Source organism: Corvus hawaiiensis, chromosome 4 (assembly GCF_020740725.1).
Source record: "Corvus hawaiiensis isolate bCorHaw1 chromosome 4, bCorHaw1.pri.cur, whole genome shotgun sequence".
NCBI classification, from domain to species: Eukaryota; Metazoa; Chordata; class Aves; order Passeriformes; family Corvidae; genus Corvus; species Corvus hawaiiensis.
In genome coordinates this window covers 14900750-15044928 of record NC_063216.1, presented here as the reverse complement: position 1 = coordinate 15044928, position 144179 = coordinate 14900750, and the positions used below count along the sequence as shown (strand labels likewise).

The following is a 144179-nucleotide window of genomic DNA, read 5'->3' as shown; positions in this document are numbered from 1 at the left end:
TAGTTTTTCTCCACTTAAGCATTCTATTTATCTCCATGTTTCCCACTTTTTCTTTCCCATTTTTTCTGGCACTGAAGCCACCGTTAGGCATTTACGCCAGAGAATTCCAGATCTAAACTGTTTCAAAGACTGGAAGATGAGGGATGAAAACAGTGTTTTGGCTCCTAAAATGTAAGGTCAGCTGGGGATTCAAATTCCACTGAGTTTCAGATCGTGTGATTGTGAGATTCCAGTTCAAGCCCATCTCTCCAGTCATAAGGTGGAATTCATGACATTAAAATTCTTTCCACAGCACGAAAGGGATGTCATCATAAACACTACATTATGACTTCCCTACAGGTTGCTGCAGAAGAGGAAACTAACCCAGGAACAGCAGAGACATTTAAAAAACATCATGACCTTTGAGTAACAGAAAACATGGGAAAATCTAAGTCTTAAAGAAACTAATTTGATTCTGGTTTGGCACTCTGTGCAAATCCCTGCATAAAGAAAAGTTTAGGCCAGGGATTTCTACTCTGCTGCCTCTTTAAACTTCAGGCACAGTTTTGCATATAAATGTTCTAAATCTGAGATCTTCATGTATCCTAAACCAGGCATTGATGCTTCTAAAGTGTAGCAATTAATTAGGAGAGTGTCATTGTGAGAAAGGCAACCACAGTAACATTCAAGCTCTGAATCTGGACATGGAAAAAATAACAAAGCAGAAACAAAAACAAAGAAAAGAAACAGAATCTGTGTTGGAGCCTTTCTAAAAATCATATGCAAGAATCCAGATGGAGAGAGTGCTGGCTTCTGTTCATGTCTAACATGATCAGCAGATAGATGAGTGGCTTGGAGACGTGAGAAGTGGGCTAGAGAAAGTGCCAGACTGCTAGCTGGGATTTCAAGGAGTGGTTGTGGTAAGCCACAGTTCAGATCTTTTTTTTGCTGTGGCCTGAGTGCTGTCTTAGAGACCATGAATGGAAACTTAAGGACCAAATATTTTGGGGCTGGTCATGATTTCAAGATAGTGATCCCATTTTCCAACCTGTAAGCCATTTCCCTTTAAAATCTTGTGAGCACCATTGAATCAGAAAAACAAACCAGTGTCACTTCACCAAAAGGTTTGTGGCACACAAACCTGTGTACTAATAATGGAAAGGGCTGCACAGGTATTCTCCTCTTCCCAAGCTTTAAACTTTTCTTGTAATTATCTTTCAATTTTCCTCAGCCTTAACTACCCCAGGGTTTGGGCTGGGGAAATTTCTTTCTCTTTGCATCCCCCTACCCTACTGCTGCTGGCAATGCTCTCAGCCTCCCAACTTCTTCTCCCAGTGGACCTTTTATGCTTCAGTGGTCACTTTCAGTCTGTGAGATTCTGTCCGGACTTGTCCAAGCGGTTTAGACCCTTCCTTTTCCCTTTCACCACTGCTGTCACATAAGGAGACAGTGAAAGACAAACCTGGTAAAATTCTTGCTGTGAGTATGTGTGGTCAGGCTTTTGTGGACAAAAGTGGTGGTTTCCTATTCCCAGAGTTGCTAGAGCGCAGAATAAAAACGATGAAAGCCACAAAGGACATGCAGTGTTTATGCCATCCAAAGCATCTCAACCCTTTGGTTGGTGTCAGGTCCATTGACTCAGCCATGGACTTTTTCTTATTTGCTCAAAGAGAGAAGCTACAGTTACAATTTGACAGGTGACAAGGCTATCGTCCTTTCTTTCTGTGCTCTCTGGAATATCCCATTCTGCTTGCTTAGACCATCCCAGGTTCTCAGCACAAGAGCAAGATCTGGAAAGGATTATTTGACATTCTGATTTGCAGCAGAACCTGAACTAACCCAGAAAATGAGGAACCAATTGGCCTGCAGCTTATGCTTTTTAATTTATTAAAAATCCTCTACTAAATGGGAAACACCAGGAAAGGCAAGGTTCCCAGATGTTGGAATGATGTTCCGGAACCCTAGGGAAAAACAGTCATTAAGGCCTGAGTATTTACTGCAGATGTCATGTTATTTTATAGGCTTGATTCAAAGCCCATTAAAGTCAACAAGCATCTTTATCTTGACATGTTTTGGATGAGGCCTATGCACGTGGAGGGGCCTTAAGTGACATCTGGACTGAGCAGGACTGATAGAAAATCTTTAGAGAGTGAGTGTCGTGGAAAGGGATTTCCAAGCAGAACGTCAATGGATTATTTCTGACTCTATACCCATGCCATGGGTTACCAGGTACACTACTCCAGAAAAGGGCCCAGCACGCTGTGCCTCTTAGTGCTCCGGCACCATCTACAAGCTGGATTGGGAGAAAAGCCCTTTTCCGGTTGGATTTCCCCTTTAGCACAGCTTTATGTGCTTGTATAATAGAAAACAGCCCTTTCTATTTCTGTTCAAGCTCTGGAGGCTTGGATTTTCCCCAGAATTTTTGATTAACAGCTGAGCCTAAATCAGAGCTGCCTGGGGTCTCCTTTGCCTTACTGACACATCATAATATCCTTTCATCTGCTATTCCAAGCCAGTTCCGTTCTGTCAAGCAGCTCACTCTCTCCAAGAGAGACCACGTCAGTCCCTCTCTCTTTCTTAGATCTTCCTGAGCTGTTTCAAAGCAGGATTTCCATCACATCAGGGAAAACCTCTTTGTTTGACTGCCTCAGAACTAGACTGCAAAGGACGCTGGATTATGCAGGCTACAAGATGGACTTTGTTAAAGGTAATCAGCTTCTGTATGCTCAGGCCCACTTCAGGTTTATCTGGGTGGTTCAGGAGCCAACACAGTAAAGCCACAGGAATGGCTTTTCACAGCATCTCATATAGAATAAAGCACTCCCACAGCACGAGCTGGGATCTGTACATTATTCCTCACCATCAGTCATACAGAGAAAATCCCTCTGTGTGGTTTGAACTTGAATAGATTCATTTCTTGGAGGTGGAGGAGACAAGACTAAACTAAATAAAACTCATTTGCAGTTTTCTATGGGCTGCCATTTAATCATTCCTGAATTAACTGAGTTACACAGGATTTTTTTTTTTTTTTTGGTTTCTGGCAACTTGGTGCAGCTTGATAGCACTGGCAAATGTAAACAGCAAAAACTGTAAAAGTCAAAGTGGTATGACTACTCATGTGTGAACTGCATGAGAATGAATGCAGCCAGGACAAAGCCAAAGCTCAGATGGAGCTGAAACTATCAGGGAAGGTAAGAATCAGAAGGTTTTGTGTGTATATTGGTGGAAGAAATGGCAAAGACAGTATGAATCCATTGCTCTGTGGGTCCAGGGTCCCAGTGACAAGCTACAGGGAAAAAGATGTAATATGCGGCTCAGACTTCACATGGGAGACTTCTCCTCAGGCTTCCCAAGTTTCTGAACCTTCTACTACAGTCTGTCAGTACCCACAGGAAAAAGATCTGGGGATCCCTTCACCCTATTTAGGTGCACAGGTCCATCACATCACATAAGGGGGCATCCCAGGCTGCTAAAGGAGCTGGCTGATGTCACTGAGCAGCTAATTTCTATTCCCTTTGACAGCTTCTGGCAAAGAGGGAAAATTCCTAATGCCTGGCAAAGAGGGAAAATTCCTAATGCTTGGAAAAAGGCAGGTGTGGCACCAACCCCAAAAAGGTGTAAGAAGGATCCAGGGTACTTGTAGCTCGCCATCATAACTTCAGTCCTTGGGAAAATTGGGGAGCAAATGCTCTGAGGAGCTACTTTTAAACACATGAAGGATGAGAAGGTAACTAAAGGAAGCTGGCATGAATTTACCAAGGGAATGTGTTGCTTGCCCAGCTTCATTGATTTCCATGATAGGGCCTGACATTGTGGACAAGGGGAAAGAGAGGGATGCTGAACGCCCTGATTTTCATCAGGCCCTTGACACAGCCTCTTGTAGTCTCACAATGAATTATGAGATATTGTGATATTCAGCTGAATAAGGTAACTGGGTAAGCTTTTACTATTACTCTTTACCCTTAAAACAGCGTATCAGATCCTGAGCCATTCCCTAAGTGACATACCAGAATAGTCCCTGTGCACTTTTCTTCATTGTGGGACAAGATGGACAGTGTGTGTTCCAAGGAAAGCTAAGACCTTCTCAAATACAGAACCTGCCACCTAACTGGCGTCATGTGGAGACAGCAGTGGATGAGACTAGAAAGAGAAGAGTGTTTAAAATGCTTTGCCCTCTGGTTATCCTCAGAGAAGACTACAGCTCAAAAGGGAATTTGGGCCAGAATAATTTAACACAGCATTTATTTAAGCTGCATAAATGTCACCCAAACTCATTCCTACCTCCAAGTAAGCACCACTTAAAGCCAGAGGGACATAATGATGAAGGAAAACCATCTTCTTCCCACTCTATCAACCCAAGCTCAGCATTGAGGAAAGCTCAGCCAACCCCGAAGCAGTTGTCCCCATCGAATATTCTTCCAGAATGTCACATTTATTCTTTGAATGATGCTGGCCACTCTTTCTGACATTTTTCTCTAAGGATACACATCTGTCCATCCTGCCTCCTAATGATTCACAGAAGTTTCAGATGTTTCATTAAAAAATCCATAATAGACAATTATATTGCTCCTTCTTACACAAAAAAGGACAATCGGGTAATAACTTCGACCATAAGCTCTCGCTCAAATTGACTGGAATGTAAACACCAGAGACATGGGACAAAACTATGGAAAGGAAAAGAGGAGTAGGACATTAGTGTAGTGTTAAATTTTGCCTGGGTATCTAAACAAAAATAGGGTTTTCTGAAAAATACATCTTCTCAGTTCCTATTCAACACTTCCATTACATAATGTCAAGTATGTCAAAACATCTCCAAATTCCTGCATGCTCACAATCAGGTTATACTTACACAAAGATTGCATGTGTCCTTCTCTGGCAGATACCAATTAAGTGTCACTGGTTTAAACACCATTTTTAGAACTGGCTTTTATTTGTTGCCAGATGAGGTCACCAAGTGCTTCCTGTCAGTTGCTAGACATTTTCCTAAAACTCAGAACTGACAGCAGACTCGCTTTCTGTTGTTCACTTGATTGCTTTATGTAAAAGGAACAAGTGTGTGGGGAGATGTGAAGCCATGGGACATTGGTCAAGAGGTTGGGAAATGTTCATCCTCTAAGCAGTCCTTGCAGCACAAGAAGATTTCAGCCACTCCAAGCTCCAAGCAGACAGCTGTCTCAGTTTAAGTGTGGACCTTTCAGGATGTCAGGGTGCTTTACCACCACTTGCCATAGTGCAGCCTTCATGCTTCACACAAGTTCCTCACCCAGAATCAGATTTCTCTATAATCCTCCACTTTTGCCCAGAGGCAAAGTACCAGAGAAAGGTTGCAGTCCTGTGCTGCAAGTATGGCCTCACAACGTGACCCTGGGATACTTCCAGGGAACTCATTTCTCCCATCCCAGCAAGACTGTAGCACCCCATCACTCTCAAGGTGGGTGTCAGGAGACATCCCAGCCTTTTCCCACTCATACTTTCCATGGTCTGTTCATGTGAGGACCTTCTGTTTATTCCCCAGAGTCCCTGTGTAAACTAACGCTAACTCTTGATCCCCTGTGGTACAGGCAGCCCATAACTCTCACAGGCCTCGGAGTGAAGGCTGTGGGAACATCTGCCAGCTGAAACAGGTGATATCCCCTGTCACACCCACTCTGGAACTCTGACAGACCAGGTTAAGTGTGATATTGGCATCCACTACATCTGCACAGGTTGACATAGTGCTTTAAATTGTCTGAGACATCAAGATGAGACCCTAGTTGATAGCATGAAAAAATAGTATTTTTAAAAAATGCAAGAAAAATTAATTCTTCAGCAAATTACATTCTATTCACTGGGAAAGGGAAAGTTTTTCCCCGGACTTTACCATCTGAAAAAGACAATCAAACACACCTCCTGGTATAAAGTGCAAATCAAATCTTCCCTGAAGCAACAATTACCAGATTGATTCTATACACAAAAGAACCTCTCACTGAAAATGGCTTAAGACAGCAAGTGAATGGAAATATCAAAAACACATTTCGTGACCACCTGATCCAAATCGACCCATCCAGATGAGATTTCGTGGAACACTGTTGTGAAGACAGAGGGTTTTCTATCCAGCCTCTTTGGAGAGTATGTAATCTTGAAAAAGCCTTTGCAGTGTCATTGCTCAGCATATGTCTTTGAGCAGGAGAACTTAGATGGCATTGTTCTTCACTCCTTCCACAACAGTGATCTCTTCAAGAATGAAGCTGAGGGGCTTTCTAAGAGATCAAAAGAATAAAGTGCTATTTATTCCATCAGGGATAGCGATGCAGTACTTTCCCTCAGAGCCCCCTTCACACCTTTGCAAACTATTCATCTTGTTCCCAAAACAGCTATCAGACCCAAGTCCATGCATTGAAGAGGAGATCATGAATCCAACCTCATTCTGATGGCAGAGAGGAGGGAGATCTGGAGGGACAGCAGCAGCAGCGAGGAGTGTTTATTAGTCCTCACAGATGGAGTCTGACTCTCAGAAGCTGACAGCTGATTCCAGCATCCAAAGAAGGCTTATGAAGATGGTGAAGGATCTAGAGGAGAAGCTGTATGAGGAGTATCTGAGGTCACTTGGCTTGTTCAGCTGGAGGAGACTGAGGTCAGAGCTCACAGCAGTTCTGCAGCTTCTTCACGAGTGGAAGAGGAGGGGCAGGCTCTGAGCTCTGCTCTCTGGGACCAGGGACAGGACCCGAGGGAACGGCTGGAGCTGTGTCAGGGAGGTTTAGTTTGGGTATCAGGAAAAGGTCCTTCCCCCAGAGGGTGCAGGGGCACTGAACAGGCTCCCCAGGGAATGGGCACGGCCCCAAGGCTGCCAGAGCTCCAGGAGCATTTGGGCAACACTCTCAGGGATGCACAGGGTGGGATTGTTGGGGTGTCCTGTGAAGGGCCAGGAGCTGGACTGAATGATCCTGGTGTGTGCCTTCCAACCCAGAATGGTCCACAGTTCTGATTCTGTGAACTCCCTGCAAAACCCACCTCTGTGCATGCCAAAGCACATCCCATGTCTTGATGTCTCCTATGCAGCTGAAGCTCTTCTCAGCTCAAACCAGCACCGCACACCAGCACAAGCCCCAGTTCACAGTCCCCCACCAAAAGGATTTTGCAGTGTGTGCACTCTGAAATCTGAAATCAAATCTGAAAATCAAACACACCATTCCCACATTCCTTGCAGCTCCCCTTCAGTTCCAGGCTGTGTGGAATTTGTGGCAGGAGTACATCAGCTCTTTATGGACCACAGTGGATGGCTGCAGAAAGATAAATCACATAGAGCCTCCTTTGTGTCATATACATACCAGGCTTTTCAAAAAAATCCACTAAAATATACTCACACATCATGAATTCGGGGTTTTGGGAATATCAGGGATTATTATGTTAAGGCTCTTCACTCACTGACATCCACAACATCTCAAGGAATAGATCTGGATCTCTCATTGAAACCTCCCTATGACCGACAAGTCACTGATCTTTTTCACTTTTTCCCAAGCACTTTGGTTGTACTGGAAACATTTTTCAATTATGAATATACTTGACTTAAATTTGTCTTTCTGCTCACTTCAATCACTTTTAAATCTGTCCCTGAATTCCCCTTGGAAATGCATATGCAGTGACAGGGTGACTGAAGGAAACAGCCATGCTAGTCTGAACATCTGTGAGACGTGAGTGAAAAAAAAGAGCAAGTTCAAGTTACCCCTCCTAAAAAAAGTGACAGATGTGAGTAAGAGGCACCGCTCATGAGACACCTCTGTGGAGTAAACATTTTGGAATAATATTCCAGGCAACAACTACAGAGGCTCTAACAACAGATTGACCAGCCATTTATTACATTTCAAACAAAATGACTCAAAGGAAAATGTTCCAAACAGGCACCACTGGACATTTGACTCAGCCCAAGCACTGTTTTAACTATTTCTTTGCCACATAGCATACATGTGCCTCCTGTAACCCATAACCTTCTACATGTGCACAGCACATCTGACTAGTTTTTCCACCACCTTTCTAAAGCCTATAGCCATCACAGGGTGCTGTTGTTTCCTCTCAGTGTGGGATGTCAGGTCCAAACTAATTATTTAGCTATTTTAAACTTTTTCTTATTTTGTTTCTTTTTTTTTCTTTTTCCCCTTTCTTAAATAACACTAGCATTCTGGGTTAGCTGAAGGGCTAAAGGCTGGTTTTAATTTAAATATAAATAAAACCAGAAGTGACTGTGCGATTGTACTAAAAATAAATTGTTTTCTGTTCTAAATGTTTCACTGATCTTAAAATTGGGGGAGGAGGGAAATGGGACAGGATGTCCAACTCTTTTTTAGTCTGAGGGTGCCTCAAATCCATGGCATTCTGTCTCTAGAGAAGTGGGTTGTTTCTGAGATACCATCACTTTATCTGGAAATGTATTTACCACACTTTACCAGCACATCTATTCAGAATGTGGTTCAGAAATCATGAGGGGAAATCACACACTGTTAAGACGGAGCATTCTTGAGCAAGCCCCAGTTATGGCAAATTCAGCAGCAGAAAAAGAGGCTGTGGTGAGCGCAGTTACTGAAATTTTCCAAATAAATAAAGCAAACAAGTTGCTCCAGGAACAAACTCGTACCTATATGATTTATAATAGCAGGAGTTGGGCTATGAAGGCAAGATGAACCCAGTGAACCACCAGTCACAGGCCACCCGTGGGCTGCAGGGCTGCCCGCAGTGCCTTCGCTCCTTGTAACCAGTCTGTGACAGCTGGGACAGACCTCATCTGCTCCGAGGTGTGTGTGGCTTCTAGCAGTGCTCAGCAACTTCTACTGGCTTGCAGGCAGCTGATGAGCTCCAATGTGGGTTAGTATCAACAGGGAAAAATATAGGGATCCTATTTACAGCCTGCTGGCAGCAGATAGGTAAAAAAAAAAAAAAAAAGCCCTTCTCCAAAATCAATGTTTTCTTTACTGAGGGCCTCCTTAGGTGTACATTGGAAACAATTCTGTCTGTCTTCCACCACAGTTCAGTCACCCTACAGTTTGGTGTGCCAGCCAGTAGTAGTTAGCAGTCCAGAATCAACAGGTTTCTGCTGTTGAGCAGTACCAGACTATATTGGCCGAAAGCAAATGGAAAATATTAAATGTGACATGGCACCTGATGAATGGTGATAAAGAACAAAAAGTAAAGTAGGGACCATGGGCACCTTGGCTCTTTTTTACCCTATTTGAGGCACAACACACTGGCCCGCACCTCTGGTGAGAGGAGTGTTTCAGCAACAGGACTCCTCCCCTGCAGCATAAACCAGCCCCTCCTCTCACTCCTCATCAGCCACTCTAAGCTCAGAGGATGTCACGGGACTGATTCTCTAGTCCTGTCACTGCCACCCTGTGCAATCATTTCATCCCGAGCAAAGCCACTAAAAAACAAAATTAGTGTGAACTCAGTGAATTTCCGTTGATAGCAGGAACTTTACCCCTGCAGTTCAAAACCATGGCTGGCCATCCGGTGCACAGAGAATGAGGGAGAAGTGCAGCCTCTGAAGAGAGGCCGAAAGTAGGACCTGTGTATTTTTGCCTCTTTCTGATTATCCTGTCTATGTGTTAGTTCTCTGTGCCTGCACCTCTGCACATGAATTTCTCCATGTGAGGGGCTCCCACGTCCAGAAACCTGTGTGTTACTAACACTTGGCATTTGATTTAAGGCTAAAATATTTTTTTCTCTTTACCACTTTAATAAGTCAAGTTATGGGGTTCAAGTGCTACATACTCCATGTCCATTCTGACTTCATTCTTTGGATCCTAGGTGCTCATGGAAAGGTACTATTAAGGCCCTTGCTAAGGGGTATCTGTTTTCTCTCAACAAGTCAGTGGAGTGACATTTCAGAACCATGAACACTGTCATGTTAGATTTGCTGCCTGATTTACCAAGTGGCAGTGGTGCCTTGTTGGGGCTACCTAAAAACAGAGGCTAGACAAAATTAAGAGAATAAAAAGTGGTTATATTTATTGAAGGACCTTCAGGTATGTTTATGGCAGTCAAAGCCCACCCAGGAGCTACACCCAAAAATGGACAACGGGTCACAGGTTTTCATACTTCTATAAGTTTGATCCCTTTGCATATCAGGGGTTAATCCTCCAATTACATCTTCAGGTAATGAAGTCACTTAACCCAGGTTTTCTCCCCCACCAGCTCCTTGTTTACATATCTTGGGGCCTGAAACAGTAAGGTGTCCCGGTTTCCAGGCCTAGAGAGGAATTGTTTTGTCTGACCAAAATGTGAGAACAGTAGGTAACACTGTAAATGGAGTTTAGAGTGATACACTACAAATATATGAAAAATATAAAAGCTCAAATCCTAAGGCATCAGCAGATGCTCCTCAGACACTGCATTCTGTGACAAAGGGTTTTGTGCAGGCACAGCAACCTCTGTGTTTGCTAACACAGCCCTACACCACCAAAGCACCTGAGAACCAAACAGCTCTGACACTGCTGGAGATGCTGCGCTGTCTGTTGAGGCTGCCTGTTGTAACTAGACAGACGTATACATGGAATGAAACAGGTGATGGATTTCTGTAGCAGATCATGAAGCGAAGCAGCCCCGGGCAGTGAAGTCAAGGATGGACTTTGATCAACGTCATTTCACTAGAAGCAGAAGGAAAAACAGCTACTTGTTACCTAAAAGCAATTTTCCAGCATTAGCTCCCCTGCCCCACGGCCTTGTCTGGGGCAAGTGGATATAAGTGCCATCCCAGAGATTGAGTGAAGTCAAAGGAACTCGACTGTGCACAGCTCTGCCCTCAGGTAGAGCAGATTGCAAGATCAGGCCACGAGCGTGGGAGGGTTTTTGTGCCACTGGACTTTCAGCGTGGGAGGCTGAACTCCAGCACTCGGGCAAGGAAAAACCCATGCAGTGCAAGTTGTCTACCAGGAGAGTGTTTGGAAAAACTCCTCCCTTTCAGTGTGCCACCAAAGGAGCAAAAATGCATGCCAGTGGACAGACATGCTGTGTTGCTGAAATAGTTATTTCATCTCCAGCTAACTGGTGGCACCGCACACACCTTCCCCTTGGTGTTCTGCTAAAAAACAACACGCTCCTCAGGGCTTGACCTTCTCCAGGCTGGCCAGTTCTGCCAGGGCTTCGTTTATGCACCTGGCACATACTTCAATGAGCCACACTAGAGCAGGCAGCTAAAATAGGCTTTTTTTCTCCTCAAAAAGAGAAGAAAGGCTTTGTTGCAAACCATTCCAGTACTATCAGAACCCCTTTTGTACCCACCCCCATATCTTACTAAAAGGAATGTGCATGGTTATTATACTGATTCCAAGTTGTCACAATTAGATCCTGAAGAGTGTGGAATGTGCTTTTCCACATAATTTACTGTTTCCCTGTGATTCATGAAGCCTCTTTTGACATGAATAATTGGTCACTTCTTGTTTGTGTATCACCATGGTATATAGCTCCTAGCAGGCAAAAAAAATAGGCGCAAAGCTAACATTTAATCATTACAGCCACATGCAACCTTCCCCCCACCCTCGCTCCCAACTCCTTGTTTTTTACGTCCTCCCATAAAAAGAAGGCACTGATTTTTTATGGAGGAAATAGTTCCTAAAAAAAACTCCATCCCAACAGTTTTACCTTCCTTAGCACTTGTTAGCAATCTTTTTTGCTCCATGCTTATTTTGTGTTTCACATTTTCCAGTATAAAGAAAACAACTGAAAAGTCCCTTACAAACAAAGTGCAATGGTGGAGAAGGAGGAATGTTCAGAGTGCATGGCTGCTGGGAATGGCAGCTTTCCAAATACCAATTTATTTCTCAGGGGAGATACAGTCAGGACAACACTTACCAATGGTCACCTGAATTAGAAAGCACATCAGTATGTTCTCAGAATAGCATTTCAGCTTCTAGACACTTTAATGACACTTAATTTTTACAGTGCAGTAAACTGAGGCACAAATTAATTTGTTTACAGTGACTACTCAGTGAGTCACTGCTCAAGCAACTCTGCAGTCAAGCTTTGATTTTCAAAACTCCTCCTCTGCCTTCAACTACAGCTTCTTAACCAGGCTGCACGATTAGCTCAATGTGACAACATCTGTGACGGGTAAGTGTGGATCTCCGTGTGTGTGTGGATATTGGTGCTTCCTGCCTAGAAAGTTGAGGACCACCTTCTGCAGTATTTTGACAGTATACAAAAAAAAATATCAAACAGACAATTATATTTGTCTTGACAGCATCGTACCATGGTGATCCAAAAACACATCAGAACACAGAAGTCAGCAGGGACACTTAACAGCATAGGAAAAAAACATATTGGCTTAAGACTGGCTATCAATCCAGCCAGTCCAGTAGGTCATGTGATTCTGCAGAATCAATGCAAAAAAACTGAATGCAAAAGAAAAGAGAATATTTGTTGTTGGGAATATATGAGGACATTAATCTCCTTTTTACCACAAACTCAAAGCAACATCAGGTTTTAAGGCTGGAGAGAAAAAAAAAAAAAAGCTGAGTGGTTTTTACCTCATATAGACATGAGACAAAACCAAAGCCTCAAGATCTGATCTTTTTAAAAAACTGGAAGGGTGAACTGTGATGTTTTTGTTCGCCTTTTTTTTGGCAGCCAGGTAGAAACAGGAGGGAGTGAAAATCTTGTGAGTGCTGGGGGTTAGGACGTGGGAGGAGAGAAGAGGACAAAGGAGAGAGAAAAACAACTGCTCGGAGTCTACTTTTCTGATTCAAATACACCTTAGCAGCACTCAGTGGAAAGCAGACTCAGAAGTGGAAAGAATTTCTGGATCTAGATCAAGACAGCAGAAATATCTTAATCTTTACTGGGCCGTAATCTCCTGAGAAGGCTTGTGAGAATTTGATCCTGTCATTCCCAAACTAGAATCTTAAAACTGATTTGGACCAGAACTACACTTGGTTTGAAAATATTATTACTTCTTCCTTTAGAAAAAAAAAAAAAAAGAGCAAAAATGGAAAATAATTCAGCCAAACCCAAAGTGCATGGACTCATTACAAGCTCAGGAAATCAACTCTATTTAAATCCCTTTCAGCACCACTCTCCAACTTTAATAGTGCGTGTGTGGAAGCAAACATTACACACAAGTTCATCCTGGTCTCCTGCCTCCCTGTCCCCACCCCAACCCAAGTTCTGCATCTCAATGGTCACTATTTGTTTTTCCTTCCTGATTAGCCTTGTCAAGACTTTCTCTCACAACCATCCTTTTCATTCTTTTCAGTATTGCTCACTCCAAGGTTTCTGTGATCTTAAGCATTGCACCCTTGCACTCTTGTGTTCAGTCCACTCCCTGTTTTGCTGACTTCTCTGGTGCCAGCTCCCAATGCTGCTTGTTCCTTTCCTATCAGCTGCTTTGCTGTTCCCTTATTTTGTCTTCTCTCATCCAGTCTTGTGACCCTCAGGACAGAATATCTCAGTGTTGGCTGAGGTCACCCAACTTTTGTTTTCTGTTCTGTCATGCCGCTGGGACCCTCATCGGGAAATGTGTGCTGAGGAAGGAAGGACTTGGGAAGAAGGAGCAGTCTCTCCTCTGGCACTGGCACTGCATGCCACCCTCTTCCTCTAGACTAGGCCCTTTTTCCCTCCTTCACCTGTTCTTATTCTCCCACCTTCTGATGGCAATAGAACAACTGTGTGAGATGAGGAGACTCGGGTCGGTTTTCCAGCCCCGCTGACACCAATGGAGTGGGGATCCACTTAAAGGAGTTGTCACTGAGGCTCCAATGTCAGTGCATGTCTGGTGGGTTGTCCTTGGCTGGCTCTGGGTGCCCACCCAGCTGCTTGCTCACTGTCCTTCCTCAACAGGACAGAGAGAGAAAAACAAGAAGAAAAAGCTCATGGGTTGAGGTACAGGGAGCTCATCTTACTGTCAACAAAACAGATTCGTCTTGGGGAATATGAATTTAATTTAATGCCAATTAAAATTGAGTTGGATGGTGAGAAACAAAAATTTAAAAAGCTTCTCTCCCTGTCCCCGTGTTTTTTCCCCAGGCTCAAATTCCCCTGTGGGGACATGCTGGCTGTGTTTGGCACAAGGCAGCCTCTGCAGTTCCTCTTCACCAAAACCTTGACACCAACACCTAGTACAGTATGTATTTAGTATTATTTTATTATTATAAATTTCCAAGTTCCAGCATTGTTGCTATGACCCAGCCCACTGCGGGGCTGGGGCAGCGTGATGCCAATCAATCCCAGCCCCTCCCGTGGATCGAGTTTCCCGAAGAGGCAGACTCAGAGGGTGGGTCGAGGGGCGGCTCAGAAGCCTAAGCCGCACCCCCCTGGGCGGCACCTGGGTACAAGCCGCCTCACCCGGTTCGGGAAAGTTCTCCTTTACTCAGTTGTTCATTGGTTCTTTGTTGTACCTCCTGCCTCTTGGTTTCCCCCAGTGGTTCTTGTTAAATTGTATCCTCCCCCTGGCTTGTAACTCATTGGTTGTTTTCCCATTTCCCCACAGTTTTCAAACCCCCTATAAAACTGGGGAAAAGCCCCTCGGCGAGATCCGAGATTAAGATCATCACCATGTTTGGGTTGTGAAACTTCTGACAATAAACCTGTTGAAAGCCATACCAGAACCCCCTCTCTCTTCCTTTATCTCTGAGCCAACGTGAGCCTGTATCATTGGCTCCTGCCGTGTTTCCTCTGCAAAGAAGCCAGCGAGCGCACCCAGCCAGGGCCTATCCTGATGCCGAATTCGCTTCTGCAACGCACAGAGGTAACGCAGCTGGGCTCTGATTGAGGGCACGCCAGAGCTCGTGCTACGAGCACTGAACTGTGTTACAGCATCTAGGAAGTTCTCCTTTAGTTCTGAATCAGCTCTAGCTTCTGCATGTGGATTCACTGGTCTATTCCTCTGCATGTTGCTGAAAAAACTGAGCATTTGCAGAACTGCAAATTATTAAGGGCTTTTATATTTTTTTATTTTTGAAGACTAGCAGCATGTTTCTTATTTTGGTTACAAATGTGTAGCATTGCTATTTTAATTTCATGCTTAGTGCAGTTTTGGCTTGTGCCATTTTTTTGGCCTTGGACTGTCTTTATGTCTAGGGAAATTTTTCTTGGATGCTCTTCATTTCTCTTTAGTGTTTGATACTACCTTCTTTAGGGAAATAAACACAGTTTTAACTAGCCCTGGAAGTTGATAGCCCCTATATGTTGATAACTCAAGATCACTTTTTGCAATCATTGCTTTTTCTTCTTGCTTGCCAGGTAAGTCTCAGACACTGAATTCACTTCAAAATGAGCGTACCTCAAACATGAGTAGAATCCACATGGCTCAGAATTATCACAGCAATCCATGGTCTGATCTGGAAATGGTGAAAACAGGCCTTCCCCAGGGAATATTAAAACCCTGATTATTCTGAGCAAGCATACCTAGTTGTTTTGTAATTTTCCTCTAAGCTAATGATGATGAGCCGTTTGCTCTACCTTCCTTTTGCTCCCTGCAGTGCTGCTCTCCTTGGGAAGTGCATAGCAGCAGAGCTACTTCACAGAACAAAATTACTCTCCAGCATGGCCATTTATTCATGTCTCACAGTATCTTACATGTCAAATATCGCAGCATTGGAAAAAAGAATATTCATACTTCACATTATTAACTTGGTCCTAGTGCAATATTAAAGCATTATTTACTTACAATACTAAATGAAATCTTCTTATAATGCTGATGGATCATTATTCCACAGTTTTTCCCTTTTTCCCATTGACAATCACAAGCTTCCTTTTGGTCTTGATTTGTACAATGAGAATCAGTAATTTTCTATTACTTTCCCAGTCAATTTAGGGTGTGAATTGAATACTCTGTGTGCTCTAATGGGTCAAATTCCATTGCATTGTCTTTGCTTTAATGAAATTTATGAGGACACAATAAGCTTTGCAAATTTTTATCTATGTCTGCTGAGAACCTGTGATTATTCACTTCTATTTATGCTCTTTATTTTTAACCTTAGTTTAGATATATCCACAGGGTAATGAATAGAGAAAAGAATTACTACTTTTCCTCAGCAGTACCAAGCTTTCCTTCTATTCACTGGCAATCATATTTAAAATACAATTGCTGAGATTTAAGTTGTGGATCCTGCAAATATATGTTTTGACTGCTTCAGCTCTACTAATTTTATCTTGTTCTATTGTGTCAGAATGAGGTAAGACTTGGAATTTCTACTGTGAAAAAACCTTTCTGTAAACTGGACCATGGACAGAAATCTGACACATGGAGCACATGTTGGTTCCCACATTTTTGCCTTATCTGCATCCAAGCTGCCTAGCAGCCTGTCAGCTTGGTATGGAATGAGCCAAATAATGTGGGAGCGATTAATTCAGGGTCTGCATGATTTCACTCACATTTGTGGCTGACTGTCAACAAGAACTAGTGAGGACTCCACACTCGAGGCACAGCGGCTACTGCTCTGGGAGCTGGAGCAAAGACAACTGGTCAATTTTTTACACAAAGTTAAGTCCCTCTGTTTTCTAGTGTATCCTACAGCCGTGACATTTGTTTGTGGAAGGAGAGTGATCCTTCTTCTTCTGTATAATCTAAATAAAAAATGTTTGCCAAGAGTTTTGGTGTTACAAGACGCAGAACAACGCAACAGAATGGCACAATGCTTATGTTGTCTCATTAGTACCAGAAGACTGTAGGATCCCAAATGAAGATAGCATTAGTGGAAACCACCCTGTGAATTAGCCCCAAGCCCTCACCCTGAGGGGCAAGTGAAGTTCCAACCATGTCACTGAGGTTAACAGCAGGACAGGAGAAGCAGGGCAGAAGTGTGACACCCTCCTTCAGAGGAGCCACATTCCAGCCGTGACTATTCCTCTGGCAATTGTATCACAAAATTTTCAATATTTGATGTTTTCTTTAACACCATACCTCCTGTGATTCTGGACATCTCAGATCTCATAAAGGCGAAAAAAGACTTGCCAGCACTTGCATTTCCAGTGGAAAGCTTGAATGTTAAGAAGTTAAAACCCATAAAGGACAATAAAAAAGCATGATTATTTATTAATAAAATGATTAAAAACACTGTGGCTTTTAAAAATACATGAAGATCTTGGCATATTTGATGATAATGTTTGACTAGGATTTTACAGCATTGTCAAGAACATATATCTTGGGGCACTATTTATTGAGAGGAAAACACAAGGGTAGAAAGTGGTCAATTCCTCAAGCCTGTCAAAAGAACTGCACACAAGTTGAATGATATGTGATGCCATTTCTGCAAAAAACCCCAAATTCCTAAACTGAGGGGGAAGAATTCTGTCCCATCAGCGGATTTTAAGCACAAGGACAAATTTTAAGGACAAAGGACTCGTGTTTGAAGATGTGCAGTAAGATCCACACCATACCTGTCACTAGAAGAATGACAAAAATTTTGCGATACTGGAAACCTCCTCCTTCTCTATACAAAGACATATCAGAAGTGATCACTAATAAAAAAGAATGCAGAATTCAAGATCTTTCCAAGTTTTCTTTCAGCATAGTATCTGAAGTGATTTTAACTTGATGCACAAGAGGCAGCTACAGAAAATTCAACATTAAAAAGCCAAGACAGTAGCACAGCATGTTAGGAACCCCTCCTGAGTGCCAGATGTATCCTCACTGTGCAAGTGTGCTAAAACATTTCCCTTCAAGACTCGTAACATTACAATCTATGTAAAGTGGGGGAGTTCCCCCTGCAAATTTGGAGTAGAATGATAGATTTGCCTAGAGAAGTTGACAGGATGGTGTCTTTGGAGATGGAAGCACCATGTTCCCAGATGGACTCCAGGCTGGAACACTTTTCAGTGTTTTTCTTCATCAGAGTCCTTTTTGAGGGTGGTATAGCTGACTTTCCCTCAAAGCTCCATTGTGAAGAAGGCAAGGCATTAGATAGAAACAATGAGCAAAGTCCCGGCCTTGCTATTTAACAGCAGGAGTAAAATCCATAGCAAACTTTGACTGGCAAAGTCAACAAACACATCTGTTCTGGTTGATTTCTGGATGCTTTTGTAACAGTATGTATTTTTTTCAGAGCATTGTGAGAAACATGATTGACCAACAGGCTTTCTTGATTAATAAAACCAAACCAGTTGGCACTCCAAATTTGCCTTCTTTAAAGGAAAAATGCATGCATTTCACTGAGGTCAACAACAGAAAGTCTACAAAATGTGGATCAACTCTTGCTATAATGTAGAAAACCTTTTTTAAAGTTGTTAACTGACATTTCTAAGCTTTGTCCTGGAGATGGCCACAATTAAATTTTGCAAAATAACAAGAGTATACAAGGGATACAAAAGACTTAGCAGTTTAACCAAGAGGAAAAATTTGATCAAAACATGTAATTGCTACAGATAACAGAGTTATATGGTTCCTCTGTGAAAACCAGCACAAACTTTTGGATGCTTATGCTCCAAAGTAAGTATCAACATTTGGTCCCAACATACAATTAATCAACCAATCCATTTGAATCTTTCTTAAATATTATGGAGAATGACTGTGTCACCTCTGCCATCAACTCACCTGTTCTTTGAAAAATTGTGTTGAAAATGTGCACACACATTGTGACTATGACATTTATATTACATATTGGCGTAGTCAAACTGAGTGCAACTTGATGCTTACCCTGCTTGTGATAATCTGTATTCTTCCAAGTAGTCTTGTCATTCCTGTGTAACTATCAGTCCTTTGTAGGCCTTCTGCACTTTCTGATTGGAGCTTACAGGAATTTTTGTTCCAATCTCTGCAAATGAAAAATTATTTCATCCGAGAAGCAAACACATTTCTGATTCCCAAGAAGATGATCAGATGATACATTGTCTTAGGACACAACAACTGGATCCTCTTCCATTTTATTTGGCAGACATATAAAGGCTTCTTCATTGCGTAGATTTTAACATTAGTGTAGCCATCAAGCAAGAATATGTTCATCATGCTGATTCAGTAGTATCCCCAGCAAACATGATTTCTCCAGAGAAGCTCCTAAAACATTCTGCTCAGGATGCTCAGGAACCCCTACTAGCATTTGTCAGACTAATGTATTTGGATGTCAACATGTCAGCCTTGCAATGCTTCCAAGTTTTAAAAAGCATAAACTTCTATTTTAAAATATATTTTATTGTATTTTATTTTTAATTTATACTTTATTTTGGGGTTCTTCCCCCTCAGTTTAGGAATTTGGGGTTTTTTGCAGAAATGGCATCATTTTACAAAGTCTCATGTTATACTTTTTTCTGAGATGAGACCTTCTTAGCAGCAGTATTGCAATAATGGGACACACATTTTCCCCTCACCAACATCTCAAGCCAACAGCTCATCCCGCTTCTCCAGGACACCACCAACAGAAAAAGTGCTGACACTTTCTTCAAAGAACTGATCACAAAATCTGCTCTTGATTTCTTGGTGTATTTCTAGAACCATACAAAGACAGAACTGTGTGCCTTATATTCATCGTGGTCACAATTCCAAGACACGTGGAAGACATTTTGATTAGCAAATAACCAACAGCAGAATTCCTGCTGACTTCCTGGGAGCCAGCACTTCCCAATTGTGCTCTAAATACGTAATCAATGACCATAATAAAAGAGTGGGATGTTTAAGTAATGGAATTTTAAAAGTTACTGCCACAAAAATAGAGACTGGCCACGTATCACCATGACCAGTCATCTTCTGGAAAGTTTATGCAGCAAGATTGACGTGAACACTTATTGCCCTAATTTGTGCCCTAATTTGGTAGTAGTGCAAGAACTGGAACAACATTCAAAGTTCATTCAGCAAAACCAATCCTGTTTCTCCCTTGATTAAACAGCCTCCTACAGCATTCTGTAGAGGAAGTCAGTTAGGACAAGTTTCTTTTTAAATGCAGAGAGGCATATGATGACCATCAATGGGCCATTGATGAAAAAAGAATGCTTTGGCTTTTGAGAGAAGACAAAATATTTTAACTTGAAGGAAGAGAACAAATGCCAATGATTTGACTTCTGATACTGTTCTATACCTATTACTACAGACTCATTATCAAATATGAAAAAAAAAAGATAAATTTGTAGTATTTTGTTGGGAATCACATTTTTTGGATATGTGCATTAAAATTATCTCATTGTTTTACTAGTGTTCACTGTTAAACTGTTTAAAATTGTCATCTGAAAAAAAGAATAGTTTGAGTGCTTATTCAGTAATACTTTGTGCACTGTATTATTCATTAATAGTTTGAGTGTTTACTCAGTAATACTTTGTGCATTTTATTATTCAGTGGAAATAATAGAATGCACAAGGGAAAGCATCTAAAAAATGCTGGTTGTGTAAGTCTGAAATGTGAGGAATTACAGGCAATATAAGCAAATGTCAATCTCTGATGCATATTAAAATGGTTATAATTCCATAGTATATAAGACATGGATAAAATATCAATACCACATCTATCACAGAAAAATATTTTTACTATTATTGCTACTATCATAGGATAATAATTATAATTATTATCACAAGAATGTTGTATCACTGAAAGGTGAAACAAATAACAAAACTTGAGCAAATCAGCAAACACAAAACTTGATAGTACAACTTGGGTGGTTTTCCCACTATATTCTACTGTTGAAATATGACTCTACTTCAGCAGCAGTACTATTAATTTTTTGTGGGCTTTAAAATTAATGAAAGATGAAAACAATGGTAGCAGATGAGTCTTCCTCAAAAGAACAATATTCTTGGACAGACCACAGAAAAGAAAACATGTTTTTTGTCAGTTCCTGCAAGAACATTGAATTTAATTGATGGCATGAATTGTACCCATGTAAAAAAAGCATTTTCCAGTCCAGTGTTTCTCTGGCACATTTACAGGCAATTGATGAATAAAGAATGCCACAGATGTTATAAAATCTTTCTATACAGCATTCAAGACAGCTATGTAAAAAAAAAATTAAGAAAATCTCATCCACACATTAAGTCAGTCCTGCAATGGAGTTTACAGTACCTAAACTAAGGCCATTTGATAACTGCACTGACACCATATGTGATCTGAAAGTGAGCATAAATTATCTGTGTCCCCCTGATAAACAATTTACATTGGTGGCTATTTTGTTCTAGGAAGCAAGGCAAAATCTTATCACATGTTCCCTTTATCCAAGAGGTAGGGAAAAATCTGTAAGCTCAAACGTGAGCATAGGAAATATGCAAAGGAAGAGGAAGGTCTTGAGTGTTCTAAGGGAGTTCTGGTGTGAAAAGGAATTAGGCTCTTTAAGGTCATGTCTGCATGGATAACTTCAGACAGTCAGGAATTAACATTGTCATTTACTGAGCTGGCAGGACATGACACACTTCTGATCAGAAGCCAATGTAAAGATGCACAAAAATCCCAAAATACTAACGTGATCTCAGCCTCTCGAATGACTACTGCTTTTTCTTTGTTCTGCCACCTAATGATGAAGGAATTCAATGGTTCAAGGAATTCAAGTGTAATTCGTCAATGAGATTCTTATAGCAAGGCAAAAATTCAAATATTCCTGTATCTTAAGTATAGAGAGTATACAAAAAACATGTTGCCAGTAATTCCCTTTAGTGCATGACTTGCACACACGTGGTCTCAGAACCAGTCTAGAATCCTGTAGTGGAAGCAGGTAAGGAGCCAACAGAAATCTACAGAAATACAACACAAATGTGTAGGACTGCATGATGCCACAATATTCAGTATTAACTCCATGTAAACTATTGGCCGTAAATCACACAAATCACATGGTCTAGAACTGCTCAGTTCTAGAACTGCTCAGTTCTAGACCATGAAGTAGAAGTGTTAAAATAGAGTAGGCCTGACTAACACCAATGAAAGACAGCATTTTAAACAGTGGATCTACTGTTGCCCTGCATTTTAAGTCACTTCTGATACACACAACAGACTGTCCAAACCATGTCTTTACATAACAAGATTTATGGTTTATTTCTAATATGAAGTATCTGACCATATACATAAAATGTCTATTATATTAGCTTTGCTGATGTTCTAGTTCTTGCATTTTGATTCTGAGGATTAGTTCCAAGGTTTCTTGTTCCTCCCAGTACAGTCTTCACAAAATTTAATGCTACCAGCCAGGCCTCAGAGGCAGATAAATTTCTACCCTGCAGACATACAACATGCTATTTTCTCTTTTACATCGTTCTCCAGTGTGTATGTAGGAATAAAAAAAGAATTAAAAGAAAAAAGTGTGTCAACTTCTAGGAGGCAGACTGGGTTTTGCAAACCTGTCCCTGGCTTTAAACTGAAAGAGAGTGAGCTCAGATTGGATATTAGGAAAGTATTCCTTTCTGTGAGGGTGGTGAGGCCCTGGCACAAATTGCCCAGAAAAATTGTGGGTTCCCCATCCCTGGAAGTGTTTCAGGCCAGGTTGGATGGGGCTTGGAGCAACCTGGGATAGTGGAAGGTGTCCCTGGCCATGGCAGGGGGTTGGAACTGGATGACCATTAAGGCTCCTTAATGATCCTAAACTCAGGCCACTCTATGATTCCCTTCTCCCAGATTTCCACAAACTGCATTCTTCTATGGTTAGATAGAAATAATGAAAAATATCCTTAAGCTTTAAAGCTTTGGATGCAGTATGGATAAGGTGCAAGTTATTGTATACTGCAAAGCTCACCTACTGAATAGGTCTGGTTTTACTGTTTAAGTAAATTTCTTCTCTGAGACTTGGAGTTTTGAATGTAACCCCAGCTCCCAATTTGGTCTTGCATGTCTGTGGTGTAGTCTGTAATTTTGCTTGCAGGGTAGAGAGGAAGATCAAAGGACTAAAACTGTCAGAGTTAAGAAAAAAATACCTACAGATCTCTGTGACAATCACAATATTCAAGAGCTGAAATTAAATAACACATGATCTAATGGGAAAGATACATCACAGTTGCCAGTGAAATCTTACTGACTCCAACCATAAGCTTCTCCAAAAAGTGCTTTTACATAGTGTTGCAAGTCAGAATACAAATCTCTTTATTAGGAGAAGGTTGATAGACATGTAAGGCTCTGGCTTTGAAGGGGAACGCTTGGATGTCTTTAGTAAAAAAGGAATATTGTTTCATGTACAGGCCTAGAACAAAACCACGAAGTTCACTTAGGAATCTGCTCATACCAAATTTCCACAATGAAACATATATTGTGAGACAGCACTAGGCAATCAATTTCCTTTTACAGTACCTCTACATTCAAAAAAACCCCATGGGGACATCTGTGACATTTTTGGTGCAGTTACAGAGACAAAAATTTCACCAGTTTAGGAACAGAAAATCAGTAGGTGACTCGTTAACGTTAAAGGATTTTCTTGTCTGCCAGAAAAAATGGAAACTGATCAATCAATTAAGTATCAAATAGAAGACTGGATTTTAATGCATTTGCAGGGTAAGATTATCATCTAGTAAAACCAGCACTGTTTACTTCTTCAGTGGACATTTGTCTATACAAAAGACAAAACCTTTGGGTTTCATTACAAGAATGAAGCATAGAAAAAAATTTAAATAAAAACCTTACCTTTCTGCAATACATATTTCATACTGCCAAATACATATGCAACCATTCCTTATTGCTATAAGAAAGCAATTTATGAAAAGTGCTGATGAAAAAAAATCAGCTAAACAAAAAACCCCAAAACACCTCTGCATAAAAAGAACCACACCAAAAAAAGGCCGATAAACTCACCGTAAGAGAGATCATTCTTAGTTTATTTACATACCTAAGCATAACACTTATTTCCCCTTATTTCATTCAGAAATCTTCTATAACTAAGGCCCCAAATCTACAATCAATAAAGTATAGGCACAGAAATTCCACTCCATCTGCATTTATCAAGTCTAGGAAGACCTATGAGTGATCCAAAGTCCAATAATGTCAGTGGGGAGTTTTCTACTTCCTTCAATACATTTAGAAAGGGCTTGTGAGGTCAGCAAGCTGCACTCCTTATTCTGTCAGAAATTCCACTGAGGCAGTGCAGTATCAGTCTCCACATAATTACATACATCTTCTTCCTGAAACTGAAGTCAGTCACATTAATCGTAATTTCATGAGAAAATGACTTTTGGAATTGAACGAGCTCTGTAAAACAGAAAGAAAATACATACTATACATTGGTCATGGCAATGTTTTGCACTACCTTAAACAGATGCACTGTTTGGTTTTTAAATTTTTCTGTTCCTAGAGCTGGATTTGTTTATAAATGACTTAAGAAATGCTTGACAACACTCTTATGTTTCAGGACTGATTCTTCTGTTATACATCAAAAGCCGTGAGAAATAATAAGCTACTCAGGCACACCTGAGGCAATGGACTTGGGCAGATACTTTGGAAATAGAGATGGATTTGTATCTATAATCAACTGTTTGTCTCCATTTTTTAAAATATCAGAAATTACAGTGAATCACATTAACACGACGCCAAATTTAAAACAGACATAACAGGGAAATGTTTTCATCACTGCTGCAGTTATCTAGAACTTCAACCATGGGCTACCAGAAAATATAATGAAAGCAAAATCCTAAATAAAACAAATCCTAAATAAAACAAACTTTTTTCCCCCCAAGGATCTTTTCCCTCTCATATTTGCTATCTGATAACAGTAGTAAAATAAATAAATGAATAAAAGAACATCATCCACAAACATTTCTATCAAGCATTTCAGATCAATCTTGACTTGACGATACAATCCGAAAAGATTGGAATATATTCATCATTTGCTGGATGGAGATTTGCAGCTTCACAAATCACACTGTATCAGCAGCACTGAGAATGTCAGTCTCTGTTTTCCTCTGGGGTTGGCTCTTCCTTTAATAAAACATTTAACTGTTTCTGTGCACATGAAAGGAAAAGTTCCAAACTATGCAGATTTCTCTGACGGACAACATCATCAAGCTGTTGAAATAAAAGAAAAAAAAAGATCAATCAACTTTAAGAAAACCTGAAAACAAATGCCAGGGTTTGTCAGCAAAAATCCAACCATATTCAACAACAAAAATTCAACAACTAAGGAACTGTGTAGTTTCAATGTGTGCAATTTAATGACAACTTTTTAATGGAGTATTTGTGTTCTCCAAAATAAAATGTACAGAAGGCTAAAAGTAACTTTAAAGCTGTCAAATTCTACACAAGCTATTTGAAAATGCTAAACTGCCTTGCTGCCATGCTAGGTAAATCCCCATAGAAATTACAGCTGCTGCTTTTACAAAAAATACTGCTTCAGGTTTAAAGTGATGCACATGAATACACATTCAAATGAATGTGACAGCATATTCAAAAATTCAAAGCCTACTGTTAAGTTAAATGGCAGCATGTTTAAGTAGTTCCCAGAAGAAAAGTCATCATTTTTCTATTTACTTCGCTTGTTCCTACATTTTATCCCCTACTGCCAAACAATGTGAACTATATGTATCTATAAAATATATACTTGCAGTATAGATAATCTTCCCCACCAAAAAAGAATACCATAGCAAGATCTGGTAGGTCATATCATATAAATGACAAAAAAGTGGTTTACTGAAAGGCATTTGAACTTTTTAAACATTAATTAATAAATAAAATTCACTGCAAAATTCCTTCCATTTGAATGTTCAAGTTCAAATGTCAAACAAATACTATCACAACTGAGAGATGTTTTCAATCTGACTATCCTTTAATCAGCCCAAATTCAACTGAATACCCATATAATGATGACATAGGGTGAGACTGAAAGGTAGTGGTACAAGGCTAATATGACATAAAAGTTATGCTACTCAAGGGAAAGGAAGTAATGGAATTTTGAAATCCAGCACTTCTGTCAGACTATTGTGCACAAGTTCATATGCAATGGCAAATGGAAGGTTTTTCAAAAAATATGTCCTGACTCATATATCTTGGACTCACAGCTTTAATTACAGCTTTCAACAAAAACTGATCTGTTTTATCAATCAGCAGTCCAGTTAGTTGCTCTAGCAGTCACTTGAATGCCCATTTTGTTTTATAACACAGACTATTTTTAAAGTATCAACACAGAATGCAAGGCAAAGCTAGTGACAGCTTCCCACTTCACTTTGAAAATGCACTCAGGATAAAGTTGCAGCTCTGTTATTTCATACACAAAGGGAAACATTTTTATGTCCCTGTGCTTTGCTGCTCCATAAGTTCCTCTAATTTACGCAAAACCAGGTAGTTAGAATATTTTGGCAATTTGTTTCAACAGAGTTGAATGTGTCAGATCTAGTCACCAGCAGAACACATACATATTTTCTAAACACCACACAATCATAAAACTCTCCTTCAGTAATAGAAGCATGGAATCACAGGATGGTTTGTGTTGGAAGGGTCTTTAAAGATCAGCCAGTTCCAACCCCCTGCCATGGGCAGGGACACCTTCCACTGGACCAGCTGCTCAGACCCCCATCCGACCTGGTTTGCTTGTGCCTCTACTGCAAATTTTCAGCTGTTGAAACTTTTGCATCTCTCCACAAAAGCAGGCATTAGAGCTCCATACACAGCCTGATGAGAACCCAGCCCACTGATTTACAACAGATTTTGAAGCAGATCTAGTTCAAATAAATGTCAGAAAAGTCTGTTCTTGATACATTAAAGTAACAGCTGCTGTTACTTTAGTGTTCTTCCATTTACGAAAATGGAAGAAACAGCAGACTAATCTCTAAAGAAGCTGTATCTAGAAGAGTCTGGAGCAAATGAACAAAAAAAACCCCACTTTGTTGTGCTGGTGCAATTTCCCTGATTTGAAAAGTATCTTGCCTTCTTTCTATCTTCTCGACCAAAGCATTTTGCTTGGGGGAGCTTGCATATTTTTTTTTGTGCTTGTGATCCATATTTCTTTGGGGACTGAATGGACAAATATAGCACAGTCCACACAATATAATTTGTTGCATCTTAAAAAACAACACGAGAAACCTCTTTCTCCAATTAATAGAATTATAATTCTCACATTATGTCATCAGATTCTGTTGCTTCTGGTAGGTTTATCAGTTGGAGAAGCGTAGCACGAAACTGAATTTTAGTGATTTCATTTTATTGCATATTATATCATTATACTCCTAGATAGTTCTTTATTGAGCTTTGACCAAGAGCTTTGGCTAAACACTCCCTTTTCTTTTCTTGCAGCCTTCCCTTGCAAATTTTGCTTTAAAGAGATCAGAGTAGCTCGCCAGATGTGTGTTCTGCTATGCTGCTGTTAACTTTCTTTACCAAGGCTGCAATCTCAAATTGTATAGGATTAAATTCATTTCATCAAGTACCAAAGCAAATGTTTAATGTGTGTAGTGATTGGCTGCAGCATGAAAAAAACAGAATTTCTTCAGGCTTGAGCAAGATTTTAGAAGTCTCAAATGAATTAAGTACACATTTGAGAAACCTTTGTTGTACTCAAGTGGTTAGTTGGTAATCTCCATTTGTGCATAAGAAAAGTTTATTGCTCGTTAAAAGTGTATGTAAATTCAATAACATAAAACTTGAGAATTCAGTTCCCCCTTCTTCACTCAGTTTATGAATAAGCATTGCCTTGAGCAGGACATTCTAAAAATCTTCCATGCTAGTCAAAGATAAAACAACCCAAAAAAACTTAGGATCTTCACATAACACGAGAAGCAACAAATGATGCTGGCTTTGAAAATGGTACTTTTGAATTTATTCAGAAAGAGGACATGCTCCTTAATGGGAAAATTGGCTTGGCTGGGAAATAGAAACAAATCCAATGAATCTTTCTTATATAACATATTATTTAATGAACAGTTACCAATGGACACAGCTTTTCTGAAGAGTGCCTCTGCATTGCTGTGCTCCTGCTTGCATAATATACCACAAAATGGGAAAATATAAAAGATATTTTAAATCTCGCTTTTCCAAACAGTCTCCTCTCTGTACTTTTAGGTCCTGTTCACTTCATGGAATGATCTCATTATTTAAACAAACATAAATGGACATCTGGCAAACTCAAACTGAATGTGACTCATATGCAAATGTAGTCAGTATGAATAACATATTTAGGATGGGGGCATTCACACAACCAAACCAAACTAACTGCTCTAATTCTATAGATGCTGAAAAATGGATCATGTTGGTTCAGATCTGCCAAGAAAGGGCATTTTCCTACATCATATTGTCACTGTTGTCATTGTTAGTCAATGTTTCTCTTTCGCTCTATGAAATCTAACAGTTCAAAGTTCCCAAATTCTTTAGACTGTGTCCAGTTGGTGGAGCTGTAATTAGCTCAAAGTTTTAATGCTCCTCAACTTCATTATTTTAGGTTACTCAACAGTATCTTTTAACTCTGTACAGATTTTTTTTTCCCCTCAAGAACCAGAGGTTGCCTCTCTAGGCACTTGTATGGATCCTGCTGAGAAACTGGATGTATGAGACTTGGAAAAACACTTCTTGAATTCCAGTCCTTAAATTCCCACTGTCCTTCAGACGTTTCATTTACCAAAAATGAGCAGTCTTGCAGGACCATCCAACACATTCAGTGCTGTTTGTTCCCCTCTCAGCTAAGTGCATTTCCACACTCCTTCTGGCCAAAGATGCCTGAATGAGACACCCTGTGGGGTCTCACCTTGTATCCAAAGGCCACCCAGGATGATGTGCCTTGGAGCCATGCAAGGCACGACCTAAAGGCACAGGCCCCAGCAGAACTCCTGAGTGGATGCAAGAATGGGACTTGGGAAATGAAAAAAAAAAAGGCACTGTATTACCACCAGGAGAATGCTTCCACCCCAGGCTGCCATATTTTGCTTTAAGTCAGCCCATCTTCCCCTGCATCACTTCATCCACCCATAGGTCAAACCAAAACAAAGTTAACAACTATTCTTAGCTCCACATTCTCCTAGATTTATCTTATCTTTCAAATTTTCAGTGAAATGGGAGCAAAGTCTACATGAATGATGTCTAAAGTAGAAACTAGTTTCTTAGACAAATAACGGAGCATGCACATCCTCCATATCTTCCCCTTGCAATAGCCACCTGCAAACAGGTTTGTTTTCATGGCATTCATGCTTACCTTCCTCTATTAAATATTCACCAACCTGTTTAAATACTTCAAATTACTGGAGGAGAAACCCAATCAGAACTTTATAAATAACTGCTGTATGTCAGAATTATACTCTCCCTTTCTAGTAACTAATAAAACAGCACATGGAAAATAAAATATAATTTTAGGTTAAGCACTGAAGGATATGAGATGAAATCCTGATCTCACCATAGTAAAGGTATATTTTGTTATAAATCCCACTGTGGCCTGAAGTTCACCCAGAAAAGTGAAGAAAACAAAATTAATGTTACATATGGCTCTTCAATTTTCCGATCTGTATAAATATAAAAATGTTAAAAAGTGTATCTTTCAAAATTATTTCTCAGATAAATGTTCCCAATACCAAATGTATTTGCAGCTGTAGAAATAGTAGCTACATTTATTCAAATACATATTGAAAAATTTACCTGTACTTCAAATGATAATCAGAGGATTAATGTATTCAATAGCAGTTCAGCTCACTACTCTGGCTCTGTAATACTAACTGGAGTAAAAACTGCCATCTTCTTTTTATCATGAAATTCAACACGTGCAATGACCAGAGATTAAAAAAGAGCAAAGATGTTCAAGGAAGAAAGCTTTTAACTGTACTTTTATTACTGGTGTTTTTATAGTTGATCACACATAAAACAAACAAACAAAAATAACGCCATTACATTGTAACAAAGCAGAGAAGTTTCCCTCAGATCATAAAATCAGCAATAAGTTTTTGAGTCTTGTTATTTTTCCAGGAAAAACGCAAAGAACTTCATCAAGAAAATATTCCAGCAGTGGTATTTGCATTTATATTCATCCATACAGGGGGAAGGGCCAGTGGGGGAAGACTTAAAATCCTTAAAAGTATCCTTGTTACTCAAAGAAAATCATGTTCATAAAAAGACAGGAAATTTCAAATGCAAAATGAATGTTCTGGGGAATTGAAAACACAGAGATGGATGTGTGAAGAGAATGGGTTCTGAAGGTGGAGTTAAGCAGCTGATATTAAGGCTTTCCATTTATTTAGTGTTTACAAGTAAACTGCTGGTTGGCTGTTGAATAGGATTCATCACCAAGGCATTTCTTTGAAGTTAAATATTGATTAGCTACAGGTAATTATTTATGGACATCAGCCTGGCATAATTTCATGTTTTTCAAAGGACTCATAGTATAAGAACTTTTATATATTTCCTGTCCCCTCTCTGAGGAATGTTCAGTAGAAAGGGGACATTTTGACACTGGAAGTAAAAGCAATTGAGGCTTTGTAATAATTGCTAAAGTGGTTTATCCTAGTTTATTTAGTCTTAATTTCTCTATGTATTTTTATTACTGATAAATATACTAAAGCTTCATCTATTTGCTGTTTCCAAACTGTAACTCATTTAAATTTGCTATTTTTCTGTATGGTTTTGTATTATATAAATGTACTAACTAAAAAACTTTTATATAAAAGAAAGTAAATACAAGTTGAAGAATTATGACAGACATATTTCAGATTATATTTTTTTAATAATTTTGTTAAACATCCTTTTTGAAGAAAAAAAGACTAAACTAGAAAGTCCCATTTTTACTTTAAAAGACTCTGGAATGATTTTTCATTTTGTTCTACAGTTCAAACTTAGCACTGTTTGATCAACACTTAGATGGATGTGTCCATGGAGAGCAGAACACCAGTCAAAAGTGCTGATGATGACAGACTGCTTTTCTAAATACTTCTGTACTTAATTATTACGAAGTAGAGGAACAAATTTAAATCCCTTTGAAATCGGTGGAATTGGGAATATACATTACTTAAGTATAAGGAAGAAATTATAGTGATGCTTGATTTGTTCATCTATATAAATAATTTGCTAAAAAAATGCTGTCAGTGGCACTCCTTCCTCTGTGCAGGGACTTGCTTGACAATGCAATAAAAGTATACTGGGTTGCTCCTGGAGCAGTTAATCCAGATGTAACACAGCTTCTTGCTTAGAGTCAACCATTGATGTTCCAACTGAATTTGCCTTTAGGTATTTCTGTTTAGCCTAATTACATGCACATCTGTAACAATAGGTGATTATTTTAAAATCCTTTTGGCATCACTCTGAGTAATAAATTACAGTTATGGCCTTTCTGAACAATGGTCCGAACTTCATTTCTAGGTGAATAAATGGCTCCATTTTAAATCCATTTAAATGTCTCTAAACATTTTTAGAGACAAAGTATTTTTGAAAAATAATGGCTTTTCATGTGATTAAAACCTTAACTTTTGCAGGCTCCTCCTGCCCCGACTGATGGTGCAAAGCACTATTGTAACTTAGTGCTACGATTCCACTCTACTGGATATTGGCCTACAAATCCAGTCCAACAGACTCTTGCAGGGTATTAAACACTCATCAGTGTCTTCTCAGTGCTTGACTGGTAGATGCCCTTCTTTGAGGAAAATTCAAAGACAAGGGGTTTGCTCTGTACAATTTTTATGATATATAGACAGGTTTTCTTTGGGTTTTTTTCCCCCACAACTAACCCACCCCAGTGAATGAGCCTGACGCAATCCTGAAATTTTCTGTAGCTCAGCTACATGATAATATTTTCTAGTAAAACTATGGGTCCAGAACTCTTTCCTGGTGCACTATCATGAACTTCTCCCCACAGATTCAACAGAAGGCTTTAAAAAAACTCCCTAGCATATTAAATAGACCATATAGAAAAATTATTACCTTGAGGAACCTGCAAATCTGAGAGTTGGATGAGGAAACAATGAACTACTTCCTCTCATTTCTATAATGGATGAGAAGGAAAACAGATCCATATGGTACATATGTGCAGCAGAGTTTATTTTAGATTTAATCCCAGGACAGGACATTTTTGTCTGTCCACCTGTGAATTTCTACTATTGATAACACTTACTAAGTATATAAAAACAAGGTTCTTCATGGCTGTAATTTATACAGTATCTGCTACACATTAGAAAGTCATCAGTGTTCAACACAACCTCTAGGAAAGAGTGATGTTTAATAAATTATATTGCTATGTGAAAATGTTTTTTTCCTTTTAAATAAATAATGCTGCAACTTCTAAACCTTAAGGATTTTATGCTCTGAACTTGATCATTAAAATAATACCATATGTTGGACACATCTTTAAAACAGATTTGCCTGGTTTGCTGAAGGTGGTGGGAAAACACCCTGTCAAACGTCTCAGAATCTCCACTGTCTCCCAGCTGGACCCAGGAGTGTAAGAAAATACTAACTTTCATTCATATAAATACGAGAAAGAAATTTGCTTTCAGTCAAGGAAATTAGATTGAGTGCAAAAAGAACTAAAAAAAGTTGCAGCACCTGCTCAGACTACTGTAGAAGGTGAAAAATAGGCATTTTCTAAGTCTACAAAAATAATAATGGAAATATTTATGTGCATTAGCACATGAGAAATCTCTGGAGTCACCTACCTACTTAACAGATTACAAACATGATCAAACTATTTATAGACTATCACCATGCACTAAAAATAAGGAGTTACCATAATTGCTACTGTAATTTCTGATTGGTCCAGCAAATCTGATTGCTGTGGTTTGAAGTCACAGATTCAAGATCCTTGAAACAAACATACAGAAACACATGCAAACAGTGTCTTCAAAATCTCTGACTGATAAATAGTTACTGTTTGGCCCTGGCAAGTGCCTGCACAGCTTCTGAGACACACAGGTTTACAGTCTCCACAAGGCAGGCACAAGCAGAAGACTAACCACAATGTGGCCAAATTCATCAGATCACTTCCTCTGACAGGAAAAAAAAAAAGAACTAGAAATTTACAACAGCACCCAAATAAAGGATTTATAAGTGACTCAGACTGGTTTCTATCTGGGCTTGTCAGACCCTGAGTGCTCACAGAGTGTAGAAGTCCTTAATAGTTTTCTCTTGATCTCCAACTGTTTTAAGTAACCAAGTCAGTCTTGGGCACTATCACATCCTGATTTAATACAGCTACAAATGACTTGGCAGAGATTACACAGAGCTTCTGTGGAGCTTCACAAACCCAAACTGCCACCTCTCCGGGAAAATGCCTGAAGACTATCAGACCATGCTTCCTGAAAAGCCCTGAGTGCAGGGCTGGGTGATAGATCTGGTAGCAAAGATCTGCTTCACTTGTCAGTATGTGAACATGCTCTAGATTAACCCACGGTAACCACACTTGGTTAAAAGCAGCACCAATCTTCCTACACATAAAAATTGCTATTGTTATCAAATCAAACGAAAAAATGTTATCTGATGGGCTCACGTTGAGTCACGCTCACAGAATTGCCTTACAATACCCAGATTATATCTACAGAAATGGATTAATTAAGCATAACTGAAAAGCAAACAGCAAATACAGACATTAATAAAAACAATCTTTTTTGTAACTGTGAGAATGTATTTTGCATTATCTGTAAGCATGTAAAATAGAAATAATCCTTGCATCATAAGTGTTTGCAGTATATACAAACAGAAAAAAAAAATACCCTAATAATTTGCATGGCTGTGAAACCACAGCTGTGTAACTGCTATTCCATTGCCATGGGTGCTTTCTAAACATCTATACCTAATGTGATCCTTCATTAACAGGAGACCCAGCAGGAGCACAACTTCCTTGCCTCTGAGAAGTGTAACAGGTGGTTCATAACACACATGACAGAGAATCACTGCTTCAGGCTCGGAGGTGAAAAAACTGTGTTATATGGAAAGCTGAAGCTACAAACAACATAGTAAGTCAGGCTGTAATTAATCTACCTAGATATCAAGGAGACTGGAGTTGCATCATGATTATTTGAAGGCTCCTGTGAAACTGTGACACCATATGCCACTACCTCTAAAGCAAAGCATCCCCTAACAACACACTGGAGTTTGGTAAACACCGAATTTGCAGGAGAAAAATCCCACCTGTTGGTTTTTGAGGAACACTTGATTTAACAGCCAGGTTTTCATTTTAATGAAACTTAAAATGTGACAGGATGAAACAGTATATTCTAGAAGTCATGGGCAAAGATGGTATCACATGAAACGCAGGTATCTTTCTAAAATTGCCATTGTAGATTAGAGTTGATGGATTCACACAAAGAAATTAAACAAGGAAAATCAGCCTGCAGCAAATCTGTGATAAGTTTAGCATTAAATCTGTGGCAATATATATGCATTACGATATGTAATTAAAGTTCAGGGAACACAAAATTAACGTCCTACTATTCAGACAGACATTTTTGAGACCACACTTTCTAATGTATTCAGTATTGAGAAGACTGAAGCTGTTGATAATGTTTTTTACTAAGTTTTACTGGAAAACTCAGTTTGGAATTTGAAGCCAAGCTACTGCAGCAAAATTCAGGGCAGCTGCTGGCGAAGCAGTTCATAAAGTTGCAGCTGCAACAATGTCATCAAAGACAAGATCTCCTTGTTTTAAAACACACATAGATTGAGTACTCATGGCTCTCAGCAGGTCATCACTTACAATACCACAAGCAGGAAAATTCTAGAGGAGGAGGGAGAAATCACCAGCAAAACACAATAATCTGCAGGCTTTCTGCTCCACACAACTCCAAATCCTGCAACTGCCAGCCAGCGGAGACTTCTCAACAACAGGGTGAGAAGTATTCCCCAAAGCAGTTTCCTTTGGGTACCTGCCTGGCTATTCTGCTGCTCTTCCAGATGCAAACTTGTGTCAAGGCTTTGCAGAGAAATAATAACACCCAGAACATACAACCACAAAGAGAACAGCAGTTTTTCACATTGGCAATACCTTATTTTGCATTACTAAATTAAGAGAGAATAAACTGTTGCTTAGCTGGGTGGGGTGGAGGGAGAGGGCAAGGGAGGGAAAAAGATACTTGACCAAATTATATGAGTCAGTAGCCTGCAGCCAAAGCAGAAAAATAACATATATATTTATTAACTATAAGTCATTGAAGCATCTTGCTGGATTTCTAACACACGGTTAAGATTTGGATGCAAAAAGTAAACAGGAAACCACATCACTTTGCTTCATCTATCTAATCTTGCTACTGCTGTAGGTAAGAAAATTTACTTCTTTACATGTTTCTCTAGCTTCATAGACAACTTGATTAAGTCTCAAATTTTGATCCCACTGGCTTTGCTGTAGGAATCCAATTGCAGGAAATAATCATAGGAAAGATTAATCAAAACACATATGGTAAATCCAACTTTACCATTTACTTTTTTTAAATCAGAGTTCAGCAGAAGGATAAAAACAGCAACAGACATACCTGAGAAGTAGAGCAAAGAAGCTGCAAGATTTGGGGTAAAAATACCTTGAATTTTCCTGCATATAACCAACTATGAGAAGTCTCCAATAATTCCCCAGCTAAAAGAGTAAGTAGATAAAACTACTGAGGTTCAAGTATCTCCACATAAAAGGATTTGGGTGTAAATGAGAAGCAGCACAAAAAACCCAAACAAACCCTGAACTCTGAATATTCCTCAGCTGCAGGAAAACACAGTTCAGAACAGAATAATCCATCCTTATACACAAAGTTATCTACTCATTTCATTTGTGCAGTGAACAAGACAAAAAATAATTTGCCCTCAGAACTGTACAGCCAAGACAATCTGCCAAGTAATGTGACTTTGGTGGCTCTGCAATTACTCTGGACTTATCCTGGTACATGGACAGAGAAATTCTACATATCACCTCGTTAAAACGAGTGTGATTTCTGGATCTTCTCAACACAAACACAGAGACCACAAAACTGTCCCTGTGTGTCACAGAAACAATGGAGCAAAGGCCCTTTTGTACTCTGTCCTTGTCTCTTTGGGGTTCAATTCCAGTGTAATTAAAATAGCATCACAAAAATCTAGGGATGGAAGAGGCAGTGACCCAACTTCTGATCTTTGCACTGGGAACTCAAAATAAATCAGAGTGGAACAATTGCCTCTTCTCTTTTGCAATCTGACAGCCTTGCAGGTGCATGCCAAAATGCCTTTGCTGAGCACGGCCATCATTAACTTTCTAAGATGCTTTAGGATCCCCTTGGTGCTAAGAGAATGGTACAGCAGGGACTTGGAAAAAGCCAAGAAGTTGACCTATGACTAAGAAAATAAAATTTCAGATGATATTCTTAGCTTTAATTAATCCAAGTGATCATATTGAACTGATTAAATTTTCCATCTAGTACAAAGCAATGTGGATTACACTAACTTAAGATCAAATTTATAACTGCTATGTTACAAAAATACCTAGTTGTACATACTCATAAATTCTGAATTATGACAGTGAAATACAAATACAGTTACATGCATATAGATGAATTTGAAAGACAGCAAATGAATTAAGGTTTTATTTTAATGGGAATGACAAAAACTCCCCAAAGTCCTCTGTTGGAACCCTGGGTAACAGTCCTCCTCCTCCTCCTCCTCCTCAAAACATTCACTTATTCGGTCTAATAGAATATTAAATATTTTACCTTCAACATTCAGCTGACCTGTCTAACTTTCTCACTAGGATGGCAAGATAAGGGTGTTCATGTTCATTTGCAAACATGGATCCATAGACTTTTCTGGGGTTTGCTGTTCTTGTTCTTTTTTTTGCTTAAATTACCTACTCTTGGTTAATCAAAAGGTCTCTTGAAAACGCCCATAGACAAGAGTCACAAGTTGCATTAAAAATGCTTAATTCCACATATCTAATCAAGAACTTTAAATTTTTTTCTCTACTCAATATCCAAGCATATTTTGAGGAAGTCATACAGAACGCAAAACAACCAATCTTCAAACAGATGATCTGGTTACAATTCTCACATTTCCAGAAGTACAGCATGAAATTCTAACACTGAGGGATGAATCAGGAGAAACACAGGAGAGCCTCACTTACAGGGGGCCAGAGGTGTGTACAGATGCCTTGCTTCCTCCTGTCACAGCCAGCCTTCCTAATGGACAACAGGGACATTTCAGAGCCTCCTCTGCTTTCTTATCAAATACTTGCAGAAGAGAGGGGCCCTGGATGACACATCTTGCCTTTCCCCAGATCTCAGGTGTTGCTTAAGCACCTGATGATGAGAAAACCACCCCACTCTCCACTGACAGATAGATCTGGGTGACATTAGTACAGTGCACACTGCAAATCTTTATTCCTCTGAATACTCTATATCCACAGAGCCAGCTGAATAATTATGTGTTTTCAGAGCAAATCCAAAGTTACTCTTACAGTAATTAAGACGATACACATTGGATTAAAAACACAATACATCTCAATCACAAGAGTAGCTTTGAAAGAGTATAGTATCCAGTCATCTCATTGCTTAACGTTATAATTCATCCTGTTATTTTTTCCCTTTTTGGCTTTGATAGCACAATATTTTCTCAGTAATAATACCACTTGATTCCAGTTTCAACTGGAATCTCGCCTGACTGAAGAGTACAGGCATAATCTCAGTCTTTGTAGATTTATACACTGAGGCACAAAAGGATATATGAAGCAGTTTTAACTTAAGTAAAGAATTTCAAACTCTGGCAATTTTTCTCTAAAGTAATTGTAAAAAAACCTACCATGGGCTATGTATGTAGTTTCAACTAAATTGCTTTCATCAGCATAAATGATCACTCAAAGAGTTTGAAAATTATAATTTTGGTTATTTAACAATTTCCTTTGTATTTCAATGAAACTAAGTGGCAGAGAATTGTATATTTTTCTCCTTTCCATTTGTTGAAGACAGAGCACTATAATTTCCCGGAAATTAAAAATTCTCTCAAATGCATGATGTTTTGCCATTGAAAAGTGGCAGAAAAATGCCAAAATGTCCTCCGAAGAAAAATGCCTGATAGGATCAACCGATAGAAATACTATATTCCTTCACAGGAAACTATCATTTCCTTTTAATATTTAGAAACAATAATTTCAAAGCTTATAGAGACTTAAAAGTTCAGGAAGGAATGCCAGGCTCACTTCTGCATCCCATGCAGATACATCACAGTGCTTCAGGATCCTTATTCACAGAGGAGAAAAGGAGAGCCAGGTGCACCAAACTCATCTTACACTACAACTTCCCATAAATCCTTGGCTTAATCCTTTGGATTTATACTGCTCTTTGAGTTGGGTAAAGGAGCAGTGTGAAAATGCTCCTAAAGCCTCAATGTAAATGTTTCTTTAATCCTATTAAAGCCACAAAACAGGCCCAGCTGAAGGAGCAGGAAACTGAGCTAAGGAACTCTCAGTGACCCCATCACTACTGTCTCTCTTGGCACTGATTTGTTGGTCACAAGTTTGTCCTGGGCATGGCACAGATGTCCTGACATCAGGTGGAATCAGGACATCACTGTGGGGAACCCTAGGACACACTGGATGGTGGTGTGTTCTGCAGTAACACGAAGTTTTGCACTAGTAACTTAGAGCTGTTATTAAAATAGCTGATATGGAAACAGAAGATAGGATTAAACATTTTAAAATGCCACTTTGTTGCATTACACAGAACTTTATGTTCCCCAAACACGACACTGAATTCAGCCAAAAATGATACAACTTCATTGCTTTTCTTTAAAAGTCAGAAGAAGGGGAAAACATTGAAAGAAAAATACTCAAGGTGACACCACACTTTAAAAACTGGGAAACTGGTCTGTTAAAATGTGTTGGTGGTAACATTTAGGGTTTGGACTCTCATTAATGGGGCCCCAGGGAAAATATAAACACTCTTTCTGAAATTAAATCTTGAGTTTGCCCACCGCAGTCTTGTTTTCAGCTTGAGCTGCTGGCACGTCAGCCTGCAATTGAGGCCTTGCATCAAATGCCAAGCCAAACATTCAGGAACAAGAATGGTAATGACACCCTATTTTGTTCTAAGGCATATTAAAATATAGCAAGTACTATATTAAAAAAAAGGCAAAAAAAAATCACTCATTTGAGATTAATAACTTAAACTGATTTTCATAACCTCTCCCACTTGCACTTGTCTTCAAATAATAAACCTTCAGAAGAAAGCTGTGCTTGACTCTTGAAATCAAGCACACTTGCAAAACAATAACACATATCAAAGTTCTGATAATAACTGCCTAAGGGCATAAGAGTTTTTACCTACAAAACTAAATTCCCTGGTTTTGATACATGATCTTGCAAATGACTTAACATGAATGGATCAACAAATGAAAGTCACCAATTTCTGACACAAGTTTCTCAGGTGGGATCCTTCCTATTCACAGGGATATGATATCCTAATATCAGAACTCTGTTACTGGAACACCTCCTACCAGCATCTCTTTAAGTTATCTCTCATATTCCCACATTCTTTTCCTAAACAGTGTGTTCAAGGTAAGAGTGTGTTGCTCCTACTGTTAGTTTTTCCCTCTCTTTCCCCTCAGTCTCCAGCCTTCTGTAATCTCTCCATTTAGATGGATCTAGAGGAAGGAATGCAATGTAAAATAGAGCCCCTGTTCCACGTAAGGAATTGGGATCTCTTGCCCAAGAAGGGAATGGTCAGCCCTGCCTATCTTAATCGCAGCTTCTGTGATGTCTCATGATGCATAGGAACTGTCCTCTATATGAGAAAAATTGCAGTCTGGATCTACATGGGATGTATGGAATATCTTATACAAACACTGCTCTAAGACACTGATCCCTGATGGGAATTCGGGTTGCAAATTAATCTGACTCAGAGAGTAGACTGCACCCATGACTCAAACCAGGGATTAACAATAACTTACCTGCCACAGGTAGGGAACTTGAAGAAGCTGCCAATTTACCAAGGAGAACGACGAAAGGGTGTGCCAGGAATTCGTACAGGACTTGTTCCACCACTGACACACAAAGTTAACTTGAAGCATAGGAGATGTAACATACTCTAGCCTGCTATCCAATAAACTGAGTGAATTCCAAGCTTTATCTTTAAAATCAGCTCCTCGATGTAACAATGTGAGACCCAGTAGGTATCAATTCATGGCCTAACCAACAGTACTGTGTAGAAACCCTCCGCTTTTATCTGCAGACTTCATGGATTTCTTTAATCAGAGGGGTGGTGAGACACTGGAGCAGGTTGTCCAGAGAAGCTGCAGATGCTCCATCCCTGCAAGTGTTCAAGGCAGGGTTGGATGGTGTCCTGGGTCATCTAGTGGGAGGTGTCCCTGCCCATGGTGGGGGCATTGGAACTCACCATGATCTTCCATGTCCCTTCCAAACCAAACCATTGTGATTCTATGATTCAGGTCTGAAAGCAGCAGATTTGTGTGTTTCTAACACCTCCTCTGGAGTAAGTAATTAGAAAGGGGGCAGAGTGCTGGATCCTTATTATTGTTCTAAGCTAGAGCCAAAAATGGTTGCATCAAACGCTTTTTAACCATGCAAGCACATCAGTCCTCAACACGACTCACATCAGCACTCCTGCTGGAACCACAAAATCAACCATAAATTTTACAAAACTGAATATTAGATGTAATAACCTGCAGTAACTAGAATACCAGTCTAGTTACTGAAGTTAATGTAGTACTATATAGAAACAGTTCTTTTCTGTTCAAGACATTAGTAGGCAATTTAGAAGCCTTTCAAAGCAACATCATTTCACATTCATATGGAGTGTATTTCTGAAAGGCAGGTATACAGGTTTCTTATTTTATTTCCATTCATTATCATGTCAGTTGTGTAACTATCATCTACTTTACTAGAAATAAAATAATTGAGCATATTTACTGAAAAGAAAAGAAATACTGGATGTGCACAGTTGAAAAAAATTAGGCAATATAAATAAAGCAAAAGAAGTAATTTCTAATCTAAATGCGATTAGCACCTGAAGAATGTGAGCTCTTGGGTTTAAAGCTACATTAGGATTCACGTTCCAAAAGGAGATTTTGTTGAATTGCAATGGTTACTGCCAGTAGATTTATCATAAAAGGAGTTACCATTGTGCATGTATAGAAGCACAGAGAAGAAAGCAAAGGTGCAGTCAAGAAGTCAAGGACTTCTCAGCTGTATAGAGATGTTACCCACATAATAAAAGTCTAGAAAGCAACCAATTCAGTAATTTCAGGAAAGACAAAATACAGATAACCAGTAGCTGAACTCTGTGTCAATTCTTAGTTGGACAGAAAGCCAAACTGCAATAAAAATTTGCTTTAATTGCAGTTAGGACAATAAGCGTGAAGATTGGTGTATGGGTAAGAAGAAAATGGGTCCAGCCTCGTGACATTTCCTCAGGGGCAGAAACACCAATAACATATAGAGATTTTTCTGCAATGATAATATCACCTTTGAAAGAAGAAAATTAAGTCTCAATAGCGAGAAAAAACGTGTTTTTTTCTGTCTGATAAGAGAGGTCAATAAGCCATTGTTATTCCCAATTAAACTGATGTTTGAAGGTGTTTTCTGGTAGTAACACTGTTTTCAAATCCTTTTTTTACAATCATAGCCAGTTTCAGGCATGAGACAGACATCCTATTTCTCTTCTGCTGTACTGACCTTCCTCATTAGTTTCATCTAATTCTTACTACAAAAAGGGCTATAAGTTACAAGGTCTTTATAAAGACTATAAGACTTATATGATAACTAAGACATTTAAGTGAATCTTGTAAAGAACTAAAATTTTATTTCAACTGCAGCACTTGATATGTAAAGGGAGAACTTTTAGTCAGATTTGTTTAAGAAAAACTTAAGAAAATGGACCATTTTCTGTGATGGTTCTGATGGATGAGTAAGAGAGTAACTATGTAGAGGTGGACATACCTTCCCATAAAGTCAGACTTCAGGAATGAATTACAGACAGTTCCTCAGACAATTTGAAAACCCAAAGGAATTTGCATCCTCTCCTCAACAAGGTGGATTAATCTAATTAAACTTGAACTTCGTGCATTCTTTTGCAGTCTTTACCTTAAATAACTAAATATAAGAGATTAGTCTTCATCATAAAATCTTCTCTTAAAATACCACTGAATGAGAAACTTGCAAAGAAAGTATTCCACATTTTAAGTATCTATCTACATAAATAACAGGGGTTATAGCAATTGTAACATAGATCACCTTCCACAATCTATATTGGTAAAGCTGCTTTCAAAATATATTTATATAGGCTTTGTTGCTGAACTAGAAAATCAAACATAAAAACCCCAAGAAGTTCTGAAAGTGCATTCATGATAAATCAAATCTGTATGAATATATTTTATTATGAAATGTAACACATGCCACTTAAAAATCTCCTGAAATGGGATTTTGTACCATAACCAAACCCAAAAGTCAGTGTATCAGTTAGAAATCTACTCAAAAGGCAAAAACATAGGTCTACTTGCTTCCTTCAGACAAAATAATATAGAAAATACACTCCATAAATACAGTACATTATTAGAAATAACCCTGAAAAACAAGGATAACCATGGAGGAAATTAGCAGTTTTAATTTGATTTACTCATAGATATGTCCTGCTGTCTTGGGTATAACTCCATCACTATTTTTCTTCCCTTGAAAAGCGTTGTGGCTACACTGCATCTCTGCACAGAATAAAATGCACAATTCCCTCTTCAAGTGGTAAATACTTGTTTCACTGCAGAATAATCCCACCAAAAGTGGGAAAATGTATGACTTGCTCTTGCCTGAGATGAGCTGACCTTCTATAAAGGTGTGTTATCAGGGTAAAACAGTATTTTCCAAATATACTTTTTCAGAAAAGAGCAAAAGTGACTCTGGTTCTTCTGGTTACATAGCAAAGAGCCAAGCTGCCTGTCCTGGCACATCCCACACATCCCTGGGATGAGCCTGGAATTCTGTTTTTCAAAAGCAGCTGTATTATTACCAAAGTAAAGGGGTATTTCCTTCATGCAAAATCAGAAGAGAAACTTGTTGGCTTTTTTTTTTCGCTTTCCTGTAAGACAGACATGGCTTATACCAGCTTGTTAGTGATTCTTAAATATAAATACCGTGGTTGAAATAGGTCCTTAATTTCTGTAATATCAGAGAAAATGATCTATTAAATATGAAACCCCCAGAAGTATCTCTTTGGCTATTCTTAATTCTGCAGTATTTTGGTAAATGTTAGTCAGAGAAATGTTTAGTTCTGTTTTCTTTAAAGGTTATGAGGCACAGCTGCACAAATCATGTGGGAACACACAGTAGTGCAGTGAGTTTCGTTATAATGGTGACATCTCTGCTCCCAGAACCCGAGCCTTAAATCAGGATGGGAGTGCATTTATGACAAGTGTCTGACTTTCAGGGAAACAGGGGCTGCATTAAAATCAAATCTGTCATTCCAGTGATTACTCAAGCCCAAACAGGTAGTTCTTCCCTGACAGGCCAAAAAATGCCCTTTCAAACCAACGAGAGCTGTGCACAATTAGCAGACAAAAGGGGACTGATTAATATCCTCAGCTTTGCTGTCAGAAAACAAGCAGTAGGTTTTCCTGAGAGGAGATGAATGCCAATGTAAGTAGGAAAAATTGTTATTTGCTTTTTGGCTGGCTACTCATCTCATGAAGTGAATCTTTGTAATTTAGAAAATTTCTTTAAAAATTCTATTCAGCACAAGATTTATTTGGTAGAAAACTTTTCCTCTTGTGACTTACTCTCTCCTTTGTATACCAGCTTCAAGAATTAATTTTTATCTCTGTACAGCTAATAGTCACAAAAATTAAAAAGTACATAAACAGTAGGCACAATACGACTAGATCACTGGCTTTTTGTCTGCTTTAAATATGTAATAAATAAATGAAACATACTGAATTAGTATTTTTAAGCATTCAATTGCAATGAATAGGCAGTAAATTACTGAACTATGACATTTATAAACAACTTGCAACCTGTAGCGCAGACAAAATACCTGAATATTATAACAGAATACTTTTGTAGATCTCTATTCTACAAGACTTCCAAACATTTTTGTGATTTTAGAATTAAAAATGCTTAGTTTTTAACAAAAGGTGAGCAACATTTGCAGCCTATGTTCAAGAAGCTGGAACACTGACCAAGAATGAAAAAATAAGAAGCAGAGAAAAGAATTTCCTGACCTTTCTAACAACTAATAATTGGAAACAGTTTGAAGTACAGTAGTGACCAATTAATTGTCTTGATCATTATATCTTTTATGAGACACCTGGAAATAGAAAACTCCACCAGAACTCTCTGGGTGACATTCTGGTCTGTACAGATGTCCCCTGACAGACAGACATACTTGCTTAAGTCAGTATTACACAGCTTTCAATATTTTCATTCAGTTATTTTAAAACTTTTTAAATTAAGTTTGGTTGGTTCTTTTACTTTCTATCTGCAAATTAATTAAAAAAAAAATCATCTCAGCCAGTCATATAAAATGTAATTATATTTCAGGAATTGTCTTCATAGAACAGCAGGAGCTACACTCAACTGCGCAAAATCTGTAGGTCCACATTATGAAGGCAAAGAAAAGGCCACACACAGCCTCGAAATAAGATTAAGAAGCAAGGACATAAATATACTCCAATACTCATATATTTATTTTATTCAGATACTGCTTATCTGCTATTTTACTATTTATTTTCAGCTTGTTTTCTGTTCAGAAATGAAGCATTATTCCTGTGAGTGAGCTGGCTTGGCTTCTCTCAGACCAGTGGATTCAGAAAATTCACTTTACTACTTTAAAGCAATTCTTGTCTTTCACTCTACACCTTCATGGACCATCAAGTGAAGGGAGCACCTCCTTTTCTTCACATCTTGGACCAGGGAAAGGAGACAAAGGACGAGTGCAAAGCCGTGGTCTGGACCCCACTTTACACAGGGAATTATCACACTTCTCTTCTGCTCACATATCTGGAATGCTTTCAACACACCTCCAAAATTTCAGTCAACCTTGGAACTGCATCACACTCCAGAGCAAAAAACAAATGGGAAAGTTCCTTGGAACTGCTTACGAACTGCACTTTGGGACAAAGTTATGTTTATATCCACTTAATTCAGCATCAGCCAACTGAAGCAAAGTGTTTGGTACATGGGCCAAAGCCCCATGTGAAGTCCATAAAAACTGGAGCAGGGATAGGCCCAGCCTGTCTTTATACTCCTAACAGAGCAGCATGTACCCCTTAATCCGATTTTAACCAAAAATATTACAAAAGCAATGCAGTTGTACGGGTCACTGAAGGGCACTGCTATACCTCTGTCTCGTTGCCCAGGGATCAGGGTTTGGGAACCCTAACCTAAGCCAGAGTTTACAGGACAGTGGGCTCTACTCTTTGCTCTGATCCCCGGGTAACAAACAAAAATCTGGATGCATACACATACATGTGAGAGCCTATGTACACACATGTACATATATTCTACCACATCAGCAAGATGTTTGAGCAAAGTAGAACTATTAACCCCTAAAAAACCTCTGAATTAAAAAAAAGAACAGAGCTGTTCTGCCTCATAAAAGGGAATGCCTTCACAAACATTCAGTATAAAAACAAACACTAGAACTTTTAAGCAATTAATGCAAAAAGCTGGCAAACACCTCCCAGCACTCACTAACACAGGCACATCCTCAGGGGCTGGACTGTGTCAATTAGTGCATCTTGGGGCAATTCATGTGCTAGGGCTTGTCATAGCACTGGGTGCTTCCAGAGCACTCAGGTGATCAGAAACCACAGTGCAGGGCCAGAGGTTACAGGATGGTGAACATCAGGCAGCAAAAGGCAATTCTGATAAATAGGTTTGTGAATCTTGAGCTTACATCAAAATAGGTGGACTTTGGATACCCAAGGACAAATGCTTCCTTGCTCTTTACTCAGTTCTAGCCAAACTGACAGATTGTGCCTCCCTCTACATCTGTGCCTCAGATAGAGATCTATGGCACATGATATGCATTAAATCCAAACCAAAAATAACATTCATTTTTATGACAGAAGTGAAAGCAGTGGCCTGCCATTTAGCCCTACTTCAGTGCCTTTTTAACCTGTGTGCTACCCTTCACCTCTGTCCCCTCATTTCCCACCCCACCAGCAGCAAGGCGAAGCATTGTTTTGCCTTCCTGATATTTGCTGCAAACACAGGCAAAGAAATACTACACAGTCAAATGTACCTTCAGGCAATTTATAAAGATAACTTTCTGGACATAATGTGGATGGACCTTGGCTGGGGAAAGCAATTCTGGCTAACAGCTGACGCATGTGTATTTGAATTTGACTCAGAAGGATTCTTCAAGGTGTTACGAATGTTTAAATAAATCCCTATGAGTTTGGCAACTATGGAAGATGTCTTTGAACAGATGGGACAGCCTGACTCTAGTTCACTTTTGATGCCTTCTTCAGAATGGTGGTGGTTATGAAATGATCATGACATAACAAAGAGTTAATTCCTGATCAAAATTTCCTTCACATCTTAGATATCCACATTCTTAAGGTGTTAGCTGTGGCAACGTCAAAAAGAAACAGTTTTCTAGTATAAAATGTTCTATTTAATATAGAACAGAGAAAATAAAACTAGGACTGCAGTATCTAACTTGAACTGTTGCCAGTATAGTGCTATATATCTGTAAAATCTTGGGTTCACGTGGCATAATTACAATGCATGCCCCATCTTCATTTATTGTATGAAAAACCCATTTCCATCGCAGTTTCTCTTTTTTTTTTTTTTTTTTTTTTAGCTTTAGTGTCCTTTTTTTGAAGGTGGAAAGACATGCCAACAAATCCTCTGCTACCTTTGGTGGCTTTTGTGCCTTCAATACAGAGGAAGTTACGTTTGATCTTGTCAGCATTTTAGCATGATAATATTGTTGCTTTTTGTAAAGCAACTTTCTACTAATTCAAATAATCCCCTGCCAACCAGGTACAAATACTGCTGTGCCCATGGTTGGAAGGGTCCTACAAACTGATTTTCAAAACAATGATGACACAGAGTGTCCACTACCACCTTTGCAAGTTTATGCTCCTGTCACTCAAAGAAAAAAAACTGTCAGAATCCTAGTCAAGGCATTTTCCCTGAGTTCTTTCTAGGAATTCCTTCCATAACCTGCTACTTTTTAGCACAGTCCATAAAGTATATTTATTACTCTTACAGGTGCATGAGCTTTGACCAAGGTTCATTTCCTCGGCCTCTTAGGTAATCATATAAAAGCTATTATGCTACATGATTTGAAGTTACACAAATCTTTCACTTCCAACTTGAATACAGGCAGTCTTTATAAATCTTATGCCAGAAAAATCTAGCTGCCCTTATGTGTTTTTTTTTTTTTAATTAATGGATATGTTTTAACTGATCAAAAAGAGAAGAAGATTGACTGAAATATTTGAATATGCTCTTTGAAATGAAAGGATTTTATGCTCCTACTAGACAAACCAAAGAGGATTTTGTTTCTTTGAAGATATTTTCATACATATCTGCACTGAAGGCCTTATTGACCCATTTATTTATGACACAAGTTACTTTAATAGTAGACCTACTTTCACCTTCCCCACAGCTCATCCTTTGTAAGCAATTGACTTCAGATATGCACAAACATCCTTATGGATCATGTTTTGCACTGGATTCTGTTTAAATTGTCTTTCCAAATCAAACAAATCCTGCTGAAAGGAAATTTCTCCAGACACAGAATAATGGAAGGAGCTCACCCAACTGCAATCTTAACATGTAGCAGAGTGAAACTTCTGAAGGTAAATCCTATTTCCCATACTATTATTTAACCCATAAAAGCAGGGAATATAGAGGCAGAGGCCAAGCTCATTATTTCTATTTCCTTCTCAGGACAACATTACCCATTAGATTCAAGCTGAGTGATTTTGTTTATTGAGAGTCCTGAAATTTGATCTCGGGCTGCTACTGCCATATGAAAGAGGTTTTTAAAAATTATTTTTTGTTTATGTTTTTATAAAGAGCTTCAAAGGGGAGAAGTGTGTTATTTTTTTCTCCTCCTACTGAAAGCGAATCAAAGTCCCTTGAGCTACATTTTACTCTTTATACACAAGCATTAAACTGCCAGGATATAGCATTAACAGAACAACTGAAAACAACTTTCAGAACATTGCAACATTTCATAACAAGACCAATGCACTGACTATAAATCATGCTTAATAGAATACCAGTACATTTTCAGGTTCTCGCATAATATGGGTTGAGAGGAAAAAAATAATGACCTTTGTGTGCATACGAACTGCACAATAAAGTTCATTTGTGAACACAAAATAGCACCTGTTATTTATACTGAAATGCTTTCTATGATCTGAACTCAGATTACAACTTAAATTTGACAGACTGCATTTATGCCCCACCTTTATGTTACTTTATGTAATAAGAAATGCTATAAATTTTAACTGAACTATTAATTTCTCTTTTTCAGCTTGTGATGTACTTAAAAGTCTATAAATACATATGAAGGAATATATCATAATAACAAATTGTTTGAATAAATGAGTGAAAGATCTGAAGACCTAACTCCTGATGCTGTTCTCCTGTGCATTTTAAGACAGGTTTGAGGTTTAATAAATTTTGCCAGTTTCTCACTTCATGTTGAAACCCATTATCCAATGGTAACTCACCCTCTTCTGCTCTTTAATATACTCCATCATTTCTTCTCTTGTCCTTTTTACTGCTTCTTCGATTGCCTTTTCACTTCGTTTCTGCTCCTCCATTAATGCTTCCTTGACAATTTCCTTTTCAAAAGAAAAGCATGTAAGTGTATATGAAAAAAATACTTCACAAATGTGCTAAAGATCATCCCTTTTCCTCCTGCTAAATTTTTATTGCCTCTATGCTCTTCTCTCAATAATAGTTATCCTAAATATATGCAGTATCTTTATTAAAAAGCTATAAATTCAGCACTAAATGGCAAAATAAGAGAGAAAAAGAGAGAGAAATAATCCCTTTAAAGCTGTGTTAATAGAATACAATGTTCCCTGAGAGCAGAAAACAAAAAAGCAATGCAGGTTTTACTTTCCACCAGGAGCAGGGATGGCAGGGATGTACCCATTGCTGTTACCAGGCCAGATCACTTCAGTTGGAAGAGACCTGCAAGATCATCTGCTCCAGCTGCCTGAGCCCTTCAGGGCTGCTCAAGAATTAAAGCACATTTTTAATGGATTCTCCAAAAGCCTCTGAAACACCACCAGTCTTAGGGTATTGACCACCTTTCTCTCTCAGTGTCTGACCACCCTCTTGTAAAGAAGAGCTTCACAATGTCCAGTCTAAACCTCCCCTGATGCAGTTCTGACCCATTCCCACACCACCAAAGTCTGCTTCTATACTGTGATACAAATTATCAAAGCTTTTTGCAAACTTACATAAAAACTTGTCAAATTTTATAATTTGCTTCCAAAGTTTGGGAATTGTCAGGGACATTCTGTACACAGCAGTAAAAAGCAGCAAAAAATACTCACCCATCCACCCATCCAAATTAGCATTACCCTACATCAAATGCATTACAGTAGAGAAGGCTAGGAACCACTTCTTAAAACATCTCTATCACCTCCAGTATTTGGCTAAGGAAACAAATTGCTGGCCTAAAGTCACTGTCCCAAAACTGAAGTCCCAGTTTCCCAAAGCCACTCATGGAATAAGTAATGACATTACTAATCCAAGTGTTCCACTTCCAAGATTCAGGAGAACAAAATGACAAGCCTCAGATTCCGATAAATCCTGAAAATGTAACATTTTCAGAAAGGAAAAGAACATCCAGTAAGAGTAATCACATGGTATTAAATGATTTGTTGGATAGATCAAGAGGAAGATGGAGAGTGTCTGAGAAATCAGGCAGAAATTGGCAATTCCTATAACTTTGTTCTAGACATTCCAATTTGGAAGAAACAGAAACACTAGTGGTGTGCCTGAAGAATTAAGCAGGAAATAATGGAAAAAACCCCAGTGATTCAAAAAGGAACACAACATGACTTCGAACATATTTATTCACATATGTGATTTATGGGGTTTTTTTAAAATCAAGACTTTTAGAAAATCAAAGGTTAATATAAATGGATTCCTTATTAGTCTTCACTGGTTAGACATAACACTGTTACCCACAGATTTGTTTACAGGTTTGCTTGACTGCAGAGCAATACAGACATTTTATGATACGTATTTACAACTTGGGTTTGTGGGAGTGGGGAAGGTTGGCCAGAGGACAGGTGGAATTCTAAGGTTTTGGAAGTAGAAGATATTTATGAAGTTGTGTAATTCATCTGTATATTTAAGACTGGCATTTTACAATATGCTATTAGTGTAGAAAATGAAGAATCCACTGAATTGGATCAAACTCCTTTTTTTTTTTTGAAAAAAATTCCCTTCAGTGGAGGTTATTCAACTGAAAAAGAAAGCTCTATTTCTTACCTTTAGTTGTTTGCTCTATTTCAGCCAAAACGGAATAGTTTCTGCAAAACTACACTTTTGCTATTTTTATAGCAGAAAAAGTCTAAAATCCCAAATTTAAAACGTGTAACTATGTAGTCCCCACTGTTCTGGAAAGCAGTACATATGAAAATCATAGTTGTGAAAAGTGATTATGATTTTTTTCTATTTTAATTCAGTTACCAAAGAAAAATCCTGAGAAAAAGGTCTCTTTCACTACAGAACTCTGGCAAGACTAACAGAAAAAGTAGCAGAAAATTACATATTACAGAAATATGCTGTTCTTGTAATTATATTCTCATGCCAGTTTAATTTGTCAAAAGGTCCCAAAATACTGTCCTGTGTTTGAATGGAAAAAATTCCATACTCTATCCCATTAAATTCTTCAAAGCAAATTACAGAACTGATAAGCTGCTATATCTTAATATGTAGAAAATTTTACATTCAGAAAATACTTACAATCAATTAAAGCATGTTAAGTACCCTTGATACGATACTTGAAACACTACATAGTCTGAATAAATATCTGGACTATAAAGTCCAAATAAAAACACAATTAAATTCTCCAAGTCTATTAATAAAATGCAAGGAAACAGAAACCACTAGCAGTATCTTTATGGAACACCAGTTTATTACACTGACATTAAAACAGAAAAAATAAAATTGGAAAGAATTCTTTTTCATTTCCACTGGTATTGGCACAAGTCCCCAGGGAGGTGGTTAATCACCATCCCTGGAGGTATTTAAAAGATGTGTAGGTGTGGCACTTGGGGACATGGCTTAGTAGTGGCCTTGGCAGTGTGAGGTTAACAGAGGGACTCAAGGGTCTTTTCCAACATAAGTGATTCTGTGATTCATCTACCACATTCCAGTTAACCAAATTAAGTACTGATATATCTTCCCAATATTTAAACATTTCTGTTTCAGACACTGATCACCACCAGTTACCATCTGAAAATCATCTCAACTGTTACTGTCACCAGACAGATCCTGTAGCCATCAGACTGGACAATCTCATGTGACTGCAGAAAAAGACTCCTACTTTAGTGGGCTTCATCCCAACATTTGGATTTACCAGACTGCTGGCAGTTGTCCACAACACTTTTGATTTGTTGGGGCTTTTTGTGATTATTCGCCAACCATACCCTAGGATGAATCACATGGATCCATTTCTCGGAGATCTGAATGCCTGTTTCTCATCCGAGTTTAAATGTTATCCTGCTCACTAGATTCAGGAGAAATGAAACAGTTCCATAAAACACAGCCTTCTTCCCAGGATATGTCTTAAGAAGCAGGCCCTACAAGCCCTGACAAGGCTCCTGAACTGGCTGATTTGGTTTGCACTGTCCCGTACCTGCAGCTCAAAATGGGCAAACAGAGTCCTGTGAAACAACGACACTCGAGACTAGCAAAAGACACCTTTGCTGGAACATCAATGAATGGAAAGAAAACTCTTTTATCCCTTTCATTCAGTTCTCAGAAGTCTTCAAAGAGCAAACAGTGCACAGTATTTCGTTAGTCAACTCAGTCATGTACTTTTGATCTTAATCAATGATACTAGTTTTTCCCTCTGTGACAAGAGTCCTCACTTCCTTTATACAACCTTCCACTAAGTGCTCTCCTCTAAGTTCTCAGTCACTGTCTGTCTTTGCTCTATTTCTGTCATTAGAGTAAATTATCAACTAATATAAAGGTATTTAAATTCAGACATTACCTATTACTGTTGAACAAAGCCTTAGCTGCAGGTACATTTTCTTGGCATGTATTTACTTTTCCTTCATCTCTTTGCTCTTTCCTCTTAAGCTATATCTACCTTTAGATTTTATCCTAACTTAGATTTTGGTTGCAAAGGTAAAAATTGGCCCTTATTGCATCTTTAACTACAAAGGGAGAATGTTATTTGAGCCTCTTAGTGCTATTTTAATAGAATCAAGACAATGGGAAAACCCAGTTTCCTGTAAGAAGCTGAGGAAGGACACTCCACAAAATGGCACCTTTATTTTTTTTTACATATTTGATCAGTGGCTGGAGTACCAAATTATAATCACAAAGTTGGCTTCTTTACATGACTGTCTATACATGTGCTTGACATGACACCAGTTAGAAGATAAGAATACCTAATCAAAAATAAAATACAGTTATTCAAATACTCAATTGACAAATCACAGTCAACCATGTATTGGAAATGACAACCACACAATCACAACATATGAATCTGTAGGAAGACAGAAAGAAAAAGCAGTGTACTCAATACACCAGAGAACTCCAGACAGTATTTGAAAAATAAAGCAAGCCATATGTTGCTTCGCAATTTTATAGGAAAATTCTTTTGTTTCCACACAAGGATCAGGTGGCAGTACTAAACTTTATCTAGGAAATGCAACCACAGACTGCAATGCTAGTGGTTTTTCAGAAAATAGTAACCCTCAAATTATAATGTCTGTGGTTATAAACTACTACAATCTACTTCTGAAGTCAGACATGGTTGAAGTCTGTATGCAGTGAACTATTCCTTTTCCAGACTCTGCAAGCATATTAAAAATAAACTCATCTAGTGGCAGGGATCTCTTTCCACTCGGTGCTACTGAGCTGTGTCCTTCCTCTCACATTCAATATTACACAACCTTTTCTTTTAATGTGTCTCCATAAACACTGGCCACAGTAATGTTTCTGCAAGACAGTGGGAAAACAAGAACAGAGTAAAACTGAAAATAATGGTTTGCTACCTTCTTGAGAGAAATGTAAGCACACACTCCCACTGCAAGTTGAACAATAAAGGCAACAGAAATAGGAGAAGAGGTCCTTTGAAGAGCAAGTTCTTCAGCACATTGTGAGATACCATATGATCAATAGACTATTTAGGTAGGAATCGGAATATAGAGGAAAAAACCCAACAACTTCTTGTATGAATCCGTAAGATATTGAACATAAAGAGCAATGTTACAACAGTCCAAGCCTGTTACTGAAAAACCATTTCTTCTTCCAAAGATCAGGACCATCCCACCCAATCAAAATCCTACAGAGTCTAAAATTAAAGTTATTTCTGAAATTACATTAACAAATACGCCATTTTGCTGAATATTTCAGAAACAGAATAAATGGAGTATTTCAAACTGTGACTCCTCCACAGCACTCTGAAACCCTTGTGAAAAAAGAAAAAGTAACAAATGGACAAAGAGAGACTGATAAACATAATAGTTTGTATTTCCTTAACTGGAAATGCCCTCAAAGCTCTGTATATCATAGACACAAAGAGCTTTGAGGATAAAGAAGTTAAATTTTAAGGAAATTAAATTAATACTGTGTCATGTTAAAATCCTCCCAAGTAAAAAAAAACATCATAGAAGAAGGGCAAGCAATGCCAATCTAGGTAAAAGTTGATTTTCTGGTAAGAAATACTATAAATAGAGTGATTAATGATGAAAAAGAGACAACAGCAAACCCTGAAACAGAGGCAAAAAGCAGTTTATAGCCTATTTAACAGAGAAAGAGTGATGGAGTAAAAGGTTGGAAAGTTACAACAGTAATTATGGCTATTTTCAAAGGAGAAGAAAAAAAAAGCATTAATAAAAATAAAGGAAAAGTGGGATCTTGCTTTAAGATTGTACCTATGTTGTTAGATACGATATTTTTTCTCCTACAGATATGATGCCAAATGCAGCCTGTAAACAAAAACTATATTTACAATTAGATCTGAAACAAAACCATGATACAGTCCGGAGTAACAAGCAACATTCTTGAAGGTGCAGAAAGTATTTGGGAAGTGGGAAAGGAAAAAAAGAAAGACTAAGAAACCTCTGAGTGACAGCAATGCATTCATAAAGTGACATCACAGAGATTATCAGGGTGTTCAGTGTATACAGAAACAGCTCACGAAGGGGCCATGGAGGAAAAAGTGAGTTAGGCTTCCAAATTTGATATGAAACAAGAGGCAATCTTGCACAGAACAAATTTATTGGACAATGAAAAGACAAGACAAATGTATAATCCCCATATATTTCCTTTTTTCCCTTTATACTATCCACCAAAAAATTCCTTCCATACCTACTCATTGGATGCATGAGAGAAAGTGAAGTTGTTTTTTACAGATTATAGGGCTACGAAAGGGCCATTTAATAGCTAATAAATCTGACTGAAAGCCAGAGTGGGAAATAACTTTTTAGAAAACCTTTTTTCCTTCTTAGTCCTTACAACCTTCTCAAATGCAGGGTAGTGGGGAAAAATATTTAGACAAACAGTAATTTTCAACAAAAATTCAACAGCTAAGTTTAGGACTTGTAGAAAAGAAACAAAAGATATTTCCTCAGGTATAAAGGCAATGGCTTCATGTTTTCATTTACATATCTTTGATTCCCTTACACATGGCTGGGTGTGGAAATCCTTGAGAATTTCAGTACCAAATTCACTCAGGCTCGCCAAACTACCAACAGAAGCACTCCCTCAAGTAGATGAGCATGAAAACCAAAAAAGTTTTGATAATGTAGCAGGTAAGGAGCCATTCACTCGACATTTTTCTTTTACCTTCTAAGCAATAGCATATGCTGGTATTTATAAATCCATGGAAAGTCATTAAACACAGTCTAAAGAATAAATTATTTTTCAACTACCTAGATGCTTGCCAGTAAAATTATATTAATGTTTTCTAAGACCATAAATTACAAATTTATTGTTCTGCAAAGAACACCACCACATGAATTTTCAGAAGTGTGAACATACTCAATCATCTTTAATTCTTAAAGATTTACTCAGCAAAGACCACTGGAAAGTTCACTTTTTTTTTTTCCCATAAGCCTTTTAGTTCACTTTTCTTGCAAAAATATTTTTTCTTTGTATATCTCAGTATATCTCAGTTGTGGCTTGGCTGAATGAGACACCACAGCCTCAGTTTTCCTGAAATACTTTCCCATTGGTAAGATAATTTTGCCTTAGTGCTTTTGCTCATGTCCAAGAGGAAGCAGAGTTTATGTTAGTTCTTTTAATAAATTAAAGGTTCTTTTTTTATTTCTTTCCTAAATATTCGCAGCCTTCAGAACACTTGAGTCTCTAATGGATCTGCTGTGTGGATTATGGCAGTGATGAAGGCAGTCTCTTTTCCCCTGGAGAATTAGGGTAAACTACACTACATTATATACAGTATTTTAAATTTAAGCCTTCAGGAAATGACAAAAGTGATTCTTTGCTTCAAATGCCTTAGCAGAATTATTTATTTCAAGTTATGAGATGGACTTAAATTTCCAGGGCTCACCCTGCAGCTGCCAGCTTTCATTTTACTTTTAATGAATTTATTTTAAAACAAAAATAGTGGTGCGTAAATTCTCTTCAGTTTCTTTTGCTAATTCTCTCCCACATCACCATGGATTTCAGCTCCTTTATGTAGCTGAGTATTTGGCTCTGTAAAATGGTAACAACTGCCATGCAGAGAGCTCTGCATTACAGCTATGGGAGCTAATCTGCATTGCCCCCTCATTACGAATTTAATACAGCAGACTTTATTCACAATTGTATGGATATCATCATCCTATATACCCAAAGAATTTTTGGATTTCAGTTTTTTCAATGAGTAAAAACAAACAAACATTAAGAAGATGACAATAGAGAGAATTGTCCATTGTTTTTTCAGTTTAGAGCTGTACCCCAGGAGCTTCAATGCAATTTTGAATTCTGGGGTAAAAAAGCTTCTGCCTCAGCCGAAGCACCTGTTATACTTTCTCCTTATCTAGAGGATATCCACTTTTTATTCAAATAAGTGTTCTAGAAAAAAAAATCTACTGGAAGAATTTCACCAGGTATTCCTCTCAACACTGACAACTACCAGACATTAAACTCCTTGCAGGGAAGATGCCACTGTAAAAAATGCCAGACAATGCATGAAAAATGGAAAAGAAAATACTGGAGACATGCCAGGCTACGTCCAGTCTGATGAATAGATGAGTTCCTAATCTATGATGACTTTTCAATGTGTTGGAAAGGATCATGAGGTTCCTGTGCAAATGAGCATTATCTTTAATCAAAAGACTACTCGTTTTATTCAAGGAGAGCTTGTTTTTCCTGATTTAAAAGGCAAGCCTGCTCTTCCCCCAAACTGAGAATGCTCTTCTAAATTAAAAACAAAACAAAACAAAAAACCAACAAAAAACTCTAATAAAAGCATGAAGCACCTGAATAACACAGTTATAAAATCCGAAGATGCTACCAGTCTCAACCAAAACGAAAGTCATCTGGACTTCTAATACCTCACAGCCTCAAGAGAGTGCTCTAAAAAAATGTTACCATTTCCCTGGTGATGTAAAATATCCCATTTATGCTTCAGAGTAATAAGACTTCAAAAAATAGTACCTTTATTTTAAGTACAAATATCATGTCTCTAAGTAAAGACCCCAAGTCACTGAACAGTCAAAGCTTTCATGAAAAGCTTTCATTAAAAAAAAAAATTGCAATATTCATGTTACTGTAATCCTTTAATTTCTTAAAGAAAACGAAGAAGGGGGTACACATCAAGGTTGCTCCATCAAGCTGAAATCTTAACTCACTATGTCTTAGTTCCCACTTTCACTGTAAGTTTATCTTTACTCTGCTGTGTCATATTTGGTAACAAAATATTTGATATTAATCATGATTTATTTATTAAACTGTCCCTAAGTCTCCAGATTTTTCTCTGGCAATGTTAAATTAGTACCATGAATCTCAAATGGAAGTAGCATTTCCTTATCTGCAGACTTGAAAACTACTTGACTGAGGACAAACATTTGTTTTGAGGACAAAGTCTTGTCACTCATGAATATCTAACACATAGAAGGCATCTGCATAAACCTTCCAGATTTGCATCCCCTATGGGTCTCCTTCCTGGCCACTCTGCAACAACAGCACCAAAAAAGTCTAAAACAATACCTGTATCATCCCTGGAAATGAAACACTCATCTTTTCTTCTCTTAAACAAATTATTTAGGTGATGAAGGGAAATTTCACCACCTGATTCAGCACAAGTGTGATCTTCAAACCTTTGTTGTTCTTCTGCTAAAATTGTCTGACCAATGAAATGTTAATGACCATATTTTAATGGTTTTTTCCATTTGCTTTCTCATATATAGCCATATAACTTCTAGTGCATGTGTTTAAAAACTGGTGAAAAAAACCAATATATTTTATTTTAATAAAGAAAATTAATGGATGGCAAATTACTCTCTTAAACCTACGAATCAGACTTCCTAATCATGTTTCTCTGGTCTAGAAGGTAAAGGAGAAGCCAAAAAATTCATTCCACTATGAAACAGAAATTTATTTTCCCTCATTTTCATGATTTAAATATTTTACAGATGCACAGTTGTGCTACAGTTTTAAAAATATGTCTTTTATCAACTCTTACCCCATGCACATGAAAATGCCTTTTCCTCTGTGGGTTTGCATCTCAAAGAAAATAATGAAATTTTCAATGGTTTTGATTTTTTCCATTAATTATTCCCAGGGTTAACTGTGGGCACTTTGACTGTAAGCCATTCTGCCTCACCTATTTGCAGAAGACTACACTAAGCCCTTGTGATCTTCCCATTTTGCAGACTTAGTGAAGTATTAGTGAAGGAAAACTCCTTCTCTTTAATAATATGCTTAATTTCTTTGTTTTAGTTCAAATCAGTAATGCAAATCTTTTTGAAATAATTTACAGCAAAATAAAATTTTATTCTAGGATTTTTCATTGTCTAAAATGTTAGGCTCTCTGTTTGACTTTTGGCCATTGCAGAGCTGACTTGATATGTTGTCTAAAAAATTACTGCAACAGTCAAGAGTGCAGTTATAGCTCTTGTCAGACAAATCTTACAGAAAATAAAACATAATTAAGAAACAGCTCTGTGTGGAAGGCTCTACACAGAAAAAATTAATGCCCACACACAAAGTCCTTGTAGGCCCAAGTGTTTTTCATTGTTAAACCAAAGTTGTATCTGACACCACTTAGAAGTTATCATTTGGCACATCAGCTCTGCAGGACTTCTTTAGTTGACAGAAAATTTTAGTAGTTGGTGTATGCTTATAATTGCAATGGCCTAAAGGAGATATGCCAGTTCTTGGCATAGGAAAAAGGGAAAATTTCTCCAAGAAACCAATTGCTCCATGAAAGTCCATCCTCCCCAGGGAGGGGAGATGGCAGATTAATTAGAGATTAAAGACTCTAACTTCATATATACCACACATATATGTGATAGAATTTTGGAAATCTGAAGAAAAAATCTGCATTTTTCCTTAATTAAAAATAGATTAGGTATTTGAAAAATGAACCTGACATTGATGCCATGATGACTTTTTGCCTTTTCTTTTATACCCCTGTTATACCTTTTTACAACTTCTGTATTCTTAGTGCTTTTTGCCTACATTCTTGGACTCGTTTGTTCAGCTAGGAGACGAAACATTTTAGAAGCTTCGTAGCTAGGGATCAGTGTGCCCCAGACCCCAAGGTCCTCTCCAGAACACATTCTGTAAACCAAGATAGAACCATCCAGGGGAAGGTTCCTTGGGGATGGGGGCTCACTCGAGCCTCTCATTTGGGAATCTTTGATAGATATGCTGATTAGTAAGACCTATAATGTTGTACCAGATCTTGTGGGGGGGCATTGCAGTGTGCATGGAGGTGCATTTGATCTGGACGTGTGCACCTAAGGATCCTTAAAATAAATACCAAGGTAAAATCCCTTCTTCCCTTCTAACCGTGTTTGACTCTTGATTTTAAGACCAGGAAAAGGCATCAACATGAAGGAGAAATAATCACGTCATAACGGAGTAAGAGAAATTATTCCTGTTACAACAAAAGTTGTCAGAGTTGTTTGGCATTAAAAGAAAAGGAATTAATTAATGACACTACTAAAGGACTACATAAAGTGAAAGATATTTACAGCAGAATTAATCACGAGAGTCTCCAACACCTCAGTGCTGCTCACCATCACAACAAGGACATCACTAGGAACTACTTGATCAAAAAGCAGCTTGAGTAGAAAAACCTGTCCCTTGGGGAGGCCTGAATTGCTTCCTCAGGGAAGCACTGACATGGCAGTGTACTTAAGGCTTTATCAAAGAATACAGCCATCAGTATTAAACTACTTCTAATGTCATCCTGTCTTGTGACAACTTCAAAGGCAACATCAACTACTAGAGAGCCTGCAGTACCCTGCACAGTGAAGGCAAACCCGCTCCAAGTCACTATCCCAGCTTAGTCCATGTCTCTCCCAGCCCTGGGACACCCAGTGCTCCCCAAATCCATAAATACCCTGGCTGAACTCCAGCACTCAGCCATGGGACTCCTTCACCAAAAATCTTTAGGATTCATCAAAACCCTTCTCAAACTTCATTACCATAGTCCTCCTCCTATTAAGCTCTTCATGTTCCACAAGCTATAAAATTTACAGCAGTAAACAAATACTTCATCACTCTCCCTGCAATGAAGTGATTCTCTACACCACTGGTACCAGTTCTAATTCCGGACAGTCTGAATGATTTGTATCTAACTAAAGCCTGAGCAGCTTTTCTCAGCTTGAATTTAGCTTTGAACTCAGATGTTTATCTTTCTGTTCTGAAGAAGAGTTTGAGTTCCTGAAGACTCACTGAAAATCTTGAAAACTGACGTTTCACCATTTGATACCTTTACATTTAAGAGAAGCAAAGAAGATATAAAAAATTAAATCACTCTATTTACATTAGGAATGTCAGCAACACAGAGTATGATAATGGCACAGCATCAAAACTTTTTTTTTACAGCTGATTAGGTATATGAGGTTATTAATTTTGTTTAACACTGGAAAGGGAAATGGTGTCTGTTTCCAAAGAGGACTTCTATTTTACTTCAAATTCTCAAGTTTTAGTTTTCTTTTTTTCTTATGCAGCACATAAAAAAATACAGCAATATCAAATTCCAACACACCAATGAAATATATGCTCCTTAAAATTCTGAAGACAATAATATTTGAATATGTCACCAAGAAATCAGTGAATTCACAGGTTGTTCTTCCAAGCATCATAGATGACAAAATTCAACTTTTGGAAGAGTAATTTAACTGCTATTATAACATATTTAATTTGTCGTTCCTAGAATTGCTAAAAGCACTGTTGGGAATGTCCCTCTCCATTTAAGTGACAAACAATTATTATAACAGAAGCAACTCTCTAATGATTAACTCTAGAAACATTTCTGGTTCATTACTGATTGAAGTTTCCAGTTTTTATAACCCGCTCTTTATTGTGTACCTGTTCTATAAGGAACAAATGTAACATCTTTAGTCTTCCACAGGTATGGAAGTCATCTAAACTGCTTACAGCATAAATGCCACTCTCTGAGCTGCTTGTCCTGGGCTCCTTTTGAAGTCAGAGGACAAAACCAGGCATGATTTATATCATTTCTATGTATGTACCTGTGAAGGTCACAGGAATTTTGTTGTGTATGTGCCAGCCTCTCCCCATACACACAGTCTAGGTGAAGATAAACAGCTTGCTGTGCATTGTAAATATCAACTGAGTGACACATGTCACAGGAAAATCTACCACAACAACTGAAGACATTCAAAAGAAAAACCAAAACTATACAAAGCAGGTGCATGGGAGGGTAGAACACACGAACCTGATTCTGCTTTCTTTGCTCTTGCATGGCTTCTGAAACAGCCTGAGCAATCTTCTCTTTATGACTATCACATTCTGCTTCCCACAGTTTTCTTTCTTCTGCATGAATCTTCTCCATATTTCTCCTTTCCTCCTCCACTGCTTTCAGAACAGCTTCCTGCACTACTTCTTTCTCAGCCTTTGAAACAGATCAGGCACAATTAGATGAGCAGCACACCCAACCTGATTGACTAACTTATATATATCACCTTCTTCTAATGAGGTCTACAAGCTGACAAGATATGGGGTATGAATATTTTCACTTCTGAACTATGAGGTTCAATTTATCTTAAGGTGCTACCAGCAGGTATTACCTCTGGGCAATGACTTGTGTAGTTACAGAAAGGAAAAGGAAGTTACAGGTAAGGATCTTAAATTCCCACCTACTGAAAACACAGGAATTCATAACTAGTTTGCTTAACACAAAAAATAAACTACAGCAAAACCCATGCAGGAGTAGGCACATCATGGGCCTCCCTTGATATTCCCGTGTAAGAGATATTCCTGCTCTTATCTGCAAATATCTGAAGTGCAAAAACACTCTGAGCATTTTCTACAGAAAATTCGCCAATATATAGTTGAAACAAACGTGTCTTCCCTCCCAAAGCTCCTTAGGCCATGCTACAAGAAGTACTGTTTTATTTTTTCCCCCAATCATTGTATTAAACCATTATCTGAAATCACAGAGAATTTAAAGCCAACAGTTCCACACATGCATAGCCACACAAATATATTTATCAGCAAGACAACCACTGCATAATATCTACAAATAAATAATGGCAAACTGAAGTTCAAAATAAGCAAACATGGGCTGACAAACCTTATTCAGAAACCTCTCAGTTTTAAGAAGCTTATAGGTTATTCCTATGCCCTTTGGAGGTAATAAGGAACTGGTCAAGTCATAAAAAGCAAAAAAATCTGTATTCATCAGACACCTACACTTCTAACTAAAGCTATTTCTTGCAATTCACTGGGACTTGATTTTCTACTTAGATATTTTAAAAATATAATAATTAAAATAGGATGTTTTATTATACACACATTTTCCTGTAGATATCAACCATGTAAGAACTGTTTGTTGTACTACTGACTGTTACTCAGTGACGTGCTCAGCCAGTGTTCATATACTACACAAAAATACCAAGCAGAAAATTATAATATAGCCTGCTGAACTGTGCTAGTTAATACATATCACTAGCTGCCCCAGATCCTTACATGCAATTGAACTTTTGTACTGGATTTTTCATCAATATTAGAAATGAATTCTAGTTTAACATTTACAAAATAATTGTCCCAAAATCAATGCACTTCATAATGAAATAGGCAGGAGAAATCATATTTAAAAACTGAATAGTCACTTTTAGTCAAACATCAGCTTATATAAAATAATTCAAAACTTCTTAAAATGTTCCTCTTTGTGTATGATTTTACAAATAGTTCTCTTCTCATTGAAAATGACCATATTCAAAGAAAGTTAAATAAGACATGTCTTATTAAGATCTTCAGTTGACCATGCTACCCAGCTCTTCAAATCAAGATGCACTGATGTTGAAAGACCACAAAAGCAGGTATTTAGGGAACAGCAACAACTGAACTGCAATACTGTGACTTCTTGTTACAAACAATTCAGAGGCTATTGTCCAAGGAAAGGAAGTTACATCTCTGTATCAAGGCATGGGATATAGCAGGTATGTTCATTTTCAGTAGAACCAGCTTCTTCTAAACACAGATGAGAACACAGAGCTTGGTAAATTTAGTTATGAAACAAAAGTATCTGAACTTTCTAATGACACACATGGAATCCATATTTCAGGTCTACTAATTAACGAGAGGTACCTTTGCAGCAGCTGCCAGAGCCTCCTTGCTCCTCCTTCTTTCTTCATCCAAACATTTGTCCAGCACTTCCTGCAAGTGTTATGAAAAATTAAACTCCAATAGACAATAAAGGAGTGGCTAAAAATCATTCCAAACAGCCAAAGTGCTTAAGAAAGCTTCCTCTTCCTGTCAGTAATTGTGACAGGATCATTCCCAATAACGTCCACGATGCTGATCTGAGCTCTTATTTTTTTGTAAACAAAACAGTACCTTGTGCTTTTGCGACTGCTGCATCAAAGCTTCTTCTATCTTTTCTGATAACACTTCTTTTTCTGCTTCCAAAATGTCAAGAAGTCGCTGATGCTATTGGGAGAAAACATTCATCTTTTTGTAATCACAGCCAGTGAATAAAACAGACAAAAAGAATTCATCCAAGACACTTGGGACTTGTCAGTTGCTCACAAAATTACTTAAAACATAGATTCAGTTAAATTACATACACAGCACTCCTTTAAGTGATTTCATGTCATGAAAAAAATGACAATAATTATATTTAGCTTCCTGGATAATTAATATTTCCTTTCAGTCTAAAAAGCATTGGGGAAAAAAGTTGAAAAATGAATCACTATGTGAAAGCAACACCTACACAATTGATAAAGATGGTCTAAGCAACACCACACTTGATTTCATTTAAACAGTTGCAGAATTAAAATTAGGCTTGTATTACCTCTCAGTTATATGTACAGACAGCAGAAGGCAAATGTATTTCTTTCAACCATTTGTGATATCATGACCCTCGAGAGTCAGGAAATGTGAACAAAGGAGAATGCTGCTTTCTTGTCCATTTCTTGTTATCCTAAACATTTTTTCAGGGAGAAAATGAACTCTGAAGTGACCACCTAGCCTATATGCAGACATAGAACCTGTCACTGTTCATAACTACAACCCATTTATTTTTTTTTCTCTGTATCAAGAAAAGAATTTGCAGGATGTGGGTTTTGTCTGTAAGAGCTAAGCTGTTTTTCCAAACTAAAAATTATTGCTGGAAATTATTGATGCTACGTATTTGTCATGATACAATTGCTAGCAAGTCAGTACACTTTTTTACATGTTATTGAAGAGATGATATATTATAACCTGAAAGTAAAGCATCAATGCACAATAACATTTTACAAGATCACCAAGAGGAAAGTGTTACAGTAGAGTTTTATGTTAATATAAGTGTATATAACAAACATAAATTTTTTACACAAAGTTATGCAGGCAAATCCCCCTTTCACCAGCATTTCTAAGAAACAGTCATTTCTGTTTCACGACTTTTATTATGTTTTAATTTCAAGTGTCTCTAATGGCAGCTAGAAATACATTACTAAACTGCAATACTATGTTCTGAAAAATATTTTTTCATTTGAAGAATAGAAAACTTTTAGACTGCTTCATAAAGAAAAACACCTATCTGCCCTTCCAGGATAAACATGTGAAGAGGCATTTCCTTGTGAATTTACTTAAAATAGGTCTGAATGTGGCAGACATATTCTAATGGAAAACACCTGTGGAAGGAGTAGCAAAATTCACATCATGTTTATACTTAACGATGTGTAACTCACTTTTCTTGTGTTTTCAGACATTAGCTTTAACTATCAGGCACTTACAGAAATTACATTTTCCCAGTAACTTAAAGGTGAAACAATAAATGGATTTTATTAGTTAAATGCTCTCTGTGACTCTTCACTTGACTAACTGCACAGATTACAAATGTTATTTCACAATGACAAAATATAAAACAAACACATGCAAATATTTTTGCAGACATATGCCACAAATCAAGGCTTACTAATCATGTCAAGCAAATTACTGAATCTTTATTTTGCTTGTCAAGAATCAGCACAGGAGTTTCTGAGGAGAGTTCCTTAGAGAAAATCATCTCTATCTTGAAAGCACCTGCAATAAAATGGAAGTCAGTTTGTTCAGTGAGATGAGACTTTCTAGTTTAAGCCTGGCAGGCAGTGAATTCCAGCTTGACTCTGACCATCACATTTCCAGGTTTCATATGAAGACTGTCCATCAGATTTCTGAGTTACCTGTATCCACATTTCAAGCTTCCACAACAGGCAGTGAAATACAAGATGTATTTCACACCATTCTCAATGGGACCACAATTTTCAGCTTTTAAACTTCAGAAGCGTTTTAAAATTTTATTTTCCATGTATGTGTAACAAGGCATTAAAGCCCTTCCTGGAAGTCTAGGAATGCAGATGTTTGCATTAATATAATATAGAACATGTACACATGGCCAGTGGAGAAACCCAATGTCACTCCCCTCTGATGATGAAACAGTTTGATGACCACAGCCCTTCACATGATCTAAACCTCCATGCAGAGTTAACTTCTCATAAGCCAGTCAGGGACCTACAATCCTGAAAAATACAGATATCACAACCAAAACTTTAACTACAAAAACGACTTTTACCACAAAAAAGTTGCCTAGTAAGGAAACAATTCCAAAAATCTGCAGGCTGCTGTGACTGCAGTGTGACTGCTTTGAGTTAGGCTCTCCTATTTCCTTGGTAGACTAAAAGATCTATAAGGTATTGCATTTGCGGTTTTATGGAATTCACAGGAATTCAGTAATAATTTCTTTAAGAATTGCATCTGTTTATAAAAACATGTTAGGTCATATTTTTCAAGATACCAGAGGTTAAGTATTTGTAAGGACATTTAGAATGCTTTCAAAATAGAAGCTCATAACTTCTGTCATAGTTCAATGCAACTTATTTTACATTAAATACTTCTCATGGAAATACAGAATTTATAATTTCATTACTGTAAGTCTCTTGTGAATAGCTTGGTATGTCCTTTCCTATTGTAATATAAATGCTTATTCATGTGGAGTAATCCTCCCATAGATGCTTATGTTCGTATCTGAACTTCCAAAAGTTCATTTATTCATCACAAATGTTGCAACAGCTGTCCATACAACCCAGTAAAGAAAATTCTCCTATATTAGGCTCAGAGAAATACCTTGGAGAACTGTTTATTTGGCTTCAGAATCTATATTTGGTCAGTCTTGTTTTTCAGAGAAAAACATACCTTAAGCTATTACATTACATAAATTATATGAAAAAAAAAAAGTAAATGGAAATGGAGAGAACAGGATAAAATATTATGTGAACTGCTTCTCCCTCAAGCAGGTCTTGAGTCCAGAAAACCCATATGGCATAATTAGCATGGATACAACATGACAGCTTCCATTCTGCATGCAATTAATATGCTATTTACTTACCAATCAAGAACTTTTTGGTTTTTTCCAAAGTACTATGCCCCACAGTAGTGTTAGTCCTCATACAGAGGCACAGAATGTCCTGGAAAGCTGTGCTTATTAAAATGATGTAGAGTGATCTCAGTGGTATTATTAATCCATTTTCTAGAAAAGAATGCACCTGAATGCATCTGAATTCCTTATTACAGAAGCACAGATCTTTCAAAGGCATATTCAGGGATCTTGGTTATGCATATCACTTGAGCAGGACATCTGGGAAGTTATGGATAGTAAAGGCTTCATCAACAATCAAAGATTTTAGCTATTTCTGTATAATGAAAGCATTCAGACAGACTTTGGCAAAAAAAAAAAAAAAAGGCAGTAATTCAAAGAGAATTGTTCATGATTGTATCAACAGAATTCCAAGGTCCTAGTTTAAATGTCCCTGCATAGCAAGTTATTCTAACCCTTTTGGAACTATTCTTTAGTTTGGGCAGCTAGATTTGTATTTCAGATTTTAAAATAATCCATACACCCTTGAAAGTAGAAATTATTATAGAGAAGTGTTTGGTACATGGAATTTCAAGACATGCAGAATGACTTTGGAGTCTGGTACTAAATGCACATGGTGAACTTTATATACAATCAGTGCTTCCTCAGTTGCTGTTTCAGACAAGTTCATCAAAGAGAGTTGAAGGTTAAAAACAAACAGAAGGTGACAGTTTCACTTCAGCACTTAAAGGTTTGAGAGCTTTCAAGTGTTTTTTATTTAAAGCTAACAGGAAACAAGAGGAAGTTTCAGGTTCACTTACTTGGCTTGTAGATTTTTGTTCAGCTGTAGTAAAGGCCTCTGAACAATAGACCACGGCAGAATTAAAGATCATATCTAAGCATCCTTATCTCACAAACCCTCCCTTTCTCACCAGGAATTAGAGCCAGACAAAGGGTGTGAGTTGAATGAATCTCTTTCCACATTTGCAGTTTCCATAGGTAAGAATTAACAACATGTTCCTCTCTCTGTCAGACAGTGTTAAAGGAATAATGGAAGAGCTCTGACACTTCAGGTACCACTCTGAGCTACGTATACCCTGAACTGCCATTCCTAAGCAATGGAGAGGCCACTTTCTCCTGGTAATTGTACCTGTCAAGAGCACACTGCCCATGCTTCACAAAGTAAACCTAATAAAAGCTTTCAAGGCAGAGTGATCTGTCTCCTCTAAGTAGGATAATGAGTTCATCAGACCTAATGGTCCTGTGAAAAGTAACCAAGTGTCTTCCAGGTTTCCTGTGAAAGTTAGGATGGTGACTTACATATGAAGCCTTAAATCTGGAAAAAAGTAGTTAACCCCTGCAAGGGCCCATGAAGTTTTTAAACAGAAGTTGAGGTGAGGGTTTCCTTTATTAATCAACAATCCAAGAACCAGAAAACAGGTAAAAAACCAATCTAAATATGTTGGAACTTTGAATCCAATTACACAACTCTTAATAAACAAATACACCTCAAATATACTTTACAGAGTTTCTGGAATAAAGAGCAAAGATGGAAACTGATAAAAGGTTATGGCTACAGAACTGGAAATAGGGTGCATGAATCAGTGTGGGACAAAAAGAAATCTCAGTGAAAGCTCCACTTTGGAGCACCAGGGAAGTTTTCACCCAGTGTACGTTTCCTGGGCTGCACGTCCACACTGTGTGTGTTATCTATAAGGCACAGTAGAGAGTTGAACACTATGTAGAGATACTCACAGAGATCTAAAAAATCTTTACCTTAGGTTCAACAAATACTACAGCTCCTTAATGCATCACTTTAGCTGATTTCCATAGCCTAGCACTCTCAAACTTCTTTCCAACAAAGCTATAATTTACCTCCTTTTATTCCATTGACAAGGAGTATAGGGTTAAGGTACAAATTTCTGAGTTGTAAAAATTCTGAAGAGCAAGTTGTCTCATGACATGATGGCCCAGTGAGACATAGGAAAGAGATTTCCAAAAAAAATAGAAGAAAACCCCGAAACTTTTCTAAAAAGTGGTATTCCACAGTGGAGAGAAACACTAATATTTCTACCCTACCCTCTGGAAAGTAGCATGAGAGGGTCAAGAAGGGTCTTGTGAAAATTAGCTTAAAACAAAAGACATTCAAAAATAGGTTATAATGTTTTCCTCCCTGCAAGAAGTTCTCTAGGCAATGGTTCCAAATGAAAATTGTTTGATGTAGATTCAAATATAAATACAGAGGTCCTGTGGTTTTTCTTGATTCCTGTAAAAAAGAAATCAAAAAAATCTTCCTTTTTTTCCTGGAATGTGAGTCAGAGAAGACATTGTAAACAGATTTAATCACAATAGCAACTAGTCAGTCTTTTTTGTTATTTTTACATATTAAATTTATTTCTGAGGAATCATGAAATTTTTCTTTCAGGTAAGCATAATTTGAAGGATTACATAGAAGATATTACACTAACTTATGGGGTGAATGAAATAATGCATGAGATGAGCTGCTTTACAGCTAAAGTGCTGCATTAAAGCTATTAATAACTAATTCTAATTTAGTGCAGTTGTAATTTCTTGCATATTCCTATTAATCTTAAACTCCAAATTTAAAGTAAAACAAAAAATTGGGTGTCTTGCATGAACTGAAATGCTTTTTAAAAAATACTTTCTTTCTGAGTCCTGTACTGTTTCATTTTAAAGGAAATGTGTACAGGATTTAATCCACAAATAAAAATGCAATTCTTTTGCTATAGTAATGGACATCCAATTCATGTTTCTGTAGATTGGTTCCTTCTCAATATTGGGTAAATCATCATGCATGGATCACCAAATTCAGCAGGGAAAAATTCATTTTGTTAGCTGCTATTCTACCTTATTTAGCTGCTATTTTACCTTATGTAAAAGTAGTCAGTTAGATAGTAAGTCAAAAATAAAACAGCAAAGAACATCACAGAACAACCAAAGTTAATATGAATATCCTAACACTAAACAGGAAAAAAAGGCCTTGCATTAATTAGAGTATCACTGCAACAAGTTATTGGTGTTTCCCTCTTCCACACCTTTCATCTGAGGAAACAATTGTCACACACTAAAGAAACGACACTTGGAAGTTTCTTTTAATGACATCATTATCAAAACCAGTATTTTAAGACATTCATGTCTAATTCACCCTCAGTGAATGGCCAGTTTTCCTTGGAACAAGTGTCTACTGAATTTTTTAATCTAATGAAAAGTGCATTGGAGTTAATTGTTTCATAGAAAAAACCACAGACATAATGTCATCTGCAGTATTGGGGCTTTTGTGTACATTCAAAATATATGGACACAGAACCACCCTCCTCCCTCAAGCCTTGGGGAAAAATTATCTTCAGGCACATTTAGGAAACGTTTCAGCACTTCATTCATCAGCATGGGACATAAACCGCTGGATGGGGCTTTTTAAGAACTCAACACTTCAAATCTGTTCATCTATTTTAAAAGAAATCTTCTTAACTCACAAAGTTCTACTTTTATTTTTGTCTCTCATGAAGGGATCTAACAGTAGGAAGAAATAACACAGGTCATGGGAAACATTATTATCTATGTGAGAGGAAGGTGACGTAACAAAAATACATCATGATTTTGTAATGTTATCAAAATATTCCCATTTCTACATCCTATTCAAAATATTATCCTGAGGAAAAAGGCGACCTTATTAAAATACTAGTAACAGTTTTCTGCTTCTCTAAAAAAGGCTGGCTACATTCAACAGCATTTTCTTTTATACTGCACCTTTTCTTCACCACTGCTAAGCTATGCCTAAGTCAAATGACAAGATCTGGTAACTGTAACTGGTTTCTTACTGTCCTCACTATCTGTGGCATCTCAGTGTTTGGCAGTGCAAGGTGGAAAATCTGTGTGAAGAATTCCAACATCTGGTACATATTTCCACTTCCTCAAATTATAACTTATTACTGCATGGTTGAACTGTATCTTTTTGCCAGTTTGAGGTCCAAGTGCCTAACAAAGCAGCAAAGCTTTTCTAAGAGACAGCTTGGGAATCAGAAAAACATTATTACATGAGAAAAGCTAAAACAATGTAAACATAAAGAAAAATTGTAATAGCGGTAATAAAATAACTAGGGATATGCTTAAACAGGGTTCCAGTCAGCAGCATACAGTGAGTGCACAATCTGTATCATGCTTAAACAGGGTTCCAGTCAGCAGCATACAGTGAGTGCACAATCTGTATCATGTGAGGCACATCAGAGGCTGAAATTAAGGTTAAAACATTTTGCTGCATAAGTACTTCATTGTTTTTATAAATAAAGTAAGAAGATATAGAAAGTAATCTAATAATGAAAATACTTTTCTTGGAAAGCGTACATAGCAATGGAGACCATTAAAAACGTGACACACTTCGAGCTCCTGGGGAAACAGAGATAACCAACTTTATAAAAATATGAAAATAATAAAAAAGCATCAATCATTTCTTCTACTTTGTGATCTAATTACTGGCCATATGAGTTCTCCACAAATTGCTCCATTTATCAGGAAGAAATAAAGGAAATGAACTCCTAAAATATGAGCAATGTAAACAGCAAAATATTCAATAATGGAAGACAACAAAACAGAACAAACCCAAATTTTTTTTCAACTACAGCTGATGGGAAAATAATTGAGGAGAAAAATCCTTCTATGTTACTTACCTGTTCAGAGTATTGACAAGAGTTGATGGTACAAATTCCTAAGAAGTAATGAAGGTTTGAAGATAACAAGTTATATAAGCAAAAGAGAGGAAAAAAAAAATCACTCTAAAGAGCTACTTTCAAGTGCCACTTGACAAATCCAAGGAAGCAAATGTAATTTCCAAAGAAGATTTTTGGTGGAGACACTAGAAGAATCCTGGCTGAATTAACAGTGCAAAGGGACTGCAAAATCAACTTCCAGCTAGCATGTGAGAGTGGGCATATTGAAATCAGGTTAGAAAACTCTGGTAAGGGTTTATATTTTAAAAAAGCCCACCAAACAGTTATGCTTGTTTTCAGATTTTTTCATGGAACCACAGAATCACAGAATGGGTCAGCTTGGAAAGGACCACAGTGGGTCATCTGGTCTCACTTCCCTGCTCAAGCAGGATAAATCCTGAAAAATTTTTATTAATTTAGGAAAAACATGCAAACAAACAAACAAAAAGCCATCCCAGCACAGTAAAAGCTGATTCTTGCTCTTTTAATTTTGATTCTCTCTATATACACAGAAACCAAAGAGGTATCAGGAATCCACAAATAAATTTCTCAAATTTGACACAGGATTTTAATCAATCCCTGATTTTTTGCCTCTTTACATAATGAGGAACTACCAGAGAATAAGGAAGTTATAAGAAAGTGTAACTTCACTCTTGGCAGACCTGAAAAGACACAACTAGATGAATTATGTGAAGGTGGATTACATGAAAATGTAACAGGAATGACTGATTGGAAGTGCTTGGTTTTGAAGGGAAGGAATACACAAATATTTCTACAGCAGCAAAGACAAGATTTCTGGGAACTGAGAGGAAATGCCCGAAGATGGGGACATGGTAAGTATGCTAAATAATTTCCAAACCTATCATAGTTGGAATTAATGAACCAGAAAGGTTATGCCCACCACAGAGTTCGTATTTTCAGTCTGCGAGTCTTCAGGATTAGTACTCTCACTGCAAAAATTGGCCAATGTCTCCTAAAAATGCAAATATTCACAAGACTCTCAGAATCTAGTTTGCCTATGGCCCCTTCAAGATCAGGCATTAAATATATTTCACAATTACTACCATAAGATGCGAAAAACACAGAGCCTCTTTTGTTTACAAGACGAGGAAAACATAATCAAAGTTCAGAAAATAAGCATTATTAGAGAAACATGAGGCACATTTTGAGTAGATATAAAAGCAACTATTTGAAATCACAGAAAATTGTATCTCCTATGAAACTAAGTTGCTTAATGAAATAAACATTTTCCCTGGCATACAAACAATCACTTGCTGTACAAGTACTTCTTACATTTGACATTCTAGGAGTTGTCGGGAGACATACTGGCACTTCTCACAAAAGGTTATGCAAAACCCATCAAAAATGAATCATCCAAAAACTAGAGAAGATAAGATACCTATCACATTCCAGCAGCTCATGTCTATTGTCACACCAGTTTTCTGCTTGCCCACAGACTGGTCTTGAAAGCATCATAAACTTTAAAAGATGAGTTCCAGCCCATGGAACTTTTATTCTGATTGACCTGTCAGCAAATTGTTTTCACACTGAAGATAAACCAGTACTTCTCTGAGTGAGTCTCAGAGAGACAAAAGATTTCATGCAACAGATTCTGAACTACTATTTATCATACAAATGACAGCCAACATCATGACAGAGTGGAAAAAGCATTAAAGACATGGGGGTAAAAACTTATCTTAAATGTTCTTGTATCTACAAATGTGAGACAAGTTTCACACATATAAAATCATCATGAAAAATACCAACAGGAAAGTGTCTAAGGGAAGCATTTAATGGAGCCCTTGAGTTCTTTCCTTTTTGTATGACACCTCCAATACTGTTCTGTTTCAGCAATTACACTCCTTTGGCTTCTTAAACATGGAAAAAAAAAAATCATCACACAAAATACATGCATGCTCTATATTCCATACAAAGGAAAACTGTAGGCCACATGTCCTTAAGTGCTAACTAAGAAGAGGAAACAAAGCGCAGCACAGGAAAGGAATATGTCTGCAACTGAACTGTGGAGTTAAATACTTCTAGTCTTCGTCTTTCCTCATTCTTCCTTTATATGAATCAAAATGGGAAATGTGAGACTAACATAATGAAGGATCACAGTAAAATGTATCCCCCTTAACTATATTCAAGCACGAAAACACTGCACAGAATGTCCAGTTGTATCTCTGACTGATAGCGAAACATCAGAAGACAGAGAAAAACAGGAAACAGTGATCCAAGTAATCACTTAAGATGTAAATGTGTGCTCTGAGCCTCACTTCATATATACTTTAATCCCCCACCATCCAAGAATGCCTGCTTCACACTGCTTACAAACAGTGAGGAAGGAGAACATCAAGTTAAGGAAAGAAAGGTGCAGGATAAACAAAGGGAAAATTATTTCTGCTGTAGGTATTTAAGATTTTATTTTACCTTAATACGCATATCATTGACTGTTTTATAAAGAATTAAAGAATGTACTTCGCTATTGACACATTTTCAACATCATCTGCTTTGATTGAATAGTAAGAGTCTTAAAAAAAATTTTGTTCAAAAGTTTGCTGATCACATTTTTCAGCATGTGTTTTCACACAGCACATGAGTAAAACCACAAGATCACAGTTGGTGCTCATCTCCAGAAGGCAACATCAAAGGTTTTGTGTCACAGAAAAAGATGAGGATGAAATTTGTGATTTTCCAACTTGTAAAGAACTGATATGTGTTTTCAACTGGCATTTTCTGATATCCTCAAATTCTAGAAAAGTAAAACTGACATGCATAGCTTTCCTAAATATTCAGCAGATGACATGACTGATTTCTGGCACAGAGGAAAAGAGTTCTCTTTGTCCTGTTCATTGATGGAGGACACCACGACACTGGTGCCCCTGAATGTGCCACAAGAATGCCTGGTTTGCTTTTTGAAATGTTGACATCTTGGAATCACAGAATGGCCTGGGGTTGGAAGGGACCTCAAAGATCATCTGGTTCTACCTCCCTGCCTTGGGCAGGGACACCTTCCACTATTCCAGGTTCCTCAGAGCCCCATCCAACCTGGCCTGGAACACTTCCAGGGATGGGGCAGCCACAGCTTCTCTGGGCAACCTGTGCCAGGGCCTCAGCACCCTCAAAGGGAACAATTTTTTCCCAATATCCAATCTAACCCTGCTCTCTGTCAGTGTGAAGCCACTGCCCCTTGTCCTGTCACTCCAGGCCCTTGTCAAGAGTCTCTCTCCATCTTTCCTGTGGGCTCCCTTCAGACACTGGAAGGGACAATTGGGTCACTCCAGAGCCTTTTCCTCCCCAGGCTGAACAATCCCAATTCTCTCAGCCTTTCCTCCCAGCAGAGCTGCTCCATCCCTCTCACCATCTCGGTGTCCCTGCCCTGGACTGGCTGCAGCAGCTCCCTGTCCTTCCTGTGCTGGGCCCCCGGGGCTGGAGGCAGCTCTGCAGGGAGGGTCTCCCCTGAGTAGAGGGGCAGAGGTGCAGAGGAGCAGAGGAGCAGAATCCCCCCTCCCCTGCTGCCCATGCTTCTTTGGATACAGAAGTGTATTTCCTTGGAAAAACCAGCAGCCCTAACGGCTGGTCTCCTGAGAAGGAACCACTCCAGTGATCATCATCCAGGATGCTAGCTACCTACAGCGAGCCAGTCTGCTGACAAGCCTGACACATAATGATCAAATATCAACTGCAGGTATTTTTCCAGCAGGAAATTGGGATAGAACCATGCAATGAGGTCTTTCACTTCTTCCCCCATCCTGGAAAACACAGCCTTGTACACTGAATGTTATCAGCACGATAGCACCCCTCTAGACAGGATTTTAACCTGCATCTCCACCTGATAAAATTAAGCTTCAAAATCATAAACTTCAATAAACTTTAACACCAGGTTAAAGAGAAACAGAGAAAAAGAGCCTTTCCTCCTTCTCAAAGACACTTTTGGGAGGGAGGGGCATGGGAATTTAGGGGGGAAACGGGAGTAAGAGAAAGCATGAGAAAGGAGTTATCATGAGATAATCTTGATTGTGTGGAACTGGAAATAAAACAGCAGAAAATTTAAAAGGAATGGAAAGAGAGGACAAAAAACTATGTGGGTTGACAGTTTTACATAGGTTTAAAACTTTGAAGGCAAAATACTGCTTGTAAGGCAAGAATATTAGAAGGGAACCAAAAAAAAGAAGCAATTTTTGTGCTGAGTGTATACTTGCACTGTGTGATTACTGCTGCACCAAAAAAATCCTTTACAGTGATACAAACACTCATAAATCTCCATGTAAAGCTGGCTATGCATGTACAATCCCATAACACAAAATAGCAATCAAGTCCATGTATAAATATTAGCAGTAATTTCATCAATCTCAAGTGTTAGCACGTAAGAAAACTATTTGAAGAAACAGAAATGTGAAAACAGACACGAAAACATACATTTAAGAATAGATGTGTTCAAAAAGAATAAAAACATACTACCTATTTCTCAGATCTTTCAACAAAGTTTTATGAGTGAACAAAATCTGCTAGTATAAATCATAATTAATTAAACCTGACAGTTCAACCACAAGCACCCACACTTGTCTATTTGATTAGGCTTCAAAATCCCAGTTTTATATTACAATTAGAGGTGAAAAACCTTGACTGCATGTAAGTGAACATTTGCATTTTTTGTGGGATCCAAAGGGGGGGTTAAATGCAGACATGATGTGAACTGGGCACAGTGTTTTGTTGTAACCAGTCTCCTTTGACCAAGAACAGTTCTTGACATTGTTGGATTCTCCCCAGGTAAATCTGAACCTCTCGAACATGTTTCCACATTTCTGTCCCATTTTGGGGGGTTTGATGCAAATCTAACTGATCACAGGTGCAACTTTTTCCTCAGTCTGTAAGAACACTCTCAAAAAATCTTCCTATGACACTTCTGTATGAGATTCACTCCTTTTTAACATTCAGAAAGTGATATCAAATTAGCAAACGGTATGTTCATTTCAAAAATACAAACCAGTTTTTTAAAATTCATTTTTACTTGCTCTTAAGGCAGAGCTTTATAGCAAGCATTAAACAGCTGCAATTCTGTGCAATAACCTCACTCATGATGCAATCAATTTCTCCACATTATTACATCTTCCCTTCATACTGTTTATACAGATACTTATATGTTTAATACACATTTGCACTAGGTGTTAATTGATATGGTCAGAAAACCCAAATGGTCATAAAACACTTTTGGAAATGGTGGAGTACTTCAAGGGGACCTCTGATGTATTTAGGTCTAATACACTCCACAAAAATTAAAAAAAAATACTATCCTTTGTATAATTTGCAGAATTGTTGCTAAAAGTACTTAAAAGGTAACATAGTGTAAACAACTCCAGGGGGCTATTAGCAAATTAACTTACTGGTTTTTAAACTTACATGCTCGTGGTCATTATTATTTTGATTCAAGAGCTGTACTTCAGTCCAACCAAGAATAAACCAGGTTAACACTGTTCAGATACTCATCAGTAATTGCTGTGATCTCAAATACTTGCTGTGCAGTGTGCTTTTACTCAAGTCATGCTAAATGAACAAATTTAGGCCACTAACATATATATATATATCTATATTTCTGGATATTATATAATTCCTCATAGCTTTTTATTTTCAGGTTAGATTTCTATGAAATAAAAATAGGTGTGGACAACACGTGTTTTTGTCTACCATCTAAGAACCATCACAAAATTTGGACCAAAAATTCATGCAAATCCCACACAATCAAATCCTGCACTTAATTACATAAATTAAAAATAATTGAATGGTTTCTCCAAGACCACAGAAAATGGCAGCTGTTAAGAAGTAAGTATTAAAGTGCTCTGAGACTTCTTCTCAGTGTTACACTCTCCTTGAATCTGTTCTAAGCAGGTTCCAGTGTTATAGAACATTTTTGATCCCAGCAGATGAAGAGTCCTTATTTATTTAGCATTTTTAAATACTTGTGTTTAGTGGTATGCTGAGGAAACAAGGGGAAAGATGGATCATTTTCTTTGGGGATCATATATATTAATATTTTTTTCAAACAGGAAAGAGTTGAAAGTAAAAGAAAATCATGGAAATTCTTGCATGTGCACATCCATACCTGGGCATCAAGGAGCTCTTCACATTTGCGAGAATGCTTTTCAATGGCTAATACATACTGCTTTTCAATAGCTGCTTCTTGCTGCTGAACTGTAGATTGTAGCAGTGCCTGCAAAAAGAAAGCACAAAATACTCAACAAAGATAGAACTGGGATGTTTATTGGTAACTTCAGATCCTCTAAGACTTGTCTATAACCAGAATGTGGAATGCTGTTATAAATTTGGAATGTGCAGCAATTAAAGTACCTTTCTATGTAATACTACCTTGTTTTCAGTCAGGACTAACACTTTTTGGATCTCAGATTTCTTATACAGTCTGCCTAAAAGACAGCAGCACACAGAAGATAGAGAGGGAGAGTATTTCTGTGAAATATACTCAGTTTAGTGGGACCACACAAGAAGAGGAGCATATGAAAGCTGCTGAAGAGAAAAAAAAAAAAAAAAAAAAAAAAAAAAGCCAGACATATTTCCCTGGCTGACAAAACTCCACATCCTCTCGGCACTGTGTAAGATCCCATGGGCCAAGCATGATCTTCACAACCACAAGTCAAGTAAAAGCAGATGGAAATTCTGAGTAACATAAAACATAAAAGAATGCCCCCCCAGGATGTTCACACTCGAAGGTGAAGCAGTGGAAGTCGAAGTGTGGAAAGTCAAAGTACCAAGGCAGTAACAAACAGGTGAGAGGAGTAGGAGCTGTGAGTGTGTGAACTCGTGCTTGTGCACATGCCTGAACTCACACATGCTTGGCTAAACCCTGCAGAGCCTCCAGCATCTGAATGCAGAAAGAGAAATAAAAAAGTTGAAGATGCGTGAAGAAACCAAATTACCATTTGAAGAATTACGCTCAGGTGTCCTTAAACATTTACTTGGCTCATGTGATTTAAGCCTTCTTCCCTGATAGTTTAAAAGTCTTTATGCCACTTTCCAAATATTCATCAGGGTATTTATATACAATTTACCAAACTATTCTTAACTAGTAATCAATATGCTGAAGTAGTCAAAATGACTGGGTAAGTTAAAACAGACATGACTTTTATAGAAAACAGACCTTTGGCCCAAATGCAGATAAAGAAAAAAATCCCATTGTTCAAACAATCTTTATTTTAGAGATGTATTTACTTCATGGAACATAACATACACATCAAATAAAATTTTGAATACTTTTAAAAAAACCTAAAAATGTATAAAAAAGATAAAATCTTCTGACAATTTTTGAATTACCTTTTCAAATTTTCCACTAACTATCCTCTTATGCCAAAATCGCTGCTCTTCAGTAATGCTATAGCATGGTAGCAGTTCTCAGCACAAGTTCAGTGATTTTAAAAGGTTAAAAATTATGCTTAATCAAAGAGTAAGGATATGTTTACTGGTGTTGGCAGGGGATTTAGCAAACTGTTAAGTTTACTTTCAAAAAAGCCAATTTATTTCTAACTAAATTAAAATCTTTCATTCATAGGAATTCAAGCAATCAGAAAAACTGAATTCTCAAAGAAGTGTAACCTCTGTACATGAATCTTTACACACTAAATCCTACTCTGCATAAATTAGAATTAGCCACATATCACTGGCAAAAATTAAGCCTGGACTTTGGTGTTTGGGTTCTTTTTTCTTTGCCTAAACTATTGTGGCAAGAAATGTTTCATGTAACTGGCACAAAAGAAAATAAAATTATTCTGTTCTTAGGGAACACAGTAACAGAATGGTCATTAAGTTGCAATGGCATTTCTCAGGCCATTTCTTGCTCATGTCAAGGGTTGAGACACCTTATGCACTTTGCTGTGCAAACTTTACTGGGAACTGTTAAAATCCTGTTAAACGGTATAAAGAACTTTCAGTTTTCAAAGAAATAATTATTATTCTTTGGATGGCATGTCAAGGCTGTTAAAGTTTTAAAATTAATTTATTATTACTATTTTTCTTTTGAAAATACATAAAATTCCACAATCAGAAACAAAAGCCTTCCTTTTCTGTCATACACACAGAATAAATAGTTTAAATAGTTTAAAACACAGTTTAAATAGTACCACAGGGCTGATCCTACATTTGACTGTTCCACTAGTTGGCCAAGTAAGGAGAAAGAGAAAAATCTCCCTATGTAGCGCAGTACTACAGGTTTCCTGATGGGAAATACAGCACAGATGTGTGATACCCATCCAAAGCTTTGGCAAATATCAAGATAATCAACTATTCAAATTTAATAATTAAAAAAAAATTCACTTACCAATTAACTTACTTAATAAACTGAAACACATTTGGCTACTTGATGATAGGCATCTCTAATATAATAGTTACAACTACAATGACACAAAGTCTTTTGATTAATTGCTATTCTGGACAAATATTCTTATCACTGCTGAAACACCACTTTCTTTCCTAATTAGTTAAGGAGGAATCATTAATTATGCTACTGGGCTGACATTCCATAAATCTATGGTCAGTGATCTAATACCAAAGTTGGTATTCTTGAAACAGTCTCTTTTTAATTGAATCATTTCAGGTAAGGTTACAGCAGAATGCAGCCTATGGTATCTATTGCATGAAGTCAAGGGTAGGATTTCAATATGAGTGCCCTTGTTAATTAATTTTTCCTTCTATATATTGTGCAATGAACTTCCTTAACACTGGGTGGGAAAGGCCATCAAGGAATCACAGAATCATAGGATGTTAAGGGTTGGAAGGGACCTTAAAGATCATGTAGTTCCAACTCCCTGCTATGGGCAGGAACACCTTTATTACGATCCGGTTTAAACCCAGAAAAGCAAAGCAAGCTAAGTCTCTGAGCATAAACTGGAAAGAATTTAGAAGGTTCAAAATATTCCCAGAAATGACATTAAAACCAAACGAGATTAAATGTTGATTCCAAAAAAGGGATGTATTTTATTTAATAGTAAAAGAGGCAAAGAGAAGGGAAAAGAAAGAGAGAAAGAAAAAGAAGTGTGCGTGGGGGGTGGGGGAACAGGGAGAGGTGACAGGGGTTAGATGGAAGCAATCACCCGTCTGAGGGTCCCAACGACGTCTCCTTGCTCCCCTCCATCTGCTCTGCTGCTGGTGAGGGTCCCCTGTCGCTGCCGTGGCCACGCTGCCACACGCCAAAGAGGGCAGAATTCTGTGGATTAATATACACTTCGGGCCAGATGGGAACGCCCACGTGTCTCCCCTTGCAGGGTTCAGCTTGACACACTGTCCCTTGCAACACTGAGGGTCTGTTGCATCATCTCTGGTGCTCTGGTGCAGGGTCTGGGGACCCCTTTGGGGGGGGCCCCTGTGATGGGCCATGTCACCCCCTTCTGCTGTGGATAAGCTTCCTCCCCCCTGGTGAGGACCCCTCAGCTGGGCACAGTTGGAGGATGGGCAGTCACTGCACCTCTGACCAGAGGCGTTTCCAACACACCCCCAAAGCCTCTCCTCCCTCCACCCTTTGGTGCAGGGTCTGTGCTAGCCTGGCAGCTGATAGCCCTGGGGCTGTGGTCCTCATCTTGGAGGTGTTAAGCCTGTGCTCAGTGAATGTCCTCAGCCCTGAGTTGTTACTTTATCTTCTCTTCATCAGCGAGCAGTGTCAGGCCTCAGTCAGGGTGTGGTAGTCTTCTCTGCAGCTTTTGTAATACAGTTTTAAAAGTCCTTTAAGAAAATGTTTAAGTCATAGACTATAATTTTTCAGTCTCTGACAACCTTCCACTAGACCACGTTGCCTAGAGACCCATCCAAACTGGCTTCTCCCCCACTTTCTGATCTTTCTACTAACCCAAAAAAGAGAATTGATCCTGATTTTCCATCAATAACCAAAACCTCGTGATAGCTTCTGACAGAAACAGAGACTGAAACCCAGAGTCTTCATTTTAGTTTCATATATGATGGGTTACACATTTAAATGACTGTACAAAACATTCTTAAATTAAGCTAGGTAAACGAAGTAAATTAGTCTGGACCCCTGTTTGAGCTCAGATAAAAAACTAACCTTAGCTTTAAGTTTCATACATTAGAATAATTTTAGAAGACCTTGAACTGACATTAAATGCAAACATCATAATAAGATCCATGATCACCCTGGATGGTTCTTAAGGGAATACACATCTATTACATGTTTTAGCACAGGTCAGAAAATTTGGTCCTGGAATTGACAGCACACTCCCTGTGTGGTGGGAACCCTGGAGAACGGCATTCCTGAACACAGACCAGGGAGTGAAAAACTGCACAGTGCCCAATATGAGAAGAAAAGCTTAAAACCACAAATGATCACAACACTTCATCCTGTATTTCTACAGTATGTGGTATGTATTGAGTACTAGATTATCTCTAAAATTTATCCTCATACTTAAGAATGCAAAAGTGCAATAACTATGGTTTTACCAAAAGTGTAACACAGACACCCCAGGCTATTTTTAATACCAACCTACTTGCACAGGCCTAGTGCATAATGTCTTCATTCTACTGGCAATACAAACCACAGCTACTTGCCCAGACAGAATTTATTGTATGGCCAGAAGCTAGAATTTATGAGAATCCCTCTTGAATGAAATAGCCAAAATACAGACTGATACCCCCAATTCTTCCCGAATTCCCTAGGAGTAACAAATTGCCAAACCCTTTCTTTCAACTCCCTCTTTTTATTGTAGGAAAATGCTAGTCAGAATAAAGCCAAGAAGAAAAACAAAGCAGAGGTCATTATCCCCTCCTATCTCTTCTGAAAAAATAGTATAAAAGTAGTTCTGACCCATGCAAAACATAGGTTTCCCAGATGCATAGCACTATTTGAAAATATTAAACCTACTCGTATGTAACACCAGTATGAAATATAAATCATGGTGTACACGTTGCTGGATTATGTTTTAGAATGTTACTTAAAAGCACTGCATCAAAAGCCTTGGTCAATCCAAAAGAATACTCTGCTCAAGCATCATTGGCTTAAGTAGCTAAATAGAAGCCAGTACATCAAACATCTTCTTTAGTTCAAAACTGCTGAGTCAGGATGACCAAAACAAGTGATCTTTAAAAATCAAAGTTACTAAGGAGAAGTTACCACACTGCTTCAGACATGAGAACTGTATTAAATACAGCAACAGTACTTCCAAATTTTTATGCTTTATAGCATTAGACAATGATTCATCTAATTCAGCATCCTGTCTCCACAATTTAGTTACTTTCTACTACTTAATTTAAGGGTGAAATGCAATTAACCAATTGCTGAATGACAGAGCAGAGGACACAATGGAAATTCTTTCCTGACCCACAGAGAAGATACATTAACTCAATAAAATGTAGTATTTGACTAGTTGTGTTATAATTCAGCTATTAGCTAAGACAGAGATGATACAAATAAAACTATTTAAAAGTTTTCAAAAAATGTCTTTTTCAAAAGAATTCAACTTATCCACTTCAGCCCAAGATACCCCACTTTTTCATGATCGAGCTATTTCCAGGTGAGCCTGCCTTTAAGTGAAAATGGAACGTGTCCATTTAGGTGCTACGGAATACGGGGGGGATTAAATATAACAAAAGGGTAATGTGGTTTTTGGAAAGTGATGTAAACATTTTAGTTTCATTTTCAGCTGCTTGTGGTTGAAACTGTGCCGATCCATACCAGCAAGGATCAACAACTTACAGCTTGAGTACTATGCTAGGTTTATCTAGATAGCTCAATTTTACTGGTATGTGAGTGCAAAGGATTTATTTTCCACAAAACCCTGTTCTAACAGACTCCTGCCAGAAGCAAACTGCAAACTCGCTCTTAATCTTCTATTAACCTTTCTATTTTTATATTATTTAACACCATATTTATTATTCTATAGCCAGAAGCACATACACAATTCATCCTCACTAATATGGGAGGGAAGAGATTCCTTGCAACTTTTATAATTGCTTTCAAAATTTAAAGATCTCTTAATCAATGACAAAATATTTTTGATTGCCACATCTCTGGAAGTACGAGACTCAACTGCACCTTGCTTTTATGGGAATTCTGTAGAGACTTCCATAGTAGCATCACTGTTGTACATGAATACTCTTATAGTGTAAAATCCCAAGGAATCTCTCCTTTTTCAGCCATCAGCTCTCCATGAGAAAAAACAATGCTGTTTTATATTCAAGGCTCACTTGAATTCTACTGTGACTTGCACATGAACAAGCATAGAAGTTGGAAGTGAAATACAAGCCCTTGCAACAACTTTTGGACTTGTCCTTTTATTCATGTGTCAGGCCTTTCTGAGCCAGGATGTCAACTTGGAAACTCAATAAGCTAAGTCGATGTTTTAAAGAGCTGAGAACTGGCCACATTTCAGAGCTTTCCCTCACTAGGGATAAACTATGTCTAAAAAAAGATATCCTGATTCTAGATTAACTTCTTTTGTAATGAAATCCTTTAAAATTTCCTTTGTTTATTAGAGGGCAACCTTTCAGTTCATAGGTATATTATTAACACAAATATTTTTGAAAGAAAATCTGATGGCCCCCACATATTCCATGCTTTGAAAATCTGTCTGTTCTAACATTCTGATGAAAACATCCCACCGCCTAACACTGAAAACTGATGGACAAAACTCTTACTGCAGCAAGGGCTGGGAAGAACTTTGCACTTTGAAGTTAATTTCTATGAAGGGAACACACATCTGATTCATGCAGGCTGTCTTTTAGAAGACTATTAATTGCATAAAATAATCTAAGGAAATAAAACCCGTCAAATAAATACACCTGCCTGTAACCTCATATTCTTTAAAGCTTACATTAGAGGATATTTTATATGATGAGAAATAAAACAGATTAAAACTATTAACTCATCTATTTACAGAACTGTGACAATTTCAGAACAAAAGCTTGACTAAACAAGCATGGAGAAATTCTTATGTTGCTTGTGGTAAATATCTTAAGATGTGATGTGATCCCACAAGCATAACTTCCAAGATCTACATTTACTTTTCTTTACCATGGTTAATTACCAGGGATAAAAGTTTAAAACAACAATGACATGAAATTAAACAAAAGTAGGTAAACATGAGAAGGGGAAACTTGGCCTACACAGAACATTGAGTTAATTTTTAATTTGCTTTCTGTGGTTTTTAATACAAATTTTGTGACTGTGTTCTGGATGGTTTATTTGTTGAAAGGAAGATTAGAATGTGAGATGCTTAAAAATGGCCAAGGCTTTTGAGGGCTTGTGCTACAAAGCATCTAATGGTCTCTATTAATGGATTTCCCAACACATTTGACAAGTGAACATTCCAAAGACAACTGAAATTAATTCTAAGGGCTTTGGTATATCCAGGTCCTTGAAAATAGGTCATTCAATATTTGACTTGTTATGTAAGCTGCATTTTCAGCACTGCTGCCATAGTAAGAAAGACCGGTCAGCAAGGTAGGAACTGAGGGGGTTTGTCCTCAAACTTGAGTACCCTGTCTGCCCAGGGACACCATACTCGTGAAAGATCCATGTAGAGAAATACTGTCCCTTTTACAACAAATAACCACCCAAAATACAGGAAAGGGACTAGAAGGAAGCGTAACCCATTTGGAAGTACAGGAAGATACATCAACAACAACAGAGGTCTGCTGCAGTACATCTGCAAGGAGTGGAATTAGCTCTGAATGGAAGAAAACTGTGATTTTCTGGTTACCAACGTGGCAACCTTGTACACAGAAGCCAAAAAATGGCAACTCTCCTTCCCTTTGTAAACCAAAAGGAAGGCACATTCACTGATCTACCAGCAATAACACTTACCTGTGCCAGGAGTACAGAAAAGACAAGTCAGCCAAATTTTTTCCACTGTTGTTCCACTCAAGGTTTCAATACCCAAGTTACAGGATTTGGGGTTTGAGGCATTCTGGGGATTATTTCCTAGGGCTAAGCATGACCTGTTCATAGTTTTACAAGCTAAACTTAAACAACCAATGTTGGGCATTATACTAAGTTGTGCTACAGCTCTGCAGAAGCAGCCCCACGAAATTATAATTGACTGGTATCAGAGAGGATTAGTCAGAATTCCAACACTCCTGACTGCAACAGAACCTAATTAGGGCCTGAGCAATCCCTTGACTGGAATAACCTGCATCAGTTCACTTTATTAAACCCCAAGGAATGCAAAATAAGTCTGTTTTCATCGCAAACAACATTTTCCTTCCCATGCCTTTTAAACCACTCATGGCCTTGTTTAGGTGAATTTCCACACTCAAGGTAATTTGGGGATTAATTAGATTGTACTTAAAAAAAACTACTGAAAATGGAAATTACTGCTGCATATAAATGATATGTATTAGTGTAACACAGTCTTAAATCCTAAAGAAGATATATTTCAGCACAAAAACTAAGTCTGGCTCATCATAAGTAAATTAAAAGAGTTAATGAATCTCACGATTCTGTCTTTCACTAAAAGGACTAATCAGATTTACTTTACAATCCTAAACAAATGCTACATGTAGGAACCCTTATTTGGTTATCTAACTAACTGCCAATGTATCTGAAAAATACAATAAATTCCTAAGGATGTGAGCAGTTTAAAAGCCCCCAGAATGTAAGGTATTACTTTTATAACTACAAAACCACATTCGACTCATTTACTTAAGAAAAAACAAATCTTAGCCCTGTTCCATATTGAAATATTAACAATGAATTAACATTTTAAAAGACTCTGTGGGATTATTTTCTCAAACAAAACTATGGAACAGTTTTTGCCTTCACTGAATTCCCTGATGATTCCGTGTTACTTTTTTATTTAAAGTACATGGCAAAGGGTTACTAGAAAGGTATTAAAGTATAAAAAACCAACCAAAAAAATGCTAGGCTTTTTTTAAACCCAGCAATATTTTTTGATTTTTCTTGCTACCCTGATGAATAAGTCACCTCATGTTTGCAGAAAAGGTTGATTGCAGTAATTTACTCAGAGGTTGGCATATCTGACATTATTTCTCATCAGAGTGTTCAACTAACCACATGAGGCAACAGGAAGGCTTGTATGAGGTACATTCATGTCATGGTTCCCTGGTATTAAAGACTGACTTTATGCAACTTGAATATAGGCATTCTATAAGAAATAATACACTAAATATAAACACTGTTTAAAAACACAGGATTCAATTAACTCCCTAATCTTTTGTGCCAAATCACTGAAACTGATAAACATAAATCTTATTTTCCAGATGGCATATCAGATCTACCCAGCTGCTGCTGACTGGTAAAACAGCTTTCAAAAATGATTATGACACATAAATATATCCCTTTACCCAACTACACATGAATAAATTATTCCTTTAAAGGGCCAATAGGACCTGTGCAGAGCTCTCCTTTAGCTCAGACAAACTTAAATGGTGAAAAATTTAAATTTAAATGGTGAAAAATCATACCTAGAAAACATTCAAAACTTTCATTCAATACTGCAAAATTGTTGCATTTGACAATTTGCTTGTATTTTCAAAAATACAAAGAAAGAAATGTAAGTTCAGCAATTACCAAAAACTCACAAGCTTTTTCAAAATATAAGTTCACACAGAGCAGCCAGATATTTTACAGATATCTAGAACAAAACAGAAATGAAAAATGCTGCTATTGAAGATGTTGAGTGGCCCATTCAAAGGCACACACTCCAAAGAACACTCCCATTTGAGAACTTCTATGGCAAAGGGGTCCTCAAAGAAGTAAGGGAAGAGAAGCACAATAATTCTCCCCCAGAAGTGAAATGAGGGGGTCATGGAGAAGTGGGACACCACCAGTGGCCATGTTTCAGTTTTCTCAGGAATGGAAACTTTTGAAACTTTTTTCTGGATAGGTTCCCTTCAGATGAAATTAATAAAATTCATATTGATGGAGACAGGCATATTTCTACAGAGAGCCAGTTTCAATATTAGCTAGAACACTACTAACAGTTGTTAGGAAAATTATTAAAAGGCTTTTGTATTATCATAGAATCATTAAGGTTGGAAAAGACCTCTAAAATCATCGAGTCTCACCCCTAACCCAGCACTTCCAAGCCCACCATTAAATCTTCCTGCCCTCCATGCCAGATTATACTTTGTTTACGAATTACTGCTACCAAACAGTTAAAATTTGAAATTCCCCTTCACTAACTACATGGTCAGATTTGTGTTCCCAGTTTGCAGATGCCTACCAGGTCTTAAGTTTCCCTTTTCATTTTCAAAACCAGCCTTCATTTACATTTCCCATTATCAGTTTTCCTCCTGCCAGATCTGTTTTAAGCCTACTTAGAATTCTTAGCTTTACCTGCTCCTCCTAACTTGATTCAGTTTTTGTCCTTTGTGCGTTTCTTACTCAATAGTTTCCATAACAGAACAAAAGACACAGATTTATGCTCCATGGTAACATCCAGTTCTTTCATCTTACAAGCAGACAGGAACTAAAGCAGCATAGAAGAAGAACTACAGATTCAGCTTTATTTCATCCATAACTCCCTCCCTTAGTGTTGATAAAAACCTGCTGAACTGGTCTGTGATGCTGCTTTCCTACAAGTGCAGCTCTGGAGACTGAAGAGGTCCAAAACGTGGATTTGTGATAAACAATCCAACCCAAAGTTTACCACAACTGACTGAGAATTTTGGGTTTCTTCTGGTTTTAAGTTTCCTTACTGAAAATGGCTAACCAACTTTATCTGAAGTTTTCCAAAGTGCAGGCTGGGAAAACATGTCATGCAAAATTTCAGACCAAACAATCTAAATTGAAAACAGAAAAGACAGTGAGAGAGGTCGAGCAATCAGCACAAGCAGTACTAATAATTGTGCACTGCAGGCAGTCATCCTATTCACTATTACAATAACACCATTTGGAAATTTTGTTAGCTTGGCAACTCAATTACCTTGAATTCTTCAACAATAATAGTTAAGGCTTCATGTCCAGCTTTTCTCATGTCTTCTAATTCCTGCTTATGCTTTTCCTGTACAAAAATATGGAAAAGATTATATACAACATTAGCACCCGACATAACACAATTTTGATTAGGAGAATAAATACCAATTATTCTCCTCAGTTTTGGTGTCTTTCATGAAGAAACGTACACAGCTTGATCCTTTAGATATTATATATATATATATATAGGTATATATATGCTAAATTCAAGTAGGTCCCAGTATTAAACTTATTTTTATTTCTTAATTTTACTTTATAGACCCCAGATGATTCTAAATGGTTCTCCAAATTTTGTTTTTAGAACTTTCTTTGTTTCTTGGTATACCTGTGGATGGCAGGACTTCCAAATCACCCTCTTAGTGAATATTATTTACTGCCTCTACCAATGAGAATGTTGAGATGAAGTAGTATCAGATTCCATTTCCTCAGAAATGCACACCTTTCTCCTACTTATTATGTAGCTCCTCTTTTATCTTTTGTTTTATTCTAAAGATTCCCAGGAAAGTCTTCTTGCAAAAGAAATCCTGAATATATTTTTCAAACAAAGCTGCATCATTCGCTTTTTATTTTCTGCACAGTTATTATGTAAAAGGAACCTGGACAGAAACATTCTGGCATTTTTTCCTTTATCTAACAGTTTGCTAAGTCTGCAACGTGAACACCTTGCTGGATTCTCATCAGCATTTCCCGCTATCAATGAGCAGCACCACTTCTTCCAATCACCACTTAGTAAGAAGATGAAAAACATCCCCTCCCGCCTTATTCTTTGCTTCAGGGTCTGTTCTGGTACCAGTGCATATGGCAGGACGTAGTTGCTTTAAATCACAGTGGATTTAAATCATCTTTGGATTTTCTTGGTGCAGAAAGCAGAAACACATTAATCACAAATGTTACTGGGCAGTGATCATAGGACAAAACCATACACAACTTACAGTGTATAATTTTTGCTTTTTGGGTCAAAAAAGAGTTGAATTTAATTAATACAATTCTATGTTTCCTAAGACCTGTGTGTTTGGAATAAGCAAAACCTAGTGTCTAACAAAGCATATTCAATTCTGTTGTGTAACAACATGTAACACCGTTAAAATTAATTAATCAGTCTGTGACTATATTTACCAAGAGGTTTCTGCTCTGTCATTTGATTCCCTTCTCCTGAAAGGGTCATCTTAGCAAAAAGTGGGAAACTACAGCTACACAATCCTTTTATCCCTGGCTCAAATATAATGAGACATTCAGATTTTCTTTAATAAAACTGTGGGCTTTTGTGAAACCCTGCAAGAACAACTGCTAAGTAGCAGAAGAACTGAAGATGGAAATATTTTGATGTGTAAATAAACTACTACATCAGACAACAATACACAACGTGGGTACATCAGTTTAATCCCACTGTGGTGCAACCATGTATCACTGACATCACAAATAATTCAAACTCTGATATTGTACAGGTTAAAAAACCCCAGTTCTTTTGACTGAGGACGTAAGACATCCCATTCTGGTAGAAAGCACAGTGCCTCTCACTCGCATTACCAGGCAAAGCAAAACACAGAGCAAAAAATGCACTCTGTCCCCTTACAATAAATTCCTCAAGTTTTTCAGAACCAGTGACTTGTTGAAGGTCATGTCCTAATTGGGAACTGGTAACACAAGATGAAGCACTGACACCAACGCATTCCTGTAACACCAGTTAGGAGTCTTTTATTCCTGTAGGAAATGTTCAAGGCAGTTATATGAATTGCTGCTGACTGCCTATCTTCTGTAAGGCTGTGGTACCTTCAGAGGCAGCTGCAAGTCTGAACCAGAAAGTAATGCACTCTCTTCCCTCCTCATTTCTGTACTCATGCAAGAAGGGAAACTATAGTTCCCTGCAGGTAACTGAAGTAGAAGACAAATTTCAAATTATGCAGCTTTGCTTTACACAATTACATCATTAAAACTCTTCATACTGGACTCCATTGCACTGAGATTTTCATCTCTGTAAAATCAACTCTTCTCTCTTTCAGAGCATCATTCAAAAAAATTATAGATAACATCTAGCACTTAAGTTCTTATTTGAAGACATACATATTTCCTTCAATTCACCCAAGCACAGGAAAAAATAGTAATACTCAATGCAACAGAACTAAATCAATGAGAAATTGAGGTAAATATGATGAGAACCAGTCCATAATGGCTAATTAATATACACACTAGAGTGTGCTATTGTGTATAAAATACAGATTGGTCACTATTTCTGTTCATGTGAAATAAGAATGTGAGCTCTATAGAACTAAGACACAGGAGCATCTCCAGGTCTCTAACAAAGCAAATATTTTCACTTTAGTCCTATCATCAACATCCTAGTGAAAGATACAGCTATGAACCTAAAGATAAGGACAAATATAGGGAGGAGAGAAAGATTTCAGATTTCCCGAGATAACCAAAACCCCCACATTACACACAGCCTTAAGCTCACCACAGGAACCAAGGAGACACTGTGATTTATTTCATACAAGTAAATATCATTTGTACCTGGAGCATAACAATGGAAGGTGAATAATGAAGTGAGGTAGCAAACAAACTTTCACAAGCAACTGCCTAACATCGTGGTGGTGAGGACATTTCCTGCTGAGTTAGAACCGAGTTGAGCCAGAGTTGAGTGAGTGTGAACAGACCAGCCCGCTGGGAGTATTATGACTGATTAAATGTGAAAAACTATGCAAAGGAAATAGTAGGGAAGAGCCTGAACATGCTCCAAACCGAAACATAACTACAGTTCCCATAACACTCTCCGAGCATTTGCAGTGTATAACAGGGATCTCTACCCTGTCACATTAGGACATTAATATTTTGTGAAGAACAATTATAATTTGTATCTGCTCTTTTTTTCCCTACAGGGTGTGCATACAGAGACTCTCCACTGAAGAGGACATTAAACAATAAAAAGAAGTGCTGAAGCTAACGTGTTGTTAGTATGTAAATAGCACCTACAAATGGCTCAGAAAGCCTCTCTGGCTGCCTTGAGGTTTTTAAAATATTACACAGACATTTACTTCTTTGGGATAAAGCTACAAACGTGCCAGGGCAACTTATGTCCTGGATGCTTTCCTACTTCCCCACATAATCTAAAGGGTGGGACATGATAGCAAGAGGAAGCAAGGAAGAAGGAGCGAACAGGAGAACAATTCCAGGGAAGCTGAGAAGAGAACGCTTCCATTAAACAACATAGTAAGCATGAAAGGAATTCTGAGCTTCATTAGGATATTTTCATGTCTCTTATCTCAAAAGCATCAGTCTTCAGATCAAATTAAATTCCACCATGGTCCATGAAGAACAAACTATTAATATGGAAAGGGTTGCCAGCTGTCATCAATGGCTACTGATACTGAAGCCAGTTGTAACACCCAACACAACTTTATATAGCACACGTATTTAAAAATGTATCAGCATTTATGAAGTTCTTTACTGTAGTACACTTCATGATATATATAGCTATGTATGAAAAAACTACACTAGGAGAGTTTTCCTTCTTTCTGTAGATAGGAGACTGACCTCCACACTGCAAGGGTCTGGAAAAAGGATGGCTTAGGGAAAGAGGATCATGTTAGGAAATACTTAGGCAAGCTGGACACAATTAAGTCCGTGATGCCTGACAGGAGGAACCCACAAGTGCTGAGGGAGCTGGCAGATGTAATTGTGAGGCTCTGCTCAATAGCTGTGGACTGATCACAATGACCTGGAGAAGTGTCTGAGAACTGGAGGTAGTAAATGTCATTCCTGTCTTCAAGAAATGATAAGAAACCACAAGGAGCTACACGTTGGGCAGTGGGAAGTACCTGGGAAGGAGATTGTGCTGTTTTTTCCTGGGACAGAGTGAATTTTTTCACAGTAGGGAGCTACATTTTGGATTTCTACTGAAATAAGCATTAGTAACTCATGGATATTTTAGTTACTGGTGGCCTTTGACACTTTTCTAAAATCCTCATTGGAGAAGCTGCCTAAGTGTGGTCAGGAGAAGCTGAAAGTGAGGCGGATTGAAAATTGGCTGAACTGGCACGCCCAAAAGGTGGCAGTCTGTCCCAGTGGACAAGAATTTGAACATGAGGCCAGCAATCCCAGACTGCATAAGGCTAAATAGTGCCCCCAGGTCACGAGAGGTGATCCTACCCCTCTACTCAGCACTATCAGGGCCATTCCTGGAGTACTGAGTCCAGTAGAAAAAAACAGATGGACATACTGGAGAGAGACCAGCAAAGGGACACAAAGATAATGATGGGTTGGGACCATTCTTCACACGAAGAGAGACTGAGAGAGCTGTGACTGTTTAGTCTGGAGAAGGCTCGGGGGGGTCCTATCAATGCATATAAAGACCTGAAGGAATGGTACAAAAAGAGCAGTCAGGTTCTGCAGTGGGCTGCCCACGGAGGTCGGTGGAGTCACTGTCCCTGGAGGTGTTTGAAGAAAGACTGGATGTGGCACTCAATTTAATTGATAAGGTGGTGCTAGGTCATAGGTTGGACTTGATAATTTCCAAGCTCTTTTCCAACCTAGTTGATTCTGTAATTGTATTTACCAAGTCCTAATACACTAGGTATTATTCCTGAGGCTACTTGGTTTTTCTCAAAACTTTTCCACAGAAAGTACTAAAAGAGATCCTACAAAGCAAACAGCGCAGTGCTGCATATTTATCACAGGTGAGCCCTTCCAAAGGACCCGCTGCCTACAGCTCACTACAGTATATATGTTGTTTCCTAATATTTATTCTGGATACAGTCTTTTATTACCAGTCTCAAACATATGAATCTTCATATGTCAAAACAAATAGTAACCAAACCCACAATTTATATCAACAAAACTGTAACTAGAGATACCTTATGTGCCAAAAATTGGTAACATTTCCATCTGTAGCTCTGTTAACCTTTGAGAAATAATCAACATATGCTTTAGAAATAGAACTAATTGAAGGAATGTATATTGAATTTTCATAGAGTTGTATTATTCGTAACACATAATGATGTTCACAGCACATTCCTAGAGGATACCTTCAGTCTTTTCATGGACGTTTAAAAACCCAAGACGACTACAAAGAAACTTGACACTCAGTCAAGTAGCTTCAAAAGCATGCAGGAATAAATTTCACTTAAGCATGAATAAAAACTTTCCAAACTTCTAGAAAATATAAAATAAGAACTCATAGCATCATTGTATGCAAATGCTCTAATAATTTTTTGTTGAGCTGTAAGATTAACATATCTTTGAAATTTTTCCAATGTAATAAGAAACCTAGTCTTCTTCCCTGTTTTTGCAATATAGAAAATAAGTTTCATTATAACATAAGCAATCCTACTCAGCACAAAATTAACAGAAAGAAAAGTTACATCTTTACATTTAAATGTCCTTTTCATTTTCAGCATGTGAACTATTTTCTTTGGCTGCCTCTTGAATTAAAACTTGGGGAGCAAACCATGGTGATATGCTTATCTCTTCTTTCAATCTTAACTCCTTTTCTGAATTGTAAATACATTTTGGAAGACTAACAGCATTCCAAAGCAGACATACTATATGAAACCTAGCTGATCAACAGCTGATTTTCCCATCAAAGTACAAGCAAAGCATCTTCAACACAAATTGTTGCCATGCTCATTCTGGGCTACAAATGCATTTTTGTTTGTTGGTTTCCTGAAGACAAGTGATGATATGCAAGTTGAACAAAACTCACTGGGCAACCAGAGACACAAGTATCCATCTTTGCATCAAGTTGCTGTATTTGTTTCATAAGAAAATTGACAAGAATTTAGATCAGAAAATAGAATAATCAGCAGCCTGGGAAATTTAGCATCAAATCAAAGAGGTTGGGATAAAGTAAATACCAAGAAAAACAGGCACTGAAGAAGATGACAACACAGCTTTTTAAAGACTTTCTTAGCTGAAGATCTGCATGAAAAGCTTCTCTTGACCTTGTTGTTCCAGAGAAAAGAGGGATATGAAATAAAATCAAACACTCGTCAGTTAGACCATCTTGCCCAAAGCAGAACACAGACATCATCTGCAACTGAACTCCCATTTTCCTGCATCAGAGAACTGCTACCAGGCTGTAAACTTGAAGATTAACTTGTTGGTTGTTTTACTTCCTTAAAAAGTTGTAAATAGTCTAAGCATGAAGGGGAAAAAAAAATCCAAAGAGATAGAAGTTACACCTTTTCCAGAGAAAACAACTATATAAAGGAAACAGGAGAAATAACTACTGCTTGCTTATTTTAAGATACTGCTATGGATTCTGCAAGAAAGGGATTTTTGCCTAACCTCAGAAAAATTCAAGCTGGAAGGAAGCATCTCCCACAGTCCAGAAAGAGGTACCCAAATCACAGATAGACAGATTTTATAAGAAGTCCTTCTCACTTCCAGTGTCTCTTAGGGAGCTGGTAATGCAGCTCCACATTCTGAACGACTCTATTTTGCTTCCTGTGAAACCTCACACTGAACATGGATAGGTTTCATAGTACAAGCTCCTATTTTAACATGGCAGATATATTTAAAACCACCAAAAATGTTATATTCCATACAACAGTGATTTAAGTTTACAGTAACTGATACTTTGACTAGTTTACCATTTCAAATACTGCATTAATCAGATTTTTGGTTCAGGCATTCCTGACCCTGCCCTTAATTGGCAATGAGGTAGGCCAGATTGGAGTAAAATATTCCAAATAATTCAGCCTGGGGAATATCCCCTGGATTGGAGTTATAACTTTAGTGACTGGGAGTAGGCTATTTATTTTTCTCAGTTTATGACCAAAGTATTAAATCACAAAATCACACAATCATTCAGGTTGGAAGGAACCTCTGGAGGTCATCTAGCTTAACCTCCTGCTGAAAGCAAGATCAACACTGAATTCAAACCAGATTGTTCAGATCCTTGTTCAGTGAGATCTTGAAAAACTCTGAAGATGGGGATTTCACAACCTCTCTGGCTAAGACATCTCAATGCTTATCTTCATCATAGAACACTTTTTTCCTTATAGCAAGTTACAACTTCCCATGTTTTAATCTATCACCATTTCCTGCTACATATCTCTGCAGAACCTGCCTAGCTCCATTTTTCTGACAACTTTGTAGGTATTGGCCATCTGCTATTAGGTTTCCTCTAAGCTTTTTCTTCTCCAGATTCAATCAGCGTACACTGCATTCCTCTCATCCACAGTCTAGGAGCTTCATCACAGAAGGCAATCAGGTTGGTCAGGCATAATTTGTCTTTAGGTAAATCCATGTTGGCTGTTCCCAATCACCTTGTTCACGTGCCCAGAAACAGCTGCCAAGAGCACCTACGTCATGATATTCTCAAAGACCAAAAGGCTGGCATGCCTGGATCCATCCCTCCATCCATCCTCCTTCTTGTCTCTTTCCAATAATCAGCGGCTTCCCCCAGTCTCTGAGTTGATGCAGAACTCTCTCATAGCAACAGCCAACTCTCTCATCACTCCTGAGCTCTGTGGTCTGAAGCTGCTTGTTTTTACAAATGACACCTCTTTTCTCCTGTTCCTTTGTGCTGAACTGGTGAAGGTCTGGCCCTGCTTGCTTCCCAGACGCCGTGCATTTGTATGTGCACGTTTGGCATGGGTCCCCAGAATCCAGTCAATTGTTGTGTTGGTTGATACATGAGGGCCTGCTTCGGGTTATTTCTTTCACCACCTCCCACCTCTGAGGTGACTAAACCCCCACTTTTTACAAGTGTTAAACTCACACATAGGAGGAGAAAGAAAGTCTTGCTTTGCTCTTTTTCAAGCAACACATAAGATGGACAAATCAAGATGACAGTATTTAATTCTCAAGAATGTGTTTAAGAACTTGGGCTTGATTAGCAAAGATGATGACAAAATCCTGACACCATCAAATTGCCTGACATCAATGAAGTTCCAGTTCTACAGTATTTGTAGCAAACAAACAACACCCAGACCTCTGCCACAAAACCCTCTTATACTTTGGAGCCTAGATATGAACCTGGGCATCTAAAGAGCAATCCAATGTGAAAACTATAACATGCATTTATTAGTTTCTCTATTTCACTTACTGTGAAACACTGATGGTACTGAACTAACAGCAAAACTAGTTACTCCAGAGGAGAAAAGTTAAGTTTGAGGACATGGGGTAGGCAGAAAATCTAACCAATCTCTTTAAAAAAATGATAAATTTAGCCTACTCTCTTCCTCAAAGCAAAGCAGTCTCATTAAAATCACCAAACCAAAGTCAAAATCAACTTCTTCTTTTTTTTTTTTTTTTTTTGCCAAAAAACATCAGATGTAACATTCTGATAGAGTCAGCAATGATTGATACCACCCTAAGTTACTTAGAGGAAACTAAAAGCTATGTTGGGTTTAAACTGGTTTTTGGTGTTTTGGGTTTTTTTTAATCAAACTGTGATTTGAAAAAAACAGACCTATTAAATTTTAAAAATTACAGATCGTTAAGCTATGTCATCTAATCTAATTTTAAAATGTATTACTATTGACCACAAAAAGCAAATGGATTCATACATACAGATAAATATTCAGAATTCTAAAGTTACAGTGAAAACAACAAAAATAGACATATACCTGTGCTTTTCAAAATACAGCCTAAGAGTAACACAACTCAAGATTCTTGACACTTTTATACACTCTATTTACTTCTTGATCATGATGATATCAACACTTAAACAAAATTGAAAGAAATATTTTCTGACAGATGCATAAATTTGAGGGAGGGACTGACCTTCCCATTACTGTATCTTATACTCATTCACTCCAGATCTATTCCATGTTGCCATTTCATCATTTCTAGAACACCCCTCACTTTCTTCTTCCCCTCACTCTCTCCTTCCCTCCAAGGATGTTAAAACCACAATTCTCATATTTGAATTTTTTATTTTTAACAACAGTAATTCCACAGCTCCCTCTTTAATCTATTCAATATGCTGCAGTTAAAAACAAAAAAGCAATCTTCCTCCTTCCCCCCTAAAAAAAACCCCAAACCAAAAAACCCCACCAAATATCCCACAGCAGAAAAAACCTTTCCCCTCCAGTAAGAACCCTGTTGTTGCTGAAAGAATGAGAGGGAGAAGCAGAGGGATTCTAATTTGGACACAAATATCGTTTCCTCTAACTCTACAAACCCAGACCATACAAACACCACTCCTTTCAAAGTTCCTCGGTTCCTTTCTCCAAGCCAGCTGGCAAGGAGACAAAAACAAGCTCACTCTTCCTTTGTTGTATGTGAGAAATTAAAATGTAAATACGTTTTAAAGGCCATAGCATTAGGACTGAATTTGACAGAAAGCTTGAGCTGTGTTTTAGCTTGGTTTGAAATTTCTTGGTATTTTACACTACATCAGACCTCCCACAAATTGGCTTACCCAGATGAGAAAAATCATGATTAAGACACGTTCTTGTTCTGAGCAGCTCCCCTCTTCAGAGGGGCACAAACACAGCTTACAGTAAGGCTCTTGGCTAAAAGTGTTTTCAAAAAGGGAAAGCAAATCCTGCTGGAATATAGCCTTCTCAACTGGATATATGCAGATTTATTAAGCATATGTAAAGGTATTTAAAGGACTGGAGGCCACATTAAAAAACGTAAAGTAGTGCAGCACCAGTTAAAAATACAACATATCAAAAAAAAATGAATAAAAATGTTATTCTTCCTTAAAAAATACTATTGGGCTTCTGCTGTGCAATGGAAGATTCATCAGCTGTGGCAGTGATTGGTACAAGATAAGATAATTTAATTGGTGGTGACAGAATGGGACTGTGTTGAAGGTTGATGAAGTACTGTCACAGGAGTTGCAACATGCCTCGAAGAGCTGCTATTTTTATTTAACAAATAATAATTTCTCAAAAGAATGTGACAGTTAAGACAGACAAACTTGATGTAAGCAGGAGGGAGAGTGCCACTAGACCCACATTCATATGAAACTCTCTAACGAAAATATTATGTGAAATATGAGATATCATCACACTGTTCTTGTGGTCTTCGTTAGCTACAATATCCCCTTTCTTCCTGCATGGGAGATGTCCACTGCATTTTTGCCTAAATTCCATAAAGCCCTGAATAATTTTCCTCAGTTGACAACTGTCACCACATGTATAGTAAATAACAGCATAGGATATCTAAGACCTGCTTAATCTATCTTAAAACACCCCCACTGAATGTGTTAAAGTGACACAGACTTGCAATGTGTCTTCATAAGCAGTGAGTCCAAGTCCCAGGGACTCAGGGAACTCCCCACCAGCCCAGCTGAACGCAGCTGTTTTCCCACTGGGGATTCTGTGCAGGTAACGGAACTCCCAAGGGGCAGAGATGTAATCACACTCCACATGAAACCCTGGAACTGTTCTCTCCACTGACCTTTTCTCAGGCTTTTATTTATTTATTTATTTTATTTTTTGGTGGTTTTTTTACTCTTTTAAACAAAGTATTTCACAAAAGTATTTCACAAAGTGCTTTCACAAAAGCAGGCGTCACACACTATCTGGAACTAGGTTTTAGCTCAGAAAGATGGAAATGGATCTCCTTTTCTGCTTATCACAAACAAGAAGACTCTTCAAGCATTAGAAGTACCTTTCCAGCTATAAATTTTGAATATAAGGGAGGTTCAGAACATTCTCCATTCTTTGTTTCTTATGAGCTCAAACTGTTTTCCTTCAGAGCTTCCCTGAAGTTACCAAGACTTATTACAAATTCTCTGCCTAGCAGGTCAATGGAAACCTGCTTTCCAATGACACTCTCACTTCTTACTTATCTCAAAAGCCAGACTACAAACCCAGCCCTTTGAAAACCTAGCACAGAAACATGGACTGTTCTCCCTACATAAACAGGAAGTACATTAAGCGCAGGCTTACTGGCTGAAATTATTCTTAAAATATATTTTAAAAATTACAATAACTTAAGAAATTCAGAATTTCTCTCAGTCCTTTATTGCAATGCCTTAGATTATTTCCTAAGCATTATTTAGACCTTCATTTTCATAATTTCATTTTTTCATTATGGTACTCACTTCTGGAAATTAATGTTGTTCATCCCAAGCAATGATTTGCCTGAGAATGCTTTAATTTGTAAAGCATATCCAAACCCAAAACACCGTATGTGTTTATCAACACATTCAAGTAATAGGTTTATTTTTAAGGAATTGCATGGAATTGAGAAAATCTGTTTTATCTCAATATCCTCCAGGTTTAAGAACAGATATTCTAGTTTTCATTAGTATCAGCTTTCTTTCAATGATAAAACTTCTGCCAAGAATAGTAAAAAAGTTCTCAGTAGTTTAAGTACATGATTATTTTAAATGTCACATGCTGTTCTGGACCTTTTAAGCCTTTAATGAGGAAAAAACCTTATACAAGTCTCAGCAGCAAAATGTTATTTATTTATTTAAGAGCAGCAACAGTAAAGTAACCAATACTTTATCTCTGGAACTGCTTTCTCAATATCAGGAGTTATATAGAAGTGACCTGCTACACACCTTTGCAGTAGTTTAAAATATTAGTTATTTGCTGACACTTTGCCTGTATATTAACATTTTGGCAGTTTACTCAAGTGAAAAAGTAAAGGCATAACTAATAAGGAAGTTTCCAAGGTAACTGAGAAGGGATGAATAAATTCAACTTTGATATGTAAATCACAAGAGTTTCTTGGCTATGTAATAACTTCCAGTGAGTGAATTAGTTAGATTGGAATACATTTATACAAATAAATTTGCTTAATACTTGGCAAATTATACATTTCACCTGGGTTTAGAAACACAAGTAAACCGTGTTTCAACACCAAGTGTATACTATATACAAATAAAATTTAATACAGATTGAAAAAGTAAATTTAAAGGTATAGCAGGTTAATCAAGCAATAAAAGTTTCAGTAATGTATTAAGGTGCATTCTGCAGTCATTCATAGTTTATTAATGAATTATAAACCAAATAACACGCTTTAACAGCTAAAGGGCAATGAAATTACAATCCTTCAAATTTCTCCTCAAAACATCATCCTGATATTTGCTGTGCATCTTATGCCTCCAAGTGTATAAACAGGAAATACAAATTCTGTTAAAAGTATTGACTAATTGTGGCTAATATTGGCTAAGAGTTACTGTTTTGGTGGTGAGTAATGCTCAAGTACTCACAATAATTACCCGGTCTCAGATGCTTTACTCTGAACACAAACAGGGCTGGAGTGGACCCAGAGACATGGAGATGCTTTGGCACCGTTCCCCACATTTTTTTAAGGGGGTGCACGCCAAGTAACAGATAACTGTCCTGCAAGCATTGCAACATCTCCCTTTCACTGTTAAATCATCTCATCTGGTTCACAGTTCATTAATAAACTATGAATGGCTGCAGATTGCTGAAAATTTTACTGCTCATTAACCTGCTACACCTTTAAATTTACTTTTTCAATCTCTATTAAATTTTATTTATATAACAGATAACTGGCCTTAAGTACTGTCTTAGCAATACAGTAATCTAAGTTCCTTTCTACAAAGGTTTCTTATTAGAGACATTTTGCACATTTTCATTATGCCCTCAAAAATCCACCAAACTACTACTCCTACAAAAGCTAGAAAAACCTTGATGTGAAAACCGTGATGAGACAAGCTTGATGGTAAAGAACTCCAACTGATCAGTGCTAAATATATCTGGGCATTTCACAACCTTCTTAAGTAGAATTTCCATGTGAAGTAGGAAAAAAAGAAAAAGATTAATCCCTCTGAACACACTTGCTGTGAATGTGCCAATGAGGATGTGCAGTAGCTGTCACAGACTTGTGACACACTGAACATAAATCAGTGAATGCACTCAAATAAATCCAGGATGCACTGGCATAAAACAGATCAGGACACGTACAAAGAAGAGAAGACACAAAACTCGATTTAAAAAAACCTTCTTTGCTAATAGCTACCTGCACACTAAGATAATGAAAGTTATTTAAAAGTTATTTGAATACTTTTACAATCAGGGAGCCAAAGGAGGCACACAAGTGTAAAAAAAATAAATGCTTGGCATGCCCTGTGACTGTAACTGAATATCAGATTATAAGGCAAGTCAGGCATCCCAAAGCTGTTAAACAACAGCACAACAGCATAAGAGAAGTATATTTTAAAAACAAAATTAGAATGCTTAGTCTTGCATCCGGTCCTCCAATTAATAATTCTGAAACAAGACAACAAAACAATTAAGAAAAGAAAAATCGAAGTTTAAAAGGAAAACATAAGGCAAAAGAGCAGAATCTTTTCATAATAGAAACAAAAAGTTATTTTTCCTCGTGGATGGAAAAATAATTTAGAGGAAAGAAGACATCAAAACTGGGGGGAGAGGGGGAAACAGGCCAAAATGTAAACAGCTCTGAAATTATTAATAAATAAAGACTTTGAATAAAAATGAGTGTCTGAAAGAAGAGTACAGAGAGTAACATTAAAAAAAATTAAAGGTGAATAAATAAACGTGAGGTATCTGGCACTCACTTGAAAAAGAGGTGGGCAAGGGATTGTTGCCATACCCATAAATACCTTTAGCAGTTCAGCAAAAAGATGCACTGCTATCTGTTAAAGTGTCTTTTCTGAAATTCCCCTTTTTTTCCGTGTTCCACAATTTTAAACCCTGCTGTGACCCGTGAAATTTCCTGGAATCTCATTTATAAATTTGTTTGCAGGTACAGTACATAAACTTTTTTTTCACACCTATTTTTTTTGTTATTAACATTCTGTCTCCTCTATGTCTGCACCTAAAACCAACCTAAATATTTTCTTAGAAGATGGTGTTTAACAGGATGTAAGTCATATATTAGTTTTGTAAGAAAACATACATTTTCTAGTACTCCAGCCATAAAAACCACCTACCTCCAAGACCTGTTTCCAACCTCCTGCAGAACACCTTTTCCACGATCATAAATGCACTCTCCTGGAAGGAGAGACCAGGAAGGCGATGACAGGATGTCAACTCCTGTGTGAGGGAGGAGCTGGAATGTGTGGAGCTTTGTTTTGGGGTAGGGGATCAGTGAAGGATTTGAGGGTCGGGATTAGCAGGCAGGCCAGCCAAGTGGGAATTTCTGCACCAGACAGTCTCCAGTGGGATGAGGCAGGTGAGACCGCCTCCAAACAACAAGAGGGAGTCTCAATTCACAGGTACTCATGTGATTCCTCACGAGGGACGTTACCACGCCCAGAATTTGCCGGCGGGACAATGCAGCAATCCAGGAGATTCCTGGGGCACACGGATAACAACCCCTGTAACACAGGCAGCTGAGGAACAATCCATGAGGCACCCTGTAGGACCTGAGCCTTAGAAACATAGAAGGACTCTTTGGGGATGTGGAGATCTGCCCTGACTGCAGTGACCATGAGATGGTGAGTTCAGGAGAGGGGCAAAAACAAGGATCACAACGTTGGACTTCAGGGAAGATGGCTTTGGCCTCTTTGGGATCTGCCAGGGACATGGGACACAACCCTAAAGAGAAGGCCCCAAAAGAGCTGGTCCTTACTCAAGGATTATCTACTCCAAACTCAAGAACGGTCCATAGGGACCAGCAGGAAATCGAGCATAGGCAACAGGAGGCCTGCGTGGATGAACATCACTAAACTCTGACATAAAAAGGAAGTGGAAGCACTATCTTCAAAAACAAGGAGACATACACAACCAAATATGCATCCTGGTTTACATGAATTTGTGTGATATATGGGTCTAATACATAAAAACCTCCAAAAAACTAGGTAATATTAATCAGAATCAAAATAAAGTCATCCCTCAGAGTTAAGAGGGAACAAAGTAGCCCAAAATGTCAGGTTTTTTTTCCTATCTTTATATGACTGCATTTAAAACCTTTTCCTCATAATTTGAAGCTGTATAATTTAAATGTGACATTTGTACAGGTACTCAAATGAAAAATTCCCCAAAATATCAACAGCTACAGAAAGAAATAAATGAAACAACATCTAACACCAGCAATGATTGTACTTAGGTTATTGTTACCTTTAATCCCAGCTAGGTGTTACTGCAAGACCAAGTGAACTTCCTTTGGATCATTCTGTACTGTTCTGTCAAAGTTTTATTCAGGATAATCTTCCTCTCTCCTGCCTTTCTAAACACCATTCAAACAAGGAGCCTATCTGACCCGCTTTTTTACACACAAAAATGTTATTTAAAGTGAAGTCACACTACTAACCAATTCATTTCCAATCATGATTCTTCGCAAAAACAGTAATACTGCTAAATAAAATAAGCATATTAAAGTCCCTCTTTCAATAAATTTTTTTAAGATGTTCCCTAAAGAAAGGTGAAACCAAAAAAAATGGTTTCCAAAAGAAAAAATTGTTGGTGTTTTCAAAGCAACTACAGATTTATTAAGTTGGAAGAACACAAGTCAGTTGTCAAAAGATAAAAAAGGAGTTTATTTCAAAAAGAAGGGTCACACCACAGCAACTATATTGATCTTTACTAAAACAGCCTGCTTAACTTCCAGAAAGAGATGATGATGGGAAAAAACGTGTATAACCGCAACTAGAATTTTCCAGCGGCAATGCAGCATTTCTTCAAATGTGACTGTGGTAAATCAAAGAAATAGCAGAGAAAAGTATGATCCAGTTCTTAGTGAATCATCAAAACCAGTTGTCTGTAGATAGACCAAACATCAGGAGCCTTATCAGCTAAACAATCTGTCCGAAGAATTAAGTTCCTGCTCAGAGCAGCTGAAACCACACATTATTTTCTCTTCTCAAATTAAGTGCTCCCTCACTGATTTGCAAACGAGAGAACATCACCTACTAAACAAGAAAGCTCATTTTGCTATTGATGGTTCTGACTGTATTAAAAATTGGAATTTGGTAGTTTTAAAATGCAGCCTTTGCTTTTTTCAACAACATACTTTAATGTGGCTACCACCAGATTTTAGATTTCCAGGATTAAAGTGACCACTAAATCTGCATTATCATCAAAACCTTGTATGACCTACTAGCCCCAAATGACTTTAAAATATGTAGCAACTCACACCTAAGGAAGAGCTGAAGTGTTAATTGAGATGAATAGATGTGATCAAAAAAGGGAAAAATACAAGACTGACATACCAACCAAGAAAATATAAAAATCAGACACATTTGCACCTGTTTCTCTTCTGTCTAAAATAAACAAGGAATTATAAGGCTAAGACTGCAACTTTATGGCTGCAACACTGCACACAAGTCAAACCCCCTAAAGTTACACTTCCCATAGCAATTTTAACTCAGTTCCAATTTGCAAGTAAAGAAGTTAGAAATACACTATATTATTCTGCCTCTTAAATACTACAAACACCGAAGCAGGAATGTGGGAATCATAACTCTAATTTTATAAGCTTACATGAATTCATGATCTCAAAGAGACCATTGCATTAAATATCCAAACAACTCTATAATACTAGCTAATAGCAATTTGTTTATTCTATTTATGAACCCACTGCTGCCCCTTTACTGTCTCTGGTTGTTGCAGTTACATATGGAAACAATGTTAAGAATGCAAAAATACTACACAGTCTGTTCAATCTTGATTTTTTTTAAAGCTGATTTTATTTAGATGAAACAGAGAATCTTTTACCTTTTGGTTTTACACAAGTATAAATGTGGCAACACTGTTGTCATCCATTGGTTAAATATTAACACTGTAACAGATTTGGAACCCTGCCTCCCATGCTGAGGAATTGTGATTATCACTAGCCTTCAATTATTCAATTTTCAGAACTACCAAATTCAGTTTAAGGCTTTTTTCACACCCATGATGAAGAAAGTTTGTGACTAGTCGAGCACATGACTTCCTTCATTAGCCCCAACTCAGAGAAAACATCTTTATGTTCCTACTTTGCCTTTCAAAGTATTTTTTTCTGTATCAAAAAACCTAAAGCATATTTTATTGATCCAATTTTGTGAGAACAAAACTGTGGTAACATACCTGTCACCCTTAAATGAGGCAGAAATCAATAGGAAATGATATAAAAAAAAAAAAAATAGATTACTGACTTAGTTGACAAAGATTTATGAAATCTTCTCTCAGAACTAAGCACAGTAACTTCTCCAGAAAAGAAAATGGTCTTCACCTTGCTAAAAATCTGATTAAGTGACTGGATTTGTTATATCTAGAGCAGCTTCTGAGAACTCCCTGTCACAAGTGCCAGAAGTCAGTTAATTAGTAAATATAAAGGTGCATGAAACAATGCATGTTCATGTAAAAAGCAGTTAGAAAAGTCTCCTGAGGCATTGGTTTTATACATTTTACTCAAACATTAACACAGCAATTTCATTTTAAAGGAATTAAGTCAACGCACACCTACAGCTTTGGAAGCCGGCATCGGTTCCATTGGAAACCTTATCCTGAGAGTTCCCAAAGCTGCGCCAGAGTCACCAATGCAGTCTGCTTTAAAGCTTTGCAGGTCAACAGCACTAATAACCAGCTGCTTCTACTGGAAAAGGCAGAGCCAGTGGGACAGACATCTGTCCTCGGGAGCTGCCAGGTCTGCTCAGTGTGTGGCCACAGGTGGTGACCCTCATGTTACAGGAGCCAGAGGAGAAAGACAAAAGAAACTAAAAGCTGTAGTAACAGAAGGCATCCACAATTCAAGTCTCATGAAAGTTAATTTTAACAGGCAGCTCTTAGAAGCATGGATCACTTTCCCTCTCTGGTTGGATTCTGGCTGTACCCAGAAGAGAACAAGAGGAAGCACATGAGCATTTCTACAAAGTAAGTTAAAGGTTATGACCCTTTTATTGTCATTTTTGAAAACTGAAGTACCTGAATCAAAGAGCTTTGATACAGACTGGTACTTGCAAACCTCAGTAGCATTTCCACTATTCAAATGCTTCTGCTTGAAGAACACTGTGAAAGTATTAACAACATAAAAGCCACCCATTCTATTGTTTAGGACAACCAATAACTTTAATCACTATGGGACTCCATAAATCAGGAGGGTTTTAAGTTAAACTTCCTTGTATATCATGGTTAAGCAAACATTTATTTCACTGAGTAAAGTGTTACACACAAAAACGAAAAAGCAGTATTAGATAATTGTATTACTGTAAATTCCAGAATGTACTGCTGTCAGGAATTCAAAACAAATTATTACAGCAACCATTAAGCACAAATGGGAAACAATACAATAGCTATTAAAGATCATCCACAGCAGCAAAAAAATTAAGTGAAGCTGAGTTACAGACACAAATTTCTGAAATGCTGAAATACAGTTTGCTGTGCTCTAACACTAGAAGATGACCAAAAACTTCAATGAAAATTGTCTCTGGGATGTGAAACTTTACACATTTATTTAATGAATGATGTTAACTTTTACAATGGAAGCAATTCTAATTCCACTGTCTATCATCTAGTTACACTGTACAGATTTTTATTATGCACTATGAATTATTCCATATTGATGTTAGGTAAGACAGCACAAGTAACTGGCCACAGCACTCTAGAACACACTAAGTCATGCTGTTAAAACACAACTACTGTGCTAAGTGGTTTTCTTTTCATCTGTTTTTTGAAATAGATCCTAACAAGGAAGAGTGATCTGAGTTACAAAAATGTAGTTAGGCAAGTGGGATATTAAACTTACATTCCTGATGACATCAAATATCAGGCTCTGATCTAAAAATCTTAGAAATTCTTTAAATTCAAAGGCTTTGGAGCAGGCCCATAGATGCTTAAAAGAATATTTGTTGGACATAAATACACTCTATACAAAACCCTCCTGAAAAACAAAGATAGAACAAGAAAGAAATTACCTGGAGTGTCTTGTAATGATCTTGATGTGGAAGCACTTTTTCTTTTTTTTCCTTCAAGAAATCCATTTCTAGCACACTATGTTTTTCCAGCAAATATTCCAATTCCTATAAAGTTTGAAAAAAAAAAAACCAACCATGAAATTACAAACATTGGCGAATTGCGGAAGTACAAATTCGGTCAATTATTCGAACTAATCTAATTTCTGAACACTGTGATATTTGCTACCTTAATTATCACAGAGATAAAGGGTTGTGCAAGAAAACTCTGACTGCAGTCTTTAAATTGAGGCAGTATTTTCAAGTGTGAGGTATTTAAAACCCAAAGCATGTCCCATGTATAAGGAATGACCTATGTGAAGTGGCCAAGGTGCACTTAATAACATCCTCTAACTTCTCCTGAATCCTGAAGGGTTCAGGCAGCTGGACCTGTTGTTACAGGTCCCTTCCAACTGGAACTGTTCTATTCTATTCCAATTATTTCCATATTTTTAATATCTTGCTCTGCATTTCTGCACTTGAAAAGCAGCATATTAAATGTACTGTTAGCCAATGTTTTCACTGAGAAGGCAGGAATCCTATAAGACATATGCATGTATACAATGATCTCTGTCTACATCTCCAAAATGAATAAAACCTTAAAATATTCTGGGGTCTCAATGAGAGCCACTCTGGAAGCCTGCCCAACATGAACCAACAGAGAGGAAGGAGAATAACACCACTGACAATAAACTTCAAAATTATTCACTGTACAAAGAGCTAAAGATTTTTATTTTTCCTTAATGCAGCCATTGCTATTGTACATAGCTGCTGGCACCCTTTCAGTTGCTCAAGAACAACTATTTCTCCAAGCCACGCAGGAAGCCAGTATAGAAACAAACGACCTGCCAGGTCACTGTGCAGCTATTCAAACAAAGGCACGACTGAGAGGGTCATGAGGAGGACAGAAAGAGCAGGTTTGCTTAGTTCAACCCTGCCTTTGGACAAAACAGTAAAAATAGTTTGAGAGATTCCACTGTCAAGATAGAAACAGACTGTGGGACACCAACCCAGAGCCTCTCTCAACCTGTCTCCTCTTCCAGCCTGCATTGCTGCTTCCCTTCCAACCTTTCCTTCATACACTTAGCAAAACCAGCCCTCTGCAGACCTCCTTATCCTTGGCTCGAGTTATTCACCCTCATTCTCACTTCCAACAAGTTCTTTGCTCCTTCCACAGCACAACTTGAGGGCTCCCAAGAAACAGTATTAAGAATAACAGAAGTTAAACTCACTCTCCCATGCCTCAGTGACCTTTTGCTAACTCAGATGTGTAACTACAGGCACAGCCCTGCTTGGTGCTCTTATTACACTCAGGTCAGAAGGAATATGAAGAATTTAGCTACCAGAGCTCCTTCCCCACCCCCCAAAAAAAAAAATCAAAACAAAGCCACATGGATCATGCTGAGCAAGTTTGTCTTGGGGTTTTTTTGGTGTTGGGGTTTTGTTGTTTTTTGGGTTTTTTTTTTTTTACCTCTCAGGCTAAAAAAATGGGTTTTTTTCCTGACACTTTAGAAAAATTCAGCCCAAAATAGACATCAGACATAAAAAACCAGTATTCTGGCTAAGTTGAGTGGTATGCCCAGTTCTGGCCAGTCTCTGGAGAGCATTCAGAAAAGGGCAATAGAGATGAGGAAGGGTTTGGAGCACAAATCTGATGAGAAGAGGCTGAGAGAGCAGCAGGGGCTCAGCCTGGAAAAAACAGAGGTTCAAGGGGACCTTATGTCTTGTAGCCAGGTGGGGGTCAGGCTCTGCTCCCAGAGAACAAGGGACAGGACAGGAGGGGAAACGGCCTCAAGCTGTGCCAGGGAAGGTTCAGGTTGGACATCAGGGAGAATTTCCTCATGCAAAGGGTGGTCAGGCATTGGAAGGGGCTGCCCAGGGAGGTGGTGGAGTCTCCATCCCTGGATGTGCCCCTGAAGGGAATGCCTGGATGTGGCACTCAGTGTTCTGTGCTGGTGACAAGGTGGGGATCAGTCACAGGTTGAACTGATGGTCTTGGAAGTCTTTTCCAACCTTCATGATTCTATGATTCTAAATTTGGCCAGTTTCTCAGGAATTCAGCTAATTTCTATGAAAAAAATGAATTTCAAATGTATTCCAAACCTCTGCCAGTTCCACCTATATTTAAATTCTATATGAATGCCAAATGTTTTCCTTCAAAAAAACTATTCATACCTTTTTGATTTTAAATTTTTCTTCTTCAGCACTGCAAAGCTTGATTTCGAGGTTTGCAACAGCTTGTTGAAGGCAGCTCTTGGGTTCATTTGCTCTCTTTGTCTCAGCATCAGCTAAAGTCTTGTCTTCAATTACATTTGAAGAGGCAACTGGAATATCTGCTTGAGCCTAATTCATAGGAGAGAAGTGGAACTGAATCATCTCTCTCAATGCATCAGGGAAACAAATTCTCCTTGGATTAGTCATTCCATGTTTTCATCCAACACACACGGCAAACAGTGGTCACAGAAAAGGAATACGAAGGCTTTGTGCTAAAATAAGTATCTCATCCTTAGGCTAGACTAAGAGAATAAAAGTAATTCAGACATTTCTACAACATTTAGTTACTGCTATTTCAGTAAACTGTCGAAGTACAGAAAACAGGCAAGACCCTGATAATAAGTCTATGCTTTCAGAAAAGAACACAAATAAATGAGGTGATCTTTAAAAAATTTTGGGGTATAATTAACAAAATTCAAAGCTTTATTTCTCCCATCTTAAAAAAAATAAAGGAGGGGACAAAATCTTGTTCATTTTGCAGCAAAAGAACTCCAAGGAAAAAGCTGCTAAATTAATTCAGCTGCCACTTTTTGAACAATCTGAAAGCCAAGCATGCTTGAGATCTGGGTGGTGAAAGGAATATCTCAATGTCTTCATTAAAGAAAGGTTTGACTGATCTGACCTAATCCACACCCCTAGCACCTTTTACTCCAAACATACACTCATACGATAATGCATTGACTTTCCAATAAATAAGTATCTCTCAAAGGATTCAAATAAAGTAATGAACAAAACCAGCTGAGATCTTGACTGTACATGAATATATAAGATACAGTAAACAAAACACTCAGAAAGAAAACTGCAGTTTGTGCTCCAAATTCTCCTGTAAGAAGCAAAGAGAAGCCATATGTGCCAGTTCCATTTCTGGGTACTACTCAATGTCAGAGTCTGGCACCACCAAAAACTGTGAGTATGGAACCTGTAATAGTGAAGGGTTTTTTTACTTGAAACCTCAAGAGGCTCTGGACACAGAATTATAAAAGAATACAGTTCTCCTAACATCTCCCTCTAATAGGTGTAAGAATATTTTATTTTAGTTTTATGTCCACCACTTTCCTTTAGTTTACTCCTAAGTGCAAAGTCATCTCCATTTCAAAATAACGTTAAAGGACCTGCTCTCAACTCCCTTCAGCAGAACTTGCTAATAAAGTACTTTAATTTGTACTATTTCCTGCATTACAGAGTTTATGGAACGATGGTTCTGCCCGTAGCTGACCAGAACAAGATGAGAAAAACCGAAACATGGACTACAACTAGAATTTACACACACAGTTAGTCTGAAGTAACAAAGTGTATTTCTTACTTTTCTGTAAGATTACCCAACTAAATGACTTTATAGTTTTAAAAAATACCCCTAAGCCTTAGTGTTCTGGAATAACCCAAGCGCCCTTTCCAGAGAACACAAAAGCTAAAATTGCTGGACTAGCTCAAACAAGAAAGGTTGAAGGTTATTCACCGTTAGCCAAAATTAAAAAAGGCAGGATCTGTGGTGGCTGAAGAAAATCACTTTCTGATCATCCTGCCAGTAAAAGAAATTTACTTATCAAAACTTCGTCATAGAGCCAGATGAAGAGCCTTCAACATAGAAAATTACCCTGTCTGGCATCAGTCAATAAAGGAAAACAAAAACTCCTTCCTTTCAAAAAAACCAACTCCACAACTTTCAGAGTTAATAATTTCTTTGATATCATTTGCATCTGGGCACATCTCCACTTTTTATAGGCTTTCCCCAGAACATAAGCCTGGGAACAAACATAAAACAGTAACTAATTAATTAATTCACAATTGGTGCCACAGTCCTTCTGGAAGTGTGAATATACAGATGCTCCACAAAGGAAAAAAATAAGATTCAGCTAAAGTAAAACCCGTATTTTGTGCATGTTGTTTAAATAGCTCTAAAGAAATGCTTTCAAATGATCAGAAAATGAAAATATGACTTGATTGTGAAATTCAGCTTTCACCAGGAGCAGCCTTAAGACTTGATGAGTCTACCTGAAGAGTAAGAAACCAAGGAAGTGCTGAAAACAGGAGGGTTGACAATTAGCCCAAAACATTGATTGGTTCCAAGTGAGGCAACAGCATTTTCTAATTCAAATATATACTACTCCACATCCTGAAACAAGGAAGTTTACAATGAATTTGCATGCTCAAATGGGGGCCACTGCAATTAATGGCAATAAAAAACCTGGAAGGGTAGACCTATTGAAGTCTCATCTGCAGCAGCTCTTGTGATTCTGACAAAATTCTTGTGATAACCTCAAGGCAGAAAGACTTTTCCCTTCCTTTCTCACCTAGTAGTTTAGCTAAAAAGTAAACATTTTCACACCCCAGAAAGAAACAAAGATCAGTTCTCAGCAGCACTGCAGCCACAGGGAGAGATTAAGATCCCACAACTACAACTGTGTTAGACCACAAAAAACCAAAAAACAAAACCCAGAAGACCAAAACAACAACAAACCAACAAAACAAACAAAAACAACAACAACCTCCCCCCAACTTTAAAAGTAATGGGGGAAAAAATAAAGCAAAATAAAATATAATCCCCCTAAAATTAATTTGATTATAATTATGTAAAGATTAAATGTTAATTCTCTAATCACAGAATCGTTTTGGTTGGAAGGGACCTTGAAGATCATCTCGTTCCAATGCCCTGGCATGAACATTTCACTAGACCAGATTGCTCCGAGCCCCATCTTTGAAAATCCTAAAAACCTAGTCCTAAAACCACGTGAGAAAACTTAGGAGAATGACATATAAATACATCTGTAATCTTTACAGCCTTAACAGTAACCGATTTTTTTTGAGAGAACCTTCCTGCTGATGTTTCCTACATGCTGATGTTTTCTTCATGGATGCCCAGCACCATCAGCATGCCTTTAACTTTTAATAACTTTAATGCACTTATCTCTCTTGCAGTTCATATCAAAGCAGTATGGTTTCTATCAGTTCTAGGTTTCATAAACACTTTTAAAAATCATTTTACTTCGAAGTCTGCATCACATAAATCCAAGGACCTTTTGCCCTTAAAAAGCATTTCAACTTAAATGTGCACGGAAAAGATGCAACACTGATATTTTAATACATTGAGTTCCCACACTGAAGCTCAAAAATTGTGGTTTACCTGTTCTTCAAGAACAGCTGGATTTATCCCACTCTTGCCTGTTTGAATAGCTGCTGCCACATTATCACTTGATAAAATGAAGGGGTCAGAAGGAAGCAGGCAGGAAGAAGGCACAGAGTGCTCCAGGAGAACATCAGGAGATCTATGGACTTCAGGTACTAGAAACAGAAAACACACACAATATGAAGAACCATCCAAAAATTAATTCTGTTTCTGGAGTCCATGCCTAGCAAAACCCATCACAAGTCTAGTCACACTAATGTAAGGTTATGCATCTCTTACAATCCAATTGCAATGAAGAGTAATTCCACACAAAGTGCCTGTTTTTCAGTAGTATCAACTGGGGGACATTCAAAATTGTAGCCACAATAAATTGAGACACTTAACTTACACAGAGGTTTTACAAGACAACAGCTCTCAAAACTATCACTTTCAACTCTGTCTCTTTTGATTCACGAAACCTCTCAGCTTCAGCAAGATCTTTAATCAGTTTCAGTCAACTGGAAAACTTTACTTGTAATTTCCCAAGTTTTATACATTTTTAAGTTAAAAAAATCCACAGCTGTCTTAGAAGCCACATACAAACAGTTTGCCAACACATGTAATAAAGCAGCTTTATATTTTATAAGAGATAAAAAGACAACAAAATAAATTAACTGTCTAGCTAATAAAACTTAAGTGGAATTAACACCAGACTGAGAGCGCTTCCATACCAAATTCCAGTTATGCCATAAAAGCCCTGAACAGTGGATCAGCACTACCAACCTGGCACAACAGAAAATCTTGTTTTTAAAAAAGACATAAACTAAACAAACTAAATAAAAATAAAGGAAAAGAGGAAGTATTGCATACATTTTTAATTGAACAGCAAAGTCCTTCAAGCTTTGACACAGTCAGCTCCAGGTGTGTCTTTGCAATAGGCAAAAAAAGCACATCCAGTTGTTTCAGAAAAAGCAGCTCACATCATTACTACAACTCTGGCAACATGTAAAAGATGCCACTAGCCTGGAGCAAGGCTCAGCCTCTGGGTATCACTGTTTAATACTGCACAAGTACTCAGCACAAACCAGTGTGTACAACTGGCCTCAAGGCATTCAAAAGGACACACTAATCCTTGAATCCAGGCACTCTCTGTCCCATCTTCTTCAGCTCTCAGTTCTAGGATTCAGGTATAACATAGAGGAACATGCAAACCTCATTGAACAAAAAGAAGACAGAAAATAGACCATGAGGCAGAAAAATATCAGTAGGATAATTGCAGTGATAGTAGATTCGGATGTGGACAAAAATATAGAAAAAAAAAAAAAATCATAGCTCAGCAGAAAATGGAAACTTGTCTGAAAAGCCTAGAGGAGAGTACAAACAGAACAGCAACCAGTTTGGGTAACTGCATTTTAACAGTTAACTCTTCTCCAGAACCGGAAATGGGACTTTTTTGGCTTTCTTTTATGCACCTTAACATAAAACTCCCATTCCAAATGTCTGCTTTCAAAGGCAGCTTCCTCTAACAATTACCTACTCTGTCAGTTCGAGCAGCAGTGAAGTGACATAGATGATGATCTTTTTGCATCTATAGAAGATGATCTTTTTGCATCTAAACAAACATTAAAGTCTCTGCTTTATACTATCCCTTAATACCCTGAGTCTCACTTTAAATCAATTTCCACCTGACGGAAAACCAGCTAAAATAATGTACCAGGCAATTTCTGACTGAGCAGACAAGTGGCTCTCTTACTAAAACTGTCAACTCAAATGGAAAAACTGAACATGATCCTTGTGATGTGAGTGTTCAGCCTCTGGTGAGCATCGCCATAGCACAGGCACAGCTCACACATAAATCATTTATCACAAAAGTAAAAGCAGCCACTGAGACTGGGCACATAGGAGGAATGTGAGACTCATGTAGACTCACTGAGATTAGAGCTTTAGGTATTCACTTATTTTGGGGTGTCCAATCCTAGAAATAAAACTCCATTTTTCAAGTAGTAGAGTTTTACATGGAATCTTCTACAATCAGGTGGAGCTTTCAGTTTTTCTAATTACAGTAATAAATGCTTAGCATCTTGAAGGGGAAAAAAAAACCCCAAACCAGAAACAAAATCCCCACTTCTGAAGTTGTCAAAATGAAACCTAGGAAATGAGGAGCAACAACTGGTGAGCACTTCTGAACATTGTGGTTTAAATTTTTCAGCTAAACACATGACCTTGCAGAAGACAAGAAAAGGTGGCAACTATCCAAGGTATCATTCAAACATCTTTTTTGCAAAACCTTCTTTTCACTTTTCAGCAATGTTAAAGATTCATAAATTAGACATTCCTAGAATTACACATGCTATGTCTGTAATTCAAGCTCTCTTAATTCATTCCTCTTGTGTATATACTGGTGAAATTGCATTTTAGTTCAGCTCAAAATTCGCTTAAAAAGAGAACCCCTAAATCATTCCTGCTTACTATGCTTTAGTTACCACAATGGAACAGTTTCACAACCCATGAAACAAAAACTTGCCTCTGATAGAACTACCTGACCTGACTCTAACAGGCTAAGTCTGATAGTCTTGATGAATTTCCAAATAAATTTACTGTTCATTGATCAGAGCTCCAGCACCATAAAGAAAAGAAGCAGGCACTCAATTACAGGTACACCAAAAGTCCTAAGACCAAGAAGGCTGAAATGAGATGCAGATGCAATTTATTGCCAGAACTGTACTTAAAAAGTATCTACTAATTTCTGAAGCCCTGGCTTCCCAATATTAAGAATATTCTATCATAGGTTTGTATGTAAGAACTGCCAGAACCATGCACTTTGCTAAGAGAAGCAGAGATCAGGGACAGCCTGCAATCTTGCTAATGCAAGGAAAATTCTATGTCTCTATGCTATAGTAATGAAGCTCAAACAATTATTAAAATCCCTGGGGGATCAGAAATTCTGAAAACAAAACCAAGTAGATGAACGTGAACTGTTAAATCAACATTCCATTGAGCCTTATCCTTCGTACTGATTTTCAGCATGAGGACACTGAATAACAAATGTACCACATGGGTAATATTTTCTAATTGGATGTTACCTCTATCCAGCAATTAAAAGTGATATGTCAGTAGGGCTCTGAGCAAAAGACTGTATAATCATAATTTGACATATTCTTGTAGAATGTTGCAAACTACTTGTAGCACATTTCCCCTTCATGTAGGTTTCAGCTGTTAAAATTACCCTCCCCACCTCCCCCCCCAAAAAAAATTAAATTTCCTTCCTCAACTCCCCTTGTCTTGATATTAAAATTCAAGCACACTTTAAATTATACTGTATACACTGAAAGCTGTATCCCTGAACATTTTCAATTACAAGTAACATTCAGGTAGAAAGTTTAAGACTGGATTTGTGTTCGCAGTGGGGAAAAACCACTCCATTGTACCCTCAAGATGATTTCTGATAACTCACAGCACAAAGTTCTTCCCCACATTTTATTCTTCCAAAGGCAAACTCTTCTAGAAGAAAAGTAATTACATCTACCATCCTAACATTTTAAATCTAAGGCCATGTGGCCCATACTATCAGAAAGATAATAAGAAGCCCAAGATCAATTTCAAGGGCAAAATTGCACTAAAATCACCATTGAGGCCTTAGAAATAATTTCTGAATTCTGTCTGCACACTGTAAAATATGGCCACAGGCTTCAGTGTTTTGTTTTATAACTTACAAACATCAGATACGTAGGAAATTTATGAGATGAGTAACTCCTCCTCTGCAAAGTTCATCAAATCATGGGTGTAGATAATGGTATCACCCCCCAAATTTATCAAGATCACCTCAACAGCACCACAATATATTTGAATTTTTCAGCAAGCCTTACAGAGTAATTTCTAGGGTAAAAAAAAGAGCCTCTTACATGTAGATGACTTTGGGCAGAAAATTCAGTTATTTCTGCCACTAAAAATATCAATTTACCAGTCAATGCCTAAGAAGCACTTGACCAAAACTATCAAAATCTTGCCTATTGCAATAAACTAATTTATTCACAGCAACATTTGCATGAAAAAGTCATGTAAAGATTTTACAGTAATAAAATATTCAGAATACAGGAGTTTACTTTTGATTTTGAAATACTTAAAATACCTTGGTATAACCTACCCTAGGACTTCTGTGTCACTTAAAATCATACGAAAAACTTCTCTGTTATGTACAAATAATTTCAATACTACACACCTTACAGGATTTTAATTGCACTTCACTGACAGACACTGCACAGCTATACTGGATTTAATTTATTAAACACATTCAGACATACTACTGAATTTAAGCAGTAATTTTGGATATCAGTCAAAATGACAAGATGAATAATAAAGTTATTTGGAAAAATCTAGTTTCCTTAGTATTTGTTTTCCTCTGTTTCGATGACAAATAAAACTAATTATTCTGTAACAGATGAAAGCCAGAAATAAATTAATAAAAACATTTTAAGAACACGATTTATAGAGAGATCATATGGAGAAAAAAACCTGCCTTATTTTACATAATTTTTTCTGCTTAACAATACAATATGGGTTGCTGTTGTTTTTTCTTTTTCCCTCTGATGCTGCAAAAGCGATGTTTCTTTTTGTGAAAAGAGTGAAATCTAGACCACAACAAAACACCTCCATAATCTTTTAGTTCTACTGACAATATATATTTATCAATACACTTCTATCAATTTCTTAAAATCCAGACAGGCACCAGGCCTTTATATAAATTAATAAAATAGTTCCCTAATGTTTCTGCTTCTGCTTGAGATAAATAATACGTAATATAATTTTCAACTTTATAAATGGCTTAAGTAAAAAAAGATCATTCTCATCCCTCCCCTTTTCCTCAAAAGAAGTAGAAGACTTCTTCACAGTCTACTTTTTCTGTTTTCCCACAATTTGCAACAGATCTTCCACACTCAAAAGTAAAGAATATCCTTTGAATGATGAAGCTCCATTCCTTTTCAACTGTATAAACTGAATTTCTCTTTCATTCCTCAATAAAGTTTAACTTTGAGAAGTAGAGCTTCCCAAGTTTTGACCTCTGGCTAGTCTTTTATTGTGTATTGTTTTATTGTACACACCCTTCTAAGCACTAACTGTTACAGTGAATACTAAGGACAGCAATAAAATATTAAGATTTTTTACAGTGATTCTGTCAATACCTGTAGGAAATGCTGCCCAAGCAATAGCAGGAGATGTGGTCTGCTTTTCACCATTTCCAAACTCATAACTCTCTGCTGCCTGGAAACAAAAAGAAATTGTTACATATTTTACGAAAGTCCATAAAATAGTTGAAAATAGTTAAATTTCAAAGCAAAGCAATCCAAATAACATACCTCAAATCCTCCAAAGTCATCATCATCCATCTTTCAGTAGGCACTAGAACACAAAAGAAATCTTGATTTTAAAACATTTTCATAACCTCATCCCCCGCTCACTCAGAAATGAGCAATCAGTCCTTCCCTCCAGTCTCATCTCCACAGCCTACCTGAAATCTCCATCATTTGTAAGTCCTACAACAGAACAATGGACCTAAATAAGGACGTTTTCACACAGAGGATGCAAGGGTGAGAACTGCAAGGTCTTGCTTAAGAAGCACTTCTTTATTCATCGAGTTAAATACAAAAAAGTGGGTATTTTACAACGGAATCTGAATAACCTCAGGGGAAAACATAAGCACTGCCCATCAACATCGTTCAACATGAAAGTAAAAATTCCGGGAAAGCTTTCTCATAGGGGAAAATAGAAAGATGTTACCTTCAAAGTTATACTTAAAGATCTCAGGCATAGCAAACAGGCCCCCATACCTCAACAAATGGTACTACAACCATCAAGTAACCTGGTCTGGATATATATATTAAAAATAAACATATGAATACATAAATATGTCGTGGGAATAGGATTTCTGATGACCAGATTCCAAAATGAAGGGTTATCTTCACTCATAAGGAAAACAATCTATCTTACTTAAGTCATGATCTACCATGGATATTGTATAGTTTTGTGTTTATGATTTAAAGTATAAAAAATATTTTCCATTGTTAAGTTGCTTTTCCAAATCAGCACTGTGATTAAATCCAAAAAGATTTCCTGCTTTTCCCATCTCTTTTTAGCTGTCTGGCAACAGCAGAACAAACTGCAGCTTGGAAAAAGACTGTGGTGAATTTCTGGAAATTTTTCTGCTACCACAGAGGTCCGTCCCTAGGTTTCATGGAGGGGCTGATTAAGATTTTACAAACTGATCAGCATTTTTGACTTGTAGCCCTGAATTCTGTGGCATTTGGATATATTTATAGTTAAATTGCAGTTCCTTTTAAAAAAATGCAGGCTAAGTTACTCAGCTAATGAAAGTAACTCAAGATTTTCAAAGCTATTGAAAGAAAAGTATAATGTATTTAGCAAAATATGTATCTATAATTCTGATATGTAAATGAAGGACGATCCAAAAAACCTTTATGGTCTCTATAGACTGTTAAAATGTTTATAAGGCTAATTGATTTCAGTTAAAACAGTCTATAGGCTGGATAAACTTTTATTACTGCAGAAAAGATGGAAAGTGACTATTTACAAGAGAGTAGGGTTAGGTTGGATGTTAGGATGAAATTGTTCCCTGTGAGGGTGCCGAGGCCCTGGCACAGGTTGCCCAGAGCAGCAGTGGCTGCCCCATCCCTGAAAATGTTGAAGGCCAGGTTGGATGGGGCTCTGAGCAACCTGGGATAGTGGAAGGTGTCCCTGCTGTGGGACTGGGTGATCTTTAAGGTCCCTTCCAACCCATACCGTTCTATGATTTGATGACAAATCATCACCGTCACAGTGTAAGAAGAAATACTTGTTTAAATTAAAGTATTGTTCAATATTCACATATGGTGGAAGAATTAAGTATCTTTTTAGGGACTATGAGGGGTTTTGTTGGCTTTGTGTCAGCTGGGTTTTGTGCTGGTTCATTTTCCAAGAGAGAAAGAAGGTAGTTAGGTATTTTTGCCATCAATGCTAAGGTTAATTGGTCAAACATTAATGCATTCTATCAACATTCAGAGCTTTACTACATAGCTCAAGAATACAGCACATGTGTGCACAAACAATGGAGGGAGGTTGTGTGGACAGCACAGGACTGCCGACGCAGGCAGCACAAATGGAGAATGTCACATTATTCATGCCACATTCTGGGAAAAACCACCCAAACCAGACTGGTGATTGACACCATCACTGCAAAACACAGTGTTTCAGGTAGCAGGCAGAGCAGCCAGCTGGAGAAAGTGAGCCTTTAGAAAGGTATTTCATCTACACACTCTGTATCACATCAACAGGTCTTAAAGGCTCTACACAAAGTTCCTTCAAAGCAGATTTTCACCACAAAGTGCAAGAGACGTTATTCCCATCATCTCAGAACTGGTTATGTCTCAACCAGGCAAAGTACACTCAGCACTGTATTTTAAAAACACAAACTGGAACAAGTTCAGAGGAGTTCAACAGGAATTAAAGCAATTTTGGAAAGGCATGCTAAAATGGAGAGGCTCTTAAAAAAAATAAAAGGCAAACAAAAATAGAAAATATGAAAAATCATGTTCTAAGAAGTGATTAACTACTTTGATTTCTCTTCAAATACAACACTGACCTGAGGCAGTAAAGACAGAAGGCCCTGTAAGGAAAACATCTGAGGATTTCCATTTCTGCTACAAGAACATTTATAAGAAACTATGCATAAATAAAACGGAACTTTTGATACAGAAAAAGAATGTAGGGCAGAAGCAAAACTGGAGAGCAACCTGTTATTGAATCCATCATATTTTTTATTGCATTTCATATAGAGTTTTTTAAGTCTGGTAACAATCCCAGGACTATTTTGACCTAAGATTACCTTCACTCCATAAAATTTTAAACACAGACATTTTGTGGCTGTAACAGCATGATTAATTTATGAATTGTTCCACGTATCACTCCAATGGAATAAAAGATAAACAAACTCCAAGCAAGTCTCTGTAGTACCAATGGTGTTTTCACACCTAGCTGTTAATCCTCCAATTTCCAGTTCTTCCGAGACCCCACAGGAATTCCAGGCTAAGTGATTCTCCCCCAGCTAGGCCTGTTTGCTCTTTGGGTGTGTATAACATATATTCATACACATACATGCACCTCTCTTTCAAAATGAAATTCTGATTTGTTTCCATGCTTTGTTTGCTGTGGACAAACAAAAACCTAAAAATACCAGAAACTGGCAAACTCAGCATGTGTCACAAATATGCAAGCGGCAGATTAGGATAGAAAGGATGGAATAAATCCTGAGGATGCTAAGGTAAGGCACTTCAGAAACTCAAAGGATGTGGTTCTTTTCAAAGAGTGTTGGTGCAAGAGTTCTTATTAGGAGATGTCTTTCCCAAAATACGATCTCTTCTTGCATAAAAAGGGAGCCTTCTGCAGGGAGAAGGGAAAAGGGCTACACCAATGTTATAGGAACTGTTTAGAAAAAGAAATAGGAGACTTTCACAGTCCTCAAAATACATGCTCATTTAGCTCTAAAAAAAAATTATTAATAATTCATTAAAAATGTAACTGATAACAATGCTGAAAATATGACCAAATACATATTTTCTCAATTCTACCCCTTATTCTCATGATGGAAATGCATTTCTGGTACAAATAAATAACAGAACTAGCCTAACTCCTCTCCTTAGAACTGTAACAAATTTGGGAGCAAGTTCTTTTAAGCAACCATCTATTCCAAAATGGGGAATCAGACTTTTCTTTCCTCACAGGATAGGAACATTATTTGTGGCACTGGAATAGGAAAGAATACATTAAGTGCTGACAATCTTCAGGATTTGAAAAATAACAGAAAAAGACAAAACAACCCACACAGTCTTACCATGACTAAATGTGGTCTCTTGAAATATGCCCGATACTGGAATTAAGTAACTGTAAAATTGGGCAACAAGAAGTCAACCTCAAAATTACAGAGTCGTAGAAATTATGGTTGGAAAAGACACAGTAGGTCACCCAGCCCAGGTCATTTCCAAAACATTACAGTTCTCAGACAGTCATGTCCTAAAAGGCTTGAGAAGCTCTCCAGTCACACTCCTTGAAAAGAAGGAAACTTTCCATGGACAACGAATACGCAAGCCACTGAATTTTGAGTAGGTTTTATCAACAAGTTTGTATCCACCAAAAGGAACAATAACTTCTGCCAAAATTCAGACCAGCAGGTCATCCAACCCAAGCTCCTGCTCAAAGCAGGGTCAACACTGCATTTCAGATGAGTTTGCTCAAGACTGTCTGCTGCATGGCTGGTAAGGCTGCATGATGAATTTATTCAGATTGATGTGCACATCTGAGAAGCTCACAAGCTTTTCTGTGCCAAATGCAGTCACCAAGCCTGGCCAGCAGCTCAAAACAGGTCATGAGAACTTTGTGAAATGCACTTACCTAACAGACACACCAAAATCATGTCTTTATACACAGGAAGATCAAGAGCCATTCCCAAGGAATATGGCAGAAAAATATAAGCTGGGAAAAAAAGCCCCTCTTCCCCATTCCAACAGTTAGGGGGAGAAAGAAAGTTGTAATCCCACCAGAAATCCTGGTATCCTTCACATCCAAAAGGCAAAAGTGGTGGAAAGACCAAACGGCGAATTAGGAAGAATTCCTCATTCACATCCACCTCTGGTTAGTGAGAATCCAAATTATTCAAGTCCTGATCCATTACTTGATAATCTAAATTTATCCAGGTAATAGAGAACAGATTTTCCCAGGTACAACCAAGTGACTGCTGTATAACCTGGCCTGCAAGTTTGAGTTTGAGGCTGGATTTTGTACATTTTAAGGGAAAAACTGGCAGAGTGTATTGCTGTTTGTTTTGTCAGAATGATGTGCATGAAGCTGGCTGAGGGTGGGGCTGCTGCATTTGTATTTCTGGCAAACCCCAGGGGTGGGTAACTCCTATCTCTGACAACGTACCAGTTTTACTTCCATTCTTGTGCTTCCTAAATGCCTCATCCAATGTGTTCAATCAGGACAGGCTTATTATCTGTTTCTTCACTGGACATAGCATAGACCACAGCATTTGAAGAATAAATCTTTGGCCAAAACTACAGCCTCCAAAAAGTCTACCCTAGATAAGTATGAGATTTATTTAAAAAAAAAAAAAAAAAAGAAAACAAAAAAATCCCCAATAAAACAACATTAAAAAGTAGTAATTTAGAAAGCACGTACACTGGCAATACCTCTGTGATAAAGACCAGGGCAAATGCTAAATTTCAGTATCACCAAGATCTAACCAGCTCACATGTGTGGAGGGCTGGGAGCCCTTGGCACAAGAGCCCTCTGCACTCCCTTGGAGCAGAGAGGCCTGAGGCCAAGACGACTTTCCCCAGAGATAAGCAACCTGCCTCTGGGTCATGGTGAGAAAGTGAACCACCCCCAGCAGGCCTTGTTTCTCTATGGTAATAGCCTGTACCCAGTTGGCTAGCTGGTTTCTACCCCAACCCCTGCCTTTCCCATAAAAGCGCCCTGTTTCTGCCCCTCAACAGGGAGTTCTTGTCCCTGGCCTCCCCTTCACAGGGGCTGCTGGACAATAAAAGCCACCTCTGTGGAACTGCTATACGAGGCTCCTGTCTCTCTGTTCCCGAGTTCGCCTTGGGTGATTTCACAAAGAGCTGAATCACAAGAGCTGAAATCACTTGTAGCTGAGAAATCACTACACTTGGTGAAATCACCTGCTGCCCAGGGAGGCCTGCCATTGCCCCTGGAAGAGCTGTTCCTTGCAGGACACTCTCTCTAGGAAGGTCGTGGCACTCTGGGTTGACCATCCCCAGCCACCTGGAAGCAACACACATGCCCTTTTCCCCATGGCTCTTTCATCAAAACTCCAAGCACTTCTCAACAAATTTTAAAACAGGAACAAACTTTCTTCTTTTACCCAGCTGATACAGACTTTTCTCCTGATCTGTACCAATTACAGCTGAGGATAAGCATGTGGCATCTTAAAAACTTGTAATAGCTACTAAGCCATATATTGGAAAATTTTTATTACAGAATACACATATCCCAAAGGATACCTAGCCCAAGAAAGACCAGAATATGAATGCACAGCATAATGGAAATGAAAATATAGTTAGAGCATCTGTAAAATTTCCTAAAGAAGAAAAACCACCTTAACATTTCTGCATGCTGTGTGTCCTACCCCATCATAAGACAGTGAAAACCAGGCATCACCAAAATGCCAGTGTTCTCCATCACATTCCAGTGTGGATTCCATCACAAAAAGAGACATGTGGGAAACCTCCCCTGCCAGGAGGCAGAGTGCTGGTCAGCTCCCAGAGTGAAAGGCACAGCGACAGGGCTGTTAGAAACTTCATTTCAACAGGGGACAGAAGCCTGCCCACACACACAGTGAATTAGGATACTTCAAGGTTATGGAGAAAAAGAAGACAACACAGAATGTGCCAGAGCAATTCTATTCTTCCCTGGAAACTGAGGCTGGTTCATTTAGCCTGGAGAAAAGGAGGCTCAGGGGGATATTATCAGTCTCTACCACTCCCTGACAGGAGGGTGCAGCCAGGTGGGGGGCAGGCTCTTCTCTGATGTACAAAGTGATAGCAGAAGAGGAAATGGCCTCATGCTGTGCCAGGGGAGGTTTAGATTGGATATTAGGGAAGATTTCTTCACCAAAAGAGTTGTCAAGCATTGGAACAGGCTGCTCAGGCATGTGGTTCACAGTCCCTGGAGGTATTTAAAAGACGCGTAGATGTGGCACTTGGGGCCGTGGTTCAGGGGTGGCCTTGGCAGTGGGAGGTTAATGGTTGGACTCCATGATCCTAAAGGTCTTTTCTAACCTAAATTATTCTATGATTTCAATGCCAGTACTGACTTAAAAAACACTTACTAAATTCTAATAATATTAAGACCTTTCTAATAAAAAAAAAACCAAAAAAACAAACCAACAACCCCAAAAAAGTCAGCAGATGCAAACCCACCTATTTTATAGCAGTAGTTGCTTATATTACCATCGATTACACTCAAATCTCTGGTACTTTTAAGAAAAATGAAAGCCTGGTCAATTGTAACGAATTTTCTTCCACAGCCCAAATAAAGCAGCACAACGTTAAAGGAATCTCAATTTAATTTGCAAAGTCTCTCAGGACAACTGATGCAACCCAATCTGAAAGCAAGGCCAGCTCAGGCATTGCTTAACACCACACACAGTCAAGTTTAGAGTATCTGCAAGGACTGAGACTTTAGTTGAACAAGCAGCAGCAGTCAAGCACTGGGGCAAATACCCAGGGAATTTTCTCTTCTATTCACCCTTCTGGTCTATCCATTGATCCATTTATTCTGGACAATCTCCAGGTTTCAATACTTAGGGATGAGAACAGCACATTAAGGAATGTGACAATAAAAGTCAAGGATTGATTTACACAGAACAGAATTTGTAAACCAAATGGCAATATCTAAAATTCTTCTATCAATTCCTTCAGTGAATCTAAGAATTATTAGAAGGAGAAAGAGAGAGAAAGAGAGAGAGAGAGAGAGAAAGAGAGAGAGAGAGAAAAATCAACAACAAAACCATTTTTACCACTTAGTCCTTTTCTCAGGAGACACCCCCTGAAGTAAAAGATCCAGATCCTGCAAGAAGCATGTAAGATTCTATATCCTATGATGTGATGTTCCACACCTACCATTAGTAATTTTGAAATAATTCTACTTTCACATACCAATGCTCTAAGTACAAAACAATACCAGAAAAGTGGTAGCATTTGTAACAGCTTAATGTAACAAGACCATCTTACACAATCTGTAAGACTTCCATAACTGCCTTTCCCACTGCAAAAGCATTTTTAGAAGAACAAAGAACCATATATAAAAAACCACTAAAAAATACACCTTCTTCTTTAGCTTCATATAGCCTTTACAAAAGAAATTTGAATAATCATTAGAAATAATATTCTCATCTTCAAGGTACTGAACTAGTATAAAAAAACCCGTCAGAAACTCCACAAAAACTGGTATTAAGATAATCTACAAAATAAATTCCACAAAAATTTGTGGTTTAGAATTTGAGGGCACTCTTCTTCAGCATATACTTTTAGCTTTTATAAACAGTGAGCAAAGCAAGAAAAAGCAATAAAGTGAAAATTCCAAGTCCATTTCACTTCCGTAGCTCAGACACAGCTACACAAAAAAGAAATCAAGAGTTCCAGTTTTATCCACAAAAGGAAAATGAGAGCTCCTACAGAGAAGGCAGGTACTGGTTTTCAAATTCACTTATGACATAGGAGGGAAAAAAAAAAAAAAAACCACACCACCACTGCCTTGTGTGGAAAACATATTCAAGCACTGTCAATCACTCAACTATATCCTAAAAGAAACTAACAGAGAAAACCAGGAAACCCATGTTCTCTGAAATTTCCCCCAACTTCGACAATCATCTACTTAAAAAATACCAACTTCTTCTCTCTAGAAATTCAAAGATGATTTCAAATTTCAAATAATACCTTACCTACTCCAGAGGAAGTATTAAAATATGGTATTATTCAGCATATTTCAGTATCTGCAGAACCTATCTTTGCCAAGATTTAATTCTAACAGCTTCAGTAACTCAAGAGTTTGATCTTCAGTCTTCACCTTCTTAGACCTTCAGTCTTCACCATAATTGGTTTATTGTGACCAGAACATGGAAAAGCTAGTTTTTGCTTTATAAAAATAAAGGATCACACAGTTAACTAGTTTTTACATTTCTCTAATGGCCCTCTCTAAGCTTTCTCTTTCACAAATACCTTTTTACTTCAAAAGCCACACATTTTTACAAAATGTACATAAACTTCTGTGAGAAGTCTGGCGAAGTTGATACAATTCAAACATACTGTGCTTTGGAGGAAATCCCTCTCTTCTCACCAGGCCTTCTCCCCATCCACCTCCAAAAAGAAATCTCAGAAAGTACCTTGAATTAAACTGGAATTAAACATTCCTGTTTAGCACAGCCAGGCAATACCTATAATTAATCAACATCAAGTCCAGAACAGCAATCTCTGAACCCTGATTGAGACTAATGACAATCAGAAGGCCTGGAATTCAGTTTGTATTCTAAAGAAAAAAAAAAGAAAAAGGTGAGAAAAGCCTGACTTGTCATCTGCTAATTAGGTCACAAATATCAGACACCATGGGTCCCACAAATGCCTGAGAAAAAGTGACTATAGTAGACTAATAACTCTCATACTTAAAGTATTCTCATTTTACTGGAACCCATAAATTGGACGCAGTCTTCTGAAAGACAGAGCCAGGCTGTTCTCAGAGCTGCACTGGGATTAGGACAAAACCCTTAGGACAGAAGTTGGAATAGTGAAAATGGTGACCAGGTATTGGAACAGGCTGCCCACAGACATGGTGGACTCCTCATTCCTGAGGATAATCACAAAGAATTCAAGTGGACAGGGCCATGACCCACGTGCTCTAACCAGACCTGCTTTAAGCAGCAGTTTGGATAAGAAAACCTCCAAATGCCCCTTCCACAGATGGTCTATTTTTCAATGTATTCAGTTTGATCCAAAACAGTATCATTAAAAGAAAAAGTGAATCCATTTTTGACATTGTTCTTCAGCTGAACTGTACTAATAATTACCAACATCTGTCCAAGATCATTTATGACTGAATTTGCTGACGACAGAAGAACCAACCTCAAAAGAGGAACATGAAAGGGAAAGAGTAGCTCTAGAATCTTCATTGCTGTAGGAGGAATAAAAAGAGGGAAAGCCTAATGAAGTGTACCGGAAAGGAGCCTAGGGGAAAGATGGAGAGGGACTACTGACAAGGGCCTGGAGTGACAGGACAAGGGGCAATGGCTTCACACTGACAGAGAGCAGGGTTAGATTGGATATGAGGCAGAAATTGTTCCCTGTGAGGGTGGTGAGGCCCTGGCACAGGTTGCCCAGAGAAGCTGTGGCTGCCCCATCCCTGGAAGTGTTGAAGGCCAGGTTGGATGGGGCTCTGAGCAATCTGGGATAGTGGAAGATGTCCCTGCCCATGGCATGGGGGTAGAGTGAGATGATCTTGAAGGTCCCTTACAGCCCAAACCATTCCATGATTCTATGTTTCTATGAAATATTTTCATCATGAGTTCAAAGAAAAAATATCTTACATAAATCTCTGTACTCAACAGAAATGTTTCTTGAAAAAGGCTGAGGTGAACTTTTGGCATTAAGAAAAAAAATCCCGACAAGAAAGCAAAACTGCATGGGGATGCTTCTTCTTTGGAAGTAATAAAATACTTTGTTAATTCATTAATTCATTCAAAACCATTCCTAGGAATCACTAAATGGTACTATCTGATCGTGAACATGCTAAGACATCTACAAATAGCAACTCTTTTTCTCAAAAAGAAAAGTCTAATGCTTCATAATGTATCAATGGCTCTTTGAGCCAGTTTCAGTAGTCTCAGCCTGTATCTTCCTCTTGGCCTTGACAGACACAGTGCTTTGAAATTCAGGGCTTCCCTCACAAGAAAAGAGCGGATGTCAGTTCCAAGAACTTCATGCAACCGGGCACTCCAATTATATGCTTAATTTTTGTACAGTGCTGATTTAGGAACACAGTCTTTTTACTTAGAAGCAAATAAAGGGTACAGAAACATCTCCTGCTAAGCGTTTGGGAATGCTAGGACAAACCGTGGCCTTTCTTCTACAGTTCACATCTGATAAACTTAAGAAATGGAGGGTTTAAAAGTAAAATACAAGGGTCACAGGTGTTTCAAATGCATTCCCACTGAAAATATTACTGAGCTTCAAGAACTCACACTGACAACAGAAATTCTTCTGCTTCTCCACGTTACTGTCAATAAGCACTGTTAGTAATTGTAATCAATTCTTTTTACCTGCAAATCACAGTAATGTGCTTAAATAGAACTTAAAAAAGAGGTGTCTGCACAATGGAGAAGCTTCCCAAGAGTAAAAGGCACCAAGTTCTGCCTTAAGCAAACTTTGTCACAGAACAGGTATGTGAAAATAGAAGGTTTGACACAATCTTAGTAAGAGCATCATAGCAACACAATTTAATATAACAACATGTCAAACAAAAATCTAAGTCTTTGAATGCATGCTTGTATGGATGTGTGGTAACTTGCACTAATAAATGTCATTAACATCATGAAAAGAGTGCTCAGGACCTTTCATATTAAGAAGGAATATATGCTTTACAGGAAAATAAAAAGTAAAAAAACCCAAAAAACAAAACCCAGGGTAACACCAGGTTTTGTATACCATGATGCATTGCCTAGGAAAATCTGCTGCTGAGTGAATCACTTATTCTAAAAACCAGCACTCCTTCACCAGAAGAAGAATCTTTAAAGTAAAAAAAGAAAAAAACCCTTAAAAATTCTGTAGATCATCTTGTTATACACTTAAAATGAGGCTTTTTATCTTAATTAGAAGTAAAGTAAGATAGCAAAGGTCTCAATATAAAGGATAACCAGTAGACCTGATAGTTAAATATTATGAAAATGATACTCTTTTCCTTTAACTTACATGTAGAAAGTTCACAAAAACTGTGAAATGTCAGCGTTTACAGGTTATCATTCTAATCTTATGTGAGAAAAGCTGACACGTGACCATGGATACTTGAAAAAAAAAACCCCCAAAGAACCAAAAAACCCCACAAAACCAGCAGCACATGGAAAGATAGGATTATACTAAGTAAATACATTATGTAAAATAGAATTATACTAAATAAAAATACACAGCATTCCTTTATTATTCCTCTATTATTCTTTTATTATTCTGTGTCTCCTAATGGACTGGAAGACTCACTTTTCCAATTAATAAAACAACTCCCCTCAGCTTCCTCCAAACCCTGGAAGTACAGTACTTCTCACAGGGAAAGGTGTTCATTTCAGGCAAGAAAAAAGATATTAAGCTATTTCTCTGACATGAGATGACATTATCAAAAAGAATAACAATTATGTCTCAGATTTTCAAGTCTTTCTGATTTTATATGACACAGTTGCAAATCTTGAAAAAGAACACCTTAAATAACTCTAATAATATTCATTTCCCCCAATCACCTATTAGAAATTCAGATTTTATGGAAGTTTAATGCAAAAACTGAAACACAACATGACTGGTCATTTAAAAAACCCTTTAAATCCTTTGTTTTGCAAGCTCTAGCTATACAGTTAGAAGCAGAAAAGGCCAGATATTACTTTCCCTCCCATACAGAAAGAAGAAAGCATCATCACTGCACCTTTTTCTCCCTTTACTAATACTTAAAAAGAAGACTTGATGACTTTTTGTTCACATATTAAGCAGATTAATTTAATTTTCCATGCAGTCCTAAAGAGATGGTTCAGTTCATGAAGAAGCAATTCATGACGCGACTTAAAATTCATTTTCATATGACTCTTACAAAGCAAACTGGAGAGGTTTCACATTGTCCAACTCCCAACTCATAAACAAGTAAAATGAAAATCCTAATGTGCTTTCCAACAGAAAACACTGCTGCCAGAATGTCTGTGCACATTATCCTTTTTTCATCATCTTCAGTTTTGGTCTGCTCCTAAGCACGCAACACAACACTTTTCATCACATGACCTTTGACCAAATGGGTATTATCATAATTATATGTTCTCTGTTGCAATCAAAAAAAAAAAAAAAAAATTTACTTCTCACAGAAAAGGCTGATTGCCACCAATGCCTTGGTAATACGCTGAGGGAGCTGCAAACACAGATTCCAGATCAGGCCAGAGTGAAAACAGGATTAGGGCTCAACACCTAAATACTTTTCTTTTAATCAGATCACAGTACTTTAAAATAATTTATTTCTTCAGGTTGATTCTTTATGCATTTCTAGAATACAGTTCTTCTCTAGTCCCAAAGCTTTTGACAAGGACTTGTGAGCCCTACCACGCCCTTGTCAGAAAGAGGGAGATGTTTCCTAAAAAGTCCCATACTCAGCAAGTTACCAGGACATTTAGGTACCAAGTATGTGAGGAAGGCTCTGATACCAAGAATATCACATGTCAGTTAACAATTAAGTAAAAATTTTTTCTCATTCAAGAAGAGTTAAACTCCCCCAACCCCAAATCAATAGACAAAACCAAAATGCTCCACATCTTCCTGGTCTAAAAGAAACCAATTGTTCCTTCTCCCATGTCATTTATTTTAAATCACAATTTTATGTGTCCTCTAAGACCTTTGTTAAGCTGGAAATAAATGCATGCCTAACAGATATTCATCCTAAAGTATAAAACTTCCATACACACAGAACACATGAACAAGAACAAAACAGTAATAAGCTGTAGTGGACACTTAGTTATTTATACAAGCACACAGTGAAACTGGAAATAATATACTTGAGAATTCATGGAATTATTTAAGGTAGCAAGGGCCTTACATATTCATGGAGCTTAATGGCTTTTGAAACCAGCACTGTTTAAAGAGAACTACTGAAATTTATCCAGAAATTACTATGCAAAACTATCCCTTCTGGCAATGCTGTGAAAACTGGCAGAACATTCGGGTTCCAAAGTGCAAACTACATGTAGAGTGATATCTTTTAACTACATTAATTATTGGGCAATTACATAGTCTTCAGTCAGCAAAATTCCCAATGAAAACAAGTTCTGCTTGACTAAAGTCAGCAAGAAAAAACTTGAATATTTGAACAATAACCATTAATGCCCTACACTTACACTCAACAGTAATTAAAAAAACTGCATTTAGCAATTAAAAGTTTCAGGTGATAACTATAATTTTCTGTAGAGGCTTTGACAAAAAAATGTATGTGAATAGACAACTTCAAGCTAATCCAGTCGTCTTCTAAAATATATGATTGTAAAAAACAGAATTAACAGAATTAACAGAATTAACTCACAACTATCTTCCTTCACTCATAATGAGTAGTATGTTAGGTTACTCCTACAATCAAATTACTACCTTCCCCAGGACAAATACCGCTCACTGCACAACTTACACAAAAAATTATCGTAAAACATTTCACTAAATAGGAACAACAACAAAAAAGTTTTTATTTTTAATCCAAAATGCCAAAAACAATTTTAAGAAATTCAAATCCAGCACATTTCACGAGAGCAACTGCTCAGGAGGGAGCCTGGCTGGCTGGAACCAGAATTCTGACCAGGAGCCTGCCTGTTCCAGTCTACCTAAGACTAGAACTAAACCCAGCTCTAAGAATGCTGGTCTCCTTTCAGCCTTCCCATACTGTATGATCTGTTTACCCACTGCTTTTCTCATCCCATATTGTTCCCCCCACTTTCCCCTGCCCCTAGTCCTGGCCACTCCCTTGGGCTCTCCCTACTGGTCCTGTACCCCAACTCCGCCCATGTACAGCCCCTGAGCCCCTGAGAAAAACCCCTGCGCCTGAATCAGGAGGTCTCTCTGTCTCTGGGGATCACCAGGATGGGATGTAACCTTTAAAGGTCCTCTGAAACCCTCAGGGAGGGACCCTTCTTGCCTCCTTCACCATCACTGGGTTGTAGAGCTGATAGCTGCCCAGAGAAAAAGTGCAGGGCCATCCAAACACAAAAAGGACAGAATGGCTGAGCTCCCAGGGAAGGCTGCAGCTTGCTAAACTAAACCTAGCGCTGCAACACCACACTTTATTATTTGGTGTGTGGTTCTATAACTCAAACCTAATGGAGGGACCAGGACTGGATTAATGAGCAAAAACTAATCCGGCCCGTGCTGTACCAAAAATACTGTCAGTGTTCTATCCTTTGTCAGCTTTACCAACTCCACATGTTCTGCAGTCATGTACAGTTAAATCAGGTTAAATACACATAATTTTTAAAATATAATAATTTTTCCATGGGATTCAATGTGGAAATAAAATTTAACATTAAAAAAAAAAAATCTTAAAACAAAACACAAAACTCTTATTTATTAACTAGACACTGTAATCAGATCATGGTGTATTTTACGCCACGAGGAAATTGGAAAGATTTTAGCATAGATGCTACTGGAAGACAACCATTTAAAATCAAAATGTATTCTGTTTTTTGTTACCTTTTTTCTTTTAAGAAAAAATATTCAAGTATGTTAGGAGAATTACTTAATTTCTGAGTGTGTTTTACATACACTACATCTAGATCATCACTTACAAAAAGTGATTTACATTTTTTGTAACTATTTTTGAGCACTCTCACTACTCAAGTATTGATTCATTTTACTAAAAACATGTTTAATACAGTTCACGTCACAATAACTCAATAACTTAACCTCTTCTGTCTTTCCTAAACACACTCTGGAACACATTAAAGCAATTTAGCAAGTCAGTATCTTGTCAAAACATTGTGAAACCTTTTACTGATAAGTTCATTTTCTGACAGTATTACCTTGGGCCCTTATAAATGCATGACAAAGATGGTTTACTTCTAAAGGTATGCTCTGAAAGTACTAAGGATTTATACTAAATAATTTCAGCTTGTTATAATAAAAAGGAAAAAAAGAAACACAAAACAAAACCCAAAAAATCAACTACTAACTTTGCTCAACTGTGAAAGTATCACTGGGGCAACACAGGTCTGTGTACATAGATGTAGATATACATATATATATATATATATATATATATGTAGATATATATAAAGAGAAAGACAAAGAACACACATTTTCAGATAGTAAAACAAAAAAGGATCTACGTATAGCAAAGTCTTTGGGGCGCACAGTCAATTTAAATGTAATATTTTCCAAACAGAAGTCTAATTTGCCTCAGTTTTTGAAATTTTCAAGCACATTAGTACTTGTCTCTTCTCCCCTTAAACAAGATTCTTAAACCAATATTGCCCTTTCAACCCCAACTGAGGGCAAGTCAGGCCTCTTTATAAACCTTAAAGGCAGTTCATGAGTGCATTTATAAGGATAATTTAACTAAATCCCAGGTACCTTCATTATTGATGGAAGTTATATAGCTGTATCACACACTTTTTAAGCACTCTTTAACTAGTAAAAGTATTCACAAAGGTCCTAAATCAGAAGCTATTTTTTATGTTCTAACAGTAAAATTAATCTGGTCCTGGAGTAACAGTATCTCATTTTATCATTCATCACACTGTGATAAATCCTAAATTTCTGTAAGAGTCATTTTTAAGTGGAGTAAACAAAAGTGGTTTTAAACTCATTTCCTGAGACCCCTTCCAGAGTCATTTCACAATGCTATTGTCCATCAGTGCTAACCAAATGTGCAGGAACTTATCTGGGGGAAAAAATAAAGAAAAAGGGGGGGCAGGGGGGGTAAGTGTTTTGGGTAAACATCAGAGGAGAGGCCAACACGGCAGATATCCTGGTGGGAGTGTGTTACAGCCTACCCAACCAGGATGAAGAGACTGATGAAATATTCTCTGAAGGACTGGGAGAAATCTCACAATCACTGGCCCTTGGTTCTCATGTGGAACTTCAATTTACCAGGTATCTGCTGGAAACAAAATACAGCAGAGGGGAAACAGGACTGCAAGGATGGCATGAGGTCCTGCAGGGAGGAATTTAGGAGGGCCCAAGCCCAACTAAAACTTAACCTGGCTACTGCACTGGTACAATAGTACAAAAAACCAATACAAAAATTATTTTATAAATACAATAGCAACAAAAGGAGGGTTAAATCTCCATCCTCATTGGATGCAGGGGAAAATAATAGTGAGAAAGGATGAGGAAAAGGCTGAGGTACTTAGTGCTGTCTTCGCCCCAGTCTTCGGTAGCAAGACCAGGTGTCCTCAGGGTACCCAGCCCTGAGCTGAAAGAGAGGGAGAGGGAGCAGAAAGAACACCCACAACCCAGAAGAAGATGCTCATTGAGTGACCTGCTGTGCCTCTCAGACACACACAGGTCTGCAGGGCTGGCTGGGATTCACCTGAGGGTGCTGAGCAAGCTGCTGAAAGAGCCCACAGAGCCACTTCCAGTCACTTACCAGCAGTCCTGGCTAATTAGGGAGGTCCCAGTTGGCTCCGATCTAGAAACAGAGAGGGAAGGATGATCTGACCTGATCTCCTCTGACAAGGTGACCCACTTTTTGCATCAGGCAAAGGCTTTGGATATTGTTTACCTGGACTTTCAGTAAAACTTATCTTTTTCCAAAGGCTTCACCTGGAGAAACTGGCTGCTCCTGGCTTGGACATGTGCATTCTTTGCTGCATAAAATAAATGGCTGGGTGGACAGGCCCAGAGGGTTGTGAATGGAGTGGCTGAGGGAGCTGGGAAAGGGGCTCAGCCTGGAGAAAATGAGGCTCAGGGGGGACCTTCTGGCTCTCCACAACTCCTTGACAGGAGGGTGCAGTCAGGTGAGGGTTGGGCTCTGCTCCCAGGGAACAAGGGACAGGACAAGGGTAAATAGCCTCAAGCTGTGCCAGCAGAGGTTTAGATTGGATATTGGGAAAAAAAATTCTTCGCTAAAACCATGGTCAAGCACTGGAAAAGGGTACCCAGGGCAGTGGTGGAATCACCAACCCTGGAGGTATGTAAAGACATGTGGATGTGGTTAGTGGTGAACTTGGCAGTGTGAGGCTAATGGTTGGACCCTTGGAGGTCTTCTCCAACCTTAACAATTCCATGATTTCAAACTAAGTACAACTTTTCTTCAATCTACAGTTGATCAGGCCAAGATACTGATTTTTTACTGTGACAGCTTATGAGCTAAAAGCAAGCTGACTGTGGCATGTGCATCATGTGGAAACCTCTTCAGAAACTCACTGTTAGACTATTTCAGAAGCTGCACCCCATGGAAAGTCCTTTTTAAAAGCATAGCTAGCAAATGCATGCCAAAATATTTTGGTTTCCATCTAAGTCTACACTAAATCCAATCCTCAGAGACAGGATTTCCACTTTATTTCTCTCTATACACACACACTAAGCTCAAGAACGGTAACATAGTAAAGTGTTGTTAAAGTTTTGAAAAAAGCAAGCCTAGCACAAAGAACTTGACTGTAGGTCTCTTTTCCTCAGAAATTTAAAAAAATCCCAAACATCACTGTGTTCTGCAGTAAATAAAAGATATTTAAGCAAAAACATACATATTTAATATAAATGGATACTAAAACAAATTCAAAGTAAAGCAATTCCATCTTTCTCTAAGTCTACCTCAAGATAAAATAACTCAATTCTAACAGTGGGTTCTGGCAAAGTATTTAATGAGGAATGAAGAACTACAAGACCAAGTTTTGGCAACAATACATAAAATATTGGATAGCTTTTACCTGCATTCACTTTATTCAGAAACCTTAGGAGACACAGAATGAACATTAAGGAAACACAGAATGAATTTATAATATTTAGTACATTATTTAGTACATTTATTTATTTACAATCTAACCAAAGTTTAGAAAGCAAAACCATGTCTAAACCTTTGGACATTTTGTATTTTGAATCTTCAAATTTTTTTGTGGGATTATTTCACTTGAATATAAACACCTGGGAAAGAAACAAAAATTACTCTGAGCTTCTAATTTTAAGGCTTGTAGGGTTGTTACAAAGAATCCTTTCATAATCTTGTATATTGAAATCAAATTGCTTTTGAATTGATGCAATGGATTGTTAGTTTCTGCTTCCCAGACGAAGGGGGTTTGTTCAGCTGGGTTTTTAAATGTTAAACTACTTCCAGGGCTAGGTTAAGCAACCTGTTTCGCTGTAGGAGATTATATTCACTTTTTGTGAGTATGGTTATTAACTGATGAAGCACCTCTAAACCTGCTCACCTTCTTCCAGATTTCTTCTGCCTTCAGCCAATGTGCCCAAAGAACATGTGCAACAGCAAGGATGTCTACAGCAGTGATTTTCTTGAAAAGTCCACAGCTTAGCATCCCTTTCAGCTCATATTTATTCACCTCTCCCACAGCTGCATCTGCTCCCCAGACTGTTCACAGAATAGGATAGTTCCAGCTACAAGGGACTTGCAGCAATCATCTGGTCCAACAGCCTGAGCCCTCACCAGAAGTCAGAGCACATTAGGAAGGGAATTGTCCAAGTGCCTCTGAGACACGGACACGCCTGGGGCACCGGCCACCTCTCTGGAAGCCTCCCCCCTGCCTGGCCACCCTCATGGAGGGCACCCCTCAGCCTCCCTCTCTCCAAACTGCACAAACCCAAAAGTCCTTGCCTGCTCCTCACAGGACGTGCCTTCCATTGTATCCATACTGAGGTATGGAATTTCCACTCCATTTTCATACTCACTCATTGTCACTTGAAGGGGATGATTGCAATTGGTGAATTTTTCACCTACTCAGATCAAAAGATGTGGTGCCTTGGTGTGGCTGTGCTGCCACACGAGAGCTCTGAAGAATGCAGTGGTTCACAGCCGGAGTACAATTCTCCAGCAGGTACAAAAGCTGAAACACAATCAGCCAGCATGCTCAAACACTGATAGCAATGCCCCTGTGAACTGCTTTTCTAGAAATAACACAGCACATTAAATCCCTTTTTAAGTCCTTTGTTGAAGGAAAAGCAACAGCTCTAGTAATAGATCCAAGGCTACAGCCTTGAAATCACTAGTTTTCACACTGGAATAATTTGAGTTTGGTTTTGCACCTCAAGATGTGCTTGCACACCTTAAATCCTTCATTTCCAAAGAAATCAAGTTTTAAATACTGTCAGCCCTTAGTGCCAGATTCCAACTGTACTCTTCCAAGCAACCTACCCTCCAGCAGAGATTGCTTTGCCCTGTACACATCTGCTACAGCCTCATAACCCAGAGGAAAGTTGAATAAAAGCAGAAGTCTCAATTTGGAACCACCCCTACTAGCAGCATAAATTATTTTAATTACTTTTTCCAAAAGCAAACAAACGGTCCCAACCATTACTGTTGCACAGTCACCTAAAATCAGTTTATGTATGTGCACAAAAATTTGCCATCTTTTCCAGGACTGCACTAAAATGAGAGGAATATTGCTGAAGTCTATGGAAGAATGGGTCAAGATCTGACTTACGTTTCACTGCAAGTGAAAACTTGCCTGACTAGTTAATATTTGAGTATTATGATGCCATATGTTATCAGATAAGGAGGTTCAAATTTGGTTTTTTAATCAAGGAAACTGCTGAATAGGTGAAAACTCTACATTCTAAAACTTACCACAGTTGTTCATGGGAACCCTAAAAATCAGAATTTAGCCCTGTATCATTTTCACTAAGTGGAGGTTTTTAAAGACCTCAGAGTTTCACAAACTCCCTGAGATTTTAGATCTTTTTTTTTGTACTAAATAAGCACTATAGTTTAGACTTACTTGATTTTCTAAAAAATAGAAGTCTTGAAAATACAACCGAAGACATATTTTAAGCTAAAGCCATTTCCAAATTCTTCTCTGAAAGACATACAAAACTGGAATTTTTATCACTCCAATGACAAATAGAAAAACCTGCTTTTCTTTCATAGGCATTAGATAGGTATGATAAACATTTCTCTTTCTGAGGATCCGAAATGGCTTTATAAGTATTATGCCCATTCCTGTAGCTCTAATTCAAAGGATGGGAAAGTTTGCTAGGCAGTGTCTGTTACAAGGTGATCACAGGAAATTTTAGCCTCATGTGTGCCAACCAACTTAAGGCAGACACAGATGTCACATAAAGCTGCTGGAAAACTGCAGAAGAATTCTACAAAAATTACATCCCTAAAAACCTCTTGAGGAACATCCACTGCAACTTGTACACGTAAGTAAAAAACTTAATTCACTTTTTTCTTAATTCAGAAAGTCCTCTATGATTACTTAGAAAGAAATTTATGGGTACGTAATTCTGTTTCTCCAACCACTCCGTAGAATGGGATTTACATTTTTAATGGTTTAACCGAAAGAGTGGACAGAACTCCCACGAATCATTTCAGTCACACCTAAAATAAATCTGCCAACTGAACAATGAAAAGGAAAAAAGCCTGCTATGTCAGAAAAGCAAAATTCTTCACACTGGTCAATCCCAAACTTCTCAGGACAAAGTAATACAAATCTTACTGTATGCTAAGAAAGTTTAGATAATAGAATTCTACATTAAGAAAATGACAAATCATTTCATTTTTATCTGTAAAAATAGTACCACTTCTGGAGACTCAGGTGTGGAGAGCAGGTGCCTTTGCTTAAGGGATGCAAAGTGACGAGGGAATATTAGGATTGCAAGATGCCTTATCAGAAAAGATAAACCCAACCCTCAAATTTAAGGTATTTATTTTTATTAACACCAGCAGGGGTTATTTCCACATAAATCTAAAGCCTTTAGAAGTATGAGATAGAAAAAGGAAAAACAACTCCTGCACTTTGAATTTCTGATGCATTCTCTCATTTATAAATAACAAAGTAATGAAGCTAACAGATGTTAAAATAGTTTCTGAAAGTCACCTTGAAACACTTTTTAGATGATCTGCCACTACACTGCACTTAAAGGTAGATTTAGTCCACTTAACTTAAAATTTAGACTGGGTAGCCTGAGACTTGTAGTGTACTGGGGGGAAAGCCCTACAGAAAGAAAACCAGCTGAAAAAGTTCTGAGTATCAAGACTGGTTTAACAAGAATTTTTCTCCTTCATTATTATGACCAAATTAGTTTTCCATGAGCAGAAAGAACTTTCCTGTAAGGGCACTCGAGCATGAAGCACTGCACAGATGAACAGCAGCAGATTACACCACACACGAGGGTACCGGGCCCTGCACACACCAACCACACCTCATGTACCTGCACATGGGCAGGAAGGGGCTGTGGATTTTACTTTTAAGGATTCACAAAAAGTGTGCTTCCATCAAACCTCAAACTTTTTTCCATTTGGTGTTGCAAGCTTTCCTGGAAGCTGGGTTTTCAGCAGGAACCCAGCCAAGTGTTCAGACAGACACTGCACTTAGATATCTGTCTCAGCAGCTCTGTAAAGATGTGGGGAATTATTGCCCTTAAGATTGCGATCCACTTGTTCCTCTGGACCAGAAATAGGCTTCATAGCATAACTGCATTTTGGCACCTCTAAACCTGTGTGGCTGTCATCAGCCTGACAGCACAGAAGCAGCTAACAGTGCCTAGACAGCCAGTACTCTTCACCAAGCTCTGGCAGTAGTTGTCTCACTTGGAAAGAGATGTGAAGGAGCTGGCCTCAACAGCCCATGGTGTTCAAAGACATGCAGAAAACAGTCAAGGAGCTCCTAATTAAGTGCAGAAGGACTGAAACTGCATTGAGAGTTCTAGTGAGGCATGGTCTGACCACTGTGCCTCCAAATCCTCGTGAAGGTTTATGTGTGAACGTGACAGAAGCCAATGTGTCACCTGGTATGCTCAGTTTTCAACCATTCCAGGTAGAATCAAACTGGTAGGAAGCCTTAAACTGAATTATAGAAATAGTCAGAGAAAGATTTGGATAAAAACAAATCCAAAGGTGACAGACCCTATTTTAATGCCAGTTGTCCTAATCTGGTGTGTACATGACCCACCCACCCCCTCAGCTGAGCTACAGTAAAACATCACCTCAGCTTCAATGTGCCAGACTAACAGCAGAAAGCATTACTGGTGGAACTACTCACAAAGACACATTGAGCTACAGAGCACATAAATTTATCTCTTGTATTTAATTGTCTTCCTTTCAAAATACTCTTAAGACATTTTAAGAGGCTCTGAAAAAAAAGGTTCTGGGATTATCTACCCTTCATTCAGCATCCAAGCATCACCTGATTGAACGCTACTGTGATTTTCTTCTTTCAGATCCTACCAGCATGAGGATCGCTACTGCACTCAACAGACACTGTCTGCCCTGCAGTCTGTGTTTGAGGATGGTCAGCAGCCTGCTTCCAGTATTAGGGAGTGAGAAACTGAGAGCCCCTGAAGGAAAAACAAGGAAGTAATTACAACACTAGCATCAACATTACTTTAGACATTCAAGCCATGGATGTGGAGGCACTCAGGACATGGAAAAAATATATATGGAAGAGCAATTTCTGAAGAGCAGAAAGGCAAACAGCCAGGAAGTGCTGAGAACAAAAACTATTAAGCAGGTCCACTGAAACAGGTGTTCAAGCACTGTGACAAAAACTACCCGAAGTTCCTTTAAAATGCTGCAGTAACGTGGCAAAAGATGCATTCATGGTGTGCAATTGATAGGCAAAAAGAATTGCTAACATAGGAAAGAAAAACTGCTTATGAGAAATACTAGTCTCCTGACAAGAACCAAAGCTGCAGAGAGAGTTCATCATGACAATATCCCAGAGCAGAATGGGGTCAGGTGCTGAGGTACCCAGAGGACACAATCAACCCTATTTATTACACATATCAGAAGCCTCAAACTCCTAAAATGGTTAAAGACCAGATTTATAGAAAGTGGTTTAGATGCCTGAAGATTCAGAGAGATTTTCAGGAATACTTCAACGCCTAACTCCATTTATAGTAACAGATACTAGGCGCCCATGCACCTCTGAAAAATCAGACAGGATATTTCACAATTGAAAGATTCTGGACAATGTTTGAAAACTTGGCCACGTACAGTTTGACCTTGGAAGCAAAAGAGCAAAGAACTCATAGCCAGGATTTCCAAACCTCTGGGCTAGAGAACTACTCCAAGGGTTCTCCCGTTGACAGGAACACCAGTTTTGTGGTGGAGGGAAGGAAGGTGCAGGGAAGGAAGGCAGGCCCCTGCTGCTCCTCTAAACTACTTCTGAACTCCCCTTTTGCAGCAACCCTTGTCACATCACTAAGGACATCACCAGCATCACACACAAGTGTGAGCGCTGTGGCACAGGGACGGCTCAGAGGGGTCAGGCAGGTGAGGGGGCAGGTGGAGGCAGGTGAGGGCAGATGAAGGTGTGTGAGCTGCAGTACAGGAGGGCTTAGAGGAGGAGTCAGGCAGGTGGAGGCAGGAGAAGGTAGGTGCAGGTAGGTGGAGGCACGAGAAGGCAGGTGAAGGCAGGAGGAAGCAGGTGGAGGCAGGAGGAAGCAGGTGGAGCCGGACCTCGCAGAGCCATCCCAGCACCCACGCTCCGGCCGGGCTCTGCCGCCCGCTCGGCCAGCGGGGCTCCTGGCTGTGACCCGGGCGGGCAGGGCCGTGATCCCGGCAGGCAGGGCTGTGAGCCGGGGATGGCACGGCTGCGATCCAGCCGGGACCAGCGCCCGCTCCGGCCGGCCTGCCCCGGCCCGTCCCCGCTCCCCGCCCGCCGGCGCGGCCTCACCCGGATGTGGATCCGGCCGCCCCCCCACCCCCGCGGCCGAGGTCACCTTGATGCCGCCGAGCTGGATCATCTGTCCGCAGGCTGCGTTGTCTCACCTTTTGTAAACGCAACTGATGGCGTCAGATAACTTCTACTATAAGAGTTGCTTAATGAAGGAAAGAGCCTTGTGTTTTGAGCAGTGCGTAAGATTACATCACCCGGATAAATATGCATTAGGTAGGCGGAGAGGATTAGATAGGCGGGTCCAATGTGGGTTTAGCTATATAAAAGATGCAAGTTATTACCATCTGAGCGTGGTTTCCAGAAAGCTTCGCTGCTGTGCGCTCTTTAGAGAATAAAGAGGATTTATTCTGTAAACTTTCTAAGCTACTCTCTCTGTGTTTAGGGAGCTCCTAAAGTTGGGAATAGTGCCCACAGCGCCGGGAGCTGCTGCTGCTCATCCCGGCCGGGCTCCGGGCCGCCCCCGCCGCTCCCTGTCCCTGCCGGGCAGCCACTAGAGTGACCGCCGGAGTCACCGCTGGAATCGCGGCTGGCATCACCCCCGGCGCCGGTGTCGGAGCAGCCCCGGCCCTGGATGGAGCCTCTGGCCCTTGGCCTTTGGTTCCCGGCCAGTGGTTGCTCACCCAGCCCGACCGGAGCTCGGTGCGTGGCAGAGCAGCAGCGGCGTCCCTTCAGTGTCATCCCAGAATCACAGGATCCTGAGGGCTGGAAGGGACCTCTGGAAATCATCCAGTGCAACCTCCCTGCCAAGGCAGGGTCACGCAGAGCAGGTGACACAGCGGTGGGTTTGGAATGTCTCCAGAGAGGGAGAATCCACACCCTTCCCGGGCAGCTGTTCTAGTGCTCTGCCGCTCTCAATGTAAAGAAGTTCTTCCTCATGTTGAAATGAAGCTTGTTAGGTTTTAGTTTTTAGCCTTTGCTCCTCATACTGTCAATGGGTACCACTGGAAGGAGTCTGGTCCCTCCTCTTGGCACTCCTTTGAGATATTTATCTGCATTAATGAGATCCCCTCTCAGTCCTGTCTTCTCCAGAATAAACAGGCCCAGCTCCCGCAGTCCCTCCTCATCAGAGATGTACTCCACACTCATCATCGTTGTGGCCCTTCTCCAGTAGCTCCTTGTCTTTCTTGTACTAAGAAGTATCAAAATGAATCAGGAACTGGCAGGACAGTGAGGATCACACCAACCCTGGGAGAGATAAGCCTTTGTGCCATTCTCTGAGAGGACATGGCATAAAGACACCAAAATAAGGGCAAGCAGCCAAGTTGTGAACGACATGCTGTGATGAACTGGGAAAACAACAGGTTAATTTCACTGCTGAACCGCTTTTGTGAACAGGACAGTGTCAGTATCTAGTAGATAGATACTTAATGAACAGTACATTGAAAGTCACAGAATGAAAAAGATGTAACATAATGGCACTGGAACAGGACCTTGCAGTGGTTTTCCTATTCCATACTACATGAAGAAATGTGAGATCACAGAATCACAGACTGGTTTGGCTTGCAAAGGACCTTAAAGCTCATCCAGTTCCACCCCTGCCCTGGGTGGGGACACCTTCCACTCTCCCAGGTTGTTCCAAGCCCTGTCCACCCTGGCCTTGGACACTTCCAGGGATGGGGCAGCCACAGCTTCTCTGGGCAGCCTGTGCCAGGGCCTCACCAAGATATTATTAAGAAATGAAAATGATGGTGTAGGTTATGTATTGCATTATACCTGACTGCAGCATTCCTGAAGGTAGCTATGGAACATGATTTTGGGGGGGTAAATAGCATACACCTTTATCACTCTTCTTCCAATATATGCCATAAAAAAACCCCCAACTTGTGCCTATGTGCCTGAGCAGTATAAAATTTGACAGTTTGATCGAAGTTTCTGAAACATTCATGCTTGGGAGACAAAAACAATAATTAAGGGCTTGTTTTCTGCATTAATTAATCTTCTTCTGCAGTATTATCCCAGCTAAAGACTATTACGTCAGTCAGATGGTAGAATTTCCTCTTGGGTGCAAAAGGGGAAAAAATATCTCCCTAAAAATACCTTCTCAATATTCTATAATAATGTTGGTGCATTCAATAGTTTCTATAAATTTTTAGTCAGTAGTTATTTGGCTGGTTTCTGTAATGCTAAAAATGAATGTTGAGTTTCTCAGAACTTCAGGAGGTTCTTCCCAGGATGGTGTTCAAACCTGCTCTGAGGCCTGGAGTGCCTACTCCTGTTTTGTCAATAAACTGAAGATTTCCCTTTTTTTTAGTATCAAGATATTATTCTCTTTGTACAGATTAATGTAAATTTGGATTACTGAAGGCAGTAATCCTTAAGTATGTTATGTTTATCATCAATGTGTTCTTGTATTGCATCTCTGTAAAATATTCCTTTTCTGGTTTAGAATTTGCTATACTGTTTTGCAGAAGGAATAAGGGTTTTCTGGGCAAAAAGCCAAGAAAAGTAGCTCTTACCAAGCTAAATTAGATAATTACAATTTCACTGTGTCTTTAAAGCGCAGCTGTGTCTTTTGGGTTGTGAGAATTAGTATTTAGTACACTTAACTTTACACTTTTCTTCTTATCTAAAGGAAAATGTCCCCTCAAAGTGCAGACTCCTCTAATTAGCTCATTTTCTCCATTTTGAAATTCAGTAGAAGTAATTGTATTCCTTATTACAATCTATTATTATTATTCCTGAGTTTAATGTTTTATAACGGCCATTATCTGATTTCTCTTATTTTTTCCCATGTCTGAATTTGGAAGATGAGAAAAATAAAAGCACTTTTGTTTTGATTTTCCACTGAAGCAGGTGCATTAATTTTGTATCTTCTATCCTTAATTTATATACCAGCAGCACAAGAGGAAAGTGTGCTTAGTATACTAGAACTGTTCCAAAAATGAATTAAAATATTAAGGTTTTTTTATGTATGATTATGTTTAGCTTGTCCAAAAATCCATTTCAACATCTTTTCCACACAATTTAGATTTTTGTAACACAGGCCTCTGTCTCTGGTTGGGGTTTTTTGTTTATTTGTTTATTGGGTTTTTTAAAGGCTGTAATTTTTGAAATATCTGTATTTTTGGTTTCCTTGGGGTCTGATGTGGTTTTGTTTTGATGATCATCTTCCTATCTTCCCTACTGAGTTGGAACACTGTAGCCCTGGAAATAAGCTGCTGGTGGTGAATCTACTTTGAATTTGACTTCATCTGACCCATCTCAAGGCACCCATAAGCTCACTTTGAAAATCTCCCTGGATAATGTTCCTTATATTCTAGCAGTATTTCCTGTTGTAGTGCGCCCTCAGGAAACAGGGCCAAAATTTTCTTACTGTCCAGCACTGCATTTCATTGAATACCCCAATTTGGTCAGGCCATCAGTATAAATTTTTGGCATTTTTTCCAAA

General features: G+C 38.2%; 1 protein-coding gene and 1 long non-coding RNA gene across 5 annotated transcripts; one reads left to right on the top strand and one right to left on the bottom strand.

Moving 5' to 3' along the window:
• Positions 1 to 23626: 23626 nt before the first annotated feature.
• CCDC91 (coiled-coil domain containing 91) lies at positions 23627 to 140977 on the bottom strand. 4 transcript variants are annotated; one of them, XM_048301330.1, is made up of 14 exons: positions 140884 to 140977; positions 139298 to 139448; positions 117024 to 117066; positions 116850 to 116928; positions 111688 to 111845; positions 108468 to 108635; positions 106257 to 106361; positions 87471 to 87548; positions 76679 to 76786; positions 62875 to 62967; positions 62626 to 62694; positions 60752 to 60928; positions 48357 to 48470; positions 23627 to 24830 (listed from the first exon to the last, which is right to left on the bottom strand). In XM_048301330.1, exons 3-14 carry the CDS (start codon positions 117051 to 117053, stop codon positions 24711 to 24713), a joined length of 1299 nt encoding a protein of 432 aa, XP_048157287.1. In that variant the 5' UTR covers positions 117054 to 117066; positions 139298 to 139448; positions 140884 to 140977; the 3' UTR covers positions 23627 to 24710. The 4 variants fall into 4 exon arrangements, with proteins under 4 accessions (XP_048157287.1, XP_048157285.1, XP_048157286.1 ...); XM_048301328.1 differs by lacking the exon at positions 139298 to 139448 and having other exon boundaries at positions 140884 to 140976; XM_048301329.1 differs by lacking the exon at positions 139298 to 139448 and having other exon boundaries at positions 140835 to 140974.
• On the top strand, positions 140915 to 142186 carry LOC125324871. The gene is made up of 2 exons (XR_007203141.1): positions 140915 to 141004; positions 141174 to 142186. It is a non-coding gene; the product is annotated as an uncharacterized LOC125324871 (long non-coding RNA).
• The last annotated feature ends 1993 nt before the right edge of the window (positions 142187 to 144179 follow it).

Bases quoted from the DNA above. Each gene is read 5' to 3' on its own strand.
- CCDC91 (XM_048301330.1), bottom strand. From the start codon at position 117,053: ATGGATGATGATGACTTTGGAGGATTTGAG. The intron at 116,929-117,023 runs GTATGTTATTTG...TTTTGTTTCCAG, and splicing joins ATGACTTTGGAGGATTTGAG to GCAGCAGAGAGTTATGAGTT. The intron at 24,831-48,356 runs GTGAGTTACCAT...TTATTTCAACAG, and splicing joins ATATTAAAGAGCAGAAGAGG to CTTGATGATGTTGTCCGTCA.